This window comes from Rhinatrema bivittatum, chromosome 7 (genome assembly GCF_901001135.1).
Source record: "Rhinatrema bivittatum chromosome 7, aRhiBiv1.1, whole genome shotgun sequence".
In the NCBI taxonomy this organism is placed as follows: domain Eukaryota; kingdom Metazoa; phylum Chordata; class Amphibia; order Gymnophiona; family Rhinatrematidae; genus Rhinatrema; species Rhinatrema bivittatum.
In genome coordinates this window covers 4,693,495-4,837,673 of record NC_042621.1, presented here as the reverse complement: position 1 = coordinate 4,837,673, position 144,179 = coordinate 4,693,495, and the positions used below count along the sequence as shown (strand labels likewise).

General features: G+C 44.7%; 1 protein-coding gene across 3 annotated transcripts; it reads left to right on the top strand.

Annotated features, from left to right (window-relative positions):
- The first annotated feature begins 59,279 nt into the window (after positions 1-59,279).
- On the top strand, positions 59,280-143,565 carry LOC115094965 (hepatocyte nuclear factor 4-beta-like). 3 transcript variants are annotated; one of them, XM_029608085.1, is made up of 10 exons: positions 59,280-59,816; positions 87,950-88,121; positions 95,282-95,376; positions 123,336-123,439; positions 129,981-130,136; positions 131,189-131,276; positions 132,679-132,831; positions 133,936-134,172; positions 135,291-135,413; positions 142,478-143,565. In XM_029608085.1, exons 1-10 carry the CDS (start codon positions 59,702-59,704, stop codon positions 142,612-142,614), a joined length of 1,380 nt encoding a protein of 459 aa, XP_029463945.1. In that variant the 5' UTR covers positions 59,280-59,701; the 3' UTR covers positions 142,615-143,565. The 3 variants fall into 3 exon arrangements, with proteins under 3 accessions (XP_029463945.1, XP_029463944.1, XP_029463946.1); XM_029608084.1 differs by having other exon boundaries at positions 123,333-123,439; XM_029608086.1 differs by lacking the exon at positions 59,280-59,816 and adding an exon at positions 86,057-86,127 and having other exon boundaries at positions 123,333-123,439.
- Positions 143,566-144,179: the final 614 nt, after the last annotated feature.

Genomic DNA, 144,179 nt, shown 5'->3' with positions numbered 1-144,179 from the left:
GGACAAATTGGCAAGGAGACCAGAATGCAACGTATCAGCGATAAGAATCTTTGCAATGCAGCCAATCGCGCTCTCACTCAGTGGTCAGTGACGCTTTTGCTGATGACCTAGCACTATATATACTTAAGCAAGTGGCGTGCCACGCACTTTTTTGCAGGGGTGATGTGGGGAGGTGGTCTCTGCGGAAAGTGGCTGCACTCAGAGCTAGTCTGAGTTCTCAGATCTGTGTTCAATTGCTAGCTAGGCTAGTTAGTTTGATAGAAAAAAATATTTGTTCTGCATTTGGCTGCAGTGCCAACTAGCCCTGTTTTTTTTAACCACTTTTTTTAGTTGATCTGAGATGGTCTCTCTGTGCCATGGAGAGAAGCTGCTAGCAGTGGCATTTTGCTGCTTAATTCACCCCCTGGGGTAGGTTGCAAGCACCATTTGGGTGTTTTGGGTGGGAGAGATATATTCAATTTCTAGCTAGTTTGCTAGAATTTCCATTTAAAAATATATTTCATCGATTTTCCTGCTGTGCCAATTCCAGCTTTTTTGTTAACTGCATTTTTTAAATTGAACTCACTCAGTCTCTCTGTGCACTGGGCATCAGTGCCAGTGAGTACTGGGTAGTTTTGCAGACTCAAGTATATTGGGACAGTGGGTGTCTGTGAAGCCAAATCCCCATTGGGCCTCTTTTGTAGTTAAAAGCTCGGTATGTGCACACACATTACATTAGTGCACATCAAGGCACTGTGCCCGTGGGCAGCCAGTTTTGCAGACTCAAGTATATTGGGACAGTGGGTGTCTGGGAAGCCAAATCCCCAGTGGGCCTCTTTTGTAGTTAAAAGCTCAGTGTGTGCACACACATTACATTAGTGCACATCAAGGCACTGTGCCTGTGGGCAGGCAGTTTAGCAGACTCAAGTATATTGGGACAGCGGTGGTCTGTGAAGCCAAATCCTTAGTGGGCCTCTTTTGTAGTTAAAAGCTTGGTGTGTGCACACACATTACATTAGTGCGCATCAAGGCATTGTGCCCGTAGGCAGCCAGTTTTGCAAACTCAAGTATATTGGGAAAGTGGGTGTCTGTGAAGCCAAATCCCCAAGGGCCTCTTTTGGAAATCATTCTTTTAATTGAAATCCCTAGTAGGCAGTGACATTAAATCCATAATGTCAGGGAAAGCTAGATGTGGTCGAGTGATCAGGACAGGCAGAGGAGGCACTTCAAAAGGCACTAGTGCCAGTCCCCCATTAAAGTTAAAAAGGGACCTGTTCCATTCTAAACTCTTTGGAGAGGCAGGCAGTTCCATCCGGAAAAAAATGAAATCTAAACATAATGCATCGCCACCACCTGTTTCTGACTCTGTAGTTTTGGCGGTGAGGGAAGGGGAGGCTGAGTCATGCAAGACAAAATGTTGATGTTATGGACCCCTGCCCGCGGAGCTAACACCCGTGAGCAGGTACTCATTCACCCCATGTTGCTTCTGCTGCCCGACGCAAAATGGACGCCACCGAAGTCGGGCCTTGCTGCGCGGCTGGAGCCGCGGACTTTAGTTCTTCCTGCGGCCCAGAGGCCGCCCTGGTACACCTTCTTCACCATGGCCAGAGCCGTGAACTTTGCTGTTGTTCATCGCGGCACGAAGCCGCTGCCACCGTCACCGTCTTGCTCCGGGGCTGCAGGCTGCATCCCCGGGCTGGAGTAGTGGCTGGAGGAGACCTGGATGACCAGAGGCAGACAGAGAGGTATATAGATGAGACCTTCAGGGACATATTAGCCAAGTTCCAACTTCAGACTGGCAGCCCTTGTGCTGCCTTGAAAGAAGAAGGTCTCATTTATTTATTTAGGGTTTTTATATACCGACATTCTCGATATACATATCAAATCAAGTCGGTTTCCATAGAACAAAACTGTCGCCGGTAAGGCGTTACATTAAACAATAAACAGAGTATTGAACAAAAGAACATACGGCTTTACATTAAACAATAAACAGAGTATTGAACAAAAGAACGTAAATCAATAAATATTAAAAATTAAATATAAAAATATAAAATAGACAACAAAAACTCGTCAAATAACATGAATAAATGATATGATTAACTGCAAATAATTGGTAGGTAAGGTTGAAATATTGATGATTGGGAAGCATCAACTCATGATTGGGAAGCATCAACTCATGATTGGGAAGCATCAACCAGGTGCTGGTTGATGCTCTCCAGGTGACGCATTGTCCTTTCGCACTGAGGATATCTCCCCAAGGCCTACTGCCCAGGAGGAAAGGTTTAGGTCAGCCGTCATAGTTGGTGATTCGATTATTAGGAATGTAGATAGCTGGGTGGCTGGTGGGTGTGAGGATCGCCTGGTAACATGCCTACCTGGTGCGAAGGTGGCGGACCTCATGCGTCACCTAGATAGGATTTTAGACAGTGCTGGGGAGGAGCTGGCTGTCGTGGTACATGTGGGCACCAACGACATAGGAAAATGTGGGAGGGAGGTTCTGGAAGCCAAATTTAGGCTCTTAGGTAGAAAGCTTAAATCCAGAACCTCCAGGGTAGCATTCTCTGAAATGCTCCCTGTTCCACGTGCAGGTCACCAGAGGCAGGCAGAGCTCTGGAGTCTCAATGCGTGGTTAAAAGGGGAGGTGAAAGAAGCTATTTTAGCCAAAAGATCTTCATTCAAAAACTGGAAGAAGGATCCAACAGAAGAAAATAGGATAAAGCATAAACATTGGCAAGTTAAATGTAAGACATTGATAAGACAGGCTAAGAGAGAATTTGAAAAGAAGTTGGCTGTAGAGGCAAAAGTTCACAGTAAAAACTTTTTAAAATATATCCGAAGCAGAAAGCCTGTGAGGGAGTCAGTTGGACCGTTAGATGATCGAGGGGTTAAAGGGGCACTTAGAGAAGATAAGGCCATCGCGGAAAGATTAAATTATTTCTTTGCTTCGGTGTTTACTGAAGAGGATGTTGGGGAGGTACCCGTAATGGAGAAAGTTTTCATGGGTAATGATTCAGATGGACTGAATCAAATCACGGTGAACCCAGAAGATGTGGTAGGCCTGATTGACAAACTGAAGAGTAGTAAATCACCCGGACCGGATGGTATACACCCCAGAGTTCTGAAGGAACTAAAAAATGAAATTTCAGACCTATCAGTAAAAATTTGTAACCTATCATTAAAATCATCCATTGTACCTGAAGACTGGAGGATAGCAAATGTAACCCCAATATTTAAAAAGGGCTCCAGGGGCGATCCGGGAAACTACAGACCGGTTAGCCTGACTTCAGTGCCAGGAAAAATAGTGGAAAGTGTTCTAAACATCAAAATCACAGAACATATAGAAAGACATGGTTTAATGGAACAAAGTCAGCATGGCTTTACCCAGGGCAAGTCTTGCCTCACAAATCTGCTTCACTTTTTTGAAGGAGTTAATAAACATGTGGATAAAGGTGAACCGGTAGATATAGTATACTTGGATTTTCAGAAGGCGTTTGACAAAGTTCCTCATGAGAGGTTTCTAGGAAAAGTAAAAAGTCATGGGATAGGTGGCGATGTCCTTTCGTGGATTGCAAACTGGCTAAAAGACAGGAAACAGAGAGTAGGATTAAATGGACAATTTTCTCAGTGGAAGGGAGTGGACAGTGGAGTGCCTCAGGGATCTGTATTGGGACCCTTACTTTTCAATATATTTATAAATGATCTGGAAAGAAATACGACGAGTGAGATAATCAAATTTGCAGATGACACAAAATTGTTCAGAGTAGTTAAATCACAAGCACATTGTGATAAATTGCAGGAAGACCTTGTGAGACTGGAAAATTGGGCATCCAAATGGCAGATGAAATTTAATGTGGATAAGTGCAAGGTGATGCATATAGGGAAAAATAACCCATGCTATAATTACACAATGTTAGGTTCCATATTAGGTGCTACAACCCAAGAAAGAGATCTAGGTGTCATAGTGGATAACACATTGAAATCGTCGGTTCAGTGTGCTGCGGCAGTCAAAAAAGCAAACAGAATGTTGGGAATTATTAGAAAGGGAATGGTGAATAAAACGGAAAATGTCATAATGCCTCTGTATCGCTCCATGGTGAGACCGCACCTTGAATACTGTGTACAATTCTGGTCGCCGCATCTCAAAAAAGATATAATTGTGATGGAGAAGGTACAGAGAAGGGCTACCAAAATGATAAGGGGAATGGAACAACTCCCCTATGAGGAAAGACTAAAGAGGTTAGGACTTTTCAGCTTGGAGAAGAGACGACTGAGGGGGGATATGATAGAGGTGTTTAAAATCGTGAGAGGTCTAGAATGGGTAGATGTGAATCAGTTATTTACTCTTTCGGATAATAGACTAGGGAGTACTCCATGAAGTTAGCATATGGCATATTTAAAACTAATCGGAGAAAGTTCTTTTTTACTCAACGCACAATTAAACCCTGGAATTTGTTGCCAGAGGATGTGGTTAGTGGAGATAGTATAGCTGTGTTTAAAAAAGGATTGGATAAGTTCTTGGAGGAGAAGTCCATTACCTGCTATTAATTAAGTTGACTTAGAAAATAGCCACTGCTATTACTAGCAACGGTAACATGGAATAGACTTGGTCTTTTGGGTACTTGCCAGGTTCTTATGGCCTGGATTGGCCACTGTTGGAAACAGGATGCTGGGCTTGATGGACCCTTGGTCTGACCCAGTATGGCATGTTCTTATGTTCTTATGTTCTTATCCAAGCTACTCTGCCTCCTCGGACTTACCAGAGGTACCCGCTCCTCGGGGGCCTCGCTCTTTTCTTTACTTTCAGATTACAAATAGGAACCGGTACCCGCTCCTCGAGGGCCCATGTTCCTGGACATCCTGAAGATTCTCTTCTGCCTGGAAGCTATCACTGCTACAAACAATTTTGAGTTACCATCGCGCTCTCAGAGCTTTCTCAACAGCTCAGCCATCCTGGGATCGCTGTTCCAGTACCTGAGGGACTACAGCCCTGCCGGGCATATCAGCTCACTACTGCCACCTCTGGTGGTTTCAAATACCTGTTTAATAAAAGAACTAATGTGTGTCTGTCTCCATACACAAGCCTAACCGGTTGTCCCTCTCGGGATATCCTCCTGGGGGCGTGGTCATCTGCCACCAGCCCAGGGATCCACCCACAACTATATCAGATTTATTACAGATTGCTAACTCCTTAGCAAGACGATATCTGAGACATTATAAGATTACTGACTCCTCCCTCCTTCAGGAGCCCGCAACACAGAACCTAACAAGATTGCTAACTCCTCACGGAGATTCTAACAAACAGGAAGAGGGAATGACAGCTGAGGTGCTGCATTGTCTGGACGTTTTGCTGCAGCAGGTGCAAGAGAGATTAAGACCTTTAACAGAAGAGCACACATACATGCTCGCCCCAGTCTGTAATCCCCATGTGAAAGGGAAACTCACCCTACAGTACGATTGTCTCCTATTGGTGAAGGACCTGCTGTTAGCAAAAGTCCGTGAACAGGAGCGCCATAGACAGAGATAGATTAGGCATGAAGCAGAGGAGGAAACTGCAGGCACTTCAGCGAGTTGTGCTAGCCCAAGCAGGAGCAGCACTCTATCAGCGACAGCTAGTACTTCCTCCTCCTACACTTCAGTACGCCAAAGGCATGTTCCCATAAAAATTCATCGTTTGTGCCACAGGCTAGAGAGAAAGCAGCTGGCATGAATGACTCTGAGGCCACCCAAGCAAAGGAGACACCAGCAAAACTGTCAGTGACACGGTATCTCTCAGAGCCCACAAAGGACATGCAGACAAATCCGCTGGCATATTGGGCACACAAGTCCACTGTCTGGCCACACCTAGCCAAAGTGGCTCAGCAATATCTGTCATGACCACCAACCAGTGTGCCCAGTGAATGTGTATTTTCAATAACAGGGGATAGCATGAGCCCTCACCACTCAAGGCTGGCACCAGAGTTGATAGAAATACTAGGGTTTTTGAAAATAAACCTGCCTTTGCTTGGGTTTCCAAATCTTCCCTGTGAATAGCAAGATGAATAAAACGCTGTGCCTGTCCATCCAGTGTCCAGGCCGTACATCCCTACAAGGCCTCAAATGAAACACTGTGCCTGTCCGTCCACTGTCCAGGCCGTATGTCCCTACAAGGGCCTGACCTGAAATGCTGTGCCTGTCCATCCACTGTCCAGGCCATACGTCCCTACAAGTCCCTGACCTCAAACGCTGTGCCTGTCCATCCACTGTCCAGGCCGTACATCCTTACAAGGGCCTGACCTGAAACGCAGTGCTTTTCCGTCCTCTGTCCAGTCCATATGTCTCTACAAGGGCCTGACCTCAAACGCTGTGCCTGTCTGTCCACTGTCCAGGCTGTACGTCCCTACAAGGGCCTGACCTGAAACGCGTTTGAGGTCAGGCCAGACGTCCCTACAAGGGCCTGACCTCAAACACTGTGCCTGTCTGTCCACTGTCCAGGCCGTATGTCCCTACAAGGGCCTGACCACAAACACTGTGCCTGTCCATCCACTGTCCAGGCCATATGTCCCTACATGGACCTGACCTCAAATGCTGTGCTTGTCCGTCCACTGTCCAGGCCGTACGTCCCTACAAGGGCCTGCCCTGAAATGCTGTGCCTGTCTGTCCACTGTCCAGGCCATATGTCCCTACAAGGGCCTGACCTCAAACGCTGTGCCTGTCCGTCCACTGTCCAGGCCATATGTCCCTACATGGACCTGACCTCAAACGTGCCAGTCTGAGTTTTGTTCTGGTATTTCTAATTTCAATGCTGAAGTGCATAAGTACAGTTCCAGCTCAGTTCTTGCTTCACAAATGGCAGTATCTATTGCTGTAAAAGCATCCTCTGTTGAATTATCTTTCAGAAATGAAAAAGATGCCATTTTCTGCTGGCAGTGAACCAGTTCAAGAAGAAGTGACAGATCAAACCACAACATACCTGCACAAAGGAAATCCTCTAATGCTGTGCCTGTCCGTCCAGGATTTATGTCTCTATGAGGGCTTGACCTCTATCCATGAATGCTGTGCCTATCCATCCAGGATTTATGTCCCTAAAAGGGCTTGACCTCAAATGCTGTGCCTGTCCGTCCAGGCTTCATGTCCCTAAAAGGGCTTGACCTCGAATGCTGTGCCTGTCCATCCAGGCCTTATGTTCCTAAAAGGGCTTGACCTCGAATGCTGTGCCTGTCCGTCCAGGCTTTACACCCCTATGAGGGCTTGACCTCGAATGCTGTGCCTGCCTGCCCAGGCCTTATGTTCCTAAAAGGGCTTGACCTCTATCCTCAAATGCTATGCCTGTCCGTCCAAGCCTTATCTCCCTAAAAGTGTTTGACCACGAATGATGTGCCTGTCCATCCAGGCTTTACGCCCCTACGAGGGTTTGACCTCGAATGCTGTACCTGTCCATCCAGGCCTTATGTCCCTAAAAGAGCTTGACCTTGAATGCTGTGCCTGTCCATCCAGGATTTACGCCCCTTCGAGGGCTTGACATCGAATGCTGTGCCTGTCTGTCCAGGCCTTATGTCCCTAAAAGGGCTTGACCTCTAATCTCGAATGCTGTGCCTGCCTGTCCATCCAGGCCTTATGTCCCTAAAAGAGCTTGACCTCGAATGCTGTGCCTGTCCGTTCAGGCCTTATGTCCCTAAAAGGGGTTGACCTCGAATGCTGTGCCTGTCCGTCCAGGCCTTATGTTCCTAAAAGGGCTTGACCTCTAATCTCGAATGCTGTGCCTGCCTGTCTATCCAGGCTTTATGACCCTATGAGGGCTTGACTTCTATCCTCGAATGCTGTGCCTGTCCATCCAGGCCTTATGTCCCTAAAAGAGCTTGACCTCGAATGCTGTGCCTGTCCGTTCAGTCCTTATGTCCCTAAAAGGGGTTGACCTCGAATGCTGTGCCTGTCCGTCCAGGCCTTATGTTCCTAAAAGGGCTTGACCTCTATCCTCGAATGCTGTGCCTGCATGTCTTTCCAGGCTTTACGCCCCTACGAGGGTTTGACCTCTATCCTCGAATGCTGTGCCTGCCCATCCAGGATGTACATCTCTACAAGCGTTTGACATCGAATGCTGTGCCTGCCCGTCCAGGCCTTATGTACCTAAAAGGGCTTGACCTCTAATGCTGTGCCTGTCCATCTAAGCCTTATGTCCCTAAAAGGGCTTGACCTCTATCCTCGAATGCTGTGCCCATCCATCCAGGCCTTATGTCCCTAAAAAGACGACCTCTATCCTCGAATGCTGTGCCTGTCCGTCCAGGCCTTATGTTCCTAAATTGGCTTGACCTCGAATGCTGTGCCTGTCCGTCCACATTTGGAATGTAAGAACATAAAAAGCTGACTTCAGATGTTTGGAGCTTGCATATTTCATATGATTAATAGTTTTTCTGACCTTCATAATATGGGCCATGTTCCCGAAATCTTTCTTAGGTGCCAACAGTAATGTTTTTAATACTGTGGAAAACTGGTGGTAGTTGCACTCTAGTTCATCCTCTGTGTTCCCATAGTTTACAGAGGCACTGTAGGGTACAAAGTCAACATAGGTTGATATTGTAGATTTGGGCGGGAGATGACATCAGCACTTCTTTTGGTCCTAACGGCTGAACCCTCATTGCAAAGGGAAACCTCAGTCTCCGGGAATTCAAAATACTAATCCTTCACATCATGGATCCTTAAATAAAACAAACAATTTTCTTTTTGTTTCAGGGCAGAGAAGAGCACTTCCTCCATCTTGCTCATGAAGTCATGATCTGTTTTCACATGCTTAAATCTTAACAATTTGTACCATTATACACTCTAGGGGCCAACCCATTCCACGGAGCCCTTTCCTGCTCAAAGAAAAGGGAACTCTCCCCGGTGTAGCAGCCTATCTCTTAGCACCGGTTGACCCATGTTGAACCGCTGTTCATATGGTACCCTGTTCCACATCACCACACTTTGAAGGCTTGTGCTCCACTCTAGGGGCCAACCCATTCTGGGGAGCCCTTCCCTGCTCAAAGGAAAGGTAACTCTCCCCGGGTTTAGCCAGCCATTCTTCAAAAATGATTCTCCAGGATTTGTTTTCACTGGGTGTTCCAGGAGGCAAAGGAAAATCTATGCCTCACAGGAATAAACATGTTTAATACATTGCCTGCCTCTTGGAGGCCACATTTTCTGCTCTGGGTACACATAAACCCATGTGTTAAGCAGCCATAAAGCTATCTTCATTTAAGTAAATGCAAGGCATTGAGACAACCACATGCACTCTTGAAGGTTTTGCTTTAGCTAGGGTTTTTTATGAGCTAAGTTCAGTTATACATCGTTCCCCTTTTTGCAGCCCCTTTATTTGTGATACTGCAACCAAGGCCAGCTTTTTTTTTTCTAGGAAGTCAATTTGAAGCTCATAAAACAGACTGTAAGTTTGCATGTGCCTCCAGGTCAGAACGTGTGACGCACAAAACTAAATCCCACTTTATTTTATTGACATTGTCTCCTGATCTTGTGATTATCTTGTTATTTTGCTGGAGGGAATGCTGTGAAATGTTTAGGGGTATTTGTGCATATGGGCATATTTATTCTCTGTGCACATGTACCTGTGATTGCAAGTACGTGTGTGCATGCACACTGATGCACCTGTCTGGCATGCATGTGTGTATCCGCTGTGCTTCTGTGTATGTGTGTGCATGATTATGTATTTCTGTGTGTGTGTATCTATATGTGCAAATCTTTAAGCGTCTGTGCAAATGAATGTGTACGTGGGGTTGTTATCCACAGGAAAATCAGAACATATTTTTAAAGCAGTTAATTCCTTTCTAATGCATTATTTGCATTAGACTTCTCTTTAATATATATATTGTATCCCTATTAATCCTGTATCATAGCTATGTGTAGGGATCCTATTGTTGAGAGCAGCCTCGAAAGGCCTTGCATTCTGTTGAGAACGGGGTGTTTAGTGTGCCCTTGGGCCTCAGCCCGACCCCAGACGAATCCAGGGCCGGACCGAGGGTTGACGGCATGCACCAGCATGGCTGAACACGGTCTTACCCTCTGCCAGGCCTGCAAGCTCCCAGAGCCAACAACATGATGTTGGTAGGGGAACGGTCCTCCGACTGTTCCAAGCCCTTTCGGACCTGCCACTTGATCGGCATTGGAGCAGCAGGCCTGGCCTGAGGTTGAGGGCGGACAGAGGCCTTGACACGTAGACAGGACTATGACTGATGCGAAGGCATCTCAACGAAGACACTTGGGCTGATGCGGACGGCATCACTGACGAAGACACTTGGGCTGATGAGGACGGCATCACTGACGAAGACACTTGGGCTGATGCGGACGGCATCTCGGGCATGACGAGGAACTTGACATCCAAACCGGGCAAGACATTAAGGCAGGAGGACATTGGCACTGTCTCTCAGGGCGCCCTACACAGCCCACCTTCACGGGCGGACCGAATGGGCTGGTCGCGGACCACCCTGTCCCACTACGCGCCCTACACAGCCCTTGGAGGCTGGTCACGGACCACGAGGAGAGCAGGACAAGCGCAGGGCAGGTCCAGGCAAAGAGGAACTCCAATGACGAAGCTGGTGTCAACCGAAGTTTCCCCCATGGCTGGCGGGAACAGAGGCTCAAGAGCACAGGGACCGGAGTCCACTGCCGGCATCTCCAAGACAAAGCCGCGTCATTTTTAAAGATGGCGCCGGCGCCATCTTTAAAAATGGTGCGGGCCATCCAGTGCTCCTACCATGTGACAGGGGCCAGCAGGTGGCACGGATACCCTGTCACATGGTAAGGGCAAAGGGCCATCGGCACCATTTTGATTAGTGGCAGCCGACGGCCCAGGAGCGGGAGGACGGCCCAGAGCAGGAGATCACTCCCAGGACCCCCACTGGACCACCAGGTACCTGTAAAATGTTTGGGGGGGGGGGGGGTCGGGAGGGTGGGGGAAGCAAAGGGTTTAGTTTTAGAGGATCGAGGTGGGTTTAGGGGTTATTTTTGTGTGCCTTTTTCCCGCCCTCCCCCAAAACGATAAGAGAACCCCCATGATCAATATCGTGGGGTTTTCCTATTGTTTTGGGGGAGCCCCCGATTTCTGACAATTTTGAAAATATCATCCGATATTTTCAATCGTCCGAAGCCCTTCACATCCCTAGTCCCCAGTATCTTTCTAAAGAGATCACCATTTCACCCTCATGGATCCTTTTTGCTTTCAAGGAGGCAATATGTCCTAAGCTGTGCTCTCGTTTTTCCATGTCTTCTGTAAGCTCCATGAAGACTTTTATTTTGGATGAGAGTTTCTTTCCTCCCTCTCATGCCACCTTTTTCTTTTTAGTTCAAATCTTTTTATTTCAAGAATATTAAACAAGAATGATAATACAAGCAAGATATACAAAATGACAAAAATGAAAATACAAAACAGAAAATACAAAAAGCCTAACATACTAAAAATACAAAAATACAAAAAACATAAGGCCGCTCTAGTAGAGTACCATAGAGCAATGAGAAAATAAAACTTTAGGTAGTGCATCAGCTTGATTTATCAAAGAATCAAAATAGTCATTGAGAGTTTTCCCCACCTGAGACCACAAAACAAGATGATGACACTTAATAGTGACAGCTTTTTCGTATTTACAGTAAAGACAGATTGCATGCCACCAGAAATGCTCATTAAGTAGTTCACTGTGTTTCCAGAATGGCAAAATTAAATGAATGGTAACAGCAAGGGAAAAAAATCTAATAATCTACATTGCAGAGGTGGAAGAGGAAATGGGAAGACCGCCCTCTGGAGAATAACTATAAGATAAGTGAGGGGATGACAAGGTGTAAAATCTGGGAAATAATTCCCCAAACCAATTGTCAAAGAGATAATACCATGGGACAAAAATATAACATATGAGATAATGTGGCCTTTGGAGAAGAACCGGAAAAACAATTATGTGAGGACGTTATACCTGCCCAAGTTTCCAGGGAGTCCACATCACCTGTTGAGAGACAAAAAAAAGAAGATTGAGTCAAACTGGAAGACAGTGAAACACACAAAGAAGAATACCAATAAGACCGCCAAGCCACAACATCAGAAGAACAGTCAATTTCCGAGATCTATAAACTCTGTAGCCCAGTAGAAGCAGGAAAAAGAGAATCCTTGAGAGATTTATAAATCCGAGATGCAAAATGACCTAAGGGACTAAAATCCCGGTAAAGCTCATACAGTTTAGGAAAATCAGAGAAACAAAACTTGGAAAGCAGAGAAGGCTTCACTCACGGAGTTGCAACCAAGCATAAAACTGAGATTTAGGTAAGGAAAAAAATCCCTCAGTTTGGAGAAAGAAAGGAGTGAATTTCCACAGAGAACAGTACAAGGAAACGAAATACCACAAGCTTGCCAACTCCTCCAGTTGATAAGAATGTGTGAGTGGAACCATAAAGGCGCTAACCTCGAAAAACACCAGGCAGGTGAGGAGGAGGACACCAAGCGGTCATATTCTGAAAAAGCCCAGTGAGTGGAGTTGAAAATGGGATTGGATTTAACAGAGTGAAAGGGAGTCATCCCTAAAACAACTCCTAAGGGAAAAGGAGAGAGCAACTCTCGCTCTATATACACCCACCGACTCACCGAGGACCATCAGATAAGGAAAGTAGATCAGAGAGCCAGTGATATCCCTGCTGCAAAATGAATGTCTGATGGTAGCTATAAAAATCTGGAAAATTAATCCCCCCACGACTCTTGTCTGCTTTCAACTTGGAAAGTGCAATATGAGGAGATTTCTGGTGCCAAAGAAAACGAGAAAGCAAGCAATCCACTTGCTTATAAAAATCTCCAGAAAATTAAATAGGAATCATGGAAAATACAAAATTTAAGCATGGTGCCAACACCATTTTAATAGTATCTAGACGCCCCCACCAGGTTAAGTGAAGGGGAGACAACTGTAATATGGAATCACGTAACATTTGGAAAAGGGAAACCTCACAGTGAGCAAGGGTGGAGGGCAATTCCACAAAAAATCGAACACCCAGATATTTAAGACCCTGATCCTTTGGATGAAAAGGAAAGGCAGACAAATTCATCTGGGGCCCAGAACAGTTTAAAAAAAGTAACTCAGTTTTATGCCAGTTGACTTGATATCCAGAAAAAGAAGAAGAATCAGAAATAAGGGATAACAAATGCAGGAGGGAAGAAACAGGATTAGCAATACATAACAAAACATCATCTGCATAAGCCAAGAGCTTATAAGTGTCAGAGCCAAAGTCAACACCATCAATAGTAGGATCATTCTGTATAGCCAGTAATAGGGGTTCCAAAGCCAGGTTGAAAATGAAGGGAGACAAAGGGCAACCCTGTCTGGTGCCTCTATGCAATTCAAAATGAGGGGAAATCCTATTGCTAAGATACAGAAAGGCTTGGGGTGGTGATAGAGAAGTTGGATCTCAGCCAGGAAGGAAGGACCAAAGCCAAACCACCACAGGGTATCTAATAGATAATGTCATTCAACTCTATTGAATGCTTTTTCAGCATCCAGAGAGAGCGAGCAATCACTGGAGAGGGGAAGGATTTGGCCAACTCCTGAATATGAAGAAATAATTGGGCATTGTTGGAAATAAGCCAGTTTGTGATAAAGCCTGATTGATCATGGTTTATGAGAGCTGTTATAACATCCGCCAGCCAGGTTGCCAGGATCTTAGCGAACAGTTTAGGGAAATGGGCCTATAGTTGGATATTAGCTGAGGATCTCTTCCTGGCTTTGGAAGCACATTGATGCAAGCTTCAGAGAAAAAAGAATTAGAAGCAGGGTGAGACACCATATCAGAAAAAAAAAGGCAAGTAGCCAGGGAACAAGCAGTTTCTGGAAGGCCTGATAAAAGTCCACATTAAAGCCGTCTGGTCCAGGGGCCTTTCCTCCCTTCAAGATAGACAAAGCAGTGGCAATCTCAAAGTGATAGGACTATCCTGATCCACTTACTGCTACACAGTTAAGCCTTGGAATTAATTTCCAGATGTGGTTACAGCAGTTAGTCTAACTGGGTTTAAAAAAGGTTTGGATAAGTTCCTAGAGGAACAATCCATAAACTGCTATGATGGTAATTAATAAGCAATAGTAGCTTGTGATTTATCTAATGTTTGTGTACTTGTCAGGTACTTGTGACTTGGATTGGCCACTGTTGGAAACAGGATACTGGGCTTGATGGACCCTTGGTCTGACCCAGTATGATATATCTTATGTTCTTATGTTATGTTCTAAGAGTAGGTGATGTAACTGTGAAAGAAATTTGTTAATAGCAGACGTAGAAGAGGAAGACTCAGATTTATACAAATCAGAATAAAAGTCTTGGAATGCCAGCAATATGTAAGCATTGGACAATGGTGTGCCACCATGCGGAGACTTGATTGCATGAATGTGTTTCTTTTCCTTTTTTAGATAATTCATCAAAAGGTGACCACACTTGTTATTCCCTGCATAATACTGAGCCTTCTGGATAAAAAGGGATTTCCCAGTATGCAAACTTAGAAGTTTATTGCACTCATAACACACTTTCTGCAAACCAATTAAAGTAACATGGGAAGGGCAAGCAACATGGTCCTTCTCCAACTGAATCACAGAGGAGTGTAACAAGGAGAGTGCTTCCCCTTGCACCTTCCAAGATCTAATACTATAACTAATGATCTCCCCCTGAATAGTGGCCTTGAAAGCTGCCCAAACCATTGGAGAAGAAACATCTGGGGTGTCATTATGCAAAAAATATTCAACAATTTTACCTTGGAGAAAGCCAGGAAAAGCAGAATCCTCCAAGAGAGCTGAATAAAACCACCATATATGATCTTCCACTAAGGGGGAAACAAGAATAAGGTTAAATGAAACTGCTGCATGGTCTGAAACCAATATGAGGTGTACGTTAAGAGATCGAAGATTAGGGACCAAGGAGCTAGAAATCACAAAGTAATCAATACAGGAGTATGTGGAATGAGGAGAAGAAAAAAAAATGTATAATCCTTATCAGTGGGATGTAATAAGCGCCACGAGTCCGCAAGACCAGAGGCGTCTATAATGTTGGAAAGGACCTTATATGACGGTGTAAGAAATTCTAGCAGTAGACTGTTTGTCCAAGATGAGATCTAAAGGTTGATTAAAATCCCCCCCCCAATAACCAGTTGTGAGGACCCCTCCCCCAAAAGCTGTGAAAAAGATGATCATCAGCGTTAGGGGCACAGACATTAAAAAAAGTAAATTGCTCAGACCCAAAGGTAACCCGCGCAGACATTCAATGACCTTCGAGATCAGCAGCTTGCTGTAAAACATTAGCCTCCAACGTCTTATGAAATAAAAGCGCAACCCCATGCTTCTTATGTTGCACAGGACTAAAGAAAGCCTCCCCAACAAGCTTGCTTCAATCTGAGAGATTCCATTGATTAAAGATACGTCTCCTGAAGCACAGCCACATCAGCATGCAAGGAGTTTAAATAAGACAATATTTTCTTGAGTTGGATTGGGTGTGAAAGTCTGTTAACATTGAGGGAAATTACTTGTAAAGCAGAAACCATAATGCAAATGCACACAAAAATAGTAAGCACAACATGCTCAATAGAATTACATACAGTACAGGCCTAACAAAAAAATAACTAGGCAGCCCAGCAAGAAAAAAGACAATAAAAAAAAGAAAAAAATCTGACATAGAGAGATACAATAATAAACAACGAAAGCCAAAACCTTGGCAACATGAATGAAATGAGCCTCAGGGCAGAACCAGTAGCCAGACATGATCCAGCTGGAACTGAAATATGAAACTACTCCTATATGTGAATGTGAAAAGAGAAATTGAGTCCAAAATAGGGGAGTCCGTTTGAAAATGAAAGCAGCATTCCCCCACGGAAACGTGGATAACAATAAAAAATACTGAAGTGTAGGCAATCAGGGAATCCCTAGACTTCCAAGCATGAAGGGAGTCCTGCAATCGTATCCAACAATATCAGAAATTTAGTAAAAAACAAGCAGCATACAGCAAAAAACAGAGGTTCATATCACCATTTCTTGTGCAGGTTCTAAGAAATGAGACCAAGTCTTCAGACACCTCGAAGGTCTTCATCTGATCGTGGCAGGTCGCCCACATCCACACTGGATACATGAGGCCATATCTAGCCCCCAAAGCCTGCAGGCGGGGGTGGAGAGCCAGGAAAGCCTTACAGTTTGCCACAATGGTTTTGGCCAAATCAGGCACAAATAGAAGAGTATGCCCCTGAAAACATAATGGGTGATTTGGTGCAGGCTGAAGAAAGCACCTCCAAGATTTGCGGGTAGCGAAGTAACTTGAAAATGATAGGCCTCGGAAACCGAGAGTTCTTGAGAGGCCTAAAGGAATCCTGTTAGCACGCTCAATCTCAAACGGTAGGTCAAATTTCAGTTGGAGACATTCAGGAATCACGGCAGACAAAAATCATATCATATCAGAACCTTCGATGCCTTCTGGAACGCCGAGGATACACACATTGCTGCGGTGATTCTGGTTAGCCAAATCCTCGAGGTCTCTTTGCAGGCGATCCACTTTTTATACCTGTTGTGGGAGCAGGGGCAGTTGTCATCAAAAGTGACGCAGTTTGAGTTTCGATATCCTCCAGCTGCACTTGAAAAGAAGTCAATTGCTGAGACATCGTAGATAAGTCTGAGAGAATGGCTTTCATGGTTTTTATGTTCATTTGGAGCATTTCCTTTAGTTGCTTAAGCTCTGAAAGAACCAGGCTGGCAGACGCCATGGTTTTAGAGTGCATCAATTTGTCGGGAGACAGGGGATCTTGTTTCGAGTGCTTCATGCTGCAAAAGTGGTCTCTATCTTGCCAGGGTTTGTTCCAGACATTACCTGGCACTATTCAATACAGGAATCCAGAGACACACTCAAAAATAATAAGGGCAACGTAGCAGATTCAACTAGGATCTTGAAGAGCAGCTGGATCAAGCAGCCATCTTGGTTGCTGCTCAAGAGCGCCCCCCCTCTCTCATACCATCTTTAATATATTTGAGTATGGCATTCCAAATCCTTTTGGACTCAACTAAACTGTTTTGAGTTGTCTCTTCTAACAAATGGGGAGGTCCCATTCTTGCAAGTGCCACCTGGAATCACCAGAATCCAAGGAGAGTATGACTGCCAGACATCCTGAGAGAATTCTGGGGAGCCTTTGAAGTGATAGGTCTATATCTGGCTTATGGGCCAGATAGGATTAGGAAAGGATAAAGGAAAATGGAAAGGGATAGAAAGGGTGTGATAGGGTATTTGTTGTTTTATAATGTTTAACTTAGTTTTAATGTTTCGTTTATTGTTAACATTTTAAAATATCTATTTGATGATGTAATCCACCAAGATCTGCAGACTGATGGAATATAAATGCTCTTAAATAAATAAAATAAAGAGGAAGGAGAAAGAGGAGAGAAGGATAGCGGATGGATCATATCAATGGCTCATGAATGTCCACTGAGGATGAGGAAAAAGAGGAGAAAAAGGTATCACCCTTGATACTACTGAAGAAGGTAGGAGATAAAAGATTAAACATTTTAAAAGTGTATTTTGATACTTCAACTACAATGGGAGGGAAGCATCCAGACTTGCCCTGTATTCCAATGGGAGGGAAGAAATCATGTATCTGATAGGGATGTGCAATCGTTTGTCCCGAATTAGGCAATTTCAACGAAATTGCCTAATTCAGAATGGCTCAGGAGAATTGAAAAATCCATTGAATTTTTTCTGAAATTTCAGAAAAAAATTCATTTTCGGGTTAGTACGCACTAATGGGAGTTAGCGCGCGCTAACTCCCATTAGTGCATGCTAACTCCCTATAGTGCACACTAACGTGGCAGAGTTAGCGCGCGCTAACTCCCATTAGTGCATGCTAACTCCCTATAGTGCGCACTAACGTGGCAGAGTTAGTGCGCGCTAACTCCCATTAGTGCATGCTAACTCCCTATAGTGCGCACTAACGTGGCAGAGTTAGTGCGCGCTAACTCCCATTAGTGCATGCTAACTCCCTATAGTGCGCACTAACATGGCAGAGTTAGCGCGCACTAACGGGGAGTTAGCATGCACTAACCTGAAAATCGGGGCCCCCCCAAAAATAAAACAAACTGCGGGAAAAACGAAATTCCTGCGGGGGGGCCCAAAACGAAGCCCGGCACAATATAGCAAGCCGAAGCACATCTCTAGTATCTGAAAGAACTAAGTAATTTTGGGGAAACATCTGAAGTTAAGAAAAGCATTTTGTATCATCTTAAAAGTGAAATGCACGGCTGTAAAGACTTTAAAATTCATCATTGCACCTTATTAGTAAAGAGAAATGTTACAAACCACCAAACAACTCTCATGTGTCTTACTGAGTAGTGACTTGGTTACCTTCAATGCTGAGATTATCAGTGCTGTGAGCAAGAGACTTAACTATGGGAAAAATAAAGAGCAGTATGAGGGCTTTGAAATGAAACTTTCCTCCCCACACAGGAAATCCTGCAAATAAACTTAGTGTTATAGCTACAGTTTCCATCTAAAGAGAAATACGAGATCCGGGTTCAAGCATCACAAGGGTTACATATGAATTTTCAAGGAAGATGTGGCCAATCCATGGAGGAGAACGATCAATATAATAAAGCCATGCTATAGACAAAAAACCATAATGTGCAAAGATGAAATCTGTGTTCAGAAAACCCAGATGAACATACATGCTCTGTAAGTCTTCAGATAGGTTACTTGAGTTTTCAGTAGTCTTGCTCTCTGCAATCTGCATTTCCTCAGAGCCTCTCTGCCATGTTCATCACAGACAGGCCTATAAAACAAGGAGATCTTCAGACCAAAATGAATGGAAAGAAAACACCAACCCACGGATGAGCCAGATAGAGATGCAAACACATTTTAGCATTAAAGAATCACTGGATGTAGAAAGATTGCATATTTTATAACTCACCAGCAATACCCCTTGATTTTTGCAACTCACCAGCAATACCCCTTGGTATTTGCAACATTTTGGACATAAACGCTGAAGTGACTCCAAGACTGTTCAGTTCTTTGAGATAGCACATTTGCTCTCCTTGTGTCATTGAAGTAGAGGCCAAGTATCACACAATTTCTATATGTTTTAAGGAATAATGATTTATTGTGGACATCAGTAGTATTTTATATACCATGTAGCCTTTCTACATATCATGATGCTTGCATAATAACTACAAGGTCCTCTTGCCCTTCATTCTGGGAATGGTACATAAGAACATAAGAAATTGCCATGCTGGGTCAGACCAAGGGTCCATCAAGCCCAGCATCCTGTTTCCAACATAGGCCAAACCAGGCCACAAGAACCTGGCAAGTACCCAAACAATGCAATGCAGCCCCCTCTGGTTTCACCATACATGTTCTCATTTAGTAGATCAATAATACTCACTTCCAGTTCTTGAGGGCTGCAAACAAGTCAGGTTTTCAGGATATCCCTAATGAATGTGCATGCAATAGATTTGCATACAACTGAGGCAGTATTCATGCACATTCATTAGGGATATCTTGAAAACCTAACCTGTTTCCAGCTTTTGAGAAGTGAATACTACTTCAGTAGGGTGTGCAGTTGGATCCCCTGGGAAGGGGGAGGAGAATTTTTTAACTTGAGAGCCCCACCAGGGGCTCTGTTTGAGGGGGGTAGGATTTTCTGGGTCTGAGGAGCAGGAGAGAGGGTGGGGGTGATACTTCTGTCTGATGCTTTCACTTTTGGCTGCTCATGGCCATAATTTTCCACCTCTGCTCTGCTGGCAGCAAATGCTGCAGAGAGTTCCTTGGAGCCACTATGCCTGAGGAATCTAGAGGGAGATTTAGAACTTGGAGAGAGCTCTCTGTGTGTGTCCTATGGAGCACCATCCTGTTTGGAGTGACCCTTCTCTTGGAATAAATGGCCAGAGACTCGACTACTTGGTCCCTTGATAACTGTATCAATGAGCCACGTGAGAAGAAGGCAGTTGGGTCTTGATTTACCTAAATTGCCTGTATGCATTCTGATATGTGTCAGGTTCTTAAGCCTGAGTTACTGAAACCACAGGGTTTATTCATAGATAGCAGGGTTAGCACGAAAAGCTTAGCAGAGCAGTTGCAAAGGGTGGGCAAAAAGGGTAACCATCCTGGGTGCCAAGCTGGGCTGCAGGGGGGACATGTATACCACCAGTTTGAGTTGGTCTATGGGCCTGAAAGGGGATTGGGATACAGAAAGTAACCCTTGTGCAGGGCACCATTTTCTTCAGTGACTGACCAGCAGGTTAACTTCATCTTCAAGGGTATAAACAAAAAATGGCTGATATTCAAAAAGAGCTGAACTAAATTTAGACTCCTAGAGATCAATATTCAATTTAGACAGGTAACTTGTGAGTTAGGCTCTCCTCTACTAGGGACCGTGCACTATCCATTGCAGGCCCTAAACAATGGAACGCCCTCCCTACCACTCTCAGGCTAGAGCCATGTTACGCCAAGTTCAGAAAAAAACTTAAAACATGGCTCTTCCGACAAGCCTACCCTGATTAAGTACACAGACTTCTGCAAGTATCTTGCCTACGCCTTGTATATTCCTGTAAATAGTCCGTTGCAGTTTTATTTATTGCTTTAATTCCTCCACCTCCTGCTCTTTGTATACTCCTCCTTGTTCGCCCTCCCTGTTCATTGTAATTTCTACCTTTAAAGTTACATTGTAAACCGGTATGATGTATGCATACTAATACCGGTATATAAAAGTTTTTAAATAAATAAATAAATATAGGCTTGCTATATTTACCTAGATTTGGGTGTCTAAATTAGTTGCCTAGTTCTGAAAAGCAGTAATAAGCTCCCAATTTTGTTTCCTCTCCCTAACTCTGCCCCCGTAGCCTCTCATAAGAACATAAGAACATAAGAAAATGCCATACTGGGTCAGACCAAGGGTCCATCAAGCCCAGCATCCTGTTTCCAACAGTGGCCAATCCAGGCCATAAGAACCTGGCAAGTACCCAAAAACTTATTAATGATCCCATATTTAGGGGCCTAATGAAACTAGGAGCCTAAATTTATGTAATCAGCCCCAGTAAATTTTCAAAAAGGCCAAACTATGAGTCCAACTCTGAAAGCTAGGAACCTAAATTGAAAATCGGCCCCAAATTGTAAATTCATGCAGGGCATGGAACAGGGACAATCCAAAAAAGTTCAAATATGACAAGACAGAATCAATTCATGGTACTTAAAACAAGTCTGGTTCCAAGGTCAAGGCATCCAGGTTCACTTCCATGTGTAACTCAACAGGTCCACACAGTACTTCATTGCAACTTTCTTCAAGGGTCACAGATCTCATTCAGGTTCCATACAGCACAGCTAAGCATCCCTCAGCATCCCAGGAGCAGAATACTGTTCCCAGAGATCCCCTTTTCCAGGACCAAGGACCAAGGCCCAGTTCCGTTGCTCCAAAGAATGGCCACTGATCCCTGCAACAGGTTCAATACCAAATCTTACCTTGCATAGTCCAAATTTATCAGCTCCTTCCAGTGGTTCAGGAGGCAGGGCTTCCGTCTCTCACCCAGCAAGCTCTCAGTCCTTTTTCCCCTTACAGTAGAGCACAGTAGCAAGACACCTAGGTTCTTGACTTGGTGGCCACACTGCAAACTTCTTCTAGACCTGACCAAGTGGGCTGGTTACTGTAGGGATGTCTTCTACTTTAACCTTAGGAATATTCCTTGTCTGAGGGTAAGCAACATGCAAACTCAGCAGTGAGGAGTCTGTTCTCCCAGAAAGAGGTACAGGGAGAGGAGCTTGTACTTAATTAGCATAAAGAAGCAATTCTGAATGTACAGTAGTAGACTGAGCTGTTTTTTGTCTTCTGTTGTGTGTTCATTTATCTACCTCAGCAAAATAAAATGCAAGTTTTCGGAAACACTAAAAGCCTCTGTGTAGAGTGCCATTTCTTCAACAGGATTAAAAGGCCCTTGTTACCGCCCCCACCAGAGGTCCAATATAACGTCTCTGACTTACTATGGAAAGAACCAGTGCCTGGGCTTGAAGTAAACCCCCCCTGGGTACATAAGGTATATTCGCATCTGGATCTTAGTGTTCTGACAGGATTGATTTATTAAAGGTCTTGGCAAAATCCTCCCGACTGCCATCTGAGACTCCAAACATCTCCTCAACCTCCATGCCACCTTGGATTCCCAGCAAAAGATGTGATAAAATGTACAGCACAGATCTGACAGTTAATGTGCCATCACTTGATTCAGTCTTTATAGATGTGCTGCGCAGTGTGTGTGTGTGTGTGTGTGTGTGTGTGTGTGTGCGGCGCAGAATTTGTGTCTGGATCAGGGGCCTGAGCTGCATGGCAAAGCAGAGGAAAATAAAAATATGCCGAGTCATCAGATTTGCAAGGGGGTGGGGAGAATGCTGCTTGTCTACAGCTCTGCGCCCTTCAGTAGCCACAGAAGTGCTTTATTGCTGGGGGATTTTGGTTAAGAAAACACACAAAGTTTCTTAGGAATAGCTCCCAAATGAGCCTTTTCTGGGAATACCAAATCCTTATTTTAAGAAAAAACAAATACCAGTTTTCAGCACTGAACTTCCATAAAGTTATCGTCTTAGTGATAATTGCAGAGGAGTTGGCAGCTGTTCTTGTCCCTGTTATAAAGCTACCAAGTGAAATAGCCTAAAACCTCATAATTGCAGTACATCGGATGCACACATTAGGGGGTTAACTTTTAATAGGACACTCAACTGGCAATGCCTATATACACTTTCCAGCCTGCGCAAACTAGGGATGTGCGTTCCTTCTGGAAGGACATGAAAACATCAACTTTATTTGCTGTTTCATTTCATGTTTCCAAAACAAAACCAGCAAAAAAAAAAAAAAAAACCCAATGAATTTTCATTCTTTAGTTTTTAGCGAGTTAAAACTATTTAGTGCACAGCAAACGGTTTCAGCACATGAGAAATGGGTTAAGCACATGCTCGGATGTTTTAGCCCACGCTAAAAAGCATTTCATGTTTTCTAAACCATGATTGTGAAACGAAACAAAAAGAAACCAGAAGGAAAAGAAACCCCTTGCCCCCCCCCCCCCCCCGACCAAAATGAATGAAGTGAAGAACGAAAGAAATGTTTTCTGTCCCTGCACATCGCTAGCACAATTTTCAAACACAAGGTAACTGCGTACATTGTGTTTGAATCTCTGCTTGCACTAGCAGCATGCCTAACATGCAGACGCGTTTTAGAAAAAATGATAAGGAGGCATGCAGTTCCCAACGTGCCTTCAAAACGTCCTCCAGAGTGCTGCTTCTTTTTTTTTTTCTACATGCCAAAAGTATGCATGTTATGAGAGTATGCAAGTACTTCCTGGCAGCTAAAGATCCCTTTACCTGGATACGGCTGATTTAGGAGGCTTAATTCTATTTTTAGCTACCACAAAAGGTGCCCAAGTCCTTGAAAATTAACTCCTGTCCCATGAGATATCTCAAGATGGAGGGAGGGAGGGAGGGAGGGAGAGAGAGATATAGAGAGAGATAGAGAGAGAGAGAGAGGAGAGCGAGATGAGAGAGAGAGAGAGAGAGAGAGAGAGAGAGAGAGAGAGAGAGAGAGAGAGAACCTCTGTAGAGGCCAATATGTAACTTTACTATTTATACCACTGTAAGATGGGGGCACTATTAACTCGGGGTAAGCTTTGGGAGTGGGGTAGGTTTTGGAGAGCAGTTTTACATACACAGTCAGAGGTACGAATGGCAAAGTTGACATCATTGATGATTTTCTGTCATTTGGAGCAAAGAAAGGTAAAAGAGGAGTTGATTTGTACAATGTACTCTCTACCTAGCTGCTAGTGTTAAGGCCCTGACGTGAAATGATAAATGACCCTTTTATGTTCCTCAACAGTGTCAAATTTAATGGAGAATTCCCTTTCCCTGTAGCAATGCTCAGTCCTACTGTCCATACCTCTAAAACAAAAGTCAGTACAATGCATTGAAAATCCCAGGTCTCAGCTGTTTCCTGGCCAGCAGCATTTTTGGGTGATGAAGGCAGGTTGGCTTCACGGATTACTTTGGCAGCTCAACAGGTGCTGGACATGCCCAGAAGGTTTGGAGAAGGGGCTGTGTAGCCAGTCTACTGGTTAGCAACTTTTATCGATACCAGTGTCTGGGCCTGGAGGGCCATGGTGCTCACAGCCAGGACACTGGGGTTATGCGTCATTAGGCTGGTGGTAATTCTCAGGCGCCCCCCTTCAGCGTGTTGTTGCATTTTGGATTGAATGCATTCAGAGAGCTGTGAATTACACTTTTATCTGCCCGTGTGGGAAACACATCTCACATACTGCTACTTACTACCTCGTGCTTTTTCTTTGCATAAAAGAAGAAATGGAGGTGGGACGGCAGCTGGAGACCGCACAAATCTGCTCTTTTACATCGTCTTTCACCAGTCGTCTGCCAACTCCTTTCTACCCTTATCCTTATTATGATTATTGTGGAACTATGACTTAATACCAGCTGTTCATTCAGAATAGCTGGCCCCTGAGATCACCCATTATGTGTACAAAATAGTGCGCGCGGCCAGTCCCAGTGAATTTGGGAAATCAGTGGATTAAGAGCAAAGGCCTACGCATACCAGAGGTGGCCAAATGTGCAGCCTCAGTGCTCCAGGTTTTGCTGTGCAGCTGTTATTATAATGATGATCATCATTTCAGTAGTTCATAACATATAACATCTGTTTTACGCCATGTAACCCGCCACTGTACAGGTGGTCGCACCACTGTGTGAGAGATCTGCGACCAGGAAGAATTTATCCCAAGCTTCGCTCGCACATCTGTTCCAGCTTTAACTCTTTTTCCTCATTTTATGCCTTCGGCTCTGGGACGCTCCTCCCCCATCCCGGACATGGGTGGCCCTTGCAGAATGGGGGAGGAGGACGGGGGGGGACTATGACTCCATGAATGCACTCTTCATACCACGTTACAACTCCTTCGTACAATCTGTGTCTGGCCCCTGAGGGTATCGTGCACGCTGTTGCCGAAGGGGAAGAGTGAGTTATATCATCAGCAGAGCAACCGTCAGGACTGAATCACGGGCTGAGAGCTAGCAATAGATCTGCAGGTTTCTTGTCCTGTTCCTCAGTGGGAGATGTCAGCACAAGGCTCGCCAGAGGAGACTTCGTTCCCAAGTGCGGCCATCCATCATTTTTGGTTTTGCAACTTCTTCCTGCTCTTTTGGGTTTACGGCTCAATCAGAACCGAGGCCGGGATCCATCTGTATGAGCCTTCATTCTCAACTACCCAGGGGTTCACCCCCCCCCCCCCCCCGTCCTCCGTTTTAACATCTCGCCCTCACCCCTGCCACAGCTCAGTCACGGCATCACACTGCCCGACCTTTCCAGGGGTTCAGGCCACGGCGCCCTCTGGAACCCGACTAATACAGCGTTGCTTTCGAGCGCTGACTAAAACTCGTGGTCCCCCCGGGGGGCTTGAGCACAGCCTACGCAGCATCCCTCCAGTGCTGGACGGCTTGGGGAGCAGACGCTAGGACTGGGAATCAGACCCAGGTCTTCCGTCCCACAGGCACTGCCTATCCAGGTAATGCAAGTATCAGATTGAAAGGAATTATGCATTGCACATGGGTTAAGATTATGGAATCCCAGTGTCTCATGTGTATGAGACCACCATGTATCTCCCTGCGTAATATGCTGCTTGTCTATTTAAGTGAGGAAATCCTCGGGGGGGTTGCATCTGACGGTTCCAGGACATTCACTTCACTGAGGGGTACAGTTACTGAGTAAAGGTACAGAACGGATAGCAGCATAAAAGAACCATCCCAGGGTAAGGGTACCAGATAACCAGGCCCGGCACAACCAGGTGTGCATACTGTGCATTTACACAGGGCAGCATACCTGGGGGAGGTGGCGAACCGACGGCAGCAAGAGAGACCAGGGGGCCGCTGTCCTCTAAAGAAGGTGACAGGCTGCAAGCTGCAGGGACTCCAGCTGCCAGTGGCCATCGGAAAGGCCCGTCCAAACAGGAAGGCCTGCGGGAGCCCAAAGACATCAGGAGGCCATGTGTGTGTGTGAGTGACTGAGAGCATGTATGTATCAGAGCCTGTGTATTTGTGCATGTGTGTATGTGTCTGTGTGAGAGCCTATGTGTGTGTGTGAGAGCCTATATGCCTGTGAATGTGTGTGTGTGAGAGCCTATGTGTGTGTGTGTGTGTGTGTGAGAGAGCCTATATGCCTGTGAATGTGTGTGTGTGTGAGCCTATGTGTGTGTGTGTCTGTGTGAGAGCCTATATGCCTGTGAATGTGTGTGTGTGAGAGCTGTGTGTAGGTTTGTGTGCCTCTGAGAGCCCATGTGTCACATATAGGCTCTCACAGGTACATACATTATATGTGGGTGTATCTGTGAGGGAGAGGGAGCCTGTGTATGTTAGGGATAGGGTGCGTGTGAGAGAATGAATGTGTTATTGTGCAGGTGTATGAAAGAGAAGTTAAAATTTGGGCGTTCCTACCTCCCCCAATCCATAACAATCTCAGGGTGACTGGAAATCAGAAGATCACAGGTATGGAGAACAGGAGGGTTTTTAAATCATTATTAGTTTTAATTATTGGGTATAATCTGATAATTCTGCTCTTTCGAAATATTTAATTTTGGGGGGAATAGAACATTTTTTAATTATTGGAATTTTTATTCATCAGATGTTTTGAAATATTTTATTGACGTTTAGGAAATTTTGTATATTCTATTCATTAACTGTTTGAAATATTTATTCTTTTTATGAATTTGATTTTACTATTATGATTGATGTTTTATATTTCTTGATTTTATTATTTAATGTTTTATGAAGAATGGAAATGTTTCTTTTTTCCATTGTTGCTCTGCATGTAGAGGCTGGCTTGTTGTGGGTTCTAGTTCAGTGTTAGCGTTTTGAGTTGTTGGAGTGGATTCTTGGGTACTGCGGTGATGGCCACTCCCACGGGGAGGAGCCCTGTGAGAAACCGCAGTACTAGGTTAGACTCTATACTCGCAGACACAGAGAATTTGTATTTATTATACAGCTTGATGATACTGCCCGGGGCGGGCAGCAGTGAAGGTAACCCAGTAGAAGTAGTCCGGGGTCCTCAGCAGAGGAGACCAGTCCCACACTCGGGTAGATGATAGACAGCGCAGGGTAGCAGAGGCAGGTCCCGGATGTAGACTCCGAGCACTGAAGCTGAAGGTGAGACAGACTGAAAGGGTTAGTACTCACTGAAGTAGAAAGCTGATGAAGATCCTGGCAGGCAGAAGTAGTTCAGATGCAGGCACCAGAGTAGGGAGAACAGGCTCTCGAGGAGCGAGTACCCAATATCCCAAGATAGGTACCTGAAATAGAGCAGAAGGGCCCCCAAGGAGCGGGTACCCAGGTTAGCAATGAGTTACCCCGAAGGGCAGAGAGAGAGCTTCCTGCGGCAGCAGGGAAGCGGCAGAGCAGCTTAGACCAGAGGCAATCCAATCCTTTCCAGTCCTTGCTAACTCGGTTTGTTAGCAAACGAAGGGCAGGCTAAATACCAGGATGTGATGACGTCACTCGGAGAGGACGCTCCTGAGGTTCCCGCCATGACGTGGATAAAGACGTGGGTGGCGCGTGCGCGCGCACCCTAGGAGGCCTCAGGAAAATCATGGCGAACACCGTCGCCGTTGCCGATCTGGGGACGCCGGAGAGAGCGGCATGAAGTCGCGGCAGCAGCCATCTTCCCAAGGCTTGAGGAGAGAGAAGGAAGAAAGGTGAGGCACAGAGGTCGAAGCCGTCTGAGACTGACGGACACAACATTCAGTCCTTCTCAGCACGTTTCTGTTTATACTTTCTGGTCTCTTTATTCTGTATTTGGTGAGGGTCTCTATGTGTTCTGCATATGTGACCGAGGTGAGGTATTTTGCTGGCATGTAAGTTCTGTGAAGGGATCTATAGCAGCCTGGTTTCCTAATGAGTTTTATTGGTGTTCTAGGGCCTGGTGTAATGTGTGCAGTGTTGCCTTTTCATAGATAAGATTGTTAGGGCTGTTTTGGTATGGGAGGTTTACTACATTGTAATGGTAATTCTGTTTGTTCATGGCTTTCTGAGGGCCAAGTGCACACCCAATACGCATTAAAAAAAAGTCTAATTCCATGGGAGTTCCAAGTGTCTTTTTGCAGAGTTTTCTGGCTGGCAGCACAGGAGTGCATGGAAATATAATCTGCATGTTGTGTTATTTTTGTCTCAGAAGGCTGCACTTTTGAATGTTCTTTGTCATGTAAAATGAATTATAAATGCATAATTTAATTGTGTGTGTGTGTGTGTAAAGGATGGGGTGGTAGCATGTGTGCAAGGCTGTAAGGTTTGCCTAAAACCCTTCCCTATCCTTGGGTTCTGGGGTGGTGGGCATGTCAGTTCTTAAAAATATAGATTGCAGGACGGAGAGGAGCTGGGCTTTATTTGATGGGCCCGGGACAGACACTGAATGAATCGGCAGCAAAAAAGCTAGCGCCAGCCCTGCAGTTCATCCTGCCTCATTAGACTATGTAGAAGGGGGAAAGGGTATCAGATATCCTGTCATTTCATGGACAGTGTAGAAGAATCATCATAGGGTAAGGGTACCAGATACCCGCAGATTGGTAGCCATGCCCTAATCAAATGCCTGGGGCTCGATTTCTCCCGGACCCAGAATGAGAGAAAAGCCTCAATGAATCAGGCCCAGACTATCAACAGTAACATATTTAATGAAGAAAGAAAAATGGAAGGTTTGCATGTCCAGTCCCTGCTGATAAGCAAACATCTGGTTTCTAGCTACTACAGCAACTTCTTCAAGTTCTCCTAGAGAAAACGAAGCTCTCAAAAGCCAAGTTTTCGCAGATGAGTCCTCAGGCAGTCAGAGCCCGAGGAGTTTGCAGAGATCTGTCTAGTAGACATTTGTGCGAGCTGAGGTCATGACGCATGCTCTTGTGTTCTGTGCTACTTGCAGTTTAAAGTGGCAGAACGGGTCTCCTAATAATGCCTCGCTACGATTGGCCTTAAGAATTCGGGATTCTAGAGTTACGACACTGGTTTGCAGCAGCCCACGGAATGCAGCGGGAGAGCGGTCATCTCCCGTACAGCAGGACTCAGGCCAACGTGAAGGCCTACAGGGGAGGCGCACCGTGCTGCACCATCAGGTGAATTTTGTTTCCTCTGAATAATCTGTTTGCAGTGTGTAATGGGGCCATGGAATAGGACACTCCCAAATTACTGTTGCGTGTTCGTAGGGAGATGCTGTCTGTGTCATTTGGGAGTATCTGTACTGCATGTGACACCACGGAACGTGGCTCATGTGCCGTTTTCTGTGCAGAAAACAAAATATATCGGCCCATTTGTTTTCAAAGCGTGCTTATGGCGGAAAAGAAATCCAAGAGTCACATCAAATTTCAGGCTTCATAAGAATTCCAGTGGGTAAATTATTTTGACTGCCATGTTAGTCACACATCCCTTGTCCTTCACCCTATCGTTGTATTGCCTTTTTTGATTCATTTATTGTAGACACACTGCTTTATATTTCCTGGTAAATGCCATGTTTTGCTCATTTGAATTCTGGCCTGAAGAAGAGAATATTATCTCTTGAAAGCTAGTCAAGAAATGTATTACGTTAGCCCAATACAAAGGTATCACCCGAAATATATTATTTTTTTTTATTTATTTTTTTTTTTTTGTTAACCCCTTTCTGTGGGTGTCCTAGACCACAGCCGACTATCAGGAATCAGGTTGCACACATCCCTCCCCCCCACACACACACCCACATAGCATTACTTGAATTAGAGATGGCTTCTGGCCAAGTTTCCTTTCCATAGGTTTTTGGCCCAGAGCCTCCTTCTCCAACAAGAAGGAAAAAAAGAGAGTGGAGTTTTCTGATCCAACCAACATTGTTTCTTAGAATCCTTCGAGGTTTTCCAAGAACTCTTCCGCAGAATGAACAATAAATTAATCTCCTGGGACATTCTTCTGCCTGCTAGCTTGGAACCGAGGTGGGGATCTCTGAGAAGGCAAATAAAGGCATCAGACCCTACTAAACGTTGAAATGCAGTGTGAACGGCCTTCTGTGCCCTTCTAATACACAGGGAGAGTAAAATACTGCAGGGAATATAAGGACTCTGTGTTACTAGCTTTTGGAGTTGAGCCCCTAAGGTGGCCCTTTTGAAAATTCACTAGGACTGAGTTCTTAAATTTAGGAGCCTTAAAAATGGGGGAAGTTACAGGGAGGTCAGTATCGATTGTTTCAGCACTAGACGCCTAACTTAGGAGCCCAAATCGAGGCAAATGAATTGCAGGTGTAAATGTAGGCTCCTAAAGATAGCTCTGCGCTCGATTTAAGGGGTCTAATTAAAGTACCTGCATTCAGCCATTTAATTAACCCCTGCCCCTTTGTCCACCCCCTTTTAGGGACCTTAATTTAGAATCTTTGTAGTTTAAGGCATCTAAATGTAGACATTGAGGCCATGAAAATGTGTAAAGTACAGGTTCCTATCCCTCAGTGTTAGGCACCCGTGTCTTCTGAAGATAGCAGACCTAAAGGACCCTGTACCAGAAAGACTGATCAATCCTTGGGAGGGGAGAAGAGTGGTGTAATTAGTTGGAGTGGTATGTTTTGGCTCCCCCGTGTGGGAGAAGCAGATGGTACACTCTGACTGTATATAAAGCCCTGCCATGATCTCAGCACATGGATTCTTAGCTCACTTTCCCTGCCGAGGGACAGCCCTGTCCGTGCAAGTCTCCGCTTTTGATTATTTTTGCCGTGAAAAGGACTTGGGGGTTCTTTTGGACAGAGACCTGGGTAAAGAATTGGAGGCTTTGGAAACCTTTTTGTTGCCTGAGGAGGACGCTCTTTTCACCCTTTCCTGCCTCTTTCTTGGTTTCCCTTTCGAGTAATGATTTTGTTTTTCTTTCTTTTATTTTGTCCTGAGATTCTGTGTCATCCAGAGGATGCCGTGTCTTTCACTTAGAAAGCACGTGAAGAGGAGCTGTTTCGGGAAGGAGGAATGGATTCACGTTCATTACCAGAGAGAAGGAACTGAGAGCGAGCCCACGTGGGAGGAGAGGAGTAACAGGGTGGAGAATGAGGAGCGGAAACTAGGGGAGGCTGCAGGAGAGCTCGGACAACTGGGACTTTTTACTCTGCTGATTCATGGGGAACTGAATCTTAACCATTCAACGACGGGAAGAGCTGAACCTTAACTTTACGCGCTGACTTTCGAAGGAGGAGGACTTAAAATCCCACACAGGCTGGCTTGATTCAAATGAGAGAAGGTTGCTGGAAGTGGAAGGTCATACATTTATTCTGATTATACATCAGCTGGACTTTAATATTCATGAGCTGTAAAGAGCTGTTCATTCTAACTTATTAACTATCAGTAAAACTGGGTTGGAAACTATCCCGCTTCCAGTGTATGGACTTGCAGGGTGGCTTTCAGAGCTGAGCAATGCAAAAGGGCCTAGGAGTGTACCTGTCCCCGCAGGGAGTCCTGGATTACCAGATGTGATCTGACACCTTTCGAGACCCGAGCACTGACAATCTGAACTGAGGCGTGTGCCCCTTGGCCCCTATCCAGGATTTCCAGCCCGGATATTACATGAAGTGCCTAAACCTAGGTGAATTTTCAGCTGAAAACTTAGGGGCCTAAACTCAGCTGGAAATACGCGGCTAACTTAGGCCAAGAGCCACTAAGCCGCGATGTTTTTGAAAAATGGCATTGACGGGGCCGGCTGCTATGGGGTGCCCCTCCCCACTGCAGGACCTGATTCTTATTTTTAAGGTTCGGGGCGGGGGTGCAGTTGGGGGGTTGGGAGGTGATGGGGTGCCTGGTGGTGTGGAGCGGTGGAGGTCCATGATTCCCATTTACTTAAGGTCACACCTTTGGGGGGAGGGGGGTACCCCTGCACCCCCTAATGATTTTAATTTGTAACTTTGAATGGGGGGTGGCCGGCGCTGCGTGTGAAAATGTAACTTTTTATTTTACTTCGAGGAGTTGAGGCCGCCCAGAGCGATGGCCCTGGGGTGAGCCGGGGCCATCCCCGACTTATAATCAAATTTGTCTTAAAGTCGCAGGTTTTTCCTTTTCCCTTCCAGACCCTTTAAATGCAACTCGGGAGCCTCGGGACCCGCGTTAGGGTCTTGGGGTTCCCGCGTCACCTTTAACGCTTTCCCGGGAGGTGCTGCTGTTTTATCATGGCTGACCACTCTCTCAGTCGGCCGCAATAAAATATTTAACATCAAAGTGCATATTAATGACTGTGGTGACTTGGGCGGTAGCGGCTTGGGAAACAGCCAGGACAGAAAGGAGGCAGACTTTTCTCTGTTTCCTTACTGCGCTTTTATTTACAGCGAAAGCAAAACAGAAACACAGATGCCGCTCACCTTGCTGTTCTGGGAATATTCAAACATCAATGGAAACCTGTCCTCTCACAGGAAGGCTTCCTCCCTGCTCTCCGGGGCCTCTCCCCACCCTCTGGGCCCTGGTTTCCTGTCCCTGGCCTGCAGCGCTCCACCCTAGCCCAGAATCCCTTGCTGGGTTATGACATAAGGAGGACCGGCACAGATAACTGTGGCCGGCCCGTAAGGTGTTCTGAGAGAGTTTCTTATATGCTTCCTAACAATGACCTCGTCTGCATGCCTTTGCATTATTCAGGCATTCAATCTGCATGCAATGCAGATCATCGTAACAGGGGAGGCAACCTAGGCGGGGCCATGCATGATATCGCACTCCCCTCCTATTAACACACTATTAACTCCTATTAACTCCTATTAACACTATTAACTCCTATTAACACACTATTAACTCCTATTAACACTATTAACTCCTATTAACACTAGGCAAACTGATGGACCCAAGAAAAGATGTGATTATTACTCAGATCTGTAATATGTTTCGATTAACCTACAAACCAAGTTCATAAACAATGATGATATCTTCTATGTTAGCAACCATAGGAACCTTTTGGAAACACTGTTAAATATCGTAACTTTGTAAACCGTTGTGATGGCGAAACCGAACGACGGTATATAAAACTCGATAAAATATCACGCGATATATGTGCTCCATCAAGGGGTATACGCTGATTAAAGCGTGTTACAGCACTACCGCGGCTTGGTGCAGCAGCCAGTTAGGGACCTAATTCACTTCCCTAAATTTAGGGACTCGGGCAAAGGTAGACTTTAAAAGGAGCGCGCGTGTCCGTGTGTGCGCGGTTCCCGGCGCCCGCACATGGACGCAACTATTTTATAACATGCGTGCATCGGTGCACGGATGTTATAAAATATGGGTCCCACGCGCACATGTGCGCCGCATTTTCATATCCACGCACGCATGTGTGGGCGGGTGGCCTGCTCCGCGCACGGGAGGAGGGGATTTTATAAAAATACACGCGGTGACGCAAGTAGGGCTTCCCCAGTTCCCTATACCCCTACCTAACCTCCCTATCTTTTCCCCTCTCCTCCCCAACCCCTAACCCTTTAAGGAATTAACCCTTTCCTAGCTATAATAATTTTTTTTTAATTTTTCCATGCTGCTCCCATCACCACCCAGACCACGCCTCCCGGACCGCCCCTTTCAGCAGGCCTGGCACTTGTGCGATATCGAGGGCCACGCGTGTATCCTCCGAAATTTGCGCACGCACAGCTTTTAAAATCAGGTCTTATGTTTTTAATTTTAGCCACTATGGGGACAATTTTCAAAGATTTTAGACTCCTAACTTTTGTACTAAGGCTCCTAAATTGGCCCCTTTGAAAATGATCAAATAATAGTTTCATTAGGATCCAAAATTTAGGAGTCAAAAAAGTGGGTGGCTATGGAGACAGAGTTTGGGTGGGGAAATGAAGTTAGGAGCTTAGCTCTGATTTTCAGAGCTAGGCATCTAATTTAGGGATCAAAAATTTAAGAGCTCTTTTTTTTTTTTTTTTTTTATATCCGCCCCTTCATTGCTATTGAGGTCTGCATGCAAAATCATGGGCCAAACATTTTTCTTTTTATATGTATGCATTTATCTAGAACATAAGAACAAAAGATATGCCATACTGGGTCATACCAAGGGTCCATCAAGCCCATTATCCTGTGTCCAACAGTAGCCAACCAAGTCACAAGTACCTGACAAGTACTCAAACATTAGATAGATCACAAGCTACTATTGCTTATTAATTGCCATCATAACAGTTTATCCTCTAGGAACTTATCCAAACCTTTTTTAAACCCAGTTACACCTACTGCTGTAACCACATCCTCTGGCAATGAATTCCATAGCTTGACTATGCACTGAGTGAAAAAGAATTTTCTTCAATTTGTTTTAAATGAGCTACTTGATCCGCGGGCCTTTATAAGGGTCCATGAGTTTCAGTCCGCAGACATTTTTTTGGGCAGGGGTACAAGACAGGGGTGCCCCCTTTTATTTATTTATTTATTTATTTATTTTATTTATTTTTATTTATTTTATTTATTTATTTTATTACCCAACTCTCCTTCACATCAATCGACCACACACCACAAGTAAGAGATCTTGGTGTACTTCTGGACAACCAACTCAACTTCACCAAGTTCATAAACAATACTACCAAAGACTGCTTCTTCAAATTGCAAGTCTTAAAAAAATTAAAACCTCTTCTACACTTCCAAGACTTCCGCTTGGTACTACAATCTATCATCCTCCCTAAACTGGACTATTGCAACTCACTCCTCCTGGGCCTGCCAGCCAACACCATCAAGCCACTTCAGATGGTCCAGAACGCGACAGCCAGAATTCTCACTAACACCAAAAAATGGGATCACATCACCCCTATCCTCCAAAATCTTCACTGGCTGCCCATAAAATTTAGGATACAATTTAAATCCCTCATGATGATTCACAAGGCTCTTCACAACATCTCCCCCCTCAACCTATCCTTCCAACTACAGCAACACGTCTCCAATAGACCATCAGAAGTGCATACCAGAACATGCTTCACACCCAGCCAACAAAAACCTCATTGAGGAAACGAGCTCTGTCCACTGCAGGTCCCCATCTTTGGAACCTGCTCCCACCGGACCTCCGCCAAGAACCATGCCTTCCGACATTCAAAAAGAAGCTAAAGACTTGGCTATTCACTCAAGCTTTCCCTGAGAGCTAAAATCTGGTGAAGCGACAGACGATATACCTACCTCTGTACATATGTTCCTGATTTATGGTTCCTGATTTATGGTTCACAGTTACATTTAATTGAGTTTATGAAAGTTCTTTTTTAATAGTTTTCCTGTATACTTGTGTTAATGTATTCTGCCTTGAGGCGACTGTTTTAATGTATTTCCGCCCTGGAGGCGACTGTTCAGTTCCTTGTAAACCGGTGCGATATGTATTCTTTACAGGAACATCGGTATATAAAAATTAAAAAAAAATAAATACATTTATTTTGACCCTAGAGCCCCTTCTGCAGCAAATACACCATAACCCTCAGATAGAAGGAGTGCCGTTCCATGACCACCCAACTAGCTCATTTAAACTAGCAGTGTTTGCTGACGACATCTTATTGCACATTATACACCCTGCTCCTTCTCTCCAGGCAGCCCTACAGGAATTTACATGTTATGGTGAACTTGCAGGCTTGAAACTAAATCTAGCCAAGTGTTAAGCACTGCCTACAGATGATATAGTGAAAACGACCTGGGGGGAAGAGTTCCCAATGTGCTGGGTGCAGGATTCCTTTGTTTACTTGGGAATAGTTCTCCATAGATATTTAAATCAATTGAGTCAAGTAAATATTCAGAGACTCTTTATCCATACTGAAAAACTATTGCGTAGCTGGCAGGATTTCCCACTGTCACTAGCTGGGAGGGTGAATTTATTCCAGATGATTATTTTGCCCAAATGGTTGTATATGTTTCAGACTATCCCTTGCCACCTAAAGCGCAAGGACATTCGAATCCTGGAAAAAATGATACACATGTATCTGTGGAAAGAGGGCAAACCTATGATAATACTCAACTGGCTCATGCGTAAATGGGAGCATGGAGGGCTAGGATTAGCGAACCTTAAACTATACAACCTTGCCTGCAATCTGCGGCATGTGGCAGATTGGTTGCTAGGCACGCAATTCTATACCGCTTTGTCCATTGAGCACCTGCTTTTTGCCTCTAGTGACCTTGGCTATTTACTGCATTCCAAGCTCACAATCGTACCCACTCAACTACAACACAGCCCCTTGCTAACCCCAATACGCCATGCATGGAGGCAGCTCTGTCACATGTCAAACCTAGACTGGCATACCTCTCAGTTTCTCCCCTTACTAGGCAATCTAGCATTTGAGCCATGCCTCACCCAAAGGATGCTTGATCAATGGTCCAAAAGAGGGGTATGATGGATTGCCCAGTTCTTAGAAGAAGATGGTGCTTTCCGGTCTTTTGCTGCACTACAAGAGGAGTATGGGGTGTGCAGTAGAGACTTTTTTGCCTATTTACAAACACGTCACTATATCCAGTCCCTGCCTGTGAAAGATTGGGGTTCTGCCCAGAGAGGGGTGCTTTCAGAGATCTTCGACGTAGAAGATCCCTCGCGACATTCTCTTATTTTCACGCAGCTCTATGCAAGCTCAACACCAACCTAGACAATGCTACAATAGTGAGTAAGTGGTGTGCAGAGCTAGACATGGATCTTTCATTGGTTCAATATAAGTACTGTTTTGGGTGAATCAAATTTATCATTACGAATATTGCCCTTTGGGAAATTCAATATAAATTCAATATAAATTCTTGATACAATATCACTACTCGCAAAAGCAGCAGTAGAACCCAAACAGATCTCTGTCCTAAATGTAGGGAAGTGCCTGGAACACTGGGACATCAGTTTTGGGTATGCCCTAAATCCAAGCCTATTGAAGGCTCTTATCTCCTATATTCACAGAGTAACTGGATTAATTCTCCCTCTGAATGCAAAGGTGCTTCTTTTCGACCAATGAAGTAGAATTGTGCCTGGTCGCAGGTTTGTGCGGCTATGGATACGCAAAGTGCTCATATTGGCTAAGTGAACGATTTTGCAATGTTGGATCAGGGAAGATCCTCCTAGTCTGATGCATCTGCGGAACCAGATACATGCTAGGGGGCGGATTTTAAAAGGGTTACACGCGTATATTACCACTAGGCTACTCCTCCACAGCTAAAATAGCTTCTTTCACCTCCCCTTTTAACTATGCCGGTTATCATTTAGCCTTCTTTCCACCTTTCTTAATGTGTGGAATACATCTGGACTGTGCCTCTTGCACACTTTTTACCTTTGTAGCTGCTCCTTTCAGTTTTTTTTTCCTAACAATTTTTCTCATTTTATCAAAGTTTCCCTTTTGAAAGTTTAGCATGAGAGCCGTGGATTTGCTTGCTGTCCCCCTTCCAGTCATTAATTCAAATTTGATCATATTATGATCACTATTGCCAAGCAGCCCCACCAAATCTCTCTCACCAAATCCTGTGCTTCACTGAGAATTAGATCTAAAATCGCTTCCTTTCTCGTTGGTTTCTGAACCAATTGCTCCATAAAACTGTCTTTTATTCCATCCAGGAACTTTATCTCTCTAGCATGCCTTGATGATTCACTTACCCAGTCAATATTGGGGTAATTGAAATCTACCAATATTACCGCACTACCAATTTGGTTAGCTTCCCTAATTTCTCTTAGCATTTCACTGTCCATCTCACCATCTTGACCAGGTGGATGGTAGTATACCCCTATCACTATAGTCTTCCCTGACACACAAGGGATTTCTACTCATAAAGATTTGATTGTATCTATCTATCCAATTGTCTCCCTGTTTATATGTATCTATGTATAGTCCTATAGTCTTGCTTAGAAAGATTTCAGTGAAAGAAAAGGTTCAAGCTCTGAGCTCAAGAATCAAACTTTTTTTTTTTTAACTAGTAGGAGGCTTCATCGTCCTGCTTTGGTAGTTGCCCTAACATCATCCTGTCCCTAGCGTGACCAGATGGCATGGTGCTAACCACCCGCGTAGTGCACAGATTTTTAGTCTCAGCCTAAAAGTCAAGAAGGGAACGTCCTCGATTCATAGCTCAGACCCTACGCTAGGGCCTGGACTGAAAAGCTAAGAAGCAATGCGTAAAGCAGCACCCGAGAAATGCTGCACAGGGTGGCGACGACGTGCTGGGCATAATCTGTGCCTGCAGATGCGCCTGGCAACAAGGGAAAGGAAAGAATGTGAGGCCCGGTCCCCCTAACTACCGGCAGGATCACAAGAAAAAAAAAAAAAAGCACAAATGACCAAACTTCAGGACTGGCTCATGTTATGTGTGACATAAACTGATACATGGAGCATTTTAGAAGTGTTTGGATAACTCATTTCTGAGCTTAGTCAAATAAACTGAAGTTTGATCTCAGACAACAGCGGCTTCTCTGAAGTGGCAGTCTGTTCAAATTAGTTAAAGATTTATCATGCTTCTTCTAGGGATTTACACAACTTTGCTTCTTAAACTTTTCCAAAACAATCCCTTTTGTTCCTAGGAACGAGTGCCTCATTTCTCTCAGATCTCAGCTTTCATCTTGTCTTACATTTTCAAGCCCAAGGATCTCCCAGGTCCCAGATGAGCTAGCAATTCTACCCATTACTATAACGAAAGGATGCCTTCCCAGTCCTGGTTTTTCTTTTCATTAAACACAGCTTCATTGAATTAATTTCTTGAATGTAGAAGTAATTCTTAAAAAGAAAAATAAACCTTGAAATACCGCAAAGATCTAATCACGGTCATGCTCAGCTATGGTTGCTCCAGAGAATTCAAAACCAGTTTACTTCAGCCAGACAACCACCACCATGGGCCAGAGGTACCATTTCGTGGCACACATGTCTGGAAGATATACCTGGTGCTTGAAAACCGAATGATATCACACAGTAACCAGGACAGTCTCTGTCCTGAGCTTTGATTCTAGATCTGATCACTACAGTCAGACAGCTGATCAGTGACTGATTTCAGAAGTTACTTTTTGAAGATTTCTGTATCGTTATCTGGATCAAAACATTGATTCTTCTAACCAGCTGGGAAAGCCTTGTTGTGTCCGTCGGTTCCCGACGCCCTCTCCCCGCCCTCTTTACCTCTTTGGTGCCTCCCTCTTCGTCCGCGGGAAGATTGGCTGCCGTGGCGTTCTTCTGCCGAAGTCCTCCGGCATCCCCGGACCGGCTGGACGCTGCAACCCGCCATGTTTCCTGGAGGCCTTAGGGGTGCCCGTGTGGCGCGGCCACAACCGAAGTATCGCTCTCGCCTTTGTTTTTCAGGTGACAGTCTGGAACCGGTACTCGCTCCTCGAGGGCCCTCGTTCCCAGACTTGCTCGGTACTCTCTTCTGCCTGGAAGTCATCACTGCCAACTACATCAGTGAGTTACCATCGCTCTCTCTCAGAGCTTTCCCTGGAACCAGGTACTCGCTCCTCGAGGGCCTATACATTCCAGCTCCTGGGCTTCTATGAGACATTGTGTGAGTGTTACCATCAGGTTCTGTCCATGAACTCTGCATACCCTGCCTCCTCACTATATTTCAGTTTCTCCACAGCTCAGCCTCCAGGGATCGCTGTTCCAGTATCTGAGGGACTACAGCCCAGCCGGGCAGTCCAGCTCACTACTGCCACCTCTGGTGGTTCAGTATACTGTCTAATAAAAGAACTAGTGTGTGTCTGTCTCCATACTCTGAGCCTGACCAAATAATTATGTCATATTTGTTATTGCTATTTATTTTCTTAATGAATTGCTATCTCTTACAATTGTAAATTGATGTGATGTAAAAAGCGAGGTAAAACCAGAGTGCGTCTGAAAAGGGCATAATAACAGTATCAAAACAGCCCAATAAAAAAAATCAATAGATTAAGAAACTAACTTGTCAGAGAACAATAAACAAGATATCAAACACAAATATCAAACAAATGCACTAAATGAGATGATAAAAAAAGTAAAAGAAAACATGAAGAAAACCAATAAGGCCTGGTAAAAACAAAATGTATAATTATAAAGTACTATCATAAAGAAAATAAGTGGGATTTACCTTCAAGAATGTCAGATTACAAATTACAGCTACTAGCAGCTGACTAGAAACTTAATAGGTTACAAAGACTGTTGTTACGATTTTGGGCCGAGGACCCCATACCCTCCGACGGCAGGCCCCAAGCTCGGTCCCTCCTGCTTTCACGGTGGTGGGCAGCTTCTTCTGCTGGCCTGCACCTCCTCTTCTCTGCTGGTGGCTGCCGCCACGCGGGCCACGCCACTGCCACTGCCCTCCTCGACGTCCTGCTCCTGGATGTGCGTGTGGGCCTCACGCCAAGATTTAAAGGGGCCATGTTGGGAAAAGCTCCCGCAGACCCTAGTGATGATGTCAGCGGCTCAGGGTATTTAAGGTGAACTCTGACAGTCAGAGCTTGCCTTGGTAACAGGTCACCTCGCTTGTCCCTTAGTTACCACATTCCTGTTTAGTTCCTGATCCTGAGTTTCATTATTCATTCCTGCTCCTGAGTTCCAGTATCTGTTCCTGCCTTGCTTCAGTTCCTTCGCCCTGCTCTCTGGACTGACCTTGGCTCTTGACCCGGATTGTTCCTAACTACGAGTTTGCCGCCTGGCTTTGACCTCTGAACCGGACCCGACTACGAGTTTGCCGCCTGCCTTTGACCCTCTGGACCAGACCCGACTACGAGTTTGCCGCCTGCCTTTGACCCCTGGACCAGACCCGACTAAGAGTTTGCCGCCTGCCTTTGACCCTCTGGACCAGACCCGACTAAGAGTTTGCCGCCTGCCTTTGACCCTCTGGACCAGACCCGACTAAGAGTTTGCCGCCTGCCTTTTGACCTCTGGACTGGACCTGACTTCTCTTGTTGTCTGCCGTGGCCCCTGGACTGGATCCTCGCTTTCCTTGTCTCGCTCCACGCTTGGCCATCCCCGAGATCATCCTCGCAGAGGCCCACCTAAGACCAGCTGGCCCCGGCACCAAGGGCTCAACCTGCGGGGGAACAAGGGCTGGTATTGGGGAAGTTCCTGCTTGCTTCCCGTCCAGCCTCACCTCCCGACAGTGGGTTCCTGTGGGGGTCGTCCCTCGCAGATAGCGTTAACCCCACCTCGGGGCAAGGGTCCACCGCCGCAACAGCTGCAGTAAAGAGAAATGTCTTGAATGCCTTCCTGAATGTGAGGTATTCTTTTTCCAAGTCATACACTAAGTGGGAAGGAATTTCAAAGGCTTGGAGCAGGATAGGAGAAGCTGTTTTCTTGTGAACATTCTAATCTAATCTCCTTTGGAGATCGGAGGACTAATTGATTCCTGCTGGGATGACCCCGAGATTGAAAAGGTATGGCAGAACACCCCAGTATAACATCATAAAGGCTAGACAGCCAGGCTTAAGGGAACTGGTAATCAACGCAAATCTTGTAGTAGAGGGGTGAGGCGGTCATACTCTTTCTTACGGGAAGATTAGTTTTGCTGCCGCATTTTGTACCATTGAAGCTTTTTAACTTGGTGGGCTGGAAAACCATGAGCAAAAGCATTATAGTAGTCTAGATGTCTGAGAATCAGAGAATGAGTCAGCCCTTAAAACATAAGCAAAATTAAACCCATATGAAAAAGAGAAGCTAATTAACCAACATACAAAGCGCAGTAAATAACATAAAGAAACCATGCCTAACTATAACTATACCAAGACGGTGGCCAATTAGCCATTAATATGATCAGTTGCATAGAACTTTCTCCCCGATATGCCATAACCTACACGTCACAAACCAGCAACCTACACGTCACAACTTTAGAGAGCTCCATAGAAATCAAGGATAAATGAAGATACGATTAAAAAGGATAAATTCATCAAAGAATAGTAATCTAATTTTTATTGTGCCAAATAACACTAAGGGAATAATAAAGAATGATCTGCAGGTGTTAGGAATGTGCTCCCTGTATCTTATCATCAGTTATATTTTTTTACACCCCAGTAACCAGAGTCTGATGTTCATTGTGGACATTGGCAGAAATCGGGGTCATTGGCAGAACAGTGAATGGAAGCCAGATACGTGCTCTCAGTGACTGCCCAAGTAGCCTGATCAGCATTAGCGTAGTGCTCTTCTGAACCTGTTAGATGGGTACATGAATGGAGCTATTAGCCAGGGTGAAAGGGGATATCCATTATAGCCTATAGATTACACAGTAAGATGGATGCTGTATCACACTTACAATATTCACGCCATGCTTTCCTCACAGCGCTGCCCGCAGGGACTCATTATCTTCCCGTACCTCACCAATCAGACCTCTGTCCCGAGGATCCTGACTACACGCCCCTCAGGGCAGGATTAGAGAATTGAATCAGCACAGACCAAAGTGGTGTTTAAAAGGCAAATACCATGAATCCGTAGAGAAGAAGTGACACTGGCCCTTTAAAAGTGTCTTTTGGGGGGGGGGAAATTTAGCCAGACTTTTAAAAAGAAGCAAACAAACATTGTTAAAACTTTACTTCAGGCTTTATTTGTGGCAGTTAGTGGTCTGACTTGCTGGTGAGCATGAGACAACTTTGGAAATATCAAAGTTATTCCTATAGGAAGCTGTGCAGCTGTGGCAGTGCTAGGCTCAGTCTGAAGCCAGCCTTAAGGAAGAATAAATATATTCAATTCAGAGAGATGCTGGTGCTGATTAAATGAGACATAATTATTTGAATGAATATCTGTGGGCAAAGCCCAGGGTATAAATGACATGTCTAAGATGGTTCCTCCTCCTGTTCACCCCAAATATCTCCTCTCAGGTTGTTACGAATACTTCTCATAAACTATCTCTCTTGAATGTGTGCTTCTAAGACAGCTATTATTCAGGGGGAGGAGGGTTCCCTGATACCTGATTCTTAGAAAAAAGTAAGCACATTTTTGTCATTTTGTTTTGCTTCTCATTTTTCATTTTGTTTGTTGTTTGTTTCATTTATATTTATTTATTTTCAAACAAATGAAAAAAATAAAGCAAAAAAATATACATATATATTGGTCCCCATTAGAGAAAAAAATAATCCCTTCCAGAGATTCCCCTTCAATTTCCCCTTCCTTCCCCCATAACCATCTTACCATAGTTTTTATTTTCTTCATGGGACAGGAATGATTCTGCCCCTTGAAGAAAAAGAAAACTGTGGTAAAAAGGTTATGAGGAAGGATTGAGGTCTTTAAGATCATGAGAGGTCTTGAACGAGTAGATGTGACTCGTTTATTTACACTTTCGGATAATAGAAGGACTAGGGGGCATTCCATGAAGTTAGCAAGTAGCACATTTAAGACTAATCAGAGAAAATTCTTTTTCACTCAATGCACAATAAAGCTCTGGAATTTGTTGCCAGAGGACGTGGTTAGTGCAGTTAGTGTAGCTGGGTTCAAAAAAGGTTTGGATAAGTTCTTGGAGGAGAAGTCCATTAACGGCTATTAATCAAGTTTACTTAGGGAATAGTCACTGCTATTAATTGCATCAGTAGCATGGGATCTTCTTAGTGTTTGGGTACTTGCCAGGTTCTTGTGGCCTGGATTGGCCTCTGTTGGAAACAGGATGCTGGGCTTGATGGACCCTTGGTCTGACCCAGCATGGCAATTTCCTTTGTTCTTATGTTCTTATTAGAGGGGAGGTCTCAGAAGGTACTTTTTCAGTAGTGGAATTTTAAAATAAAATAAAAGAAAATAAAATTCGGTTCATTTTTCTTTCTTTCATTTAAAAAAATGAATTGAAACGAAATAGGAAATGTCCTTAAAATTTCCCATTTAATTTCAAACAAATGTACATGCCTAATCTCTAGATCCCCTTCAAAATTTGGAAGAAATCAAGCCCTTATTCAGAAGACAGATTACTATTATAAAATGAACGAAATAATAACAGGGTGTTCTATTAGCACAGTGTGAGACTGGAGTCTTTCTTCCTAGGGCAATAAATCATGACTGGTTCAGTTCCTTTTCTTATGCATTCGGTGGCGGTGAACGTATGGCGCATTCATTTAATATTTACAGCTTCCCCTGGAAGAGTCCATAAAACATTTGTAAGCTGTTGCTATGGCTCTCTTGTGGGGGGCCTTTCATCCAGAAATGTATAAATCAGCAGCACGGGACTATCTGTGGCATTTAATAAGCTCACTTGAGGTGGCAAACTTGAATAAACTGAGGCAGGGAAATGGAGTCTGCCAAAGAGAATCTTGATCGTTGTGTGCAAAAGATTCTCATGTGTGTTACCTGACCACGTGGCTGCTGTTTTCTCCTTTTAAACCTGTGAGGGACCAGGCATGGTGCCTGGTCCACCTTAAATACCACAGAGGGAGAGAGAGCTCTGTGGGTGGGACCCAGCTGGGGCTGGGATAAGAGTGCAAGCCCAGCTGTGTTCAGGAGGCCCCTATGCCTCCAGGAGGAAGGCAGCTTCTGTAAAGTACTCTGTCCAAAGCAGAAGGGAGTGAGTGTGCACTGACCAGAAGCAAGGCAGTCTACAGCCCCCTGTGTGTGTAAGTGGCTACTGCTAAGTCTATTGTGAAGTATTGTGCTTGCTTAATAAAGTTTTATCTGCACCAGAAAGGCTGGAGTCAGTGTGGCTTTCTGTCTCCAGCCAGGGAAACATCGCTTGGTCTCCCACTCTAATGATTTATTTTGCCATAAGAAGCTTGTATATTAAGTGACCATAGTAATCATAGTGGCAAACTGAAAATATTTGCATATACCTAGGATGACCATATAACTCCATGTCCAAGAGAACAAGCTGAGTCAGTCCTGGTTTTCCACATTGCATGCAGGGAGATGTAGTTCTAATTTGCCTATTGAGCACCCTAAGGAAAAAAACAAGAGTATATCTCCCCATCTCCCCCAGTTGGAAGTATTATGGTCACCCAAACATAGCCCAATATTCCCTCTAAGCTCTACATGGGGCCAGTGCCTGTGACTTGGAGCCAGGCACTCTACAGTAACCTTGCGGTTTGACCATGCTTAACAGGCATGTCTTGCGGAAATCCAGGATGATATGTCTGCCTCTTATGATTCAGACTATGAGACGGTTATAGCTTGCCCAGTGGTTACAAGGAGGGCAGCTGACCCACCACCCTGCACTCAGTTTGTAGGAAAATTGCCTATGCCCAACATAAATGCTTAGTTATCTCTAATGGAACACATCAGGTCTAAGTCTTCCTTGACTTATAGGCAATCCTTGCTCAGAGAGGTGATTGCTGACCTCAATAATTTGATCATTCTTTTACATTAACAACTCCACATTACATATTGCCAATATTCTATATAGGCACCACATTTTAGGTTCCTATATTTTTGAATTAAAAAAATTTGCCAGTACTGAACCCCTAAATTTAAGAGCCTTAAATTATGGTTCCTAAATTTAGTCAACTTAAAAGGGGTGGGCGCCAGGGGTGGGGACAGGATGGGGCGAGGCACTTAAGCACCTAGCATAGATTTTTAGCACTAAAAGATCCATATTTCAAGACATTTAGCTGGATAACTTGCGAGTTAGCCAACTGAATGCCTACTTTTGAATATCTAGAGCACTTATCCAGTTAAATTTTAGCCGAATGACTTTGGAGAAATTACTTACCTGATAATTTTGTTTTCCTTAGATGGAGTCAGGAGCAATGGGCTATATGCTCTTCTGCTAGCAGATGGGAGACGGAGTCAGATTTCAAAGCTGACATCACCCTAGATATACCCCTGCAGAAACCTCAGTATTCTTTTCGAAAAGCCATTGTGGACATATATAATCGAAGAACTTGATTAGAATTTGGATACAACTTGATTAAACCCTTGGTTAACAAAATCTTGATTAAAAAACGATTAAAAACCGGAGACCGCTAGTGTACTCAACCAACATAAGCGTCAAAACCAGCCATACTGTGGATGCCCTGAACTAGGGGTAGGGTAACGGATTACCCGTATTCATATGGAATCGAGGTTCATCTCATGGGCGATTCCTTGGCGTCTCTCCTGGGCAGCCATGGGTGGGATGCTGAGTCCATCTGTCTACATTAAGGAAAACAAAATTATCAGGTAAGTAATTTCTTCATTTCTTAGCGTGTAACCAGATGGACTAAGGACCAGTGGGATGTACAAAAGCTACTCTAGAACAGGGCGGGAGCCTGCCCATGGTTCAGTTAGCACCACCCTTGCAAAGGCTGCATCCCCTCGAGCCTGGATGTCCAGGCGGTAGAACCTGGAGAAGGTGTGTAGGGAAGACCATGTCGTTGCTCAACAGATGTCAGTGGGTGACAGTAGCTTAGCCTCCACCCAGGACACTGCCTTGGCCCTAGTAGAATGAGCTTTGACCTGAAGGGGTAAAGGCTTCCCTGCCTCTACGTAGGCCTTGATTACTTCCTTGATCCAGCGAGCTATAGTAGCTCGCAAAGCCACTTCGCCCAGTTTTATCCTGCCATAAAGAATAAACAAGCGATCTGTCTTGTGCACCGGTTCTGAGTGCTCCAGCGATTTACTAGAAGCTGGAAGCCTTTGGTTGACAGCATCCATTCCCCGCTGAGGAAGTCCGCTGTGACATTGTCTTTTCTTGCGATGTGGGAGGCCAAGATCCCTTGTAGGTTTAACTCTGCACATTCCATAAGAGGGTCTATTTCCAGAGATACCTGATGGCTCTTGCTTCCTCCCTGGTGGTTGATGTAGGCAACTGTTGCTGCATTGTCTGACATCACCCGGATCGCTTGCCCCTGAAGCCTGTGGCTGAACTGCAGGCAAGCTAGTCTGACCTCTCGAGCTTCCAGGTGGTTTATGTTCCAGTTCACCTCTTCCTTGGTCTAATGTCTCTGAGCTGTCAGCTCCTGACAGTGAGCTCCCCACCCTCGGAGGCTCGCGTCTGTCCTGAGGACGATCCAGCTTGGTGGGGATAGGCTTATGCCCTTGCTTAGGTGAATTTCCTGTAGCCACAACTGGAGCCTAGAGCATACCTCCGTTGGTAGGTGGAGGCAAATCAAGTAGTCTTGGGACAGTGGGTTATAGCGTGAAAGTAAGGAGCATTGGAGAGGCTGCATATAAGCCCTCACCCATGGTACTACTTCCAGCGTTGATGCCATGAGGCCGAGGACCTGAAGATAGTCCCACACCTTGGGGCGGTCTATCAGTTTCTTCCTCCTCGGGGGAGGAAGGAAGACCTTGTTCTGCTTGTGTTGAATTGGGCCCCAGGTACTCTAAGGACTGGGAGGACTTGAGGCTGCTCTTGTCCAGGTTCACAACCCAACCGAGATCCTGTAGGAGGGACCTGACCCTGCTGGTTACCTGGAGGCTGTCTTCCAATGACTTCGCTCGGATCAGCCAGTTGTCCAAATAGGGGTGCACCAGGATCCCTTCTTTCTTCAGTGCTGCCGTCATGACCACCAGAATATTCTGGGGGCGGTTGCCAGACTGAAGGGTAAAGCCCAGAACTGTTAATGGTGGCCCAGTACCACAAAGAGTAGAAAGCTGGTGATCTTGATGAACTGGAATATGAAGGTAGGCTTCAGAGAGGTCCAGAGAGGTTAAGAACTCTCCTGGTTGCACTGCCATTATGACAGAGCAGAGAGTTTCCATGCGGAAGTGCAATATCTGCAGATGATGGCTGACGCTCTTGAAATCCAGGATGGGCCAGAATGAGCCCTCTTTCTTGAGCACGATAAAATAGTTAGAATATCGCCCCATATTTACTTGGGGTGTAGGTACTGGAGTTATAGCCCTCAGACTAAGGAGCCTTATCAGTGTGGATTCAACTGCCAGCTTCTTGACCTGGGAATGGCAAGGTGATATCATGAATCTGTCCCGAGGGATGCTCCAAAATTGCGGAGTGTAGCCTTCTCGTATGATGTCCAGTACCCATTTGTCCAATGTGATCTTGACCCACCACTGGTAGAAGAGGGAAACTCGACCCCCTATCTCCTCTTCCCAAGGATGGATCGGCCCAACTTCATTGGGAAGCTTGGGTCGATCCTGAACCTGTTCCTCTTTTGGGTTGCCGGTTCCGAAAGGACTGAGACCTCCCCGATGGTTGAGGTGACTGGAACGGCAGGTTTCTGTAGGGCTGGAAGTGCTGGGAGCCCCTGGCCCAACCCCTCATGGGAGAGGGGCGCTGAGACTGGTAGTCGAGGCACTGGAAATTCGCCCCACTTACTGGCTAGCTTCTCCAACTCTCTTCCAAATAGGAGGAATCCCTTAAAGGGCATCTTTGTGAGGTTCGCCTTAGAGGTTGCGTTCGCTGACCAGTTCCGCTACCATAGCTATCCTCTGGCCACCACCACTGAGGCAACTCCTCTGACTGAGGTATGCACTAGGTCTGAACTTGCATCTGTCAGGAAGGCTGTGACGGGTTCAATCGCCTCTCTGGTGTGTTCCCCAGAGCTATCTGCCTCTGTCGAGAGGAACAAACAGGAGCAAGTCACCAGGGCACAGCAGGAAGGGATCTGCAGTGTCATTGCTATCACGTCGAAGGCTTGCTTAAGGATGGATTCTAACCGCCTATCGTGAGCATCCTTCAAAGCCGCCCCTCCCTCAACAGGGATGGTTGTTCGCTTCGAGACTGCACAGACCATGGCGTCAATTTGGGGAAAGGCAAGCATTCCTTGACCGCTGGGTCCAGAGGATACAAGGCCTCCAAGGCCCGACCCCCTTTAAAGCTTGCCTCCATGGCATCCCATTCCAGGTCAATCAACTCCTGGATGGTTTCCAGCATTGGGAAATAGCAAGAGGCTTTCCATAGAGACAGCAGGATGGGGTTCTTCTTTGGCTCCGCCATAGAGTCCATGCCTGGAACTCCCAGAGTCTTCAGAGACTGGGAGACTAGTGCCGGTAATTCATCTCAATGGAAGAAATGAAGCATGGTCCGGTATGGTTCCAGGCCTGGAGGGATTTCCCCGTCCTCCAGTGAATCCCCATCATCATCCGTGGTATCTGGGTCTCTGTCAGGGATACTCTTGGTGAGGCGTGGCATGACTCGAGGCCAGCAGGCATGGTCGAGAGAGCAAGGCCCCCCCCCAGTTGGGGTTCAACTCGGGCAGGGACAGGGGCTGACCGCGCCTGATCAAAGGCCGGATCCATATTTGTCCCAGGGGGAACCGGGGTAGGGGCCACTGAACTGCCCTCTCCTAGGGAGGATGCCATCCTGGAATTGCTCAGGTCCGGGAAGCTGCCGGATAAGTTCGCGACTGACCCATCCTCTGACTGGGAAGGACCAGGCTTGGAAAATTTTTGAGAGTCCAGCCCTGCCTGGGCGTCCTCACAGTGCTGACACAGGCAGGATTCCAGGTCAGACTGTGCAGTTCTAATATGGCAGGCCACGCAGAGAGAGTGTCGCCTGAGCTTCTTTGCTGCCGGGGCCATAGTCTGTGTGGTTTGTGCGTTTAGCCGGTTATTGTCTATCAAGCGTGCACTGATTCGCCTCGGCATGCTTATGTCCAAGTGGTCAATTGTGCGCGAAGTTATGCACGTGGTTATGTGTGCAGCTATGTGCGTATTTACGTGCATGTTAGATACACAGAAGGGCAGCCCGCACTGTGTGTACCAACAGCTGAAGGGGGAAAATGGCACCGCACCAAACCGCACGCATGATGGTGCCGCCGCAGATCGCCACGTGGAGAGTCAACTGAGCCGAAAATGGGGTCTAGCCCATCGAGGAGTCCGCTCAACCCGCATGGAACCCCCTTCCCTCGCCCGAATGGGAACGAAGTCAGTACGGCGTGCCGAGCAAGGAGACTGGAGGAAAGACTTACCGAAGCCTTTCCACGTCTCTGAATCGAAGGAGTTCCTCTCTACTTACCTGGTCTCAGCGCTTACCGACTGAGTACAGAGATGGTCTCCGGCTGCTGGGGGAGAGAGCTTTGGCCTTCACTGCCGCGCTCGGCTTCTGCACCCGCTGCCTTTCCGCTGCTTCAGCAGCTAAGTCCATGCTGGGAACCTGCTACCGGACCAAGGCCCACCTCTGAGGCATCTCGGAAATCACCTCAGGAAATGTCTACTGGGGGAGGGACCCTTAGGTATCACCGTAGGAGAGCAGGGCACAATCTTCCTTTAAAGTGAAGGTAAAAATGTCTTTCTTTGGATTAGTGCTGCAATCCCGCTAACACCGTGCTAGTGTGAGGATAGCGTCCACATCTGCTAAGGAGACGGAGAGATACTGAAGAGCTGAGGTCACTGCAGGGGTATATCTAGGGTGACGTCAGCTTTGCAATCTGACTCCGTCTCCCAACCTCTAGCAGAAGAGGACATAACCCACTGTTCCTGAGTCCATCTGGCTACACGCTAGGAAAAGGTGCATTTCAGGGGCATTCTGAGAGGAGCTAAGTTATCTGGCTAACTTAGCTGATTTTCAGCTGTATCTGGCCAAATTAGCAGGATAACTTTACAGCTGCCTCAGGACAGCTCTAAAATTATCCGGCTGCATGTGGTTGGATTACATAAAGCTTAAATAGCTGTATTCAAAAGAATATAGGTGGTTAAGTGTTGACACAGTTAACCCCCCCCCCCCCCTACCACCACCACTACTACCACTCTGGGCCACTGATCAGGGTCCCCTTCCTCCCTGAGAGGTGCTTAACATAAGGCCAGCAGGCCCAGGCCCCTTCCCTCCAAAGCTCCTCCTTGAGGTGTTGGGCCAGACCCCTCATCTGTCTCAGTGATGCAGTTTTTTGTAAATTAGAAGGAGGTCCCCACTCCCTTTCCACCTGCCCCCTCCAAGCCAACCCCCATCCCTACCTCTTTCTTGTCACCCCCAGATAGCAAAGTGCCCCAGGGCTATGGTACAAATTTACCACTGCTCCCAGAAGCATCAGCCCGTTGGCTTGACAGGGGAGGGGGGGGGGGGAACAGGGGGCATGGGCCTAATGCAACAATACTGAACACCTCTTGAGGGGTAGGGAGTCCTTGGCTGCCAGCCATATGTTTAAAGTTATCCAACTACCTTTAAACCCTATCCCCAGAGAGCTTACAATCTAAGGCCTGGATTTATCAAAATGCAGTAAGTACAGAGAGAGAGAGAGAGAGAGAAACTGGCCATAATGACATGGCCCATAGGTAGGTATTTGTATCCCTATGATAGGCCCACCTAATAACTCGAGGTGGGGATTAGGTAAGACTGTAGGGGGTTAGAGGCCACTTTGACATTCTTTGTGACACCTACGAACAGAACAGTGGTCTCTTGTGAATATTTGATGGCCTTTGGAGTGAGGAAACTCACTCCAAGATGAGATTTGGGCAATGTTCTCTCAACCTAGCTTGATGTTACCCAGGTAGAGAGTCCTGCCTTATCTTGCAGGACGAGCCCGGATACAGGCTGCTGCAGCCACGCCCCCTCCAACTCTTAACCCCTAGGCTATTCCTCCTCCCTCTCAGTCCAAGGAACTCTACCCTATAGCCCTCTTGCCTAGAATACAGTTGTTCCAGCCTCGCCCACTGGGGAGCAGCAGTGTCATCACTAAGACTTGCTACAAGATAGCATGCTACGATGTTACTCATACTGCATATATGTTGAATACCTTTATAATGCTCCACAGATAACACGCTTGCAAGAGGAAATGGAAAGGATCAATGTTTGGGGCTAATTATACCCATGGTGATGGTTTGTTTTGTGAGCTGCCCATTCTTACACTACAACCAATATAGCTGTAACCTTGCTGTTGGGAATACAGCCAATATGGCCCATTGATGGAATTGACTTCTTCTTGTATCTTTGCTGCAGATATTGACAAGGTGTGCAGCAGAATCCACAGTTTCAGAGAAATCTGATGGGGCGTGACTCGATCATTTTTGCTGAGGGCCCTATGGGATCAGCTGTATTTCTGGCATTAACATATAATAATCCAGATTTACAAGTGCAACCACTTTTGTATCTAACAGATGGAAGTCAAACTATTAGAGCTATAAGGTACCTCAAACACAAATGCACGCACACACACTTCCCACACACACACACTCCCACTCCTACCACTCTCTTCTACTATGTAAATATCATAATCATTTAGCAAGTCATTTATTGAACTAATAAATTGATAATCAACCTCTTTGTGGGTTCTGTACCTTTTCTGTCATATCAAGTGACAAATGTAAACTGTGGGAAACCCTTCAAACTTCATCAGTGTCGTAATATGGGTAGCCAGGACTGACGATTCTGCCCATGCACGTCCCTTTACAACCAATAAATACACTTAACACATATTGGGATCAACAGGCCACAGCTTTTATTAACAACATCCCGGTGCCCGAGCCAGTTCACCGCAACAACCAATTACCCCTCCTCCCCCCTCCCATCTGCCACGAGCCAGCAAGACGGGCAATCCGAGGCTATCCCAGCCTGTATGCAGTCACATCATGTACACACCCCCTATGACTCCCGCCACTGCCAAGCAAGGGGCCGACCCCCGCCACCGCCCAAGCAGGGAGTTGTACCATCAACAACTGCACCCAGTTGTTCAGTTCGTAACCACTGACCTGACACCTGTCAAGTCAGACACTTTAAACCACTGTATAACCCCCAAAACGCTCGGGCTACCTGCCCCCACCCCCAGCTGCGACAACACCAAACCCCCGAACAGTAACAACAACCAAATTTTATAGGGACGGGCAGGCGGGTATCAGCGACCAGACGCCACAGCAGGTAACCAGCGAACGCCTCCCAGACCCTGGGACCCTCCCACAACTCCTCCCCTTCCCAGCTGCCCCAGCTAAAGGGGAACCAATGGTATCCCCAGAAACAAGAGGTTTGAAAATAAACCTCCAACTCCCTCCCTTTTGGCTGGCCAACTTCGAGTCATGGGCCCAGCGAAGGACGCGTTTGTGGAGGCGGCATGGGACCACCGTCTTCCCCGCTGGCACAGTATGAATAACTGTGAGGGCTATGCAAGCAGAGCCAATGATATGCCTGGGAGTGTCAGGGGTATCCTCTGGTTCAAGAGAGCGGGAGAGATCATCCACTCGTGTGTTCTTGGCTGCAGTATGGTAACAAAGTTCAAAATGAAAGCATTCGAAGAACAATGCCCAGCGGGCCTGTCTTCAACAACTGGGCTTCAAGTGCTCAAGATTTTAGTGATCCATAAAGATTGTAAATTTATGCTGTGCTCCTTCTAACCAAGGACGCCATTCTTGGAGTGCTAACTTTACTGTTAGGAGCTCATGATCCCCGATCGTATAATTTTGCTCTGCAGGGAAAAACTTGTGCGAATAGAAGGAGCAGGGTACTAGGACTCCTTTGGAGGAATACTGGCTCAAGATTGCCCCTGTCCCAATGGCGGAGGCATCGACTTCGACGACGAAGGGGTGGTTAGGATCCGGGTGACGTAGACAAGGTCCATGCAGAAGGCCTCTTTCAAGGCCTGGAATGTAGATTGAGCCTTGGGACTCCATTCCTTGTGGTTACTGCCTTTCCTAGTCATGGCAGTGAGTGGAGCAGCTAATGTGGAGTAATTGGCGATGAAGTTCCTGTAATAGTTTGTGAATCCAAGGAACCTTTGTAGGGCGTGGAGACCTACAGGTTGAGGGCAGTCTCGCATTCCTTGGAGCTTTTCAGGGTCCATGGTAAAACCACGATTGGAAATAATATATCCCAGAAACGGAAGATGAGTCTGTTCAAAGATACACTTCTCTAGTTTCGCATAGAGACGGTTATCCCTGAGACTTGAAGGACTGTCTGAACATGAGAACGATGGGATTTTAGATCCTTGGAAAAGATCAGCATATCATCTAGATATACAACGACAAACGAGTATAGTAGGTCCCGGAAAATCTCGTTCATCAAGCGTTGAAAGACCGCAATGGCATTACAAAGTCCGAAGGGCATCACTATGAACTTGTAGTGGCCGTCCCTGATATTGAAAGTGGCCTTCCAAATGTCCTCTGGTTGGATCCTGACGAGATTGTATGCCCCTCGGAGATCTAACTTTGTAAAGATCTGGGCTCCTTGGAGGCGATCAAAGAGTTCGCTGATGAGTGGTAGAGGATAATGATCCTTGCGGGTTACAGTGTTTAGCCCACGGTAGTCGAAGCAAGGGCAGACACTGCATCTTTCTTCTTCACGAAGAAGAAACCGGCTCCTGCCGGGGAGATGGAGGGTCTTATGAATCCCTTGTCCAGATTCTCTTTAATGTACTCAGACATTGCCTTAGTCTCAGGTAGCAAGAGAGGGTAGGTCCTGCCTTTGGGAGACATGGTACCTAGTAGGAGCTCAATGGGGCAATTAAATCTCCGGAGTGGAGGTAGGATGTCAGCATTCTGTTTAGAGAATACATCTTGGAAGTCTGTATACGGAGCAGGCAACCCAGTTAGGGTTGTAGAGTTCAACATGGTGACTGCTGGAGACACCTTATGTAGGCAGCGGTGTTGGCACTGGGGTACCCACTGGATTAGCTATAGGGATTGCCAGTCAAATTGCGGACCATGCACCTGGAGCCATGGAAGTCCGAGGATTACTGGGTACGTGGAACGCTTCAGGACATATGAGATCTCTTCTTCATGGAGGGTTCCCACGGAGAGGCGGAAGGCTATGGTGCGATGAGTGATGCGTCCAGGAAGGTGCTCTCCCTGGATGGATGCAATCCTGAGAGGAATGTCCAAAGGCTGGAGCAGGATGTGGAGGAGTATGACGATATCATCCAAGATGAAATTGCCACTCGCCCCGGTGTCCACAAGGGCAGTGGTGGCAAAGGCTCGTGACTCTCAGGAGAGAGACACAGGAAGTAGTAATTGGCAACTAACAAGCTCGGGACCCCCGCTGGGCTCAGGCTCTGCAGTTTCCCGGACGAACTGGACAGGGTTGTAACAATCCTGCACCAGGCCAAGGGTCCACTCCCAGTGCAACAGGTTGCCAAGGCCGTGGATTTGGCGGAGTCTCCTGCAGGCCATCCCTGGCCTAGCAGCTCACGTCCAAGAACAACAGCAAACCATAGCATAACAGCAAACCATAGCAGCTCTTCAGGGGACAAAGCCCGCAGTTGATCTGCATCGGCTCCTCTGTCGATGGAGGAGGCACCGGTAAGACCTTCAGCTGCGGACTGGTAGCACGAACTGGGATAAGGTAGAAGGCCGACGTAGGCGGTGATCAATTTTTCCAACCAAGGAGATGATGTCATCTAGAGATGTGGGAATCTCGCAAGCAGCCAGTTCATCCTTGAGAGCAGGACATAATCCATCCAGATAGATTGCCCGTAGGCAGTCCTCTTGCCATCCCAGTTCTGTGGCTAATGTCCTGAATTCTACTGTGAATTCAGTGAGCGAATGTGAGCCTTGATGGAGATGAAGGAGCTGGTGACCTACAATCGCCTGTCGGCTGGGGTCCTGGAAGATTCGCTTGAATACGGAGATAAAGTGGGAGAGATGACGAAGGATGTCATCCGAACGTTCCCAAAGTGGGAAAGCTCATGACAGGGCCTTCCCTTCAAGGCGTGAGAGGATGAAAGTGATCTTGGTATTCTTACTTGGAAACAGTTCAGGCTGTAATGTGAATTGCATAAAACATTGGTTGAGGAAACTCGAAAGAAGCGCGGATCTCCATTGAAGCGGGGTGAAGCAGGAAGGACCAGAGATGCCCGTGAGGGCACTGGTTGGATCCAGCCCCTCGGGTTGGCCTTAAGAGACTCCTCAAGTTGAGACCGTAATCTCTCCACAGATGAAGTCAATGCTGCTATGGTTTGCTGTTGTTCTTAGACGTGAGCTGCTAGGCCAGGGATGCCTGCAAGGCGGGAGACTCTGCCGAGTCCATGGCCTTGAAAACCTGTTGCACTGGGAGTGGTCCCTTGGCCTGGTGCAGGATTGGTACGGCCCTCCGGTCGGACCCGGAGAGCGCCTGCCACTTGGAGACGGAGCACAGGAGGAGACAGAGGCTAGCTGGAGCTTCACCAATAGCAAGCCGGGGTTCCCTCAGGTTGAGCCCTTGGTTACCCCTTAGGTGGGCCTCGCAGGGTCTCCTAGAGAAAGTTCCGACCACGAACAAGGGTGCCCAGTCAGTGTTCAGACGAGGGCATCCAGAGGACGCAGGAGGCCAGAATATAGTGTCTGAGTGTATAGCGAGAATCAGGGCCAGAGTCTTGATGCAGAATGGTCAGCCAGGCAGGGTCGATAGCAGAGGTCAGTCTGGACATAGTCAGGTCAAGCAGGAGGTCAAGTTCCAGGTGGCAGACGAGAATAGTCGGTGTTCTAGGCAGAGGTCAGGGCACGCAGCAATCAAAGGTCAGTACCGTGAGGTCAGTCCGAAGGATACTACCAGGGATGGAGAGATGAAGGAGCAGGAGACGCTGGGACTGGAGACACAGGAGACGCTGGAACGGGAGACACAGGAGATGCTAGAACAGAGAGACTGGAGGAAGGCAAACTTGCTATCACTAGTTGATCGACCCGATTGCCAAAGCAAGGAAGTGCAGTGAGGTACTTCCTTTTGTACAGGAATCTGGGTGCGCCACAGAGCTGGGGCCCGCCCTTAGCCCTTTAAGGAGCCAGTCAGTCTGCGTGTGCGTGTGCCTAGGGGTGGGGCCGACGCCACGGAGGACGCCGTGCCCCACCATGAGGCCTGGCTGGAGCTGGGAGGTGAAGCGTCGGGGAATGCCGCCGCGGAATGCCGTGGCCGAGTGGAGCTGGCGGCAGATGCGAGGGAGGCCGACCCTGGACTGGCTGGCATGGAGGAAGGGTAAGCGGACCCGGGAGTGGGTCGGGCGAGAGCGGGACGCGCAACAGATATGATAGAGGCATTCAAATATCTCAAAGGTTTCCATGCACAGGAGGTGGGAGGCTCTAGAACGAGGAATTATGGGATAAGGGTGAAAAGGTACCTCAGGAATTCAGGGTGGTGGATGCATGGAACGGCCTCCCAGTGGAAGTGGGGGAGGCAAAAATAGTATCTGAATTCAAGAAAGCATGGGATAAATACAGGATATCTCTGAGGGAACGATGGGAATTGTAATGCTAAATTAATTGGGCAAATGGGAGGACTAGTTGTGCATTATGGTCTCTTTCTGCCATCATTTTTTATGGGTCTATGTAAATAGTGCTAGGAATTGTAACATTAAATTAATTGGGCAGATGGGCAGACTACATGTGCCATAAAGTATTTTTCTGCAGTCATGTTTCTATAGAAAGACCACCAGTTATCACACAGTCAAATCATTTAAGCCAGGCTCACAGAAGCTGCTGCCCTGTGCAGGTGCACAGTTTGTAAAGTGAGTTGCTCCAGCCCTATGCAGTAAAGCACAACAGACTCATTAATACCTTGATCTCCTGCTATGAACAAGGTCAGAGTCAATACCAACCTTCTGATCTGCTCCTGGCAATCAATGGTGTCACAGTAATGTGTTCCACTAGCTCGAACCAGATTTATGGCACTCAATATTGTCTTATGGCTCAAGGGCTACTAATCAGGTATTAGTTTAGCTGAGCATGGCATTATTGAAAGACTTAGGGCATAGTCCAAGGATAACAACATAAATTCTTAAGATCTTATCTTTTCGAGTTACCATTCATGCAGTGTTTGAAGCCATGTTTTCTAAAGTAAGTATATGCAATATTTAATTATTTTATCTATGAGTATATAAAAAAACAATAAAAGAAGTCTACAGCTTTGATATGGTGTAATTGAACTTGCACCAGACCCGGGCATAGCTGAATTTGTTGGAGTTTCTTTACAGGGAATTGAGAGATACCTGCAATCCTGTAGCTGTCATGCGTGGGGGTCTGGCTGACCCACTGTCACCCCCTTCTCTCTTCCTGTTCCTGGAGAAGTAATCTTGAGAATGATGTCACAGCATCTGCCATTCCAGAACCGCAGTGCTACCATGAAGAAACTTTATATTTGTATGGAGCTGACCATTTAAAAGCGACAGGCCACAGACCCCATCCACACCCCATTGACTTTCAGTGACAGTGTCTGTGGAGGAAAGGACCTGGCTACCCCTTTTAGAGATGAACTGTCATGCATCATCTGAGTAAATGATATTCTTACTGTGCTTAAGTTATTTGCTGCCTCTAAGCTTTTACTCGTAAAAAATATTTAAAGTTACTTTCTTAACTGATGCAAAAATATGAAAAGCTATGAGAGGTATCACATCATGCAAAGATGGGTCTCCAAGGTCACAGCAAAATAAAAGTGCAACAGGGAGCTTAATCTTTTCCGGATTACTAGCTGGCTTAGTCGTCTTGTAGGCATGTACATTCTGTTAATCTTATTTATGGAAATTCTGCTTCTGGGAGAAAATGGAGCTGAACTGTCAGCAGGAAATGAAACACAACCAGGAATTTTCAGGCCTCCCTGCAACCTGGAGTCTTTTCATAGTTCTGACTCTTTTACTTGCATCTGAGAAAAGTGGATTCTTGTCTTCGATAGCTCATGCCTCAATAAATCTGTTGGTCTGCGAGGTGCCACGAGCCTCTATGTCATTGTTGTTACTATGGACTAATACGTCTATCCCTCTGGAAGAACTCCTCTACTATTGTTTGTTTTGATGTAAAGATGTTTCTGTGCACTTTAAATTATAAATAGATTTACATGTCTCTTGAAGACCTCTACTGGGGTAATTTCCTGCCACAAAAGTGTTGAGATATAAGTGTTTCATTCTCCCAGCCTTGCACTCACATCTACAGAAGGGATCTGCATGCTCTTGAAAGTTCATGTACTACAATATCTTTAAATTATTTTTATGTTGGGTCAATAAAACATATCGCAACCTACAAAGAATTAAGTCTACTAAACTAATACATAGACATACATTAAGCATGACATTAAAAAAATGATCCAACAGTGTGCAATGAATTAAATCACTGATACCTATGCCCACATATGAGGCCCATCAAATGAGACAAAAAATTCCGTAATACACGGTGATTTAATTCATTGCACACTGTTGGGACGTTTAGCCATTCTGTTTATTTGTCTTGTGCATATGGCTACTATCCCCTTTAGAAACTTTTGTGAGAGATTTATTGATTTAAAAAATGATAACAGAAGGCAGCTAGTACATTAATACTTTTATGGATGTGAACTTTACAAATTTCATTACATTTAGGTGTAAAGACACCTCCTGTTCCCTAGAACAACAACAACAACAACAACAACAACAAAATGAATACAAGATTGGAAGAACATTGTGCTTTCTCTGTATTCTGTGTAGTGTCCAGCTATACAAAAGTGTGGGAGAGCTCGTTCTCCCAGTGACATTCTAACGTGGTACAAAGATTGTAAAGCATCAGGTGAATGGATGAGAGAGAAGATGGGAGAACGAAAGGAAGGGGTTTCTAGACTGAAAAATGGGCACTTGTTAGAAAGCAGGAGGACTCTTATCAAAGTATTGCTGAAATTCCCTGCACTTTGCTTGCTCAGGGTGATGTGACACGGAGCCTTTGCAGTTTGTTGATGGCAAACCAATTGATTTCTGCTTAACTTGCAGATAACTATTTAAACATGAGGTTGTATTTCCCCTTCTGCCTGCAAAAATCGCAAGAGCAGTGTTTAACCTGATTCTTCACTTCAGTTTGTGAGAACAGTTCAGCCTGTAATGTCTCCCCCGTGATACCGAGGGATTTTATGTTGTTTACACAGGATTGCAATAAGCAGTATTGCATGGCACTGGTGGAGGGGGGGGTGCAATCCAGGCTGATTTAGCCAAAGTCTTATCTACATCATATAATCACAATATGATAGGGACCCGTAGCTGTAGGTGGTTGGGAGAGACGGCCAGGTCCCTGTTCCACAGTCTTCCTCTGGCGGCGGCGGGGTCCTTGACCGTGTGCTGTCCTTCGGCGGGTCTGGAGCAGTCCGTCCGAGGAGGAAACCTCCGCGGTGATTGACAGCGAGGCCCACTCGCCCCGATCCGCCGCAGCTGATAGGTAATAATGAAGCTTTGCGAAGCCTTGATGGACATGGATATGCCAGATTACACGGAGAGCCTGGACTCCTCTTACACCATGCTGGAGTTTGACAGTCTGAGGATGCTGACCAGTAACACAGGTGAGTTTTTTTTCCACTCCACTCTTCTCCCTAATAATAATAATAATTTGTACAAAACAAAAAAAAAAAAACTATCAGATTCAAGAGGGCTGGGGCAGGTTTGTAGCTTTAACCACCAAGTGCTTATAATCTATCTGCGCTTGCTTCACTCCACCCTAAAAGGAACGCTTCGGGAACGGCAGATGAGTGTGTGTTCAGAGTTATTCCTGCAGGATTGCCACCGTGACCGTGGCTGGCCACGCAGCAGCAGATATTTCAGGGTTATTCAGGGGGGGTGGAAGGCCGCACTTTAAGGGCATTGCTTCGTTTCTGACGCTTTCAAGATGTGTGACAGATCAATGCTGACCTGCCCACCCCCGCCAGAAAAACATTTTTTACAAAGGGAAGCTTTTTTAGCTGGCAGCTTACTATTGAGATAGTTATGTTCCCAGTGAACTCATTTCTACAGCATTTGCTGGCGGCCCTCTGTGGCAGTTTTGACACTGCGGACTCGTAGGTGTGACGTTCGTCATTTTGCCACTAATCAAGGGTTTAATCATGACCCAAACTCTCTAACCTTCGCCCCCTAAATTGGGAGACCCTCTGTGACGAGAGAGCTACTGAAGCAAGCAGAGCTTACAAACAAGATTTTTGTAACTGTCCCCACGTGAAATCCTGCGTTCAGCATCCCTCAGTCTTAACTTAAAATGATTCTGTTTCCCTGGATAGTGTATGAGGATTTTATTTTCTTGATGACTTTGTAGAGTTGCACTAGGGGTGCTTCTGTGCTGGCTGCAGCCTTACTTTGAAGTGTCCAATAAGTGTAATAAAGGAGATTTGAGTCTAATTTTCATGGAGGATCCACCAACGGCTGCCTATGTGACACAACAGAAATCCAGTACAATGAAACTGATCAATAATTTTAACAAAATTGTTGTATTTAGCAGAGTTCTTTTAGTGTGAATCTGTGATTATCCCAATGAATAGATTTTCTGTCTGTTAAGCATTTTAAAACAAGAGGAAAATAACATTTGAGTTTTTTGTTTCAATTGGTGTTGTTGCCCATTTGAAATAACACAACCCCCCCCCCCCCAAACAGTGAAATGTTATTTAGCTTCTGTTGTTCTAGCACACGTCCAGCAGTTTTAGCATTGAGTGTATGCTAAAACAACAAACAAAAGGAAAGGAAAAGGAAATGAAAACTGTTCCATGCATGCATACCCCTAATGCAAATGTGCAGACGAGTCAGTAAATGAGGCCGAGAGTTTATGCCTGGGATCCAGGGATGAGCTTCCGTTGAACCGAAACAGCACATTCTAATGACATTTTCAAGTTTAATGCAAAATGAAAGAAAAAAACAAATTAAAATGTCATTCTTTTGCTTTTGTTGAAAGCACCCCCCCCCCCCTTTCCTCGTACAAATTTAAAAAAATCGAAGTCTCTTCCTAGGCCTTCCTCTGCCTGTCCCTGTCCTTCGCCCTCACGCTCCCCCCCCCCCCTGCCCCCAGTCACCCTGCTCCATCTGCGGGTGCAGAAAGTTATTGCTCCTGCTTCATTTGGATTTCTACAGAGGGTGAGGGGAGTCTTAAGGAGGGGGATCGAGGATGTAGAGGCCTGGGAGGGGGACACTTCCATTTTTAAATTTTTGTGGCACCGGTGATGCTTTTTATTCTGCACTGCATGTGTGTATTGGGGGGTGGGGGGTGGGTTTCACGGCTGGTGGCTTCCTTAAAACTCGGGCTGGCACCATTTTTAAGAAGGGACCCTTTGGGGCAGGAGTGCCTGGGGATCGCTCAAGCCCCTTTTGGATTTCTAGAGACACATGAATGGCGTAAGGAGGCTCCTTGGGAATAGAGGAATATTCAGTGAGGGAAGACTTCAATTTTAACATTTTTGTGGTGCCAGTAATGTTTTTTTTTTTATGGTGCGGGAATTTGGACCTGGGACCCTATATATTATTTTGTTTTCTTTGCGTCATTTTGTTTGGTTTATTTTTGTTTTAAATAAATGAAATAAACTACAAAGGAGGCAAAAAAAAAAACACAAACTGTGAGAAAAACAAAAATAAAAAGATGTAAGAGAATGCCCCTAATGATATCAATGTATATAATTCCTCTCTGAGAATTATTTCTTAGGACCTGACTCATTAAGGAGGTAATTTTCAAAGGAAAATGTAAACGCAGACGTAACATACTGTCATAGCAATTTCCAAAAGCCGATCTCCCTGTGTTACCCTGGCAGGCTTTGTTCTGATTTGCTCCCATTCTTTATCTAGAGGGAAAAGGTTAATGACTTAGTTCCTTAAGGTTAGTTAATAGAGGGCACCTGATCTGAATCTTTTCGGTAATTAAGGATTGAAAAGGCTAACAGAGTTGTGCCCTTCATATCTTAACTTTGTCTTCAGTCAGCAATGCACAGGAATAGACACAGTGCTTTACAACCAGAGCGGTAACTGATAAAATGTGTGATAAACTAGCTAACACGGCAAATGTTAAAATAAATCATGTTTAACATCAGCTACAGGTGAGCCTAATATTCAGCAAAGGGAGGGTAATTTAAGGAAAAGTGAGGGCTTATTTTTTGTCTTAAATTGCATTTGCTCTAGAAGGACTGTGCCATTCTGTTTCAACAGTGACGCCATTATTTTGACATAAAATTGACACCTCCCCGACCCCCTCAAAATGCTTCATAAATGCATCTAAAACAGTTGTTCTTATTACTCGAGGGGACAAATTTATCAGCCTAAATGTATTGCCATCAGGAAAGCATTTTACCTTCCATTATAGTCCTATATTTTAAGAAGATATGGCTCTGGCGATGATCATTCACTAGACTTGATAAATCCACAATTGGTTACTTTAAGGGGGTTGGAGACGTGGACCATTACTAACCAGTAAAGCAGTCTTCCAATGTGCGGGTCACATTCGTATCTGAATGATGTTTTAAGCTAGGTTTGAACCTGACTGACAAATGGCCAACTGACTAAGCATTTTTCCTATAGATCCAAAATGGAGAAAAAAAACAAAACTTTAGTAGATCAGGGCCTGAGTGTCAAGCCAAGCTAACTCCACAAGAGACAAAAACTCAGTTTTGAAACAGGGGTGGATCAAAACATTTTGACAGCCTAAGTTGTCAGTGTGGAGGCAGAGAGAAATGATGGGGGAGGGGGTGACCATTTCTGCACATTTGTGTGACTGTTGTCAGATTCTGATTCCCTGTGAGAAAACCCATGTTATACTCTTTCTGGAACAGTGGAATCAAAGGCCTGCCTTTTTCCAAAGGCTTAACATTACCTGGACCGGCCCTTCTGCTATTTGCTTTACCGTTAATGAGTAACTGACTGTCTTGCTGACTTAATGTGCTCTAATTAGCTTGTTTTGCCCTGGGTGATCACCCTGTAGCATGAAGGAACAATAATATGTTAGAGGGCATGGTGATATAAGGCAAAGAAATCTGAGTGCTTCTTATATTCTATGGATTGAATTTTCAAGCACATTTATGTACATACAGTAAATACATAAGATTAGCCATACTGGGTCAGGCTAAAGGTGCATCAAGCCCAGTATCCTGTATCTAACTGTGGCTAATCCAGGTCACAAATACCTGGCAGGATCGCAAGGGGTAGATAGATTCCAAGCTGCTTATCCAGGGATAAAGTGGATCCATCTTGTCCAAACCTATTTTAAAGACAGCTACACTATTCGCTTTCACCACATCCTCTAGCAAGGAACTCCAGAGCTTAATTATGCATTGAGTAAAAAAAAATATTTTCTCTTATTAGTTTAAATGTATCACCTAGTAGTTTAATTGTGTGTCCCCCTAGTCTTTTTACTTGTTCAAAGAGTAAACAACAAATTCATGTTTACTCATTCTACTCAACTTATTATTTTATAGACCTCTTATCATATTTCCTCTCAGCCGTCTCTTCTCCAAGCTGAAGAGTCCTAACCTCTTTAGTCTTTCTTCATAGGGGAATTGTTCCATCCCCTTTATCATTTTGGTCACCTTTCTCTGTACCTTTTCTAATTCTGCTATATCTTTTTTTGAGATGTGGTGACCAGAACTGCACACAAAACTCAAGATGAGGTCGCACCATGGAGTGATACAGAGGCATTATGATATTTTCTGTTTTATTCTCCATTCCTTTCCCAATAATTCCTAGCGCTCTATTTGTTTCTTGGCTGCTGATGCACACTGAACACAAAGTTTCAATGTATTATCAATGATAACGCCTAGAACATTTTCCTGAGTGGTTGACTCCTAATGTGGAACCTTGCCTTGTGTAGTTAGAAGTTGGGTTACTCTTCCCTAAGGGCATCACTTTCCACTTGACCACATTCAATCTCATGTGCCATATGTATGCCCAGTCTCCCAGTTTTGTAACGTCCTTTTGCAATTTCTCACAAGTCCTCTTGTGATTTAACAACTTTGAATAATTTTGTGTTGTCAGCAAATTTGATCACCTCACAGTGGGGTAGATTTTAAAAGAAGAGCGCGCGGCCTATATGTGCGCAAGCTACCCGGCACGCGCACATATACGCTCGATTTTATAACATGTGCGTGCAGGTGTGAGCATGTTTTAAAATCCGGGGTCGGAGCGCGCAAGGGGGTGCACAATTGTGTACCTTGCGCGCGCTGAGACGCATTGGCTTCCTCCCTTCCCTAATCGGAGCGGCCTGAGAGGGAATTTCCCTTCCCCCTAGCCTGACCTTCCCACTCCTTCCCCTAACCTTCCCACCCCCTAGCCCTACTCTAACCCCCCCTGATATTTATTTTAAGATGCACGCGCCGGCCGATTGCCGGCGCACGATCTCTGAAACAGCAGCAAATGGCCGCTGTGCCAGGAGCCGCTGACCCCATCCTGCCCCGCCCCCCAGACCGCCCCAGACTGCCCATGCCCTGCCCACGCCCTCCCCTTTTTCCAAGCCCTGGGACTTACACGCGTCCCGGGGCTTTACACGTGTCGCTGGGCCTTTTGAAAATAGGCCCGGCGCATGCATAATTCTCCCCCTACGCGCGTAAATCTTTGAAAATCTGCCCCTTATTGTTCCCATTTCTAGGTCATTTATAAATTATATTAAAAAGCAGAGGTTCAGAATGGATCTTTCCACTATTCACCTTTCTCCATTGGGAAAATGTAACATTTAGCCCTACTCTCTGTTTTCTATCTTTTAACCAGTTGGCAATCCACAACAGGACACTGCCCACCTATCCCACGACTTTTTAATTTTCTAAGTCACTCATGAGGGACTTTGTCAAATGCCTTCTGGAAATCCAGGTGCACTATATCAACTGGCTCATCATTATCCACATGCTTTACGCCCTCAAAAAAAATGTAGCAGATTGGTGAGGCAAGACTTCTCTTGTTTCTATGTTGGCTTTGTTACATTAAACTATGCTTATCTATATGTTTAGCAAATTTATCCTTAAGAACCTAAGAACTTGTCATATTGTCATGTTAAGACCAGCATCCTGTTTCCAACAGTGTCCAATCCAGGCGTACTCCTGGGGGAATTCTGCGCAAAAAAATTTAAAATTCTGTGCACAAAAACGGAAAATTCTGCAACCTTTATATTGGTCAAAATAACACACTTTACCTGACAGTCTTTAAGTAATTACATTTTAAATTATTACAGAAAAAAGTTATTACTTAAAATTGCAGAATTTTAAATATTTTGAGCAGAATTTCCCTAGAAATTCACTGTAATCGTGTCCCTTCCACATACACACACCCTTATACAGGCTCCCTCACTCTCTCGCACACACACACACAAACATCCCCTCATACAGGCCCCTCTCTCTTGCATACACACCCACACAAGCTCCCTTTCTCTTTCACACATACATCCTCACACAGGCTACCTATGTCTCTCTCTCACGCAGACCTTCACACAGGCTCTGTCTCACACATACACAATCCCTTCAAACAGGCTAGCACCCTCACATACACACGATCCCTTTTTCATACACACGAGCTCCCAATCTCTCACACACATACACACTCCTTCACAATCTCCTCATATAGGCTCCCTCTCTCTGAAACCCACACTCAAGCATCCCCCCAGCCCCCTCTTACCTCCCATGATCTCTCTCACACCCTCCTGCTCTCTGTCATCCTCCCCTCATATAGGCTCCTTCTCTGAAACGCACACTCAAGCATCCCCCCCACTCCCCCTCTTACCAACCAAGCTTCCTCTCACTCTCCCCCACACCCCCTCTCCTCATTTGGGCTCCCCCTCTGAAACCCACACTCAAGCATCCCCCCACTCCCCCTCTTGCCAACCAAGCCATCTCTCACCTTTCCCCACACCTCCTCTCCTCTCTCACACACACATTCTCTCTCACCGGCATCCCCCTCCCCTCATATGGGCTCCCTCTCTCTGAAACCCACATTCAAGCATCCCCCCCCACCCACTCTTACATCCCATGCTCTCTCTCACCCTCCCCACCCCCCTCTTACCAACCATGCACTCTGTCACCCTCCCCTCTCTCACACACACATTCTCTCTCACCGGCATCCCCCCCCCCCATGCTCTCTCTCACCCTCCCCACCCTCCCTCTTACCAACCATGCTCTCTGTCACCCTCCCCTCTCTCACACGTACATTCTCTCTCACCGGCATCCCCCCCCCCCATGCTCTCTCTCACCCTCCCCTCCCCTCTCTGACACACATTCTCTCTCACCAGCATCCCCCCCCCCATGCTCTCTCTCACCCTCCTGCTCTCTCTCTCTCACCCTCCCCTCCCCTCTCTGACACACATTCTCTCTCACCAGCATCCCCCCATGCTCTCTCTCACCCTCCCCTCCTCTCTCTGACACACATTCTCTCTCACCAGCATCCCCCCCCATGCTCTCTCTCACCCTCCTGCTCTCTCTCACCCTCCCCTCCCCTCTCTGACACACATTCTCTCTCACCAGCATCCCCCCCCATGCTCTCTCTCACCCTCCTGCTCTCTCTCTCACCCTCCCCTCCCCTCTCTGACACACATTCTCTCTCACCGGCATCCCCCCCCATGCTCTCTCTCACCCTCCTGCTCTCTCTCTCACCCTCCCCTCCCCTCTCTGACACACATTCTCTCTCACCAGCATGCCGCCGGATGCGCTCCATTCGCGGCGAAGATGAAGGCCCAGTGCGCCATTCACGGTGAAAAGGGAAGGCCCCCGTGTGCATCTAACGGCGCACTGGGCCTTCATCTTTCCTGCGAACGAAGCGCGTCATGCGGCACACAGGGGCCTTCCCTTTTCGCCGCGAATGGCATGCGGGGACCTTCATCTTCACCGTGAATGGAGCGTGTGCCGCGGGACATGCACCGTTCGCGGCATGCCGGGGTCTCCTCTGCTATTTTCTGCGAAGGAGTTGCCAATTCTGCGCGGGGGGGGGGGGGGGAATTTTGCGCAAATTCTGCGTTCCGCAGTAGCGCAGAATTCCCCCAGGAGTAAAGTACCTGGCAAGTACCCAAACACTAAGTAGATCCCATGTGGCTGATGCCAGAGTTAGCCATGGCTAATTCCTAAGACAACTTGATTAATAGCAGTTAATGCACTTCTCCAAGAACTTATCCAAACCTTTTTTAAACCAAGCTACACCAACTGCTCCAACCATATCTTCTGGCAACAAGTTCCAGAGCTTAATTGTGCGTTGACTGAAAAAGAATTTTCTTTGATTATTTATTTATTTTATTTAACAGTTTTATATACCGTAGTTCAGGTAACAAAGTTACTAATCACTTCGGTTCACATTTCAACAATTACAATGACAATATAAAGAATAGTTTATAATGTCTTACATAGAACAGGGTGATTTAACTTGGATAAAAACTAATAATGAATAGGGAGAGTACAATTTATATACATATGTCTTGTATATACATGAGTGGGTTAAGAGAATGTTTGGTTGAACAGCCTTAGTCTTAAATGTGCTACATGCTAACTTCATGGAGTGCCCCCAGTCCTATTATACAAAAGAGTAAATAACCGATTCACATTTTCCTGTTCTAGACCTCTCATGATTTTAAAGACTTCTATCATATCCCCCTTCAGCTGTCTCTTCTCTAAGTTGAACAACTCTAACCTCCTCATAGGGAAGCTGTTCCATCCCCTTTATCATTTTGGTCGCCCTTCTCTGTACCTTCTCCATCGCAATTATATCTTTTTTGAGATGCGGTGACCAGAATTGTACACAGTACTCAAGGTGCGGTCTCACCATGGAGCGATACAGAGGCATTATGACATTTTCCATTTTATTAACCATTCCCTTCCTAATAATTCCTAACATTCTGTTTGCTTTTTTGACTGCTGCAGCACACCGAGCCGACAATTTAAATGTATTATCCACTATGATGCCTAGATCTTTTTCCTGGGTGGTAGCTCCTAAATGGAACCTAACATCTTGTAACTACAGCATAGGTTATTTTTCCCTATATGCAACACCTTGCACTTGTCCACATTAAATTTCATCTGCCATTTGGATGCCCAATCTTCCAGTCTCACAATGTCCTCCTGCAATTTATCACAGTCTGCTTGTGATTTAACTACTCTGAATAATTTTATATCATCTGCAAATTTGATTACCTCACTCATCGTTTTCCTTTCCAGATCATTTATAAATATATTGAAAAGCACCAGTACAGATCCCTGAGGCACTCCACTGTTTACCGTATTCCACTGAGAAAACTGACCATGTAATCCTACTGTTATTTTTTAACTTAGTTAGTGAACACTTGGGTGGTGGAGCGAGCTGACTCCACCCACAGGGAGGAGCCCTGTGGGGACTCTCCACGACAGGTGGGGTCTCAGCAGTGATGGACACAGGAGTCAGAAGGTATTTATTACAAAGCAAGAGAAACCCGAGGAGCGGGTTTAGGATACTCAGTTCTGGAACAGGAAGACCTGGGATGGATTCTCCGGTAGTGGTCTGCAGATCGGGGTAACCCGGGGAATACTTGCTTCTTGTAGATTTTGTGTGTGGTATTTCCAGTAGTGGTCCACAGCGCGGGGTATGCCAGAGACAGATGTTGGCAACTGGCACAAGACAGCATGGATCCGGTAGTGATCCGCAGAGTGGGGCAATGCGAGAATCCACACAGCGAGATGGAAGCAGTACTGTAGAGCTGGTATTGTACTCACTTTGCCGTAGTAGCAGCAGCGGAGACTTGAAGCAGGAAGTGAAGGGTTGTCTGAGAAAAACTGCTAGAGGAACTTCTGTAGCTGGAGACGGTGGGGTAGGCAGAAGAGGCTCTCCGAGGAGCGGATAGCCCTGAGTGCAGCAAGATCCCCGAGGAGTGGGTACCTGAGTCACTCAGACAGGAACGCTGGAACAGCAATATGAAGCGTCTCAGAGGAAAGGAATTAGGCAAGATGGAATCCTTGCTGACTCATAGGTAGGAAAGTCCAGTAGGCTTAAATACAAGTAGTCAGTGACGTCATGCGGAGGGGACACCCCCGAGCTTCCCGCCATGACGTGCATAAGAAGGAATTCAAAATAACATCATAAGCGGAAGCTGTTGTTTTTTGTTTTTTTTTAATTTTTTTTGGGAAGAGGGAGTAAACGCTGTAACGGTTTACAACAAGCAACAATTTAAAAATTGGACAAAAAGACTCACGGAGTCAACAACATAGACACATCGAGAGCCCCTGACGAAGCAGCCGACGAAACACGAGCCGTGTCGGGCAGCTCGTTGTGCAGCACTACCGCAGCGTCCACCACCCAGCTTCCGCTTTAAATGATAAGTGCTATTTTTTACTATATATACCGTGAAAGCACACAACAAAAGTTAAAAGTTTATGCTTGTTAAACAAAAAAACAAAAAAAGAGGGTTAGAGACCAATGATTATATATCCTGAAGTATGGCAGATATGAAATGCCAATGAAACTGTTTTGTGGAACCTACCACTTGATAGTGTGAGTACATGAATATAGTACTCTCTGTATGAATATATGAGGTCTCCGCTCTCTTCCCAAAAAAAACAAAAAAAAAACAGCTTCCGCTTATGATGTTATTTTGAATTACTTTGTTATAGTTACATCATATAAGCAGTTGATTTATTTTTTTATTTTATTTTATTTAAAAACTTTTCTATACCTTCATTAAGTTAAGTACCATCATAACGGTTTACAGGAAGGCACCAATATTAATATAGGAAAACAGGTAAAATCTATCACTAAACAAGTGCCAAGACTATACGGTAACATGGCTCGTTTATAATTACTCATAATTGTGAGTGTTATCATGTTCTATCATGTCCATTCTTTATTGTCTCATATTTTAAATTGTGAGCAAACATATTTAAAAATGTAAAAATAAAGGTGGAATATATACCCGTGTAGGTTGGGGTAGAGTGCATGAGTGTTTTGCAGATCGTTTTTTGTTTTTTCTCTTTGTCACTGTATACTACTCTCCTTTCTCATTGTTGTAGGCTTGTTTAAATAACCATGTTTTCAAGTGTTTTCTGAAGGCTTTTATGACTGTTTGTAAGCGGATCTCGACCGGCATGGTATTCCAGAGCATAGGACCTGCTAAGGAAAGCGCTCTTTCCCTTACTTGGGTTAGTTTAGCTGTTTTAACTGAGGGGATGGTCAGTAAGGCGTTTTTTGCTGATCTTAGGTTCCTGTTAGGGACGTGTAGGTGAAGGGCTGTATTCAGCCATTCGGCTTTTTCGTCATGTATTAATTTATGTATGGTGCATAGGGTTTTGTAATGTATTCTTTGCTCGATGGGTAACCAGTGCAATTCTATTAGGGTTTCAGTGATGTGGTCTCTTTTATTTTTACCAGTCAGAATTCTGGCAGCCGTGTTCTGCATTATTTGGAGTGGTCTAATCGTTGTGTGTGGTAATCCAAGTAGGAGGGAATTACAGTAGTTAGTGCTTGCGAAAATTAGAGCCTGTAACACTGATCGGAAATTGTTTGTTGTAAGTAGGGGTTTTAACCTTCTAAGGGTCATGAGTTTGGCGTATCCTTCCCTTACTTTCAGCGATATGTGTTGTTTTAGGTTAAGTTCAGTGTCAATTATTACTCCGAGGTTTCTCACTTTTTCTGAGAGTTTAATTGTTTGGTTGTTTTTGAGAATGATAGGGTTTTGGATGAATTCAATATTTTTGCGTTCCAGTAATAGGAATTCTGTTTTCTCTGTTAATCACTAATTCCATCTGGTTCAGTAGTTGTTTGATGATATCCAGATACATGTTGGCTATGTTCAGTATTGGTATAAGTGCATAAGAAGGAGGCAGGCGTGCGTGGGCGTGCCCTAGGTCACACCAATATCAAGATGGCGACCGGGATCGCCCTCGCCATCCCGGGAATGCCAGGGAGGTCGGCGTGGAGAGGCAGAGGCAGCCATCTTGGCCAGAATTGGAGCTACTGGGCAAAATGAGGTGAGCAGCAAAGGTTGCAGCCTCCTGCGACCTATGGGCACAACACCTATGCTCTGTTTCCTGTCTTTTAACCAGTTTGTAATCCACAAAAGGACATTGCTTCCTATCCCATGACATTTAGTTTTCTTAGAAGCCTCTCATGAGGGACTTTGTCAAATGCTTTCTGAAAATCCAAGTATACTACATCTACCGGTTCACCTTTAGCCACATGTTTATTAACCCCCTTCAAAAAAAATAATGTAGATTTGTAAGGCAAGAATTGTTTTGAGTAAATCTATATGCTCTGTGATTTTGATCTTTAGAATAGTTTCCACTAGTTTTCCTGGCACTGAAGTCAGGCTCACTGTCTATAGTTTCCAAGATCACATCTAGAGCCCTTTTTAAATATTGGGGTTACATTGGCCACCCTCCAGTCTTCAGGTACACCGGATTATTTTAATGATAGGTTACGAATTTTAACTAATAGATCTGAAATTTCATTCTTGAGTTCCTTCAGTACCCTAGGATGCATACCATGTGGTCCAGGTGATTTGCTACTCTTTAGTTTGTCAATCTGGCCTACTACATCTTCCAGGTTCACAGTGATTTGGTTCAGTTCATCTGACTCATCACCCTTGAAAACCATCTCCAGAACTGGTATCTCCCCAACATCCTCATTAGTAAACACAGAAGCAAATAATTCATTTAGTCTTTCTGCAATGGCCTTATCTTCTCTAAGAGCCCCTTTAATCCCTCGGTCATCCAATAGTCCAACTGACTCCCTCAGGTTTCCTGCTTTGGATATATTTTTTAAAGTTTTTATTATGAGGTCTTGCCTCTATGGCCAACATTTCAAATTATCTCTTAGCATGTCTTACAATATTTTACACTTGACAATGCTTATGCTTTTTCCTATTTTCTTCCAAATTTTGAAGAATAATGTTTTGGCTAAAATACCTCTTTCACCTCTCTTTTTAACCATGCTGGTAATCGTTTTGCCTTCTTTCCACCTTTTTTAATATGTGGAACACATCTGGACTGAGCTTCTAAGATTGTATTTTTAAACAATGTCCATGCCTGTTGTACATTTTTAACCTTTGCAGTTTCACCTTTCAGTTTTTTTCTATTTTCCTCATTTTATCAAAGTTTCCCTTTTGAAAATGTAGTGTCAGAGCTGTATATTTACATATTGTTCCCCTTCCAGTCATTACTTCAAATTTGATCTTGTTATGATCACTATTGCCAAGTGGACCCACCTCTCTCACTAAATCCTGTGTTCCACAAAGAATTAGATCTAAAATAGCTCCCTCTCTCGTTGGTTGCTGAACCAATTACTCCATGAAGCAATCGTTTATTCCATCCAGGAACTTAACATCTCTAATATGTCCTGATGTTACATTTACCCAGTCAATATTGGGGTAACTGAAATCTACCATTATTACTGCACTGCCACTTTGGTTAGCTTCCCAGATTTCTCATCATATCTCTGATCATTTTGGTCAGGTGGATGGTAGTATATTCCTATCACTATACCTTTACCCAATACACATGGGATTTCTGCCCATATAGATTCCACTGAGCATTTAGTCTTTTGTATGATCTTTATCCTGTTGGACTCTATGCCCTCTCGGACATAAAGTGCCACACCCCCACCAAGTTGATCCTCCCTATCATTGCGATATAATTTGTACCCTGATATAGCACTGTCCCATTGGTTATCCTCCTTCCACCAAGTCTCTGTGATGTCAATTATGTCAATCTCATAATTTGCTGCTATACACTCGAACTCTCCCATCTTACTTCTTAGACTTCTGACACTGGCATACAGACATTTCAAAGTGTGTTTTTTGTTTGTACTAATAACTTGGTTTTCAGTTGGGCTGAAGTAAGTTTTGTAATAAAAGACAGAAAAAAGAAAGGGTAGGGGGGAAGGGCGGGGGAGGTAAGGGAAGGGAAGGTGGGGTGGGGGAGTAGGGAACAGACTTGTTATATTTATTACCATGTTATAATGTAAAATATTCTTGTTATATTTATTACCATGTTATAATGTAAAATATTCTTATATCTATTTAATACCATGTTATAATGTAAAATAGGGCTGTTACCACCCTATTCCTTTAGTTATCTGGAAACCGATGTGATATCTCGATCGAATGTCGGTATACAAAAGAAATAAATAAATAAATAAATAAATAAACAGGGGAAGGCAGCGCGGCTTGGAGCAGGCTCGGCGCGCGCAAGGTGCACAATTGTGGACCCCCTTGCGTGCGCCGACCCTGGATTTTATAACATGCACGCGCATGTTATAAAATCGGGCGTACATGTGCGTGCGCCAGGTAGCGCGCGCACATGTAAGCCACACGCACTTCTTTTAAAATCTACCCCAAAGTATTTTGTATAAGGTGGATGATTGAAATGTCCAGGCGCTTCTTGTGATTTGAACACGCCGTCAGGCTTGCTGGCACCTTCACTTTCGAATTGTATATTATGCTTGACTGACCCATTTTTTTTGTTTGAATTGCTACTTTGGTTCCCTTTACTATTTTTTATTTCGAAACAATTTCCATGCCTGTTGTAAATTCTTAACTTTTGCAGCTGCTCCTTTAAGTTTTTTCTTAATCATTTTCCTTATTTTATCATAGTCACTCTTCTGAAAGCTAAATGCAGTAGATTTCTTTAGTGCTGTGGTCACTATTGCCAAGTGGTCCCAACACTGTTACCTCTCGCACCAAATCCTGTGTTCCCCTAAGGACTAAGTCTAAAATAGTTTTCCATCTTGTTGGTTCTTGTACCAGCTGCTCCTTGAAGCAGTCATTTACTTCATCTAGGAACTTTACCTCTCTTGCATGTCCTGATGTGACATTCACCCCAGTCAATATTGGGGTAATTGAAATCATCCAAAATCAACGGAAGCCAACCTTGCACATAAGCAAGTACTCACATAAACATGGTGCAGGATAAAGTATATAGTTCCATTGAAACTTCAAATATATTTTTATTGTAACGTCAATCATTCAAAGTTCATTTGATTGAGGCAACTCCATTCCGGGTAATCAAACGAAACAACAATTAACAACAATTGTTGTTTCGTTTGATTACCCGGAATGGAGTTGCCTCAATCAAATGAACTTTGAATGATTGACGTTACAATAAAAATATATTTGAAGTTTCAATGGAACTATATACTTTATCCTGCACCATGTTTATGTGGGTAATTGAAATCACCCATTATTACTTTCTTTTACATAAGAACATGCCATGCTGGGTCAGACCAAGGGTCCATCAAGCCCAGCATCCTGTTTCCAACAGAGGCCACACCAGGCCACAAGAACCTGGCAATTACCCAAACACTAAGAAGATCCCATGCTACTGATGCAATTAATAGCAGTGGCTATTCCCTAAGTAAACTTGATTAATAGCAGTTAATGGACTTCTCCTCCAAGAACTTTTCCAAACCTTTTTTAAACCCAGCTACACAAATTGCACTAACCACATCCTCTGGCAACAAATTCCAGAGCTTAATTGTTCATGCAGACTTTAATAACATTACCCCCTTTATGTATTGAAATATTTCTGCTAAGAATACAGTATACAAAACAAATGTGGAATACTGTTGTACAAAGGAACAGAAATGTATCAAGCATATATAGCAGACAGCATGCCTCTCGGAATCTGTCTTTAATGTACCTGTGTTCATTCTTGAGTACCTGAGTTGGCGTCTTTGGCCCTGGAGTGCCGGACGCTGCTCAGGAATTCAGGTTAAATGCAGATTAACTTCATTAAGATCTGCTATGTGTAAAATTGTGGAGAGCATGAAATCCTAGCCCATCTGAATAACTCATTGATTAGACAATCCACCATATTTATTAATCTTTGCTGTGCACCTGCATTGATTTATGTACTCTGTCTCAACCTTTGTTTGTGACGGCATTTTATGTACATTGCAAATAGCACAAAGTGCACTTGTAAATGTGCTGTAAAACTTACAGAGCATTAACTTGATGGTATATAAAAGCAATAAATAAATAATTATTATTATAACTGACAGAAACAATATCAAAGGAAAGGAAGCTCTAGAACAAGACGTCATGAGATGAGATTGAAAGGGGGTAGACTCAGGGGTAATCTTAGGAAATATTTCTTTACAGAGTGGGTGGTGGATACATGGAACAGCCTTCCCAGTATCTGAATGCAAGAATTCAAGAAAACATGGGATAAATACAGGGGATCTCTGAGGGAGTAGTAGGGATATTATAAAGTTGACCATTTTGTGTGGATGGACAGACCAGATAGGCAGTATGGTCTTTTTCTGCCATCATGTTTCTAAGTTTCGGATGTGATTTGTGTAATCCAGATTGGCATTTTGAATAGCCCACTTACTAGCAAGGTAAAGTCCAGGCATGTTTGGCTGCTAATTTCAAAATTTGCTATCATAAAGTACAAGTAGTATGCATATTTTAACCCCTCTTATTTGTGCGGGTGGATGATTGGAGGCACATTTGGAAATCGAATGTGATATTTTCTTCATCCAAACTAAAAGCAACCCCGGTATAGCTTCTTTTTAGTGTGGATACAAGTTTGAACATTTTTAACATAAAGAGGTCGATATTCAGTGCCACCAAGACAAATAAGTTTGGACTTATCCAGCTGAGAGGATGCATTTTATTATTAGGCTGCATTCAGCAACCCCTACTTAGCAAAATAGCTACTTATCTAGTTAAACAACAATTATCCGTAAAAGTGGTGGGCAGGATGGAGATGTTTTTGGGGCTAACTTAGCTGGATAAGTGGCGATATTCAAACTTATCTAAGGCCTGGATTCACCATTCTATCGCAGAATGGTGAATCCAGTGAAAACGGGACGGTGGGCCTGCGAAAGCCGGCAACCTTTGCATCACTGCGGTGTATTCGCTGCTGGCTTTCGCACCCAATAGCGCCACCATGAAAGGTGGTGCAATTGGGCGCGCTACTGGCGATGATAACGTTATTCACCTATCGCCGTCAGTGAAGACACCGCCGAGTCCGCCTCCTCGCTGCCCTGACTCCTCCCCTCACCACCCCGACTCTGCCCCGACTTCGCCCCCAGCATTCTATCACACTCGAAAAGGGCCTTTTCGCGTGCAATAGAGGCCTTTGAAAATGACCCCCTAAGTTAGCCGGATAAGTTAGACCTGCTATTGAGCATATCTAGAGTTATCCAAACAAACTTATCCAGCTAATTCCAGTTTTCCTAGGTATGTTGGGGGCAAACCGCACCACTGAATATCCTGGCTAAATTAGCTGGATATGTTTATCTGGCTAACTTTCTTGACAGGATAATTCTGAAAATGGACTTCAAGATGTGCTATGTTGCATAAGACCAAAGATCCAACGATCCCAGCATCCTGCCTCTGATAGAGAGCATTAATTTAATGTAATTTAATTAAGCATTTATATTCTTCCTCCCACAGCAGCTTAATCCATTCCAAGATGGAGTACGAAGTGCCCTGCAGATCCCAAAGGGCACGTCCATTCCTCATAGCTCACTCCCAGGGATAAGTGCTGGTTTTCTCTGAGTCCACCTGGCTAATAATGGTTTATGGACATTTCCTCCAGTAACTTGTCCGAACCCTTTCAAACTCTGCTATGCTCCTTGCCTTGACCACATGCACTTTTAGCTTGCTTTGAGGAGGTCAATTTTTAGCCAATTCAATCTACCCAGGTAAACCCTGATTTACTTAGGTAAATGCCTTAGAGAATTGTTCTCTCCATAGCCATTATAAAGTGACATCACATAAGAACATAAGAACATGCCATACTGGGTCAGACCAAGGGTCCATCAAGCCCAGCATCCTGTTTCCAACAGTGGCCAATCCAGGCCATAAGAACCTGGCAAGTACCCAAAAACTAAGTCTATTCCATGTTACCATTGCTAAAAATAGCAGTGGCTATTTTCTAAGTCAACTCAATTAATAGCAGGTAATAGCAGATCCCTGAGGCACTCCACTGCCCACTCCCTTCCACCCCTCGGTGTGGTCTATAAAACATCCATCGGCTTGGGCATGGAGAATCCTTAAAGCTTGGCAGCTCATCTGTAGTCTCGGTGATCCAACCGAGAAGCAATTAAGCTACAAATTATTCTTTATGAGCCCCGTTTTATAATGGTGTGCGTAGAGCTGAAGCCTTCCTGTATGTCAGCCTGAGGTCTCAAAGCAGACATGCGTACCTTATAGCATGTCTCAGGCATGCACGCTTAAACCTGCTACGAAGCAGATGTGAATGTCTACGCAAGCATTTATGTCCATACTGTCAAAAAACTAAAAATGTGCCTGTAATTTATTTTCCTGCCACATGCTTTTCCTAGATGCCAAGACAGAGACTCTGACCACTAATACCTGAGAGCCAGAACTTCCTGATCATGAGCCCACAACCTTGTCTGCCACCAGACTACTCAATTTATTCTTACTACCTCGGCCCAGAGCGCTTGCCTGATTACAGTATATATGCATCTCTGCTCTTGCACCCATCTTCATATTCTTGCTCCCCATTTCATTCACTGGACCCTTTGTTATCTAATCTATGTTCTGATGCAACCTGTCTCTTGTCTTTAGCCATACCTGTATACCTCAGGTTCAGTGTCTTTGATTCGATTGATTTCAATTTGGGTGCGTAATTTTAAAATGCAATTTTGATTGTAATCTACCTTCCATGCCAGGAAAAATAGTGGAAAGTGTTCTAAACATCAAAATCACAGAACATATAGAAAGACATGGTTTAATGGAACAAAGTCAGCATGGCTTTACCCAGGGCAAGTCTTGCCTCACAAATCTGCTTCACTTTTTTGAAGGAGTTAATAAACATGTGGATAAAGGTGAACTGGTAGATGTAGTGCACTTGGATTTTCAGAAGGCATTTGACAAAGTTCCTCATGAGAGGCTTCTAGGAAAAGTAAAAAGTCATGGGATAGGTGGCGATGTCCTTTCGTGGATTGCAAACTGGCTAAAAGACAGGAAACAGAGAGTAGGATTAAATGGGCAATTTTCTCAGTGGAAGGGAGTGGGCAGTGGAGTGCCTCAGGGATCTGTATTGGGACCCTTACTTTTCAATATATTTATAAATGATCTGGAAAGATATACGATGAGTGAGATAATCAAATCTGCAGATGATACAAAATTGTTCAGACTAGTTAAATCACAAGCAGATTGTGATAAATTGCAGTAAGACTTTGTGAGACTGGAAAATTGGGCATCTAAATGGCAGATGAAATTTAATGTGGATAAGTGCAAGGTGATGCATATAGGGATAAATAACCCATGCTATAGTTACACAATGATAGGTTCCATATTAGGTGCTACAACCCAAGAAAGAGATCTAGGTGTCATAGTGGATAACACATTGAAATCGTCGGCTCAGTGTGCTGTGGCAGTCAAAAAAGCAAACAGAATGTTGGGAATTATTAGAAAGGGAATGGTGAATAAAACGGAAAATGTCATAATGCCTCTGTATCGCTCCATGGTGAGACCGCACCTTGAATACTGTGTACAATTCTGGTCGCCACATCTCAAAAAAGATATAATTGCGATGGAGAAGGTACAGAGAAGGGCAACCAAAATGATAAGGGGAATGGAACAACTCCCCTATGAGGAAAGACTAAAGAGGTTAGGACTTTTCAGCTTGCAGAAGAGACGGCTAAGGGGGGATATGATAGAGGTGTTTAAAATCATGAGAGGTCTAGAGTGGGTAGATGTGAATCGGTTATTTACTCTTTCGGATAGTAGAAAGACTAGGGGGCACTCCATGAAGTTAGCATGGGGCACATTTAAACTATTCGGAGAAAGTTCTTTTTTACTCAAAGCACAATTAAACTCTGGAATTTGTTGCCAGAGGATGTGGTTAGTGCAATTAGTAAAGCTGTGTTTAAAAAAGGATGTTACTAGCAACGGTAACATGGAATAGACAGTTTTTGGTAGTTGCCAGGTTCTTATGGCCTGGATTGGCCACTGTTGGAAACAGGATGCTGGGCTTGATAGACCCTTGGTCTGACCCGGTATGGCATGTTCTTATGTTCTTATGCCTTATGACTTATCCTAAAAAAGAGGCGGAATATCATGCTTATAAATAAATAAATAATGCTTCCCCTGGGATTTGACTCTTTGCAGTACCCGCAAAATGGCTTCCTTGTGCCCTTTTATATGTACAACTCCCAGGGTAGTTATCAAAAAGTGTGTTTACTTGTGTAAAGCCACATTTTACCCGCACGAATGTGTTTGAAAAATACACCCCCCCCCCCCCAAAAAAAAAGTGTATAGAAGATGTTTTTTGTTAATTTATTTTTTATTTTCTGACTGTGCAGGCCCTTGGCCCACTCGAAGAGAGGGCCTAGGTCTAACTTGCTCTCTAGGAACAAAACATGAATTAGAAAGTTATTTTACATGGTTTTTTTTAGAAATAATATGGATAAAACACATCGCTTTATTGCAAGATGCGCCCGTCTAAGATAGCTGGTGGCAACAGAATACTTCCTTCACTTGGGCTTGGTGTTGTTATCTCTCTGAAAGGTACCATGATGGTAATCTGGATAGTTTTTTACATCTTTCCGAGATCTCGTGTCTCTATATTTTGGGACTGATAACTCAAGTCTTTAAAAATATATCTGTGTATATATTTTCAATTAACAACACCAACAAGCCAGACTTAGCACTAAGAACCATAACGAGGCCAAATAAAAGAAGAAACAATACAGAGAAAATCAGTGGGAAATACTACAGAGGTTTATGAGATGGGGGAAGGAGGAATCCACCCAGCAAGCCAAAGACCCCTGGAGTGACGGATGCAAGTCCCTGGCAGAGACGGGCAGCACACAGTAACCAGTTAAACAACAATACAGTACAACAAGCACCAATAAAGAATATATAGGTTCATTCACATGTACCGAAAGTGGCAGTCGCTTCATTAACATTTCTGGAAAGCATGCATGCCAGAAACGCTGCATGCTCAGAGTTGCAAAGAAGCATGGTGCTCTGAAACCATCTGTGAATATGGAGAGTGGTTTCTTCCACAAGTTCAGAATAGCACTACAGGCAGTAAAAAGAAGACACCAAGCTTAGATTTAGCCAGCTTCAGATCCTGGATGCCCGTCTTCCCGGACAAAATATGAATTTTAGTTTGACTCCTGGGACGAAAGGTCCTGATCATACACTCAGATCAGACAAGATGCCCTGAAGTCCCTCTTTCCCACATCACCTCTAATAATCTGGGGATCCCCCTAGGCCAGTGAAGAGCAAACTATGGCTTGGGAGAGGCTTGAGTCTGGCGACGACAGCATATATTATCTTCTTCCTGGAACAGACACGATATCACTGCCACACGCCTCTCAGACTATGCTCATCTCAGGCTGTGCCTGTAACTCTGGGCAAGATGCCTCAACTCTTTTCATACAAAGTAATTCCCCCCTCTCTCCAGCTCCTCAGAATGCCTCAGATTGACCCCAACATCACCACCTGGACAGGCCCAACAGTTTACCTTCTTCTGCTTTAGCCTTGTTTGGAATAGTCTTGAAAGAGTGAGGTGTGTGTACTGGATAAGTCTGCCCTGCAAATCATGGAGCTAGAGGAAAAGGAAGCTTTGGAGACACAATTCCAGAAACAATTCTTCTGGTTGTCTGGGTGCCCCTATCAGTTCTGACCAAAAGTCACATAACAACCTGTTTCACGTGGAATTTTGGTGACCTAGATATGTTGACAGGATCCAAAAGTGACCTGTGAGTCCAGAACTGCCTGTGTGGCTCCCTAGTGGAAGAAAGCAAACAACCCGTGACCCAATAAAAAAAAGTTACAGATTGCAGTGGAACAGGATTTAGGAAAACCAGAACTGAATCAGGATGATCAGGCTCCAGAGGCAATTTACCTGGGCTAGATGCTCTTGGTTAGTTTCTAAACAAGACACAGTCAGTTCAACAATAAGAAACACAATATCCATGTTGTTTACGTATATTTGTGCTGCAACTCTTGTGAACAAAGTTCCTTCACTGGTTTGAATAAATCAGGCATGCTATAGATGCACTGTGTAGGTTAGAAAACAGCTTTACAATAACGCTTTGACCAGGGTGACACTGTCATCACCTGAGATCAGAATGGTAATATCATAATGGAACATTTGTCAAGTATCGTTAAGCCCACTGCAGCAACAAGCAGACAGGTGTAAAGCAAAGCAAGATATGATATATGAGGAGAGCTGAAGCAGTGCAAATTATATTACCGACAAGGGACAAGAGAAACTACCCGAAAGGTAAGTAACATGTATGATGTTTGAATCGTCTACTATCCATTATCCTCCTGTTCCAAGAAGGTTAAAGCTGCCACCGCATGGCTCTGCAGCCTTCTCGGGTGAAGGTGTTGAAGGAATTGTGGCCTATCTCCTTCTGTAATACTACTCTAAAAACCTCACACACTGCTCGGAACCTTGAGGTTATCTTTGACCCAAGATTAGACTTGAAATCTCATATCAAATCTGTTGTACAAACATCCTATTACAAGCTCTGACTGCTCTGACACATCAATCCTATCCTCGAAGCATATGACTTTTGGATCATTCTCCAAGCTTTGGTACTAACTGGAATAGACTATTGTAATTCTCTATACATCGGACTCCTTCAGAACATCATGAGACCGCTTCAACTTATCCAAAACTCTGCAGCTCAATTCCTCACTAACACTAAGCCTCAGGACCAGATTACTCCAGTATTGTACTCATTACACTGGATGCCAATCTCCATTATTCACAATTTAATACACAATATTACTACCCTTGGCTACTTTCAACCCTACACTTTCATGTACCCTCCCAAAACTTAAGGTTACCAAGGCAGTGCTTTCTTGAAATACCATTTCCAAAACTTACTAGATTGGCAGTTACACGAGACCGAGCCTCTTTGATTGCAGGTCCCACTATTTGGAATTCGATCCCTCCATCCTTTAGACTAATACCCAGTGCTAAAGATTTTAAGAAAGCCTTGAAAAGCTACTTATTCAGACAGGGATTTCCAGATGCCAGCAATGTGTAACATCCTTCAAGGCCAGCAAGCTTATGCTTTTTTTGCCCAGTCTAGCGTGACTGATTTTATAACATGCAATTTGCAGTGTTTAGCTTGTTTCGATGTCTCTTGTTATTTGTTTTTCTTTTATGAATATTTTTTTCTTTTACTGTGAATGTATTTTACTGTAACCTGCCCTGAACATTGGACGGTGCGGGTAACAAGTTCTTTAAAATAAATAAGTAAATAAATAAATAAATAAAGGTTCCTACAACATTGAACGCTGTAAAGTACATATCAGTGAAAAAGCAGTACGTTGCTATACTATCTTTCAAAGCGAAGCCATGATTTTACTGTGCACCGCTGTATTACACAATCTGTTTGCACAGAACCAGAGAGGCTCTGTGTACAAACCCAGCTTAATGGCAACGGTAAATTCTTAGAGCATGGAAGGCGGGTGAAGAAATTCCTTTGCGAACACTCCTTGGTGAATTTTATTGCAAGGCACTGACTGTCACAGATTTTGATGTAACAAGTAGCACAGATTTTCAGGAAAATGGGCTCAGTGGCACAATTAGGAGAAGGAGGGGGACAGGGAGCTATATTTAGTCAACCTTATAACTGAAAATCATTGTTGCTCCGTACAATAAGTCCTTCAGTTATGCCATTTCCTTGGCAATCTTTTTTTAACCCTGGGCAGACACAAAAACTGAAAGGCAGCAAGTTGCTCTCTTTGCTGCCTACATTTGTCATCTTGCCTTAAAAGGAGTTTCATATCTTCAATTTCACCAGGACAGAACCAAGCCAGAGTAATTAAGCAGAGGCTAGTGGGGAGCCCAGATGTGGTATCAAAATGGGTACCCGAGAATTGATTTATGCCCTATCATAAAAGAGGTGAGAACCTCTTCAGAAGAGGATAACAAATTAATATGTCAGACCTGTGAAAAATCTTTCACATATAGAGAGCGGGGATGGTGGGGAGGGGGGGGGGGATACATTTCTGGCAAAATCTGTGATTGATCCGTAGAAATCCGACAATGATTCAAGCAAAGTCCAGTGCAGATTAGTACAGGCTGGTGGATTCATTTTGAATTTCTGCTGATCCACATTGGATATCTTCAGAATTTGCGGTGGAGGTGGTGGTGGTCATGAGGGAGATCCATGGATTTTGTTGAGCATGAACTAGGCTGAAATACCTCTGGTTCGAGTTTGACTTTGGAAAGTTGGCACATCTAGGGTTTGCTGGAGACACTTTCCTGGCTGCCTTAATTGTCAGACTGCTGCAGACACGTTTCGGAGCCTTCTCCACTGCCGAACCTCAGCTCCGGATCTGTTTGCTAGAGAAGTTAGATATCTTTGCTTGCCCTCCTTATCGACCATGCTGATGACCATCTTAGCTTCCTCGTGATGACTGTTGGCCCTTATGTTACAACCCTAATTGCAAGTGGGTAACTTGCACAGAGAGGGCAGTTACAACCCTAAAAGAAACCATGGGGGTAATTTGCATGGAGCAAAAGTTACAACTATAATCCCCTTGCTGGGCAGACTTGGTCTTTTTCTGCCATCATTTGCTACGTTTTCATGTTATTACAGAGTACATTACTATTGCACCTTGCATTGCTGCCAGTGTAACATTAGAAATATTCTAAAATGTAGGTTTCTTGGGAAAATTAGATGCAATGGGGACAAATTTGGTTCCACCATTTCCTGCTGGCAAGTAACTTATTAGTAGCCTATGGCTATGTATAAAATGTTCAGCTCTTCTTTGCATTCCTAGGGCTTCTGAAGACCTCAGGAATTCACAGGTCCTAACCCAAAACACAAGAAAAGTCTCCTATTAACCAGTTTGGTAAAGTGAGGAATTTTTAGCCAATCCATCGATCTACATAGCTAAACTTCACTTGTTTTCATCCTATTCACCATCTCATCAGCTTCCTAAAGCTTCTATAATCCAAAAGCAGATAGAGGAAATGTAACCCACCCCTGTCCTGGATACAAGAGTCGCTGGGAGGGCATTCTACGTATGCAGCTGGGAAAATGGACCCTTGCTGGCAGAGAACACTGATTGTGACTTTGAATCCACTCCAGAAACTGGGACAAGGCTAAGGCTTACCTTAATTTTCTGAGGTAAGCAGTTGAAGGTGTTTACAAAATGATCAGAGAAAAGCAGTCTATTTACAGTTAATATTGATTGGTCATGCTAAGCAGACAATTCTCTTCTTCCCTGGCTCCTCTGCGCTAGAGGTTTAGACTCCTCACTGGGTTCAAGTTCTGAGCCACAGGCCCCCAGAGAACAAAAGGTCCTGCTGGGGTCCGGTGCAGGTGATTAGATCCAGTAGTGTGGCTACTCTCTGGCCACCAAGCCAAAACAGAGGGTTTGTCATCCGCCTCCTATCGGAGCATGATCATACACTGATCAGGGATATCATTTTCCAGATTAAGTACCGCTTACAGATCTCATGGATGATGGAGGTGGGGTCCACTGGAATTGCAGGCAACTTCTCCGGGGCCCACCCCTGAAGCTTAGGGTGGCAATTTGTGAGAGGGACTTCCCCAGAGGAGCAGGTTATGGGGCCTTGCTGAATCCCCACAGCGCCTCCAGATCCTTCCGGGACCTTCCGTACAGGAGAGCTCTAGAACCCGGCTCTCATGCTCACTCTCCCAGAGAAGTCTCTTGAATTCTCGGAAGGAATCACACAGCGCATACCCTCCCCTGACCTGAACCGGGCGGCGCCATTCGCTGTGCAAGGGTATGGATTTGCTTTGAGACATGATTATTATATATGCATTTTGTTAGTGGATGTCATCTTCTTCCTCCCCGCCTTCCACCCCCAAAAATAATGAACAAGAAGCACTGGGGGGAGTCTACTGTCGGACGTATGCCCTCAGTCCCAGCTTTCTCTCAAGCAATAAAACGGTGTGGTTCTCTCCACAAATGTGATGGAGTACAACTTTGCAGGGCCAGACAGGACATATTTTATACCATCCCACTCGTTTGTGGACTATTTTCTCTTAAAGAAAAATAACCTTATGACTCTGTAGCCTTTTAGATACCTGCATGCAGTACCACGTGATATTGTAAGTAGAGATTTCTCAACGTTAAATAACCCGGGGGAGCTTCCCGGCAAGCATCCTGCTGCAACTCTCATGTTTCTGACTTCGAATTTGCTGACCATGCACACAATCCTTTTTCTTTCTTTCTTTTTTTTATTACAGGGTGTAAATCTCACAGAAAGTAAGAATCATGTTGATGTTTTAACTGTGAGGCCTTCCCTCCCAGAAACAGAACAAAGCTAGCAGAAAAGGCCTCCTTTCAGTAGGAAGTCAATCACCAGCTACTGCATATAGAAAGGACTTAGGGGTCAAGTCTGAAAAAAAAACCCAGAAATGAATACGCCAGATGGGGCGGTGCGTAATCTATCCATGGCTTGCAAGTGTCCAATTGCGGTACATTAACCCTGGATTTTCCATCATTTTCCCTTGTCTTTTAGAAATAAAAAATGCTACGAATCCACATATCTCCATTTATTTGGAAATAATAATTTTATTTTTAAAGATACTCTTTTTTTTTTTTTTTTTTTTTTAAACAAACGTTTACAATTTGCTCAACATTCTTGGTTACAAAAAAAAAAAAAAAATAACCTTGAAAATGAAATGAGCAAAATCCTACAGTAATGGCAAGGCCATGCTCCCGTGGTCATTGACACCTGTCACTCAGTATCGGCTTAGAAAGACATGCATGTGCTTCATCATCTCTGTAGCGAATGGGAAAGGGGAAAACACACCACAACGCAAACAGTACAGGAGAACGGGGAATGTGTTTGTGTTGGCGGCGATCGACATGTTTGTTCAGGGAAGGAATAGCTGAAAGCAGGAGCCATGGGCCTTGTATCGACAGGATCCATTTATTTGTGCACCAGATGCTGGGGAAAACTTCAAGAACAGCACAACCTAGACGGCGCTGCCTAGGTCAGTGTCACTCAGTGTGGCAGGCTACTTGCAGAGGTTAGGATTGCCTATTAGCGTCAGGTATTGAAAACCCAGCCCAGACAGGACAGCTTGGGGTAATCAGTTTTCTTAATTCTACCTGTATATTCTCTGTGTTATGGTTCCTCTTACCCCTTTCATCACTAAATGACAAGGAATAGAAGTCTGTAAATTAGGACTGGAGTGGTGGCTGGTGGTATCACCAGAATATCTTGTTTTCTTAATGGAAGGGCCAGCTTTAAGCAGAGCAGTCTCAGATCTGTCTGTATCTCTCGCTCTCTCTCTCTTTTGGAGTGATAATGAGGAGTGCTCCCTGAGTTACTCTGTGTACAGTTTGGTGGGGGGGAGGAGGAGGAGAGAGGCCTGTGGAAAGCAGAGGTCCCTTGTCCAATAGTAGCTTCACGTAACCAAATCCTCACATGTAATTAGCTTAAGCCTCTCTGGAGTCAATATGCGAAAGATTTACCTGGCTAAAAATCAGGTTTTAGCCGGAAAAATCTATCATTTAAAAATCTGGCTCCTTTAACAGGCTAAACTTATATGACTAGCATTGCAAGCTGCACAAATTTAGCCAGGAAAAAAAGGGGCCTGGTCAGAGGTGTTTCTGGGACAGGCTTTCAAATTTAGCTGGTTAGCATTTGGCACTAACCGGTTAAATTTAGCGGATATATTAGGATGGATATTCAACCATACAACTAGCTGGGTAAGTACGGCTGAATTTCTGTGTAAATTTACTCAGTTATCTTATTTTGGTGAGTTTTTGAAAATTGACCCCTTTGTATCCAGCTAGCAGGGAGGGCCGTGTCCAGTGAAGGACAGGGATTCTGTTGTCCAATAGCAGCCCAGCTGTCACCAGACCCACAGGTGCCACTATCTTGGTGGCTCTGCCCTCCAGGGTCTATTGTGAAAGGTGGAAATGTACTGCAGTGCAGGAGGGAGGGAGCTCAGCTAGCGGAGCGGGAGATGCAGCTGCCAGAGACTGTTCCCAGCTGGGAGGAGCAGAAACCATGCTGCTGCTGCTGCTGGCCTGAGACCCAGAAAAAAGGAGGCAGTAGAGAACCTCTACTGCCACTTAGTAAGAGAAATAGAAGTAGCTGAGAGCTGCTGCTGCTACGAAGGAGATGAAGTGGGGGGGAGTGAGAGCAGAAAGAATGGGAAGGAAAAAAAGAGAGAGTGTGAAGTGAATAGGGTGGTGGTGGTGGTGGGAGTTTGCTGGCGAAACACTAGCCTTGTCACACCACTTACTCTGTGGCCCACTAACCTCCACGGAGGACTAGATAAAAATCCTGCCAGGGTCTAGAATTAGACTGGCAGGATCAGGCTCATCTCAGTCGCACGCCTAACTTTTGTAAAGGTAATCTGACGTTCAGTGTCATCTGTCCTTCATGCGTCCTGGTTTAAATATTTTTCTATTGCACCATTTGAAGCAAGGTGTACATGTGGACCCCCGGTGAGGAGGTCAGGAGTAATTCCTTTGATGGAGTTCATGCTGTTGGAATTCAGGGGTTCATTAAGCTCCGCCTCTTAGGAGGACAACTCATGGCCAGCGTTTCTCATTATGTAAGGGGAGCCAAATGCTATGATGAACCAGAAAAATAGAAAATTTGGTGTCAGAAAAGAAAAGGAAATTCTGTTCTAGTCAACACAAGGGTCTGCTTCCTCTCCATGCACGAGTCTGCCTCTATGGTGAACTATACCTATAAATTATTCACTGTGCTTTAAAATTAATTAGATTTAATGCAGTGTGATTTGGCCCAATTTTTCAGTTGTGAAAGGTCTCAGAAATGATTTCTTTTCTCTGCAGAAACCATTGCAACGGAATCAGCTAGCCCAGGACTTCTTGGCAATGGCATCAGCTCCCTCTGTGCCATCTGTGGAGACCGGGCGACCGGAAAGCACTACGGGGCTTCCAGCTGCGATGGCTGCAAAGGGTTTTTCAGAAGAAGCGTCCGGAAGAATCATGTCTATACGTGCAGGTACAGGACTATGCAGTGTGCCATCAAAACTGACCAGAAAGGCATATAGAGGCTAGAAAATTTATATGCCGTGGCCGGTGGCCAAAATTCCACAGTCCTCTTTCCAAAGACGAGTTTCCGAAAGAGGAACTTGAATTTTCCAGTCATCTATTGACTGCAGTCCTGGCAGATAATTTATCTCTCTTCCTCTCCTGTCCCTTTCTTCACACATAAATCAGTCAGATGAAACATCTAGAACAAAGCTGACTGCTGTAGCATTGCTTACAGCCCAGGGGCAATGCCATGCACAGAGCTCACTCGGGCACGTTGCAATGGGTCCCTCCTGCTACCTACTGCCTGTCTGGTAATGTGCCAGCCTCTGTTTCAGCTGCAGGATCACTGACAGAGAGGATGGGAATAATAGAAACATAGAAACATAGAAATGTCGGCAGAAGAAGACCAAACGGCCCATCCAGTCTGCCCAGCAAGCTTCCACACTTATTTTTTTCTCATACTTATCTGTTACTCTTGGCCCTTATTAGTAACTTTTTTGTTCTAGTTACCTTCCATCCCCACCATTGATGTAGAGAGCAGTGCTGGAGCTGCATCTAAGTGAAGTATCAAGCTTAATTGGTTAGGGGTAGTAACTGCCACAATAAGCAAGCTACTCCCACATAATATGATCAGATTTGATTTAATGACTGGAAAAGGAACAGTGTGCAAATCCAAAGCTCTCGTGCTAAACTTTCAAAAGGGAAACTTTGATAAAATGAGAAAAATTGTTAGAAAAAAACTGAAAGGAGCAGCTACAAAAGTAAAAAATGTCCAAGAGGCGTGGTCATTGTTAAAAAATACCATTCTAGAAGCACAGTCCAGATGTATTCCACACATTAAGAAAGGTGGAAAGAAGGCAAAACGATTACCGGCATGGTTAAAAGGGGAGGTGAAAGAAGCTATTTTAGCCAAAAGATCTTCATTCAAAAATTGGAAGAAGGATCCAACAGAAGAAAATAGGATAAAGCATAAACATTGGCAAGTTAAATGTAAGACATTGATAAGACAGGCTAAGAGAGAATTTGAAAAGAAGTTGGCTGTAGAGGCAAAAACTCACAGTAAAAACTTTTTTAAATATATCCGAAGCAGAAAGCCTGTGAGGGAGTCAGTTGGACCTTTAGATGATCGAGGGGTTAAAGGGGCACTTAGAGAAGATAAGGCCATCGCGGAAAGATTAAATGATTTCTTTGCTTCGGTGTTTACTGAAGAGGATGTTGGGGAGGTACCCGTAATGGAGAAGGTTTTCATGGGTAATGATTCAGATGGACTGAATCAAATCACGGTGAACCTAGAAGATGTGGTAGGCCTGATTGACAAACTGAAGAGTAGTAAATCACCTGGACCGGATGGTATACACCCCAGAGTTCTGAAGGAACTAAAAAATGAAATTTCAGACCTATTAGTAAAAATTTGTAACTTATCATTAAAATCATCCATTGTACCTGAAGACTGGAGGATAGCAAATGTAACCCCAATATTTAAAAAGGGCTCCAGGGGCGATCCGGGAAACTACAGACCGGTTAGCCTGACTTCAGTGCCAGGAAAAATAGTGGAAAGTGTTCTAAACATCAAAATCACAGAACATATAGAAAGACATGGTTTAATGGAACAAAGTCAGCATGGCTTTACCCAGGGCAAGTCTTGCCTCACAAATCTGCTTCACTTTTTTGAAGGAGTTAATAAACATGTGGATAAAGGTGAACCGGTAGATATAGTATACTTGGATTTTCACAAGGCGTTTGACAAAGTTCCTCATGAGAGGCTTCTAGGAAAAGTAAAAAGTCATGGGATAGGTGGCGATGTCCTTTCGTGGATTGCAAACTGGCTAAAAGACAGGAAACAGAGAGTAGGATTAAATGGGCAATTTTCTCAGTGGAAGGGAGTGGACAGTGGAGTGCCTCAGGGATCTGTATTGGGACCCTTACTGTTCAATATATTTATAAATGATCTGGAAAGAAATACGACGAGTGAGATAATCAAATTTGCAGATGACACAAAATTGTGCAGAGTAGTTAAATCACAAGCAGATTGTGATAAATTGCAGGAAGACCTTGTGAGACTGGAAAATTGGGCATCCAAATGGCAGATGAAATTTAATGTGGAAAAGTGCAAGGTGATGCATATAGGGAAAAATAACCCATGCTATAATTACACGATGTTGGGTTCCATATTAGGTGCTACAACCCAAGAAAGAGATCTAGGTGTCATAGTGGATAACACATTGAAATCGTCGGTTCAGTGTGCTGCGGCAGTCAAAAAAGCAAACAGAATGTTGGGAATTATTAGAAAAGGAATGATGAATAAAACGGAAAATGTCATAATGCCTCTGTATCGCTCCATGGTGAGACCGCACCTTGAATACTGTGTACAATTCTGGTCGCCGCATCTCAAAAAAGATATAATTGCGATGGAGAAGGTACAGAGAAGGGCTACCAAAATGATAAGGGGAATGGAACAACTCCCCTATGAGGAAAGACTAAAGAGATTAGGACTTTTCAGCTTGGAGAAGAGACGACTGAGGGGGGATATGATAGAGGTGTTTAAAATCATGAGAGGTCTAGAACGGGTAGATGTGAATCGGTTATTTACTCTTTCAGATAGTAGAAGGACTAGGGGACACTCCATGAAGTTAGCATGGGGCACATTTAAAAACTAATCGGAGAAAGTTCTTTTTTACTCAACGCACAATTAAACTCTGGAATTTGTTGCCAGAGAATGTGGTTCGTGCAGGTAGTATAGCTGTGTTTAAAAAAGGATTGGATAAGTTCTTGGAGGAGAAGTCCATTACCTGCTATTAGGTTCACTTAGAGAATAGCCACTGCCATTAGCAATGGTTACATGGAATAGACTTAGTTTTTGGGTACTTGCCAGGTTCTTATGGCCTGGATTGGCCACTGTTGGAAACAGGATGCTGGGCTTGATGGACCCTTGGTCTGACCCAGTATGGCATTTTCTTATGTTCTTATGTTCTTATTTGTTTACCCAGCCTGTGCAATTCAGTCCTTGTTGGTTGTTGTCTGAATATAAATCATATTTTCTTCATTCCCCCTGCCATTGAAGCAGTGAGCAGCGCTGGATATGTATTCCAAGTGAAGTATCAGGCTTAATTGATTCGGGGTATTAACCACCGTAACAAGCAAGCTACACCCACGCTTATTTGTTTACCCAGACTATACAATTCAGTCCTTGTTGGTTGTTGTCTGAATGTAAATCCTCTATCTTCATTCCCCCCTTCCATTGAAGCAGAGAGCTACACTGGATATGCATTGAAAGTGAAGTAACAGGCTTAATTGATTCGGGGTAGTAACCGCCGTAACAAGCAAGTTACACCCATGCTTATTTGTTTACCCAGACTATGCAATTCAGTCCTTGTTAGTTGTTGTCTGAATGTAAATCCTCTATCTTCATTCCCCCCTGCCATTGATGCAGAGAGCTACGCTGGATATGCATTGAAAGTGAAGTATCAGGCTTATTTGGTTTGGGGTAGTAACCGCTGCAACAAGCAAGCTACTTCCCCGCTTTTTTGTGAATGCAAATCCTTTTTTCCACATTTCCTCTTGCCGTTGAAGCATAGAGCAATGTTGGAGTCGCATTAACCATGTGTATGTTTATTGAATAAGAGTATTAGTAATCACCAGGTAGTAGCTGTCGTTCCCGCAAGCTCCCCTATGCCTCTTCTCTTCATTCACATCCTCTAGACTTTATGGATCCACAGTGTTTATCCCACGCCTCTTTGAAATCCTTCACAGTTTTGGTTTTCATCATTTCCTCCGGAAGGGCGTTCCAGACATCCACCACCCTCTCCGTGAAGAAATACTTCCTGACATTGGTTCTGACTCTTCCTCCCTGGAGTTTTAAATCGTGACCCCTGGTTCTGCTGATTTTTTTCCAACGGAAAAGGTTTGTCGTTGACTTAGGATCTTTAAAACCTTTCAAGTATCTGAAAGTCTGCTCCTCCTTTCCTCCAGGGTGTACATATTTAGATTCTTCAATCTCTCCTCATAAGTTGTTTGATGAAGACCATCCACCTTTTAGGTCGCCCTTCTCTGGACCGCCTCCATCCTGTCTCTGTCCCTTCGGAGATACGGTCTCCAGAACTGAGCACAGTACTCCAGGTGAGGCCTCACCAAGGACCTGTACAAGGGGATAATCACTTCCCTTTTCTTTCTTGATATTCCTCTCTCTATGCAGCCCAGCATTCTTCTGGCTTTCGCTATCGCCTTGTCACATTTTTACGCTGACTTCAGATCGTTAGACACTATCACACCAAGGTCTCTCTCCTGCACAGCAACATCATGGACAAGTTGAGCGTAGCCTGATAACATTTATTTTCGGCACAAATTTATCTGGAAGCCGCCAAGAAGAGCCATCTTCCATTTGTCCGAGTTGTGGGCGTGGAGAGCTATCAGGAGTAGAACTGAATCATCTTGGGCTGTCCTGGTCTGACATGTCCCCTCCCCCCCCCCTTACTTTTTAAACGTCATTTTCTAGCAGGTGTACAGAAGGGCCGCTGTGGTTCATTTATTTATTTATTTATTTAAAGTTTTTCTATACCGGCATTCGTGATTAAAAATCACATCATGCTGGTTTACATATAACGGGGAGTGCGTCAAATAACAGAACATTAACAAGTGCGAAGGTCATAAAGTTACATTAGAACAGGGTAAAGTCTAACTGTGGGAAAGAATTGGAGCAAGAAAACTGATCAGTTAAGGAATATATATTTACATTATATTGTGAAGTCTCTTAGAGGATGTAGTTGTCATTCAGACGGAATCTGGGAAGGCTTGCTTAAACAGCCAAGTCTTGAGCCTTTTTCTGAAAGTGGGTAGGCATGGTTCTTGTCTCAGATCCGGTGGAATAGAATTCCATATTGATGGTCCGGCTGTGGAGAATGCTCGGTCTCTAAAAGTTAAATGGTGAGTAGCTTTGGTTTGAGGGACGAGAAGTGATCCTTTATAAGCTTCTCTGATGGGTCTAGTGGAGGTGTGTCGTCTGAGTGGGATTTGTAGGTCACGCATAGCATGGTGTTGGATAGCTTTGTAGATGATGGTAATGGATTTGTGCATAATTCTAAAGTGTATTGGCAGCCAGTGTAAGTTCTTCAGAATGGGGGATATGTGATCTCTTCTCCTCGTGTTAGTCAGAATTCTCGCAGCCGAGTTCTGGATCATCTGAAGGGGTTTGATGGATGCGGAAGAGAGTCCAAGTAGAGTCCAAGTAGAGTTCATGTAGAGTCAGGTGCCCCGCATATGGTTATTCTGGAAAAAACATATCTTCACGGAGTCCATAAATTGTAGGCCTCTTATCTTGGCTTGGCGGAGCAGAGGAATGGGAGCATCAGAATGCTAAATATTAAAGGGAAATAATATAACCGCTGCCCTGTTATACGTAATAAATGGGAATCCTTTCAGAAAAGTGTGTCGGCACTCCCCCACCCCCCCTCACACACACACACTTTGAATGTTTTTTTTTTGTACAAAATGTCTCACTGGCAATTGGAAATTTGAACTCCTCTATTAATAAGATGGAAAAAATAGTTCTAAGTGAGGAGGATTGCTATTTCTCATTCAGTATCCTTCAGTGGTGGGAGATATTCTAATGTGCCAGCTTCTTACAGAAATTTTGAGTTCCTCCTAGAACCATGATTGTTCTAGCTATCTTGGTTATGAAATATGGTTGCTTCACTTTTGTTTTGCAACATTTCCAAAGATCAACAATACTGAAATTGTGCATAGTAGATTGAGCTAATTAGTCCTTATCTGCTTCAGATTCTATGACAGTGGTGGGAACAGGGCTGGGAGGTTGCAACACTGCAGACATCCCGCTCATCAGTCCCTCAAGAGGAGAGGTAAGGGGAGAGATGTTGAGGACAAAAGGAAAGGTAGATAAAGGAAGCATTGACCTAGAGGTACTGCAGGCCTTGGGTAGCTGGGTTGATACCAGCAGGCTACAAGTCCCCAGAAACTAACTGGGTCCATCGCTAGCAGGTTGGTGGTGGCCTGGCATTGTCCAGAAAGTCCAGATTTACAGGTCTGAGAGGTCAGATTTTCAAACAACAGCCTCAGTATTTTTAGTTGTTTGGATCGTTGCAGGGCTTGGTGGTGGGACATTGGGGGGCTGAGGGAGGGAGTGCTGTTGGGCGCTGGATGGTAGGGAACCAATGAGAAAACAAAGAAAAACTGACTTAGTGATATCCGTGCTTCTACATTTGGCAGCTGGGATTATAGCAGTGTGGACAGGAATACCTGGACAATTGTCCTTTATCTGCCGTCATCTACTATCCTACCATTTTGCTGCAAAAAAGAAAAGGTGCACAAAATGTAAGCACAGAGATATTTGGGGGAAAGGGGTGGCCTGGCAAGCTCCATCTCACCCCACATTTCATGACCCAGTCTCCTAATCCCAGCAAAGAGCGCTCAAGTATACAAACCATTGCCATCATTACCCTAAGCATATAATGAGTCCTGCCTTTGCATAAGAGGCATTGCTCGACTGCCTTCAGGCTCATTTTGCCCAGCATGGCAGCAGCAACTTGGGATTCTGCAGACATAACCCACCACCAACCTGTCCTGGGGCTCCTGGGAACTCCTGGTTAAATGAAAAGAGAGAGCATTGCATTAAGTGGAGTAAGGCAGGCCAGAACGCTTTGATCAGAAACTGGTAGGACGTCCCAGGCAATGGTCTGGTAGTGTTAAGGCTCTCAAATGTCCAGGCACAAATACCAGCAGTGGACACAGTCTACCTGCAAGGGGTGCTCCAAACATATCTGGTGGGAGGAAGCCAGGATGCAGTCCAGGATGTATTTGCTCTAAAATCACCAGGGTAGCTGGCTGAAGGAGCCTGGGATTCTTGCAAAAATGTCATGGTTTTTTTGACCCTGGCAAAGATGTAGCTGAATAGGATGGCTCCTCCCGCTACACAGCACAAGTAAATCTCATTGAGAGAGAAAACAAAAAGTTTTCCCCCAAGGCAGCCTGGATGTCTATTTGCAGCTTGGTGAAAGAAACGCTGTGGCCTAAGCATGCAGCCATTTACACAGTGCGGAGTTTGAAGTTTAATCATGCTTTCAATGATAATGCATTCTTGCTTTTGACAATGATGTGTCACCGTCCTGTTTCTTCCAGGTTCAGCAGACAGTGTGTCATAGACAAAGACAAAAGAAACCAGTGCAGGTACTGCAGGCTGAGGAAATGTTTCCGAGCAGGCATGAAGAAAGAAGGTCAGTGCACTTTGTAGACCTTTCCATTCCAGGTTGCGCCTTTGATAAGCCCTATGAGTAATTCGTGATGGAACAGTATCTCCGCAGGCCTGGGCTCTGATTATCACTGAACCGAGTGAGAAAAGGTAGATATTGCATGGAAGGCCTTTCTTCTACCCCCCCACCACACTCAACGGCTGAGTATTTTAATCATAGAGCTCTGGACTTTTTGTGTGATGATCTATCACATCAGCTTCTGATTTCCAAACAAGGTCATGGACTCCCTGCAGTGGAGCATGTCTGGGTTTGGTTTTCAGATTCCACTGCCAGGTGCCAGGATGCTTACAAGGAAAAATTAATGACATTACAAAACATCTTTTTCTATTTAGGGAATGTCAGGTGTAGCATGAAAGGAATTAAAACAGTAAGAACTGAGGGTAAAATAAGATAGGAACAGGAGATATATATATATTTTTTAAAGTGTGTCTTCTATTATTTTTATTTATTTATTTAATAAACAATATTTCGCTAACCTAGAAGTCTCAGAGGATTACATCAGTACATATACAGTTAAAACACAGCAAAACAAAACAATATCAGCAATATAAAACAAACAAAACATAAAATTCATACAAGCACAACACTAGTAACAGAAAATCCAATAGAGAGCGATCACAGCAAGAAGGATAAGGTAAAGATGGAAGTGGTCCAGAGAGAAGTGACTAAAATGGTATGGGATCTGTATTGGAAGACTCATGAGGAGAGGCTGAAGGATCTGAAGAATATGTATACCCTGGAGGAGAGGAGGTACAGGGGAGTTATGATACAGACTTTCAGATACCTGAAAGGTTTTAGTGATGCACATTCAACAAACCTTTTCCATTGGAAAGAAATTAGTAGGGGTCATGAAATGAAACTCCAGGGAGGACTACTCAGAACCAAAGTCAGGAAATATTTCTTCACGGAGAGAGTGGTGAATGCCTGGAATGCTCTTCCAGAGGACATGGTGAAGGCACAAACTGTGAAAGAATTCAAAGGGGCATGGGATAAACACTGTGGATCCTAAAGGCTAACGGATGGGAATGAAGAAAAGAGTGTATGGTGGTATTGCTGGAGTGTATGGTGTATTGCTGGTGTGGTGGTTACTACCCTTAACCAATAAGCCTTCATACTCTTGATACAACTCCATCATGGCTCTCTGCTTCAATGGCAAGGCATAACAGGGAACTGGATTCAAAGAGCAATCAACAAGGGCCCTGACGTTTATGGTCTGGAAAACTGATAAGCATGAGAGTAACCTACATGGCATAGCAGATACCATAAGCTTGCTGGGCATACTGGATGGACCATTTGGTCCTTTTCTGCAGTCATTTCTATATGTTTCTATGAAGAGTAAGATGCTATCTAGTATATGCCTTAGAGAACAAGTGTGTTTTTAATGATAATCTAAAATGAGGTAAATCTGACTGCACCCTAATCTCATCAGGCAAGTTATTCCACTAACTAGGGGCGGCAACAGAAAACATTCTATTTCGGGACATAGCAAATTTAATGGACTCATGAGATGGTATCTCCAAGAGATTTTGCATTAGCGATGGGAGCAGACATTGAGAGAAGACTGGTTACCAACATTTCAAGGAGGGCCTGTAACCGTAAATGATCATCACTAATCCAAGTTTGGGATGTTGGACACAAAATGATGGTGAATTTAAATTAAAGAGAACTGTCCATGCCATTTAATTAGGGTACACTAAGTTGCATTAAAAAATTCTAAAACAAAATAAAACAACTCAGCACCACCATTGCTATAAAGATTGAAAAATCCTGGAGAATAATCAGCCAAGTATCATCAGTGCATTGGCGAGAACGTGTCGTTCCCTCTTGGTCCATGAAAAGCACCGTGATGCAAGGTGACAGACTGTTTACTGTGTAAGAACAGGAGGCTTTAATCACCCAATAACTTTTAAACCAAGTAACATGATCAAGCATCTTGCAAATGCAGGAATTTACATATCTCACTTCAGCTGAGAAAAGCAGGAGTATTTACATATATTTACATTTCATTTTATTAAATGTATAACCTGCCTGTTCATTGAAGCCCTCTAGGTGAGGGCAAACCAATATTTAAAATATAAATTTGCATTTCATAATACCATCCAACAGACATACTAATACAACATAAAATTAATAATACAAAAAAAAATCTCAAGAGTTTTGAGACCTAAAAAAGATACAGTCTAAAGGAAAAGGTATGAAGATAGAGTAAGAGTCCTCTCCATCAAACGGCTTTTGAAAGCTCAGGTAAGCTTGAGCCGTCCATGCCTGTATAGACAATTGGCTCCAGAACACAGGAGCAGCGAGGTAGAAAGAAAGATCAACACTTGAACTCACTCAGCCTCTACCTGTCTGATAACTTGAATCATGGGAAACCTGTGTGTGAATTTTACTAAAAGTCGGCAGGTGAAACAAGGGAATTCTAGGGGTGACCCCTTTGCTACATGTTAAAGAGGATGATTCCTTCCTGTTGGATGTTTATCTGAGTGCCGCATTTGGGTGATCTGAGCCCTTGGCGTGCAGAAGGCTAGGGCCATGGTTTGGATCTGCAAGCAGCGCAGCTTGTGTACACTCGAGCAAACGCACTGCTTTCCAAACCTCCAACCTGCGTCACCCAGCAAAAATATTTATTTTTGTGTCTGTGTGCCAGATCTATAGTGGTTCAAACGCACAAGGACATACGGCTGCAACGGAGCCACCAGGAGTAGAGAGGTGTTCATCCGCAGGATATAGGAACGAATAAAATGCTCACAGTCAAAGATTGTCAAAGCCAGGCAGCATGTGTGTAAGAGAGGATTATGGAAACCAATAAGACACTGAGAGCAAACAAGAAAAGTCTGGTTAATATAGTTGGAAAACAATTAAAAAGAAAAAAATTCTGAACCTCTTTTGGTGCAGGAGTTTCAGACAATCTCGAAAAGTTTGTGACTCGTTTGGGCTGGATTCACAACTCACCTTGCAGGAATGTAATTTTTGCTGAATATTAAAAAGCAAGATGGGTTGTGGGAGTATGAAAAGAATGCAGATCTCATTATGCAAGGCGCCACAGAAGGCAATAATCGAAACTGGATGGGGAGGTTGCAAGTCCATGGGTGCTTTGCACCTGCAAACTCATTTTCAAACGGAAACTCTGGATGGATGTTTGCTTTTGAAAATCTGGATCGGTGTGCACAGACACCGCAGCCCCTCTAAATTTTGGACCCTGCATTGAAGCAGGTGTAAAGTGCACGATGCCTGCTGGTTTCAAATTTAAGTTACCATGCAGACGCTTTCTTCTCCAACTGATCCCTGCCCACTTCTACCTGCATTAATGTGGGGGCAGGCAATATTCAAACTGTATACAGGTAAACACGCATTTTCCCATGTAAACTAATTTGAATATTGTCTTTCATCTGTTTAGGGGGTCTCACTATCAGTTAAAGGAAGGCCCTATACTTGAGATTCCCATGCAGAGTGAGCCACTCTCTCTCTCGCTTATGATCAGGTTGTGATATTATGTTGAATAAGAAAGGCTGGGATTTATCCACCTCTAACAATTAATATAATAATACGCTGAAGTAAATTAACTGTTTCATTTTGCAAACTTTGCATTCAAATGCCTGTTTCTTTGAGTTTCTGAGATTTAATCAACATCCTTGTGTGACAACATGAAATAGAATTGTTCTGGGTACCCACAGATGCATTAAAGAGGCAAGGCTGCTCCCTCTTTCTACCTATAAATGGTGACATGCGGCAAGATTGTGACCAATGTGTGGTCTCCATTTATTCCACCAGATACCTGAGGGCCAACAATGTCCTGTTTTGTTGTCATCAGACATCTCAGAAAAGCGTGGAAACCAATGTTTTGTTTAAGATTCAAGAATAAGTGGTGAATAAAACAGCATTCCATTTCAGGCTCCACATCCCAGTAATGCACCCTGTCTTTTCACTTGGTTTTCACGGGGCATTTCAGACTTCTTGGAGATGTCCTGCTGTAGTCGATAAGGCTGGCCACCACAAGCCACGCCTTCTAGGAGCATTTACCATGAGGTGGCTCTCAACAGCTCAATGGGGCCTTTCATGCTATCAGAGGCTCTTGGAGGAGGCTGAGGATGCCTGGTGAGAAGATAGCAGCAGAAGTGGAGGGTCCAAGGAAAAAACAGAAGGAATCAGGGACTATAATGGAAAAAAAAATTATAATTCTTGTAATGTATTACAGTTTTGAAAGTCTCCAGGGGTCCTGCAGAACACAATGCTGAACTAAAGGTAGATGAGGGGATACAGAGCGATTTTTTTTTCTTCTCCAGCAGAAGCTGGGCAAGCTCTGTCTGCAAAATCATTTGCAGTCCTGCAATTGCTGCTGATTACAAAGGGAGTTAAATATTAATCCGCCAGTAGTTCTGTTTGCGCTAGCAGCATTTGGTCAACATCGGTGGTGTAACCCGATAGCACAGTGCTTTTCAACCAGAGCTCCACAGAGCCCAAGTGTTCTGGTAGTATCCATCCGGGGTTCCATACAAACTTACATAGACGTAGGGAGGGGAAGAGGAGGAGGAGTCTGGGGGTTCCACAGAATTTCACAATATATTACAATTGGGTTCCTTAACCGAAAATAAGTTTGCAAATCACTGTTGCGGCATCTTTCTTTTGAATAATGAGGAACGATTTAGAATCCCCCCACAGAGATTAAACATAGGGCTTCATCCAGGCTGTATGCAGAGAATAAGAAACGCATCAGGTCATGGACCACACGTTATCTTGTTTCATGGCCGAGCATCAGTGCCAGTATAAGTGACTTGGAAAGGTCCTGCAGCGCCCTATAATGACATCACACACTTGTGATTTTTTTAAGCACTACCAGCATAACAGTTCTCCGCCTCAGCAACGGGTACTCCTGCCTTGCCTGAAGTGCGTATTGCTCTCATCTTCCTGCCTCATCTCATCTTGCCTCGCCTTGCTGTGTCTTTCCTCTCCTTGCCTCGTTCCTGCCCTGTCTTGCCTTGGTCCTATCTGCCTTGTCTTCCCCTGGACTGTCCTCTCATTCTCTGACCTTAGCCTGGAACTGATACTGCTTGACCTCTGACTGCCCTGACCATTGCCTGGATCTGACACGCTTGATCTCCATTTGCCCTGACTCAATCTGTGAGGGAAGGGGTTGGTATAGGTGAAATTAGACCCAGACCTTGAGCGCATTCGCTTGCTGTCAGCATGGGCCTAGGCTTCGCTTGCTAGGCTCCGTCAACCTTGCCACAGCCCAAGGGTTCACTCTGTGTGACATTAACATACTCCCAGTTAGCCACTGCCTTATTGCCTGCAGTCATTCAATTCTCTAACCGTCCACAACGTCGATGCAAAGTCAATTACCCAGAGGTGGCCTTTCCACTGATTTTCTAAAGGAGAGTAACATCCATGCTTTCCTTTTATAAATTATCTCAGAAAAACTATTCTCAGTCATTTATGCCTGTTCATTTGTGCAGGTTGTTTTAACGAGAAAAAAATTACGCACACACTTAAAAAAATTCAATAAAAGTATGCATGTAAATACAAATGCCTTTCCCCAACCACTCCCCTGGGAATGCCTCCTGTAACTGTGGGGCATAGCGAAGCTTGGTGTGTATTTACCAACATGTGGGGTGGCCAGGTAACGAGTAAGCCCGTTGCTGTGGTTAAAGAGCTGTTTTCACCTGCAGAATGGCTCCTCGTGTTGTGTGGGAACCCCCTTCTCAAACATATTGAAAAGTGTTTGTAACTCGGCTCAGGACTGCTTCTAGTTTTTTTTTCTTTCTCTGATGCATGAAAGACTGAGCTGATTTATAGCTGGCACCGGAAGTTTTCTGCCTGTTGTATGTGTTAGACACTGCAGGTAGCTGAGCCACCCTGAGAACCTGAGTGTTTGATACACGTATAATGTAGAGGAGAGAGTTAGGCTAGGCCTTTGATGAGCAAGATATATGCTTTTTTTTAACCATGCATATTACTGCCTAATTTCTTTTTCACTTTCTACCTCACTTTTTCCAAAAAGGACTCAAGGAGACTTACAATATACAGTGAAATACACAATAAGATGTATAGAATATAATCACATATAAGAAAGAACAATCGGATATAAAATAATTATCAAATAAAATACATCAAAATATAAATCTAATAATTGAGAAACAACAACCCTTTCCCTTTTCTTACAGAGGGGCCAGAAAACAACCAAAATATTTTCTAATTGTCAGTGCCATCAGAGAAATATATGCAATCCTTTGGAAAAAAATATATGACTAGAGGCCAAGGCAATGTACATAGTCATACTGTGACTAAAAGCATGTTTGTGGCTTTCACACCCCCACCTCCAGGGCAGCTGTTTGCATAATTCTAAAGTGCAATAACTGGAATCCTGTTAGCACAAAAAATGCAGACAGATGATTGGAAAATTATAATTATGTACCATGTAAGCAGTGAGAACATTCAATACAGCAATACTGTACTGTTATTGCTACTAATTGCCTTTCATCAACAAACCAAAATGAATTGTAAAACCTGATGTGAAATCTGCTTTTTAAGACTGTCATTGGGCTATTTGTTTCTGGTCAACAGGCAATAGGCACTAATGATTAGGGATGTGTAGACTAGAGACTTTCATTTCTGTTCATTTAGGTTGGGAATTTTGTTTGGTTTCTTTTGTTTCGCTCTCTTTTTTTTTTTTTGGAAATTTTGCATACAATGGGGTAGATTTTAAAAGGTTGCACGCGGGCGTCATGTGTGTGTGCTACCCAGCATGCACACATGTATGCCTGATTTTGTAACATGCGCACGCAGGCGTGCACACGTTATAAAATCCGGGGTCGGCATGCGCAACGGGGTACACGATTGTGCACCTTGCACACGCCGAGCCACGCTGCCTTCCTCCGTTCCCTCCCCCCTAACCTGACCTTCCCACCCTTCTCCTAACCTTTCCCCCCCCCCCTAGCCCTACTCTAACCCCCCCCAAAATGTTTATCTTACCTTTTGCGCCTACCGGCACACGATCCTCCGACACAGTGGCAATGGCTGCTCTGTCGGAGGCCTCTGGCCTCCCCGCCCCCACACGCACCTTGGATGTTGTGTGAACAAATTATCCATTTGTGCACACAACTTCAAATGTGTGCTCACAAAGTGCTTTGTGTACATAAAACTACGTGCTGTATACACAAACTTCTGAAAAAGAATACATTCAAATGTTGTCCCTGCTTTTGGATGTACCGTACTTCTGATTGGCCTATTTTGTTCATTAATTTCAAACATGCACATCTTTACTAATGATCATATTACATGGATCTGATGATCATAATATATTTTAGTCTTAGTCAAGGTGATCTATCCCATTATTGGCAGGTATTGTGTGCAGGTTGCACTGTTTGAATTCAGGCATCATATCAGAGAGTTTGCTCTCCTCTGGGGATGCATCGTGGAAGTCATGTTTTTCCCCACATGGCACCAGAAATGTCAAGCGGAAGAAGAGCAAGCTATGCCAAATTCTGGGCTACCCCACCTTCCCTTACAAAATGTGCTAGCTATCACTTACATTCTTGTAGTAGCTATCTAGGACAATGTTACCTCAGGGCTTGCTTGCTTATAGACCATTGGATCTTCTATGATGATGCATCTAGAGGTATTTTTTTTTTAATCTGGCTACAAATAAATGTGGCAATTAAGGTTAAGATTAGAGAATTAATATGTGTGGCTCTTTTATTCTTGTCCATCTTTACTGGCAACTGGAATTCTTATCAGAAAATAACTCATGCTATGAATTCCAGGTATATCAGGAAAGACTTACCCTCTGTTTTACAAGCATTATAAATATTTCTTAACTGTTGCATATAATGTGAGTTTGATTGTCAGATATTATTTCAGCGTAGTTAAACATTAGCTATATCCTAGCCTCACATTTAGTGGAGCCGTCAGTGAAATTGAAAGTAACCTTGAACAGAATCGCTCCATAACATCTTATGCTTAAAATTCTGCCTTCAGAGTTGTGTTGGAAGTTTTGAAATACAAGTCATAAAAATCTATTTTAAAAAAGCAGTTTGAGTTGCAAAAGGGTACATTCTAATTTCCTTAAAGAGATATGTATGGTGGAAGACCAAAAACTAGGCTCCAATTTAACCTCCTGGGTTTTTAACCCTATAATGCAGCACTATATCATACTCTTCAATAGAGCAAATAGTTCTAAAATAATGCACTATGCTTTATAATTGTTGGGGTTATTTTCTGGAATACCCCTTGCTGGCTTCTATAAGAAAACTTCTCAGTGCATTGACTACTTGATAGCCTGGTCTGGAGCACCACAGAGGAAAAAGGGGCATGTAGATTCTGGCAGCCACCAAGCCTCCAAATTATAGGTGAAATCCAAGTTCTTGAAAGTCAGTAGAGCAGGATGCAAAGTGCACCAGACTCTGTTGGATCAATATTTCAGATCAGTAAGGGCTGAATTTTCAGAGCATGTATTTGTTTAATTATTAAAGTATGCGCAAAATTTAATTTATGCACATAAAATTGTGCTTTATACATGAAAATGACTGATAAGAAACTAATCCGGGTTCTGTGCATGTAAAAATCTGCACGTTTCCCGATTGCACACATTCATTTATGCAAACTGAGGAGAGGCGTTCTATGGGGGCGAGGGGGGGGGTGGGCGGAGCTGGGGTGGAGTTGGAACTTACGTGCATTCATCCTGGTTTTACATGTGCAAATGGGCTTTTGAAAACTGCCATTTTTACATGCGTTAACTCCTTTGAAAATTCACTCCTAAGTGTATTGAAGCGTCAATTTTAAGGCTGCAGTCTAGTTCTAGTGACACGAGCCAGTGTTCCTCTTTACCTTAGTCTATAAGTCTAGCCAGTAACACAGAAAGCGGTTAAGGGCAGCGGTGCTGTAGGAAGGAAGAGGCTTAGAGGCCTGGGGCACGTGATGAATACGGAAGCAAGAGGTCAGAACAAAGAAGCAGCATTAAAAACAAGAGGAAGGAAAAGAAAGCAAAAAAAAATATGATGTGATGGAAGAGAGAGAATTCCTTAAAAAGGATCAAGGAACCGTGAGGAGGTGAGGTGAGGGGTGGGGGGGGTGGGGAGAGAGTGCTAGAAACCGAGGGGGAGAGATGGACAGAAAAGCACTCGTAACCAGTGAGTGAAAGAAGGGAAACAGACAGAGAATGAGAGACAAGGACGGAGACCAGCGGCGCAGTGGGACCTATCGCAACAAAGAGAGACCCAGCTTTGTGAGGCGTATCATCTGACTGGAGTGACTGTAGACACGGAGACGTCCATATTCAGACACCATTTAGATGGATAACATAATAGTTATCCGTCTAAATGGCCTGCCTGCGTATTTCCACTGCTTGTCTGGCTAAATTCTAACCGGGTAACTAGTTACCCGGTTAGAATTTAGCCAGATAAGTCGGGGGCGTTCTGGGGGCGGGCAGGAGGCGTCCGGGATGGAACGGAGTCTGCCGATATTTGGAGTGAGCCGTTTAACTTATTCGGCAAATCCTGGGCAGGCTGTAGGCCCATCCTAAAGTTAGCACGTTACACTTAGCCGGCTAACTTTAAAATAGCTGCATATGGTTATCTGACTAAGTAGCCGAGCCGCTCAGCGGCTGAATATTGCCCTCAGAAGGTTTAATTCTCACTTCATTCTGTCTCCAAAGATAGAAATGAATCTAGTTATGGAAAATATACATGTGTAAAATCAAAGTTTCCAGGAAAAGTAAAATGATACCAGCTTCTTCTATTTGGATGTTTTTCCTATAACTGCAGCCATGACATTGTTTTTTTGTTTTTTTTTTTTAGTGGAAAGTTACTACTTTATAACTTACCAGGCATGTACTGTCCCGGCTGATATGAGCATTCATTTCCAGAGCTCTTAGCTCCTATTTATTTTTCTTGGATTCGCAAGACAAAACTTGCAAATATCGTCCGAGGCTGATGAAATATAGCTTGCCCGGTACAGCCCTTACTAACTCTAAATGTATGCTGTTTCATTTGGGAGCAGTCGCCTAAAGTTTTCCAGGTATAAGTAAGGAAGTGATGTGCTTGTCTTGTTAAAAGTTCACTTAGACACATAGAAATAAAGATTTACAAATTGTAGGTGATAATTTGTTGTTAGACCAACGTGGTGCATTTCCGATTAACATTCGAGAGTTATACTTCCTTGATCAAGGCAGTGCAGGAATGATAGGAGCATAGCTGTCAAAGGCTAGTCACAAATGTGTTTCGTTTCCTAGAAGGTTGTGACCTATAGCTTGCTCGCTAACCCTTAATGTCCAGTAGGATGTCCTCTCAGCTGCTGAAGGTAATTGTAATGGCCCTATCCTGCTTTCACATACCCACTGACACTCTGTAATACTGTCATGGATGGGCATTCAGTTCAAATTCATTGCTACTTGTGTTCCCATTAGGAGGAGATCACAGAATGAAATAAGAATTAACCTGCCCCAGGGAGGTGTGTTCATGCTTGCAATAGTTACTTCGTAAGTAATTTTAATACTGCATTGAATGATGTCATCTCCAGTGTTGAGTGTGAGCACAAACTGAAACTAATCCACATGCTTTCTGAGACGGGAGTGGGTTATATGTGTTGCGGTTCTGGGCCCTTGTGCTGTGGCGTGGTTGGTGCAGCCTAGTTGGCAAACCCACTAGGCCCACCCCGACAGCTGGCGGACACACTCCTGACTGGGACTGAGCTGGACCTTCACCTATACCAGCCCTGTTCCCCGCAGGTTGAGCCCTTGGGTTCCAGGGGCTGGCAGGACTTAGGCAAGTATCCCAAGGGGTGGTCAGAAAGAGAGAGTCCAGAGTCGGGCTGAGGTCAGGGCTGGCTGCAATCAGATAGCTACCAGATGCAGGCAGAGGGTCAGGGCAGGCAGCGGGCAAGGCATAGTCAGTATCCAGAGCTGTAGTCAGTGGCAGGTAGCAGGCAAGAGAGTGGTCCAGGTCCAAAGCAAGGTCAATACCAGGAGATCAGGCAGAGAAGGGAGCAGGATTGGACAGTCAGGGAACAGGAGCGAGGCAGGAAGGCAGAAACAAGGCAAGGCTGATGTAGAGGCAAGGTAGGATGGATAAGGCTGAGCAGGCAAGGCAGGCTAGGTCAGGAACACGATGGGCAGGATCTGGAACATGACAAGCAGGATCAGGAAGCAACACACACTGTAGAGACTACAGGAGGACCTATTGCTGAGGTGAAGATTGAGTGGCTGGCTGGGCCTAAAATCCCTCAGGCTGGCTAATGTTATCAGGAAGGGCTGGCTGAGGATTCCTGCCACGGGGCTTTCAAGATTTTCTGCACTGTGCGCATGCATGCCTAAAAGAAACTCGGGGGCCCGGCATAGTGGCCACATTGGAGGTGTGGAAGCTTGAGGGAGGATCGTGGTTTTGCAGCATTCGTGCTGCAAAACCACGATCCACGTGCGGTGTTGAGGTAAGCCGGTGAAGCCGCAGGGTGAGTGAGGTTGTCTGCGACCACCGATGTAGCCAACCAAGTGTAACTATGTGAGACTGGAGAATGGTGAATGCTGCCCCTCTTGATAAAAGTGATAACAGAGAGAAGGATGTAAATGAACTCATTGGTGGGAAAATTAAGATTGTTTCAGACATGATTGGATGATCAGGGAGTTAGACTGGGACATGCACTGGATGTGACATACTTACGTTTCAGCTTTCAGTATTCTCCTGCATAGGGAAATCATAAATAAACTCATCATCACAGAGTTGGGCCCTAAACTGGTGCCATATATTCAAAACCGATCAAGTGATAGGCAACCAAGGGTAGTGGTAAATATAATACATTGAGAGGAAAGAAGGGTGATCAGTGGAGTGCCTCAGGGACTGGTGCTCGGGCTGTATCTCTTCAATCAATATCTTTGTGAATGTTATTGCAGAGGAGGTACAAGGAACAGTTTGCTTTTTTGCGGACGACACTAAGATCTGCAAAACAGTGGACAACTCTGAGGGAGAAAAGCAAAGGAAAAAGTGATCTAAGAACGTTTGAGGAGTTGTCGAGTGCTTGGCAAGTTAAAATTCAGTGCAAAAAAAGTGCAGAATCATGCATGTATTATTTATTTATTGAACATTTCTTGCATACTGCCTTCTCATATACCCCCTCCAAAAAGCAATCAAAGTAGTGTATAATCTAAACATTTTAAAATACATAACAATTATGTACATTAAAATTGAAACAAAACAGCAAGAAAAACTGCTGCCAGATTTTCCCTCTTTGATACATCACCCTAAGCTAACAAAAAATGTGCTGCTTCAGGCCACTTGACTAAAAATGACTGTTGTGTCTGTCAGACTCAGATGGCTTCGTCCCACATGCCTCACCTCAATATTCGCTTTCTTCACCAGCCTCAGGATAATGGCGACCGCCACGTCTGCTTGCCGCACTCCCCAGCATCCCCAGAACAGCTATGGCAAGGCATTTCGCCATGATTCACCTGAGGGCCTCCTCAGCATTGGGTGAACCTCGGGGGCATCCCCCTCGAGTGACGTCACACCATCCGGGTATTTAGCCTGCCCATTTGCTGACTGACTTTGAGTTATCAAGGATTGGATTTGTGCGGTCTAAGCTGCTCTGCCGCTTCTTGCTGCTGCTGGAAGATCTCTCTACCCTCCGGGTTCTATTAACTTGGGTACCCGCTCCTCAGGGGCCCTATGCTTCTTTCCAGGTGCCTATCCAGTATTCAGGTACTCGCTCCTCGAGGGCCTGAGTTGTCTATCTTGGTGCCTGCTACCATTACTTCTACCTGCTGGGAACTCCACCATTACAGCTACAAGAGTGTGAGTAATCTAACATCTACCAGTCTGTCTCACCTACAGCTCCTCATTGGAAATCTGCATCGGAGCTCCCAATACCACCATTGTGGGATGGGTCTCCTCAGCCGAGGACCCAAGACTGCTGCTGCAGGAATCTACTCACTACTGCCACCTCTGGTGAACTCTACAAGCTGTACAATAAAAACTATCTCTGTGTTTGTGCATCTGAGTCTAGCCTGGTACTGCAGTTTCCCACGGGGCTCCTCCCTATGGGAGTGGCCATCACTGCAGCACCTAAGAATCCACCAAACACCTCAAAACCATAACAGATTGCTAACTCCATGGATTCGGCTCAGCTCACCGCATTGCAGGCCATTCCAGGCCTGGCCCAGCGAATCTCCGAACAACAGAACTTGCTGGATAGCTTGACTGTGGCCTTTAATCTACTGCACTCACAGATGAACGCCTCTACTACCACAGGTAAAGAAGAAACAGCGCCAGAAGTGTCGGTTAAGACTGTTGTACCCCTCTCCGCTCCTACACGCTTCTCAGGGGAAGCTTGGAGATGTAGAGAATTCATCAACCAATGCTGCATGCATTTTGCCCGGCAACCTAACCATTTTCCTACAGCGTATGCCAAGACCACATATATCCTGTCTTATCTGGACAGAAGAGCACTGGCTTGGGCTTCTCTGCTGTGGGAGCGTAATGATCCCATCCTGAAGGATCTTACAGGGTTTTTGGAACTGTTCAAATCTGTATTTGATGGCCCTGCCCGGTACACTACAACAGGATCTACATTGGTTCATCTGAAGCAAGGTAATAAACCTTTACCAGACTTCACCACAGAATTCAAGACTTTGGCTTCAGAGTTAAATTGGGACTCGAGATGCCTGAAAACACTCTTCTTTGAAGAGCGTTCATCTTTTAGCCTGAACTCCCGGCTAAAAGACGAACTAGCGGTTCGAGAAATGCCTGAGAACTTGGAGGACCTGATGAAGTTGGCCACAAGCATTGATCACCGACTTTAGGATAAGGTTCAAGAGGTCAAGAGTTCCAGGAGACCTAGCCAGGGAGAAATCCAAGTCAAGACCATATCTAAGCCTATTCAGTCTAATCCTGTCGCCGGCAAGGAAGAACCAATGCAACTAAACCGCAGTCACCTGACTTCTAAAGAGAGAAGAACATGAAAAAGATTGGGCCTCTGCATGTATTGTGGACAAACTGGCCATGCTGTAAAAACATGCCCAATCTGTCCAAGAAACTAGCAGACCTAAGTCCTGTGGGAGGACTCTTCTTAAATCTAACTGCACCCTCTCCTCCACTCTCTCTTCCAGTCTCCTTGATATGCAGACTGCTTGAATATCAGACTCTTGCCCTAGTGGACTCCGGGATGAGGAAACTTTATACTAAAACGTCTAGTGGAACATCTGCGGATCCCCACCACTACCATGACGTCTCCGCTACTACTATCCTCTATCCATGGAGAGCCTTTACCATGTGAAGTAACCCTACTTACTGAACCAATGTTTAAGGACAGGTGCTCTTCATACAGAGACCATTTCCTTCTTTGTGCTAGAGAAGGCTATGCACCCCCTAGTACTTGGGTTACCGTGGCTGCAAAAGCACATGCCTCAATTCAACTGGGCTACTCTGGAGCTTTCATGTTGGGGTTCAGATTGTCATGGCAAGTGCCTAAAGGAAGTCTCTCTTATACCCTGCATGCCAACGACCCTGTTGTTGCCTGGGCTGCCGCCTCAATATGCATCTTTTCAAGATGTATTTTCTAAAGAAGCCGCTGATGTACTACCTCCACACAGATCCTACAACTGTGCTATCAACTTGAAACTGAATACTGAACCACCCAAGGGAAGGGTCTACCCCCTCTCTGTGGTAGAAAATAAAGCGATGTCTGAATACATCCAAGAAAATCTTCAAAAGAGTTTCATAAGGCCATCCAAGTCTCCTGCTGGGGCAGGCTTCTTCTTTGTGGGGAAGAAGGACGGAACCTTATGTCCATACATTGATTATCATGGTCTAAACGAGATCACGGTCAAAGACCGCTATCCCTTACCACTCATCTCAGAGCTATTTGACAGACTACAGGGAGCCAAGATATTCTCCAAGCTTGATCTTAAAGGAGCATATAACCTTGTTCGTATTCGTTCAGGTGACGAATGGAAGACAGCATTTAATACTAGGGATGGACACTTTGGGTACTTAGTGATGCCTTTCAGCTTGTGCAACACCCTGGCTGTCTTCCACAACATTATGAACGACATCCTGCATGACCTACTCTACCAATGTGTCATTGTATACCTAGACGACATCCTGATATTCTCTCAAGACCTGAATACCCACAAGGAAGATGTCAAGAAGGTTTTACAGAATCTGCGGGAGAATCGTCTATATGCAAAGCTGTCCAAATGCGAATTCCACAAAGAATCTGTACCTTTCTTAGGGTACATAGTATCTAACAAAGGGTTCCAGATGGATCCTCAAAAGCTTGAGAGCATTTAGAAATGGACTCAACCCACTGGTCTAATAGCTCTTAGATGATTTCTGGGATTCACCAATTACTACAGAACCATTAACAGCTCTGACAAAGAAAGGTGCCAATGTTGCCAATTGGTCTAAAGAGGCTGTCACTGCATTTCAAAGGCTGAAGGACGCTTTCTCTACTAAGCCATGTCTCCATCATCCGGATCCTGCACGCCCCCTTCATCGTGGAGGTTGACGCCTCAGATGTTGGCGTAGGGGATGTGCTAAGTCAGACCAGTGACTCCAAGATCCTTCGTCCATGTTCCTTTTTCTCCAGACGCTTCACGCTGGCAGAAAGAAATTATGGCATTGGAGATAAAGAACTACTGGCAATAAAGATGGCGTTTGAGGAGTGGCGCCCTGGCTTGAAGACACACAATATCAATCACAGTTTTTACCGATCATAAAAACCTAGAATACCTTCACCGTGCCCAGCGCCTCAACCATGGACAGGCGAGATGGTCTCTGTTCTTTAACAGGTTTGATTTCATCTTGAAATACCAACCTGAAGATAAAAACATCAGCGTGGATGCCCTATCTTGCTCCTTCATATCTGAAGATGTACCTGATGCTCCGCAACACATCATTGACCTAGAGAGAGTCATTCTTTCTGCTACTCACCCAGTGCCTTCGGGCACAACTATTGTGCCTAACAACCTCTGGAAGAAACTACTAGCATGGGCTCACGACTCTAAATTGGCTGGACATCCTGGTCAACAGAGAACTCTGGCGAAGCTACAGCATTTCTACTGGTGGCTGTCTATGAAAGAAGACACTTTTGCTTACGTAGCGGCCTGTGCCAACTGTGCCAGACAGAAACCTCCGCCCAGACGTTCTTAGGGCCAGCTTCAACCACTGCCAGTGCCAGATGAGCCGTGAACTCACATCACCACAGACTTTGTGGTGGACTTACCACTCTCTGGGGGCAACAATACCATCTGGGTAACAGTGGATCATTTCTCAAAGATGGTTCACTTTGTGGCTCTTCCTGGCTTACCAACTGCTAGTGAACTTGCAAAGCTTTTCATCAGCCACATTTTCCACCTGCATGGCATAAACACATCGTCTCAGATAGAGGTGTACAATTCATAGCCAAATTCTGGAAGGCTTTGTGCAAGAAGTTTGATATCACTCTTGACTTCACTTCATCTTACCATCCTCAATCAAATGGTCAAACTGAAAGGATGAACCGTATCCTCAAACAGTTCCTCCGTGCCTACGCTGGTTCACATCAGAATGACTGGGCTGAACTGTTACCATGGGCCGAGTTCGCCATCAACTCACATCCAGCTACATCTACTGGATCAACAACGTTCGAAGTGGTATATGGACGACTACCTTCACCCCTTTGCCACTTTCGCTGTCAGTGTCGTCCCTGGCAGCTCAAGCTACTGCCGATGAGATTCAACAACTGTGGAAGAAGACCAAAGGGATGCTCATTAAAGCTGGAATCTGAGCTAAACGGGGCTATGATGCTCATCACTGTAAGGCTCCTGACTTCAAGCCTGGTGATCAAGTCTGGCTGTCTACAAAACACCTTAGACTCAAGCTACCAACAGCTCACTTTGCTCCACGCTATGTTGGACCCTTTCCCATCCTCCGACATCTGGGCAACCTCTCCTACAGTCTCAGACTTCCCCCAGCAATGAAGATCCATAACGCATTTCACGTCTCTCTATTGAAACTGCTCATTCCCAACTAATTCAGCACCAAGACATCAGATCCCCCTCCTGTTGACGCAGAAGAGGACATCAAGTACAAAGTTGATGCAATACTTGATGTAAGGAAGAGAGGCAGAGTCTGGGAATACCTCCTGTCTTGGGAGGGCTATGGACCAGAAAATAACTCGTGGGAACCTATGGCTAATATCATGGACAAAGAGATGCTGAATCAGTATCACCGATCGCATCCTCGAAAACCAAGACCAGGTAGGGGGTCTGGAGGAGGTCCTTTGAAGGGGGGTACTGTTGCATCCGTCAGACTCAGATGGCTTTGTCCCACATGCCTCATCTCAATATTCACTTTCTCCACCAGCCTCAGGAAAATGGCGACTGCCACATCTGCTTGCCGCACTCCCCAGCGTCCCCGGAATGGCTATGGCAAGGCATTCCGCCATGATTCACCTGAGGGCCACCTAGGGTGTGCGTGCGTTTATTCCAGCATTGGCGCGAACCTCGGGGGGGTGTCCCCCTCAAGTGACATCACACCATCTGGGTATTTAGCCTGCCTATTTGCTGACTGACTTTGAGTTATCAAGGATTGGATTCATCCGGTCTAAGCTGCTCTGCCGCTTCTTGCTGCTACTGGAAGCTCTCTCTACCCTCCAGGGTTCTATTAACTTGGGTACCCGCTCCTCGGGGGCCCTATGCTTCTTTCCAGGTGCCTATCCAGTATCCAGGTACTCGCTCCTCGAGGGCCTGAATTGTCTATCTTGGTACCTGCTACCATTATTTCTACCTGCTGAGAACTCCACCATTACAGCTACAAGAGTGTGAGTAATCTAACATCTACCAGTCTGTCTCACCTACAGCTCCTCATTGGAAATCTGCATCGGAGCTCTCTATACCACCATTGTGGGATGGGTCTCCTCAGGCAAGGACCCAAGACTGCTGCTGCAGGAATCCACTCACTACTGCCACCTCTGGTGAACTCTACAAGCTGTACAATAAAAACTATCTGTGTTTGTGCATCTGGGCCTGATTTTAAAAAGCATTTGCATGCATAAAATTGGGTTTTATTCGAATAAATGCACTTTACTCAAATAAGTGGACTTTTGAAAATTGCTACAATATATGCCATTGAATTGTCCATAGGGTTTACTTCTGTAAGTGCACTTTCTGTGAGTAAATGGCTTATGAAAATTGCTACGATTGTATGCCACATTTATGCATGTAACTCCTTTGAAAATGACCTCCTCTGAGTCTAGCATGGTACTGCAGTTCCCTGTGGGGCTCCTCCCCGTGGGAGTGGCCATCACTGCAGCACGAAAGAATCCACCATACACCTCAAAACCATAACAATGACAATAGACCCCTTGTCTCCCATCCCTTCAGTATACTATGCTGAGGCGCAGAAAATCCAAATGAGCAGCACACAACAAGGGGTGAGATACTGATGTCGACCAACCAGCAGACAGACCTTGGTGTGATCCTGCCTGATGATTCTCAAGACGGCTGAACAATGTGATAAGTCATTGGTCCAAGAAAGGAGATTCTGTGTCTATAGGGGAAATAAAAGCCATTTTGGAAGTGCATTTTTCATTTATCGATGATACAGTGCCTGAATGTAATCCGCTTTGAAGTATCTGAAAGGCAGACTATAAATCAAATAAATAAATTATCCAGAGCTAAAGGGATGCCAGGATGCAAAAGAAAAGGCATAGGCAGTAGTTAAAAAAAGGAGGTGGCAATGCTTCTATGCCTCACCTGGAATATTGTGCCAATTCAGGAAGCCATACCACCAAAAAGATATCAAAAAGGTGGATGTGGTCCAGAGAAATGCAAAGACTGTACCAAAGGCATACAAGATGAGACTTAAAAGATCTAAATATGTATACCCTAGAGGAGAGAAGGGATGGAGATAGCCATGAATATGATGAAGGCATTCAAATACCTCAAAGGAATAAATAATGCACAAGAAGCAAACCATTTTTAGAGGAAGGAATGCTGTAGAACAAGAGACTCCAAGGGGGTTGGAACAACATCAGAAAATCTTGTTAGATTATAAATTGGATAATTTATGTTTCACTGAGACATGGTTCCAGGAAGTAGAAGGTATTAACATCAGCTGCTGATACCCCTCCCCCAGACTATACACAATGCATCAAGCAAACATTAGGAAAAGGGGGGTTAGTTGGGTTAGTTTGGTTAGTTTTTAAGGATTCAGTTCCTTTTAAATGAGTACCCTTACTGCTAAACGAAGAGTTACAATGCATGCTGCCACAAGCTGCAGGAGCAGAATAAGATAGGTTTGCAATTGTTCTCTCTGGACCTTGCAGCTCATGAGGCATCAGTTTTGAATTTGCTGAATTTAATTACTGATGTCTCTTTAAGCTATAAAAATGCACTTATTTTAAGAGATTTTAATATCTTTGAGGATATGGCAAATTCAGATTTGGCTGAAGGATTTCTGAATGCTATGTCGTCTTTAATGTTTAAATAGTTGATAATGACTCAGATCCACTGATGACTGATTTTTTGCCAGCTCTTACCAGATTGCTGACCTGGAACCAGTGGCGTAGCCATGGGTGGGCTTGGGTGGGCAGTTGCCCACCCAATTTGGACCCAGGCCTACCCAACTGGAACCGGAAGTGGAGTACCAGAACTGCAAGGCCATCGCAGGATCCCATCCCCGTGACAGTGGAGGACTCAGGCCCTGCGCGACCGGATATGCCATTCCACACATTTGCATGGCCATGGAGCAGCACACATGGGGAAGCAGCGGGTGTGATCTCTCCTGCAGCCAAATGGCCCACCGATCTTCTTGTTTGGGGGGGAGGGAGCAGAAGTGCTGCACACAGCTTCCGCTTCCTCCCCCCCAAGCAGGAAGATTGGTGGGCCATATAGCCCAAAGATAGCAGGAGGCCGGTGGCAGCAGAAGAAGCCAACTGATCTTCCTACTTTTGGGGGGAGCGGAAGCTGTGCACGGGCTTGAATGTGTATGTGTGGGTGAGGATGGGAGCCTGGGTGTGTGTGGGTGAAAATGGGAGCCTGGGTGTGTGTGTGTGGGTGAGAATGGGAGCTTGAATGTGTGGATGTGTGGATGAGAATGGGAGCTTGAATGTGTGCACATGTGGGTGAGAATGAGAGCCTAGGTTTGTGTCTGGGTGAGAATGGGAGCCTGGGTTTGTCTGTGGGTGAGAATGGGAGCTTTAGTATGTGGGTAAGAATGGGTGCTTGAATGTGTGCATGTGTGGGTGAGAATGGCAGCTTGAATGTGTGTATGTGTGGTGAGAATAGAAGCCTGGGTTGTATGTGGGTGAGAATGGAAGCTTGAATATGTGGGTGAGAATGGGAGCTTGAATGTGTGCATATATGGGTGAGAATGGGAGCCTTGGTTTGTGTGTGGATGAGAATGGGAGCCTGGGTTTGTGTATGGGTGAGAATGGAAGCTTGAATATGCGTATGTGTGGGTGAGAATGGGAGTCTGGGTTTGTTTGTGGGTGAGAATGGGAGCTTGAATATGTGTATGTGTGGATGAGAATGGGAGCATGAGTTTGTGGGTGAGAATGGGAGCTTGGGTGTGTGGGTGAGAATGGGAGTTTGGGTTGTGTATGGGTGAGAATAGGTGCCTGGATGTGCATCTGTGTGTGCATAAGAATGTAAGCCTGGGGAGGGGTGAGAAAGTGAGAGCTTGTATGTGTGTCTGCAGAGAATGTGAGCTTGTATGTTGGGGGGAGAGAGCATATGAGAGTGAGAGCTTGAGTGTGTGAGGGAGTCTGTGAGAGAAAGCATGTATGTGTGTGTGTGTGTGTGTGTATGTGTGTGTAAGGGAAGAAGACAGTAGTAGAAGAAAGACATTGAAAAGGAATTAGGAAATGAGTGACAAGGGAAAAAATAGGAAGGAGACCAGGACCAACTGATTAGAAAAATACAAAGATCAGACAACAATAGTAAAACCAAAATATATATATATATATATTTTGAGATGTTAGCAATTTAAATATAACAGCCAACAAGCTGGGACTGCACTCAGCAATCAAAGTACAAACAAACACAAGTGCAGAAGAATTTTTGACTGGTCCAAAGGTTATCATTCACAGTCATTTTAATAATGTTCATAAGCAGCAACTCCACTGTATTACAAATACTTGTTTAAAGGGTCCCCCGACAGGACCCCATGTTTCGTCGACAGGCTGTTTTGGGAGGGACAACACTTTCAAGATACTATTGTTCAGTCGGTAATGTGAATTTTCAGGGAGCGCAATTTAAATATGCCATCTTTGGGAATGTGCATTTCTTATATTTTTGTATTTTGCTCTTTCTTCAGTATTCCACTGTTCAGAGACTTTAATTTCTCAGGCTTTCTATTTTAGTTTTATCTGCATGTTTCTGTTTCTAATTTGTAGTTTCTTATTTCTATATTAGGTAAGGGTCAGTCTATGTTTTGCTGTGTGTGACTGAAATACAGAATTTCTGCGAGCGTGTAGTTTCTCTGTAGTACTTCTGTTATTCCCATAGGTGATGTATTAATGTTTTAGGGCCTGGTGTAGTATTTGCATTGCTGCTTTTTCATAAGGTTGCTGTTATTTGAATCCTGAGAGTCAGTGCTGCGACTGTATGGCAAGGTTCTAGATGCCTCTTTCTTTGCAAGAGTTTGTGTTACTTCACAAAATAGCAGTGGAGGGTTATTTTTTGCTGAGGTGACACCAGAATTTGAATTTTTTTTTTCATGTTAGTTGTAATGTGAATTGCCCTAGCTCTGTGCTGCACCTGTTCTGATGATTAATTATATTTTATTGTATTTATGATGATTTCTGGTTTTCTGCAAAGATGGTTCATGAAAGAATACATTCATTTTTGTTTTATTACATGATTGGATCTGATTGTTTTCTATATTTCTGCATTTATAAACTGCAATAAATATAACATTAATTCTGATTAATAAGGAATTTTTAATGCTGGTAGGTGCTTGAAATAATTGAGGTAAATTATTTTAAAGTTTCATATATGATGCATAATGGCTGTTGCAAATTACTTAGAAAGCCATTCTAGTGTGCACTATATGGCATTATTTATCAATAAGAAAATAATTAGTAGGTCTCAGACCTGCAGGCCTACAGCCCACCCATGTTAACCTTGTGCCCACCCAAAAAATTAATTCTGGCTACGCCACTGCCTGGAACCTTGTTCAATTTGCTTCCTTTTCTCTATCGCAGCTGGAATGGAAGATGGAGCCCACTGCTGGCCCTGTCCTGGTATCACCACAGTCAGTTGATATTCTTGATCTGGCCTTTATTCCTGATGCTGAAAGACAGGAAATACATATAGATGGAAATAAAATTATCTGTTCACGGGACAAGAAGGAAATTATCATTAATTTTCATTTATATAACTGCAAAATAGGTTTATAACATTTTGTTCCAACCATCTGAAAACTCCAGATAATTTTATGAATAAATTTCAAGATTTAGAGGAATGCTTGGACAATAAGTCTGCGAACGAGATGATTAGTTTGTGGAATTCAGCAATTATTGAGACAACGGAAAATCAGATGCATTTCAAATCAGAAAAATTGCCCTGGTTCACAAATAAATTTAGGGAATTGAAAAGAAATTTGAAATGGTTAGAATGACACTGGCACAAAACCAAAATAGAGTCAGCAAGAATTCTTTGGAGAGAACAGTCTATGACCTATAAAAAAGCAATCAAATTCAGGAAGCAGATTTCTCTGAGTTATCAGATAGAGGGGGCTTAAATAAATCTTGCCAACTATTTAGAATCATTAAATTACTTTTGAAACTTAATAAACAAAGCCCTGTTTAAGTCCTTAATAAACCCAAACGCTGTAAGGGTTTTGTAAAACAATTTCCTGATAAATTTATCTCCATTGCATAGACTTCTTCACGTCTTAATTCCAGAGATTCTTTGACTCATTCACTGATGACAGAAGAGAGGACTCCATTTGCTGATGGTATGGAACCATTAGCCTGAAAAACATTTTGTCAGCATAACCAAAATAAATTGAAAATTGTATGGCCACATTAAGGTTTTCTTCTGTTCCTCGTGATCCCTGTCCAAACTGGCTTATTAAAGAATCGAGATTGGGTTTAAGTAACGCTGTTACTAACCTGATCAATTTTTCATTGCAAGAAGGAATATTTCCTTCTTAGCTAAAATCGGTGGCAATCCACCCTTTATTAAGGAAAGTTAATCTGGACCCCAAGGACTATAGTAATTATAGACCTGAAGAAAATGTCCCCTATATGGGTAAATTGATTAAGAAAGTGTAACTCAACTGTTAGATTTTTCTGGAAGAAGGAAATTATTTTGACCCATTTGAGTCGGGATTTAGAAAACTACAGAAACGACATTGTCAGACATAGTTGATGATTTGCATATAGAATTAAACAAAGGAAATGACAACTTATTGCTTTTGCTTGACCTGTTCTCAGTATTCGATATGCTGGACCACTCAGTTTCGCTTTGTTGTCTGTCGCCTTTGGGGACTGGAGGAAAAATGCATTGGTTGGTTTAAATCATTTTTAGAAAAGAAGTACCAATTTGAGGTAATGGATGACTGGGCACCCAAATCTGTTCGTTAAGGAGTCCCTTAAAGTTCAGTCATCTCCCCTTTTCTGTTTAGCTTGTATCTGCTTCCTCTTGGTAAAGGTTTATAGACTTTTGGGGTACATTATCCTGATTATTTTGTGCTGGTGATTTACAACTGTGTGTCTGTAGGAGCACAGAGGGAAAAACTGAGTGATTTATGTGATGACAGTGAGCCACCAGCTTTCTGATAATTTGCTGCAGTTAAACACCTCAACATCTGAAGATCGTTTGACTTAGTCAGGGCAAATCACAGAAGCTAGGAAAATTCCTGATAGGTGAACATTCGACTCTGCCAGATATAGGCCCAAGCAAAGGCGCTATAGTGATGATGATAAAATGTAATGTAGAACATGGTTTTGTGCACCTTCACCTGGTTAGACAGGCTATAACAAGAGATCAAGCAGTTGCTGTGACCAAGGCACTTATTTTAATACGCCTGGATCACAGCAACAGGCTACTAATTGGACTCTCCAAAAAAGCATACAGTTAGTAGAGCATGCCGTGGCTTGTGTTATTATGGGTACAAAATGCAGAGAGAATACGTCGCCAATCTTAAAACAGCTCCACTGGCTTCCAGTTAGCTGTCACATTAATTTTAAAATTGTATGTATTTCTAAATCCTTACAAGGGGAGGGTGCTGGCTGTCCTCACAATTGCCTGCACCTCTGTTGTCCTCGTGGAGCCCTACGTTCTTCTCTAAATCCTCTTTGGGCAAGCTTGACTTTGGTTTTATTTTTAATGTATTATATGCTGCTTATGGTGCTTTTATGTAATTAAGTGGGTTATAAATCCAAGGAATAAATAAAGTAATCCTGAAGCCAGGGAAAGATGCTGATAACAGCTCCTCTAGACTAGAGGAAGCACTTCCCGTACTTATGAAAAGAGCCCAGATAGGTTTTATCATTTGGAGAGCACTAGACCCCCATACATTTTGTCCAAGCCAGAAAGGATGAGCGACATGGCTATCCTTTAGGCCATTGTTAAAGGAAGTAAGATTACGCCCCTTGGGTAGGGAGCACGTATGTGAATCCGAAGGCTTGGGGGATAATAAATGGATTTGGCACGAGGACTTTGTGAGAAGTACTAGGCTAGGGTGTCCCTTATCCCCGCCTCCTATCTCCCCTCCCCTTACCTTTATTTGCAGTAGAGTCTGCAGTCCTGATGGAGTCCTCAGCAGAGATTAGCATTGGCACCCGAGGGTACTATTTGCTGTCTCACCCATTCTTTAACTTCTTTGTCAGCAGTGTTAGAGGTGCTAAAGAATGTTGGACAAGTGTGAGATTACATTTTAAAATCATAACTCCTCCCACTAGCTTTAGTGCAAACCGCCAAGGACAACTTAATATACTGATTTCCTTACTGTTGGATGGAAAAAACAATTAAATATTTGAGAGCTTTCATACCCAGAGACCCTAGAAGACTTTATGGCCTACATGCTTGGCACCACTCAACAAGTTCATGGCTAGGGAAAGATAGCTTCTGCTCTTGAAATGAATATCCTTTCCAGGATAAATATACTTTTAGCTAAACTTTCCACCCAGATCCCAGAAAAAAAAAGCATTTAGGTAAACAGATAAAGCAGTTAATGATTTCCTGTGGCTGAGAAAAAAAAAATCCCAGCACGCCAAAGCCGTCCTAAGATGAACAAAAAGGAGTTATAGCCAGGCCTCAAACCATACAATTGTGTTTCATAAAGGAACGCTGTGTTGGAATGAAGTGTGCAAACACTGGGGGCCCAATACTGAAAGAGCATAGGAATACGGCTATCTAGCAGTCTGCTGAAAATTTGCCGGCCAATTTGTGAGTAGGTACTGCAGTGGGTGGATCTGGATGGCACTACTTATCCACTTAACTTAACCGGATAACTTAACGATATTCTTTCTTATCTGGTTAAATTAATTGGGTAAGTTAGATCAGCCATAAAGTTGATCTAAGAGCTGGATTTAACTTTTCCGGCTAAGTAGCGCCTTGACCACATGGCCATGCCTCTGAATATCCCTTGTAACTTAGCTGGATAAGTCATATCCGGCTAGGCTATTTACCCAGCCAGCGCTGAATGCTGGGCCCTAAGGAATATTTAGAGCAGGGCTTCAGGATACATACCATGAATGTGCATGAAATTGGACTGGCCCAGTGCATTGCCATATGGAAGACCCCGTGTTCGATCCACGAGTTGGGTCCTCCCTGGGCTTAGCTGGGCCTGGGGATGCTGCAGTGGCAGCGGGGCGGAAGCAGGGTTTGCAGAAGGAAGTAAGGGCCATTGCTAAAGGAGTGGCTGGATTTAGGGTCCCATGATTGCAGGGCTTCAGAAGGAAGCTGAAGCTGATGCGTGGCCCCCAGCCCTGGACTGCCACTGCAGTGACTGGACCCCGTGTATTGTGGTGTGCGGGTAATAGAGAGGGGAAAATTCCTACATGGCTCATGGCACCAGGTTCCAAATAAGTTGGAGGTCCAAAAGGAACAGAAGGAATCTGCTGAATGAAAAAAAAAAAAAAGAAGAATGTGAATGAGATTAATTTGCATACAAGGGGGGCGGGGGAGGAATTTCTTATTCAAAAAGGTGGATAATAAGTCCAAGTAATAAATGAAGACTAAATAAATATATTTATCTGATGCATAATCATTGCAAAATCCTGAAAACCTAACTGGATTTGGATCTCCCTTCAGGGCATGAAGAAGCCACGTACTCTATCCTGAAAATGTGGCAGGAGTTTGTAACCAAATTTCATATTGCCTCCTTCCTTCCTCCTTTTTCTTTATTGTGGGATAGCCTGGATTTTCTGAAGTCATTTAGTAGTCTAGACTGAACCTTCCTGTGAGCTAATGAGACTCTTCCAAGAATGGAAGCTCTGGGGTTACCAGAAATTCAAGGACAAATACAAATTAAGGGGACTGAGGGCTGTCAACGTAGGGGGTCGATTAAGCAGCAGAAAATGTATTGTATATGATCCCTGTGCCAGATCCCTTACTGAGGAGAGCAAAGCAGCAAATGTTTGATTTGTAGGATGCACCTGCTGCTTTTCAGGCCTTTATTATAGTGAATGGAAAAATGGGCCAGACGGAGGCGAAGGCTTTGGCACAATTTTGGAGAGAGTATAGGGACTGAGTTTTCCAGTTTTTCAATCCTCCTGCAAAGAGGTAGTTTACTGAATTTTCTCTTAGATCCAATGGCATTACCAGTCCCAGGCCCCCACTGTAGCTTTTATACCATACGGTACCTCTCGGTGGCAACCAGGACTAATTTGGCAAGGTTCTGGTACCATACGGCACCTCTCATTGGCAATCTTACCTAAACAGCTTAAATAGACTTGGAAAAACTAACTCTTGGTTCTAGAGTTACTCACCCAGACTGCACAATCGTGTGGCACACCGGCTTGGAGTTTGTAGTTGCAAGATATTGCCGGCAGCCTAAGCACTTATTAGGAGTGACAGAAACTGTTGCAAGCATCCACTATACAGACCTTCATGATTCTCTAAGAAAAACGTCTGTCTGCACCCAAGTAACATAACCCAGACGTCGCCTTTAGAAAGAAGAAGGGAATGGTATGGAGGAGAGAGGGTGCAATGCTGTCCTTTCCCACAGCTATTGACTCCGAATGATGCAGGTTTAGAGACAGAGGGTCAAGGCTCATGCAGCTCATCTGGAAAAGAAAATGTCCATTTGTGTTAATTCCTTTTTATTGTCAATTTGTGGAAATGTGGTGCAGTTCTATGTTTTTGCATACTAGTATCTTATACCAAGCTGCCACAGACTGTATATTTGGTATGATCTCTGCGTGATTCTTTGTTGATAAATGCAGAGCTTTAAATACTAAGATTAAAATAAAATGAACTGGAGGGCATGCTATTTTACCCGCGTTCATTGGCCCTCCATCAGTGTGGCTAAAAGTCCATGTGTGGTACCACATTTAGCGGCACTGAGAGGAGGCGACCCTGGGCATGGGGAGGGAAATAACACATGGCATTTTGAAATCTGCAGGTGCTTATTTTCTTGGGGGGGGGGGGGGGGGAAAAAAAGCACCCACATATAAAAAAAGGTGCAAATGACCCCCCAGGGCAAGATTTAAAGGCAAAGTACATGCGCACTTTCACTTCCAGGATCGGTGCAAAGGTTCTCTAAATATGAACCATCTTGAAACGCGTCCTCCCATGGAGGCTTTTACATAAGCATGTTTATCCCTGTTAAAACACAGTTTCAACATTGGCCTCCATTACTGCAAGCAGTGTGGGCACTTGTTAATAAGGAGAGAAGAGAGAGAGAGCAAGAGAGTAGGAGCAGTGACCAGTTGGAATTAGGATAAGGGAGGCAGAGTTTTGAGACATGAACTGTTTTGTTTTCTTTTTTTTCCATGTTCAGCAGTGCAGAATGAACGAGACAGAATCAGCAATCGCAGGAGCAGTTATGAGGACAAAGGATCCTTGTCTATCAGTGTACTCACCCAGGCTGAGGCAATGGCACAGCAGGTATGATGTACAGACAGAAGAAGGCTTTCATAGGCTGCATGTAGGTTTCATGCACAGAGTTCCATAGCCCTGCCGGTAGGATGCACACACCAAGAATTCCATAGCCCTGCAGGAAGAGTGCACACACAGAGGGTTCCATATCCCTGCCGGTAGGATGCACACACCAAGAATTCCATAGCCCTGCAGGAAGAGTGCACAAACAGAGGGTTACATATCCCTGCCGGTAGGATGCACACACCAAGAATTCCATAGCCCTGCAGGAAGAGTGCACACACAGAGGGTGCCATAGCCCTGCCGGTAGGATGCACACACCAAGAATTACATAGCCCTGCAGGAAGAGTGCACACACAGAGGGTGCCATATCCCTGCCGGTAGGATGCACACACCAAGAATTCCATAGCCCTGCAGGAAGAGTGCACAGACAGAGGGTGCCATAGCCCTGCCGGTAGGATGCACACACCAAGAATTCCATTGCCCTGCAGGAAGAGTGCACACACAGAGGGTTCCATAGCCCTGCCGGTAGGATGCACACACCAAGAATTCCATAGCCCTGCAGGAAGAGTGCACAAACAGAGGGTTACATGTCCCTGCCGGTAGGATGCACACACCAAGAATTCCATAGCCCTGCAGGAAGAGTGCACACACAGAGGGTGCCATAGCCCTGCCGGTAGGATGCACACACCAAGAATTCCATTGCCCTGCAGAAAGAGTGCACACACAGAGGGTTCCATATCCCTGCCGGTAGGATGCACACACCAAGAATTCCATAGCCCTGCAGGAAGAGTGCACACACAGAGGGTTCCATATCCCTGCCGGTAGGATGCACACACCAAGAATTCCATAGCCCTGCAGGAAGAGTGCACAAACAGAGGGTGCCATATCCCTGCCGGTAGGATGCACACACCAAGAATTCCATAGCCCTGCAGGAAGAGTGCACACACAGAGGGTTCCATATCCCTGCCGGTAGGATGCACACACCAAGAATTCCATAGCCCTGCAGGAAGAGTGCACACACAGAGGGTGCCATATCCCTGCCGGTTGGATGCACACACCAAGAATTCCATAGCCCTGCAGGAAGAGTGCACACACAGAGGGTGCCATAGCCCTGCCGGTAGGATGCACACACCAAGTATTCCATAGCCCTGCAGGAAGAGTGCACACACAGAGGGTGCCATAGCCCTGCCGGTAGGATGCACACACCAAGAATTCCATAGCCCTGCAGGAAGAGTGCACACACAGAGGGTGCCATAGCCCTGCCGGTAGGATGCACACACCAAGAATTCCATAGCCCTGCAGGAAGAGTGCACACACAGAGGGTGCCATAGCCCTGCCGGTAGGATGCACACACCAAGAATTCCATAGCCCTGCAGGAAGAGTGCACAAACAGAGGGTTACATATCCCTGCCGGTAGGATGCACACACCAAGAATTCCATAGCTCTGCAGTAAGAGTGCACACACAGAGAGTTCCATAGCCCTGCAGGAAGAGTACACACACAGAAGGTTCCATATCCCTGCCGGTAGGATGCACACACCAAGAATTCCATAGCCCTGCAGGAAGAGTGCACACACAGAGGGTTCCATAGCCCTGCCGGTAGGATGCACAAACCAAGTATTCCATAGCCCTGCAGTAAGAGTGCACACACAGAGGGTTCCATAGCCCTGCCGGTAGGATGCACAAACCAAGTATTCCATAGCCCTGCAGTAAGAGTGCACACACAGAGGGTTCCATAGCCCTGCAGGAAGAGTGAACACACAGAGGGTTCCATAGCCCTGCCGGTAGGATGCACACACCAAGAATTCCATAGCCCTGCAGGAAGAGTGCACACACAAAGGGTTCCATAGCCCTGCAGGAAGAGTGCACACACAGAGGGTTCCATAGCCCTGCAGCTAGTTTGCACACATAGAGATGTTTCATGGTCCTGCAGGAAGAGTGCATACATAGAGGTTTCCTTAGTCCTGCAGATAGGATGCACACACTGAGTTTTCCATAGCCATGCAAGTAGGATGCATGCATAAAGGTGTTCCATAGTCCTGCAGCTAGGATGCAAGTTCCATAGTCCTGCAGGTAGGATGAATGCATAGAGATAGTCCTGCAGGTAGGATGCACACATAGAAGTGTCCAGAGTTCTGCAGGTAGGATACACGCATAGAGGGGGTCCATAGTCCTGCAGCTAGGATACATGCATAGTGATGTTCCATAGTCCTGCAGGTAGGATGTACCCACAAAGGGTTCGGTAACCCTGCAGGTAGAATGCACAACCAAATGTCCCATTGTCCTACAAGTAGGATGCACACACTGAGTGTTCCATAGTCCAGCAGGTAGGATGCACACATCAAGTATTCCATAGCCCTGCAGGAAGCGTGCATCACATAGGGTTCCATAACCCTTCAGGTAGAATGCACACATAGAGGTATTCCATAATCCTGCGGGTAGGATGCACACATAGACATGTTCCATAGTCCTGCATGAGGATACATATGTAAAGGATTCCATATCCCTGCTGATAGGATGCACACTCCAAGTATTCCATAGCCTTGCAGGAAGGGTGCACACACAGGTAGGATGCACACATAGAGGGTTCTGTAACCCTGCAGGTAGAGTGCACACCCTGACTGTTCCATAGCCCAGCAGGTAGGATGCACACATCAAGTATTCCATAGCCATGCAGGAAGTGTGCACCACATAGGGTTCCATAGCCTTGCAGGTAGGATGCACGCATAGAGGTGTTCCAAAGTCCTGCAAGTAGGATCCACACACTGTGTTCCATAGTCCTGTAGGTAGGATGCATGCACTGAGTGCTTCATAGTCCTGCAAGTAGGATCCACACACACACTGTGTTCCATAGTCCTGTAGGTAGGATGCACACATAGAAGTGTTTCATAGTCCTGCAGGTGGGATACATACATAATCCAGCAGGTAGGATGCATGCACTGAGTGCTTCATAGTCCTGCAAGTAGGATCCACACACACACTGTGTTCCATAGTCCTGTAGGTAGGATGCACACATAGAAGTGTTTCATAGTTCTGCAGGTGGGACACATACATAATCCAGCAGGTAGGATGCATGCACTGAGTGCTTCATAGTCCTGCAAGTAGGATCCACACACACACACACACTGTGTTCCATAGTCCTGTAGGTAGGATGCACACATAGAGGTGTTTCATAGTTCTGCAGGTGGGGCACATGCATAGAGGTGTTTCATAGTTCTGCAGGTGGGGCACATGCATAGAGGTGTTTCATAGTCCTGCAGGTGGGACACATACATAGTCCAGCAGGTAGGATGCATGCACTGAGTGCTTCATAGTCCTGCAAGTAGGATCCACACACACACTGTGTTCCATAGTCCTGTAGGTAGGATGCACACATAGAAGTGTTTCATAGTCCTGCAGGTGGGATACATACATAGTTCTGCAGGTAGGATGCACACACACACTGTGTTCCATAGCCCTGCAGGTAGGATGCACACATAGAAGTGTTTCATAGTCCTGCAGGTGGGATGCACACATAGAGGTGTTTCATAGTCCAGCAGGTAGGATGCACACACACTGTGTTCCATAGTCCTGCAGGTAGGATGCACACATAGAAGTGTTTCATAGTCCTGCAGGTGGGGCACATGCATAGAGGGGATCCATAGTCCTGCAGGTGGGATACATACATAGTTCTGCAGGTAGGATGCACACATAGAAGTGTTTCATAGTCCTGCAGGTGGGATACATACATAGTCCAGCAGGTAGGATGCACACATAGAGGTGTTTCATAGTCCTGCAGGTGGGATACATACATAGTCCAGCAGGTAGGATGCACACATAGAGGTGTTTCATAGTCCTGCAGGTGGGATACATACATAGTCCAGCAGATAGGATGCACACATAGAGGTGTTTCATAGTCCTGCAGGTAGGATGCACACACCAAGAATGCCACAGGGCTCTCATACAGAGGGCCCTGCAGTAGAACCAGTGGAGTTTTCTCTTGACTCACCACACCCAAAGTTCAAGATCTTTTCTGTATACAAAGCAATATTTATGTTAATTTGCTGAAGGATTTTACTTTATTTTCTCCATGAATATGGCTTCAAAACTCAGGGCAGCGTTACTCTGACCTTTTTGTAGTAATAATACAAAAAGCCACAGGAGCCTGTGGTAAAAATGATGGCGTCTCTTTTGAAACCTGCAAAGACTCAGCCTTAGCTGTCATAAACCGCCATCCAGTGGACATTAGCCTAATAACATGTAGATTTAGAAGGCATGCCAATGTCAATGTTAGATAACATAAGACTAAACCACCTTCTGGATCACATTTTAGGCTCAGATGTCTATACAGTTTAAATAAAAAATCATGTTAAGCAAACAGTGAAAATTTGAGAGTACAATGGATTAAGTTGGTAACTATTAACACATGCCATATAAAGTTTTAAACTGCAAATATTTTGCAATCTGTGCATATATTTAATAGCTTTTTATAAAACGGATCTTGAGCCAGTGATTTGTATGCTCTATAGAATGATTTATCTGGTGAAAAACATTTGCAGATGGCTGAGAAGCTTCACTATACACCCCAGGACAAGAGGAAAATGAGAAGAAGAAAGCTGTTGCTTTCATGGTTGATGCAGTGGATCCGTGTATATTATGTTATGCGTACTATGTTGTTATTAGAGACTTTTTGCTGTCAGGTGGGCAATGTCATATTGTCAATGATGTGTATTTTGAGGGATACAGCACCTCTTAGTGTACCTCCAGGCTCAGGCCAAAACATTTAGGCCCAGCGTTTGCAATTCATCTGTCCCAGTGATGATCTCCATAGACTCCAGTGGCAGCACCCGCCCTAATCTCTTAGGGAGTCCCCTCGTAACCAAAGAGGTTCATTTCTCTGAGATCACACACACACACACTCTCAAATCTCCTTCTTCAGTGAGCCGTCAGATTGGAAAGTGTGCAGCGACATTGGGGAGGTTTGGGGGTGGGGGTGACTATAATTCATCTTCTGCAGAGACTCTTGCTAAGAAAGAGGAGTCAGATATGAAAATCAGAAAGGATAGGTCCAAATGGGAATGTTCAATTAGCCCAATCTCTGGGATGCAATTATGCATGTTAGAGTGTATGTGTTTAGAGAGACGTTTGTGAAGACAGGCGTAGCTGGTAGGTACTATTAAAGCTTATCGCAGAGGGATTGTGCCTAGGCCCGAGTACAAGGACCATGTGCCACATCATCCATTCCACTTTCATTTCTTCTTTCCTCGTGAAATGATGGCCAGCAGAGTGCACAGGCCTGAGGGAGTAGACAGAATGCAAGGAAAAGCTTGAGGCGTGGTCAGAGGTTTACTTGGCAGATAAAATTCAGTGCAAAATAGTGCAGCATTTGGGGTGGAAAAATCAAAAGGAGGTGTACACCATGGAGATTTTCTGGTGATGGTGTCTGATGAGAAACAGTGTGGCAAGGCAGTGGCTAGAGCCAGAGGGATGCTAGGCTGCATAGAGGCATAACCAGTAAAAAAAAAAAAAAAGGTGATATTGTCCCTGCACAGGCCTCACATAGAATACTGTGTTCAATTCTGGAGGTGAAAAAGGATAGATATAGAGTAGAGGCAGGCAAAATGGTGTGGGATCTGCACCAAAAGACATATGAGACGAAACTTGAGGACCTGAACACATATACCCTAGAGGAGAGGAGAGACAGAAGAGACATTTAAGTACCTGAAATTCATGCACAAACCTTTTCCAGTCTAAAGGAAGCTGTAGAACTAGGGGGGGGGTCACAGACTGAAGCTACAAGAAGGTAGACAGGAATAACATCAGAAAATATTTTCTCCTGCAAAGGGTGGTGGATGCATGGAAAGCCCTTCCAGGGGTGCTTGTGGAGACAAAGACAGTACCAGAATTCAAGAAAAGCATGGGGTAAATGCAACAGATTCCTTATTCACAAGAAGATGGAAACAAAATACTGGGGGGTATCCTGTGCATGCAGCGGTGATTCGACAGAAAAACACATGGAAATGATTGTATTGTGTTACCAAGAAAACATTGGGGTAACCTGCACAGAATGGCAGTTTCAACCTTAAACAGCTCGTTGGGCAGACTGATAATAGAAAAAGAGCCATTTTGGTCTTTTTCTATCATCACATACTATATTACTATCTTAAATCCGAGGGATTTATGTAACATAATAGCAGTCAGCAGACAAGGAGCTCCTGGCCCACCCCATGTGGAGACTTCTCTTACTGCCAGTCTACCTCGTGCCTGCTGAGTGTTTGTCATGAAGCTGTGGCATCCCTAACTCTATGGATTATTGAGTCTCTAATCGAGTCATGTAAAGCTCAAGGTTTCGACGCCATGTTCCAACTTTTAAGTGACCAGTTGCCTTTCTTTTTCAACTATGAGTCTACAGTCCATATGTATAATGCATTCACCCAGGAAACAGATTCGGGTGGTAGAGTCTGCAGTACTGCGTAGGATGAACGGGGAATTGGGACCTGGGTTCGTCACCTGCCGTCATGGTCCGGGTTTCTAGCAGTCTTTCCACGACATTGTGTCTTTCCATGCAGTATTCTGCTCCAAGTCCAGCACACGGTATGGAGATTTCCATGAAGAAAATGGCAACCATTAACGATGTGTGCGAGTCCATGAAACAGCAGCTCTTGATCCTGGTTGAGTGGGCGAAATACATCCCTGCGTTCTGTGAGCTCCCGCTAGACGATCAGGTGAGACCGGTTTACATGGACGGTGCCAGTTCTGCCGTGGTAGTGCGTGATTTTTGTATGCTTTTCAGGTTTGTGAGCCATGCGCAAAGCTTGACAGGAAATGAGGGTTACCCTCTCTGTGACCCCGGAAGATATAGGCTCTTCTTTGGGCTGTCAGCGAACGTCTATGGCAGGAGGAACAGCTGAAACGGGCAGTGAGCAAGCGGAGCCACATCCTGGGGGGGGTGGGGGGGGGGTGGGATGGCCCAAGATTAACATGGGGAAGCCGGCTGCGGCCATTTATTGACAACCCAAAGAAGAACCCGTATCCCCCAGGGTCAGATCACAACATAATGGCATGTCAGAGAGCGGGGGAACCCTCTTACTTCTGCCGTGCTTTGCATTGTCAGCCCTTGGCTTCTACCTGTGACATGATATAACGCCATGCATTCTCTAGTTACTTGTATCATGGCTTTGGAAGCATACTTTGTCTTGCTCTGTCATCTTGGAGCTGGGCCTGGCAGGAAAGGAGGAGGCGTCCAGCTCAGGGCCCTTCTCCTTGCTTGCCTTTGCTTTTAAGAAAATAGCATTCAATTTGATAAAAATAATTTATTGGTAACCAAAAAAAAGGAAAATATATTTTTTAACTTGTTTATTGGTATTTTTATATACCGGACCATTACTTGTTATTCTACTTGCAACTTTTCCCTGGCTTTTGAATCTTGCAAAACTCAGTGACATTGGTGAAGATGATCAGTTGCAAAATGTTGTTCTCAACTGTAGCTAAAGCGCTACAGCAGGTGTAGGCAGCTCCAGTCCACGCATGTCAGGAACTGGAGGGAGTGCATGCAAACACATCTCAAAAATATTCAACTTGGATAACTCGGAAACCCAACTGGCTTGGGGCACTCAAGGGCCAAAGTTTGCCTTCTCCTGCACCAAAGCGCCTTGTTCTTGTATCATGCTGGGCCCTGGGCAACTGCCCCGTTTGCCTGTGGCACAAAGAGGCCCTGCCTGCCGACCTTGGCTGACACCAATAACAGTGAGTGCCGTTTCTTGCATGTGATTTGCAGGTGGCGTTACTGAGAGCCCACGCTGGGGAACACCTCCTCCTCGGAGTCGCCAAACGCTCAATCCCCTACAAGGATTTTCTCTTGTTAGGTAAAAGGACATACATTCTGTCTTATGATACTGTGGGGGCAGCTCAGAATTAGGAACGGAGAACACCTTTTACTGGTTATGAGGGCCTGTGAAGAATTCAGACTGTGGTGGAAGATGTAGTCATGCAATAGCAGTCGGAGCAGTGCAGTCTGATGGCTTTCACAAAGCTCTCCTATGACACAGCTTCACGTCTTAAAACTAAAATGACTAATTCAGAATAAAGCAGCTACCGATGTGCAATAGGGTAAGGTGCTTCAGGGCCAGCTGCAGGATGAAGGCTGAGGGGAGCATCAACTCACAGTGAAGGAGGCTGTCACATCCCCCCCCCCGAGTCCTCCCTCTCTCCTCCTTACCTCTGGCTGGCAGGAAGACAGCGACACTGCTCCATGTCAGCCTCCTCTGCTGGCTGGGTTCAGTCTTGAGATTTGAAACAGGCAGTGGTGGCAGGTCCCTTGAGATTATGGGGCACTGCATGTTTCAAACTGTGAGACAGAGCCTGGCTTGGAGAGGAGGAGGAGGATGCAGCTGCTGCACTACCACTCACTTCCTCAAGGCTGGGGAGGGGGAGACAGGATTTTCCTATTGGTGGGGAAATCTTACTGTATAAGAGTATTATCACTTACACCACTTGCATTGCTTTCCTCATACAGTTCTTGCTCTGACCATGCACCTCTGCCTGTGCTGATCTCCCAGACGTACAGGCACAGAGAGGCAAAAACAGGGAATTCTCTGGCTTTCACCCTGAGGCTCAGGGGATTTTCATCACGTGCAGGTTCTTAAGGGGAACAGTGTGGACAGTTTCAGCCCCTCACCTTCCTCACTCAGTAAGCCTGTAGGGAACAGCAAGAGAGAGATGAGTCTGGAGCAGACACTGCAGGCAGCATGTGGGGAGAAACTGGAGAGGGACCTGCAACACACACAACTCAGTCTGCAGCAGTCGTTTCCAAGACTTGGGACTCATTCAGAGGAGGGCAGAGTGAAGACACACAAGTCATGGAGCTGTGACTTATAGGGAGTGAGAACAAAGAGAGTGCTGGGGTCAGGGAAAGAAGAAGGGGTAATGCAGGGGTCATCCCTGCAGGGGGAGAAAAAGTGATGGCGGTGTGTGTGTGGGGAAGAGTGGAAAGTGAGGATTAATGGGGGGCAGGGTATGGGGTGGAAGAGAGCAAGCTGATATGCCTTATTCATTTCCTTGGCCCCCCCCCCCCCCCCCCACTACTAATAAACAGCATTCTCAGGGTGACCACAACTCAGAAGTTCCCAGGCATGCAGAAGGCTAAAGAAAGTTTGACTTGACTGGAACTAAAGTTTGTGTACATTTACCAACTTCTTCCAGTCATTTAAGGTGTCTGAACTTTGAACTGTACAGACGGATGATGCTAGTACCTTTCTGCGTCTGTAGGGAATGACTTTATCATCCACATGCATTGCCCAGAGCTGGAAATTGCTCGCGTAGCCACAAGAATCCTAGATGAGCTGGTAAAACCCTTGCGGGAAATTCAGATCGATGACAACGAATATGCTTGCCTGAAGGCCATCGTGTTCTTTGACCCTGGTAAGTGTCTTATCTCTTGGTTGCCATCACTGATGGGTGACAGACCTTGGAGTTAGAGGTAGGGTCAGGATTGAAAGACCTAATGCAGCTTATTTTAAGGAGAGAAAATTCTCCTTACAAATGAGTATTGTTGGGGGAACCTGGCTCTGCCACCACCAGCATTGTTTTACAGGTTACAGGAGCTCCATGCTTTCAAGACTCAGCTTCTGAAAGGAAAAGGCAGACTCAACGTAGGCCCCTAGAATAACAAAAGTACCAGCTAGTGCTACTCAGGTTTTCATCCAGTTCCTCTGATAATAATTCCCTTGATCCGGATATCCTCTTAGTGAGTGGTTTCCCCAGCTTCCTTTGGACAAGAGTGAAGGCATGTCAGTGTGTCAGGTGAAACAGAAGGCGAAAATTGGATTATGGCAGTATAAGTATTAAGGAGAAGCTAGGACACCCAGCAGAAAGAGCACAGCTCCCAGTACAAGGGCTGCTAGCTCGCCCGTACCATAGTAGAACATGATAGAGTGACTGGAGCTTAGACCAGCTGAATAGCCAGATCACAGAAGTCTCAGATAGTACGGTCATTCCCAAACCTGTCCTATTGACCCCCAAAGCCAATCTGATTTTCAGGATGTCCACTATGCAGATGCACGAGTTACATTTTCATGCTCTGCCTCACTGGAAATAGACCTCATGCATATTTACTGTGCATAGCCTGAAATCCTGACCGGTCATGGATCCATGAGGACAGATTTGGTTACTGCTGCTGTAGTAGAATATTATTTATTATGATTTCCTCAAACTTTAATATCAAAATAGTGGAGCAGAGCATGGGCCTGGGCAGCGATGTGCTGGAAGGCAACTCCCAGAGTAGAGCTGGGGCAAGCCCCTTGCTGAGAGAGAGAGCCACTGGGACTGGGACGTCACAACTCTTGCATTCTAGCCCTGCCTGTGCGCTATTCGCCGGGCAGCTTATCTCAAACCGTGCCCTCTGACTTTTGCAAAGCTCCTTTGGCAAGCTATTTGTACCTTGATGCCGAGTTTCTGTGTAATCAAAACTAACAAAAGCACAAAAAATCCTAAACTCTGTTGGCGACTCTTTCTGACTCTGACTAGACTGTAAAGGAGTGAGTGACCCCGGCAAGGTGAAGAGCATGCGGTTCCAAGTGCAGGTGAACTTGGAGGATTACATCAGTGACCGGCAGTACGACTCCCGGGGGCGGTTCAGCGACATCCTGCTCCTGCTGCCGCCCCTGCAGAGCATCACCTGGCAGATGATCGAGCAGATGCACTTTGTCAAGCTCTTCGGGGTGGCTCGGATTGACAGCCTGCTGCAGGAAATGCTGTTGGGAGGTACGAACTAGAACCCGCATCACCTCCATTGCCAAATCTCTTTCGGTGTTGGAGCTTCTCTAGTTAAAGAACCACCTTCCCCGCCTGGACTGCCTAATAAAAGCCAGGTGAAACATAACCATGCAATCAAACTGAAAAGATCCTCTATTTTTTCCATTCCTTTCCTTGTGCTGATGTTCTGTCAAGTCATTGACCTAAAACCTTTCCGAACTGCAGGAAATTGCTTCCCTTCCCCTCCCGGAGTCCGCTGCTGGCCCTGAGCTGGTCACCCCTGCTGAAGGTTCTAATGCCAGGCCTGTGATGCACAACCTTAGGGAGCCACAGAAATAACGCGGCTTGTCACGGGGCCATGATTTCCAGGGGGAACGTGCATCCGTTTAGCAGATGGGGCTTTCTGAAGGAACAACCTTTCATCACCGCGTTAGCTATCCTGTTTGTCTGATGCATGCTGACAGTTCAAACACATGGGTGTGCACGCAGGCCACCATACACTGCCTGCTGGGATCAATTTGGGCTGCCTGGCAGCGTTTGATAGAGCTTTAATATTGCTTTTAAATAAAGTGTTTATTTGAGCCCCTGGCTAGTGGGTTTGCGACATAATCAGGTCAGGGGTGAGCTTTTTTTTTTTTTTTTTTCATTTGTGGTACTACTCTGCTTTTGTAAGATGTTTTCATCGTTTTTAGACAAACATAACAGTCTTAAGAATCCTTTTGGACAAAAATGGGCTTTGGAAGAAAATCTTTTATTTTTTTTTTTCCTCCTGACTCATTGACGAGAGAGTTTTTCCATAACCCAAGCCCAATAGTGCAATGTACAAAACCAGAAGTGATTAAGATTCTGTTCCTCAAGAGTGCTGCTAGGGGTTCAATCTGATACCCCCTTCTCCCAGTCCAGTCGAATGCTCTTTCCAAGGCATTCTGGCATCCATGGCGTTGCTTTTATTTTTATTTCCATGTCACAGATGAGATACAGAAAGTTCTGGGCCAAAGGTGCCACCTGTCTGCCTATGGAGCCATCTGGCCACCATAAACTATAGGCTTGTGGCGGACAGACGTGGGTGAAGACTGCCCAGCTAAGTCCCATCTGAATTAGCACCTGTTTTCCTTTCTCCTTTACAGGACCCACGATGGACGTACCCCATTTTTCCCACACGGGATCTTCCAGCCTGAGCCTTCAGCCTCTGGCAGGACACGTAACGCTTCCGAGTGGCATCAGCTCGGTGATCCACATGGTGCCAGTCCGTAGGTGTTCATCTCTATGCTTTAGTTAAAGGAGGGAGACTGGGACATTGTGTAAAATACCAATTTCTATTAGGAAAGTAAAAGGGATATCTATACTTATTTTTACGCGGATCAGAAGGAATGGGAGTTTACATTCTGTGTTAATTTATGTTATACATAAGGTAGTTGGAATTTCTAGTGCCCATACTGCAGCAGAAGCATGCACTGCAGGCTCACATTGCACTGTCTCTAATTTTACATGATTTTGGCATGCCGTTCCTCCTAGGAGCTCTTCACCATAGGGTCCTGCTAACTGTAGTTCTCTTTCATTACTTTTGCTTCAGTAGACTGCACCTTAGTACTGAGAGTATTCTGTGGTCTGCTGTCCGTAGTTAGGCCAGCATTGGACACTCTAAGGCCCAGGGCAGAAACTCTGAAGTTTCCCAGCGAAGACCAGGCACGCTGAAGGCCTGCCTCAGTGACATCACTCACCTTCACAAAGGGGAGCCCATTGTGGAGCAGCAGCCTTGGGCAATTGCCATGCTTATTTATTTATTTATTTAACATTTTTATATACCGGGATTCATACAAGATATTGCACATCGTCTCGGTTTACATTGAAACTGAACACAAGCATGAGAGCATGCTAATTACATAGAACATAAAATGCTGATAGAACGCTGATAACATAGAATGCTAAATGCTAATTACATGTAATGCTAAATGCTAATTACATGTAATGCTAGTTGCATGGAACTGTGATAACAAGCATGAGAATGTTAATGTTACTATTAAATACATAATACAGGTATGAAGATAGGGTCCGAGTAAAGCAAAACTTGGAACATACTGGAGAGGGAAGAAAGCAAAATTTATCTTAATAGGGAAGAAAGCAACTTTATCTTAATAGGCGTCTGTGTTCTAATATAAGGATGGTATGAGAGTTTTTATTTAGGCTTGGGGCCGGGTGGTGGCGTAGAGGTAAATAGTTATCATGACTGGAATGCTTGTTCGAATAGCAAAGTTTTTAGTCTCTGCTTGTCCTTCCTTACCTCTTCCACCCCAAAATAAGCCCTGTTTGTTATAAAAAGTTAAATGGAAACCTTTGTTCTCATATGGAAAAAGGACTTCTCTTTGTGTTATAATGTTTTAAGATATATTTCAGTGGTGTCAGGATGGTAATGTAACCCTTTGTTATTTAGGTAAATCTACATTGTACGGGCAATAAGATTTTTGTTTTCTTCTTCTTATGACATTTTTGCTATTTTCACAGTCTTTGGTGTACAACTTGGTTCCCTAGGTCAGTGATTCTCAAGCTGATCCTCAGGGGCCACTTGCCCCGTCTGCTTTTCAGGATATCCCTCATGAATATGCATAGGTTAGATTTGCATGCATTGGAGGAAATGTATGCAAATCTCTCCCATGCATATGCATGAGGGTTATCCTGAAAAGCAGACGGGGCAAGCGGTCCCTGAGGACTGGGTTGAGAACCACTGATCTACTTCACAACCAGAAACACCATGAGAGGCACACTTAAAAAAAAAAAAAAAAAAAGGATTACCACAAACTCCATGATGTAGAAAAAGCTGAAGTAGTGAAGTGTTCGTAAGTGCTGTGTATGGATAAAATTTGTGAGCAGTGAACTATAAATCAATGTGCCGTGTAAAGGAGAGGAGTGAGTGACATGTTTGTGTGGTAGATTTGTGGTAGAGGACTGACTGCATTATGCAGTGTTTTAAGTAGTACGCGGCATGCATGTTTGCTAACACTGCATATAATGCATAGGTTTTCCACAAGTAACGCAGTAAATGAGGGCATGCATACCTCCTGACGCTGCTAACCCTGCAGACCCATTTTGCTACGTGATAGAGAAAACAAAAAGGTGCACATCAGAGAAGGCGTTTGCATATATGGAAAGCGTGAGTGGAAGGCAAGAATGTGAGATGGAACAGAATGAATGTACACAAAGAGACGGGATGAGGTAACGTTGGGACTGAAAGAACAGAGGCTGAAGGTAATGTAAACGTGAAGGAAGGCCAAGCAGTGTTTTTTTTTTGTGTAAAGAAAAGTCAAGCCCTAGCAGCTCCAGTGGCAAAAGCAGCACTTGCCATTTTGATAGCAGTTTTTGCATGAGACACTTTAAACAGTTTTTAAATATAGATGGCTGCTGAAATGTTTTGAGGTGTTTTCAGAGAAAGAGAATGGTCTTCTATTGCTAGATTTCATAATTTTCCCCCAAAAATGAAAAGGGTTTTAGGGTCAAAATCTCTTCTATGGGACGTAATAGAAATTGTGAACATGACAGGAGCACTTGAACCAGCGTCGGTCAGGAGTGAATATACTCAGACCTGAGGGCTCCTGGAGGTGCCTATTTTTTGGGGGTGAATTCAAGTGCTTATGAACAGGTCTCTACACAGCATGGCAAGCCTTAATGCATCTATTATGGAGGCTCCTCCCCACTGCATACCACCAATGTCTGTGCTTTCAAGCTCCAATGACTACTTTCTCTTTTTTTTTGTGCTAAATATTTCCTTTTAAGCTATTCATGGGCATGATAACTTTCAACGCGGCTCGCAGGTGCACATGTGCACGCGTCTGTGAGCCCACGCCCAGGGACGTGGCCGTTTTATAATATACTTGCGTGTATACGCGCATGTTGTACGATAGCCTGACCGAGTGTGCAGGTGCACTCCATTTTAAGCGGGCGCGCACCTGGGCGTGCAAATAGCACTTCTACCGCAGAAGCGGGAGGATTTTAAAAGGCACGGCGTGCATCAAGCTTTTAAAATTCTCCTTAAAATATCTAAATATTTCTGCTGCTCGCCTCTCAAGAGTCCAAAAAGAACTTGGAGTGATGGACTTCCGGCGATGACGTGAGCGAGCCGGCAGCGGGAAATCGGAGCTCCTTGCCCCCCTCTATTCCCTGTTGCGGCGGACTGCTTTAAAACGCGGTGATTTTTTTTTAAAAATGGAACCGCGAGCCGCCCAAAGTGCCAGGATGCTACGGCAGTAAAATCGGCAGCGGTCGCGTTGGGGAGCGGCAGCCTAGCCTTGCTGGCGATACAGCTCGATACAGCCTGGAGCGGCTGTACAGCTAAGATGGTGGCCATGATGTTTTAGTAGCCCTTTCCGCTCCCAGGTATCTTCCTAACGCAATGATTCTTCTCCCCCTTACCATTGGGGACTTCCCTCGGCCCTAGGGTGCTGTATAATACATCCCTGAATAGCTGGTGCAGCGGCCTGGCAGCTCTCTTAAGCAGTCTGCAGCAGATCAATCCAAGATGGCGGCTCCACGTGGTCCTCGTCCCGGGGCTCTTTGTTGGGCAGGCTAGCCCATGTCTCCTAGCTGATCTCTAAGCTCCAGCACATCCTTACAGATGGGCACTACAATTTTAGCACCTGTGTCTCTCCTGCCAAGGAGCTTTGGAACTGTCTCACTTTTTTCTATTGCAAGAGTTTTCCGGAACCCGTGACAGGTAGCTAGCCGAGGTACTCTCCGCCACTATTTTTGTTACATGAGTGCTGTTAAGGAGGACTTGTCTCTGGGGTCTTATTTTTTTCTCCATACTTCCCTGTTTGTTCTGCGCTGTTTTCTCTCTCTGACTTTCTCTGACCCGAGCTTAAGCACCTGCGTTCCCGACAATCGGAAAGGAATGCGCCATAGGAGTTCCCAGAATACTTCTGATCGACATTCACACCCTCCGTGTGCAGCTAAGATGGCGACAGCCCCGGCTGGGGAGCCAGTGATGGCCTCTTTCACGGAGGAGGCCCTGCAGAAGCTATCACAGAGGGTCACTGCTGCTCTGGATGAGCGTTTACTCAAGTTACAGTCCTCAATGGAAGACATTAAAACTGCAATCGAGGGACATTCCAAGCGGCTAGACACGGCCGAAAGCACTCTCTCGGACTTAGGGGACCGTCTTTCGGAATCAGAACGCCATGTGGTGGATCTGCAGACCCGGCAGCACGATCTACTAGCAAAATTGGAGGATCAAGAGGATCGGGGCCGACGGAATAATTTAAAAATTATTGGCTTGCTGGAAACAGTAAAGGATGGAGAACTAAAACAGTTGGTTGAACAATGGCTGCCACAACAGGTTGGGCTGGCCTTGGATGATGAGCGCCTACAATGTGAAAGAGTACACCGGATCGGACTGCAAAGGGAGGGAAATACCCAGCCATGGCCTGTAATGGCACGCATCTTGAATTGGGCCCATAAGATGCAACTGATGAGAGCATATCGACAAACTGCCACGGTAGAATACCAGGGTCACTGTTTGCTGATGTTCAACGATTTCTCTGCTAGCACCGTGGCCCAGAGGAAAGTCCTCGCCCCGGCATGTACTGAGCTCCACAAACGTGGCATCAATTTTGCTTTACTATACCCGGCAAAGCTGCGAGTCTATCATGCTAACAAAGTCTTATTTTTCCATTCTAAGGAAGAAGCAGATGGCTTTATAAAGACTTTGCTGGCGTCCGGCGGGGAATGAGTAGTGAATCTGAACTGTTCTTGGTTCTTCATTCTGCAGTTTTATTAAGTTTTGAGTTATGGAGCTGCAGTTCTATGTTTAGCCTGTTTCTTCAGTGATCAAGACAGATATATAACCGGTTGAAAATCGGTTGGATGAGGCCTTAAGACTTGCACCATGAGCTGTAGTGGTCTGCATCCCAGCGGATTTTTCCTATTCTTTTCTGCTCCAGACCATAGCAGCTCAAACACAATCTTAATAGCAAGAATTGTAGACTTTGGGTATCAGGGAAGACCTCTACCACTTCGGAACTGGAGCAGCAAGGAACGGACACACCTATCCTGGAGTCCTTGGGTTGCACCTTTTACTTGGCTACAATGGTTGATGGCGAGTTCTGATTCTGGTGGTTGTCCCCTCATCAGGGGCTGGAGGTGGGGGAAGCCCTAACATCCAGAGTACAAACTACGGATGGGGTGTGCCTTGAACCTCTTGGAGCGTTGGTGTGTATGGTTTCTATGGATGTATGGTGTGCAAATGGTATGGCTGTTGGGAGTTGTGGATGCTTGGTGTGGGGTAGGGGTTAGGTGTGTGTGTGTTGGGGGGGGGGGGGGGTGGAGGACGAGAGGGCTATTTGCAGATCTAGACCAAAAGTTAAGACCAAGCAAATTCGAATATGGCTCCCTATTTTCTCTGGGGTCTAGGCTGGGAGGCCTTGGAGATGTTTCTTCTCGTTTCTGGGATTCCCCAGTTGGGCCTCCTCCTAGAATTACTTTAGACATTAGGGGTAATGGCACAAATTAAGATTGTCTCGCTGAATGTGAATGACATTCACTCTCCTATTAAACGGCAAAAGCTCTTCACGATGTTTAAAAGGTTGAAAGCCCAGGTGGTATTTTTACAGGACACCCACCTTGATAATAAGGAACATATTAAATTGAGAAGAGATTGGGTGTGACAATGCTACTATTCCTCATACACATCATGTAGGAGAGGGGTTGCCATCCTCATACATAAAAATCTACCATTTCAACTGGCTTATTGACTAGCATAGTTGCTCCCGGATCTCCCTTGAGTATTATTCAGCAACGCCCGGGTGCGCAATGCCCTGTTAACTATCCTAAAGCATTATTATATCCCTGTATCCGGGCTTGGAGATGGCTCCGCAAGCTTGGAGGGCGAACGGGCGTCGCTTCCCTTTTGATGCCCCTGTTGGATAATGTAGACTTTTTGCCGGGAAGGGATAATGGCGCTGATTTCCAGACATGGGCGGGCAATGGGGTGGTTTTTCTATTTCATCTGTATGATCCGGAATCTCATGTATTACTGGATTTTGCCACCCTTGCCTGCACTTTTCAATTGCCAATGCGCCAGTTTTATGCTTATTTGCAGGCACAGCATTATGCGAGGTCTTTTTTGTGGTCGCCGACGGAGCTGGTGGCTGAAATGGACTTTGCTAATAAAGTGTTTGATGTAGCGTACCTTGCCAATACTATCACTGGCTGGAAAAAACTGGGACTCAAGATGCAACCAGCTAGCAATCTGGAATGCCTGGCTACCTGATGGTCCTCTATTTTGGAATCTTTAATTTCAGCTAAGCAGATGGCAGCGTATTTTACAGCCATATATAAACAATTGCCTGATTTACGTCTCAGGGAGGTACAGTTTAAAATTCTGCACAGTCTATATTGCGATGATGTTCGTCGATTCCGAATGAAGCCGAATGAAGCTCGCTCCCTCACCTCTATGTCTTAAGTGTAGTAAAACGGAAGGCACGCTCTTTCATCGCCTTTTTGAGTGTGAGTTATTAAAATCCTTTTGGATGTCTGTCCTGGATATTATTGCTACAGCACAACTACTGTTATTTGTAACACGGGACGGGTGCTCCTGACCAGTTCTTTACCTCGTGCTCTTCCCAGGACTAGCTCAAAAATGAAATTTGAGAGAATAGCTGTCTTGCTGGCATGCAGAACTATATTGGCGGATTGGACAGACTCGAACGCGTTGCCAACACTTGCAGCCTGGTTTGGTATAATGACATCCCTTCTACAGCTGGAACGACTGGACTTCCTAGCCAGCAAGCGGAAGAAAGATAAAATTTATACTGCTTGTTTGACAGCCTGTTATAACTTTTTCCCACAGGAGTTACAAGATGGTCTTACTAATAATGGTTACACATCTACATGGTCCTCTGGGTAGGTGGGGTAGGGAAGGGGATGAGAAGGGTAGGGAGGGGGAAGCGTAGGGTAGGTATGGTGGTTGTGTGTAGTTCGATTGTGGAATGATTCTGATAGGTATGGATGAGTTGTTGGTTAATGGGAAGGTGGTATATCGTGGGGGTGGGTAGTGTAGGGGTGGGCGTAGATTATTCTTCAAAAAGTTGATGAGGGTACATGCTGCCCCGAATTCTGGTACTATGTGCTTACGAATTCTAATGGCACGATTCATGTTTGTATATTTCTGATTGTTTTCATGTAACTGTTTATTGGGGGACGCTGTTCCTGTTATTAATAAAAATTATTTTGACAAAAAAAAAAAAGAACTTGGGGTGGTGGAAGAAAAGCGGTGACTTGGTATCTGACACTAAGCTGCAATAACCTAATATCTTGTGTCTTTCAGCCTCTCCAGAAGCGTCTCTTCCGTCTCCTTCAACCAGCACAGGAAGTGATGATTATAAACTGAACCCTTCCACAGCGCTGGGCCCCTCTGTCCAGCTATTGCCTCACTCTATTATTCCCAAGCAGGAGATTTTATAGAGAAGAAAGGAAGCCAAAGAATTCAATTCCCAAAGAAACACAATAGAGCCGAGAAAAATGTCAAGAGCACTGCGGCACATTCCAAACCTCCCCATTCTGTCGACATGGACACAAAGTGAATCCATTCTAGAAGAAGATTTTTCTTTTGGGTTATTGATTGCTAATTAATCTGTTGTACTTTATACCAGCAATGCTTAGTGGATTTCTTGGAAAGTCATCTGCATTCCAGCATATTTTATTATCGCTTAGATCGAAACTACTGCTATCCTGCCCATGGGACAAGATACTGTGGAGGCCACCCTGCACTCCGGGCCAGAACTCAAACCCGTCAAAAGGAATAGGATGCACTATGAATAGTAATTGCTTTTTTGTAATAATCACTGGCATTTCTGTGCCTTTTTTTTTTTTTTTTGGTGTGCTGGGTCTCTTTTATGCTTTTCAATCAGGACTACAGCATCCAAGATCCAAATCATATTATTCTTTCAGGACTTCCTGGTGGGCGAGGACCTTTCACCAGAGGGCAGTGCAGGTCTTGAACTGTTGAGAAATAAGGCACAATGTATTATGCATAAACCTGGGAGTTGGGGCACGCAACCATATACATGAGGGATGAGTTAAAGTAACCAGGTTTTAATCTGCTTTTAAATTTAAAAATGATTCCCTAAAGAAATATTCAGCCAACTGTGGAGCAATGGGAGGGGATGTTGAGGACACCAAACACAAAAAGCTGGACTCAGGTACTATGAATTAAATATTTCCATATAAAACATTGGAAAACAAAATTAATCAAAGTCAATATGCCCTATTTTGAGTGCAAACAACATATTTGAAGTTATGAGAAGCCACAAGGGCATGTGATCACAGATAACCCTGCTAAGAACAAAAAGTGAACTTGCTATTTCATGTTTCTTCTTTATGTAAATTTGTTCCTATTAAACTTTATAAAACTAAGTATCATTGACTTTATGGCCAAGGGATGGGTTAGGATAAGACAGAAACCAATTTTCAGGAAATCGCAAAAAATGCAGGTTTATGTTACATCAGTGAGGATAAGGTAGCAATGTAAAGGAGAAATGGCAATTTGAAAAGCGCAGTGTCCATGTGGAATCCACGTTAATGTACTCTGATTTCTTTTCTAAAGGAATAAATGTGTCCAGTCCACACATGCAGGAGGAATATGACTGGGTCATTGACTCAGATCAGAGCTGGGGTTGAGAGACTCGCTCACATTCTGAGGCTTCATCAATACTTCACTTAAAATGGCTTTTGTGTATACAAAGTCAGAAACATCTCCTATTTTCTGTGCACTCAGAAATACATCATCGCTAATATGTGGATTCTGAGAGGCGACATAGGCAGACAGAGATACAGTATAGTGAGATCTTCTGTGATCAACATTAGCCATTACTGTCCTAAAAATTGATGCTACTAAATCTCCATGCCACTGGCTAGCATTTGTGGCTTCTTTCAGTTCTTTTTGTAGGGAGAGGAAGTAGAAAATACATATTTTGGAGATGGCTAAAAAAAAGTGGTCATCTGGGTGCATGAACCTAAACTTTGTTCAC

What these genes read in the sequence shown, in the direction of transcription:
- LOC115094965 (XM_029608084.1), top strand. Translation starts at nt 59,702, where the DNA reads ATGAAGCTTTGCGAAGCCTTGATGGACATGGATATGCCAGATTACACG. An exon ending in CTGAGGCAATGGCACAGCAG is followed by an intron (nt 123,440 to 129,980) that starts GTATGATGTACA and finishes CTTTCCATGCAG; the next exon opens with TATTCTGCTCCAAGTCCAGC. An exon ending in AGCTCCCGCTAGACGATCAG is followed by an intron (nt 130,137 to 131,188) that starts GTGAGACCGGTT and finishes TGTGATTTGCAG; the next exon opens with GTGGCGTTACTGAGAGCCCA.